General features: G+C 47.2%; 7 protein-coding genes and 3 long non-coding RNA genes across 13 annotated transcripts; 2 read left to right on the forward strand and 8 right to left on the reverse strand.

The window, feature by feature from the left end:
* Window positions 1-386: 386 nt before the first annotated feature.
* HOXB4 (homeobox B4) lies at window positions 387-15,114 on the reverse strand. Its single transcript, XM_071577145.1, has 3 exons — window positions 14,986-15,114; window positions 2,137-2,563; window positions 387-1,385 (listed from the first exon to the last, which is right to left on the reverse strand). Exons 2-3 carry the CDS (start codon window positions 2,555-2,557, stop codon window positions 1,069-1,071), a joined length of 738 nt encoding a protein of 245 aa, XP_071433246.1. The 5' UTR covers window positions 2,558-2,563; window positions 14,986-15,114; the 3' UTR covers window positions 387-1,068.
* A 148-nt stretch (window positions 15,115-15,262) lies between these two features.
* LOC139682669 (uncharacterized) lies at window positions 15,263-31,104 on the forward strand. The gene is made up of 3 exons (XR_011699664.1): window positions 15,263-15,479; window positions 25,747-26,041; window positions 30,120-31,104. It is a non-coding gene; the product is annotated as an uncharacterized lncRNA (long non-coding RNA).
* Window positions 16,272-19,175, reverse strand: HOXB5 (homeobox B5). The gene is made up of 2 exons (XM_071577142.1): window positions 18,364-19,175; window positions 16,272-17,447 (listed from the first exon to the last, which is right to left on the reverse strand). Exons 1-2 carry the CDS (start codon window positions 18,911-18,913, stop codon window positions 17,200-17,202), a joined length of 798 nt encoding a protein of 265 aa, XP_071433243.1. The 5' UTR covers window positions 18,914-19,175; the 3' UTR covers window positions 16,272-17,199.
* On the reverse strand, window positions 21,161-30,936 carry HOXB6 (homeobox B6). 2 transcript variants are annotated; one of them, XM_071577150.1, is made up of 3 exons: window positions 30,849-30,936; window positions 23,462-24,049; window positions 21,161-22,218 (listed from the first exon to the last, which is right to left on the reverse strand). In XM_071577150.1, the coding sequence occupies exons 2-3, from the start codon at window positions 23,868-23,870 to the stop codon at window positions 21,959-21,961; spliced, it is 669 nt and encodes a 222-aa protein (XP_071433251.1). In that variant the 5' UTR covers window positions 23,871-24,049; window positions 30,849-30,936; the 3' UTR covers window positions 21,161-21,958. The 2 variants fall into 2 exon arrangements, with proteins under 2 accessions (XP_071433251.1, XP_071433249.1); XM_071577148.1 differs by lacking the exon at window positions 30,849-30,936 and having other exon boundaries at window positions 23,462-27,717.
* A 2,303-nt stretch (window positions 31,105-33,407) lies between the features above and the next one.
* Window positions 33,408-38,861, reverse strand: HOXB7 (homeobox B7). Of its 2 annotated transcripts, none has more exons than XM_071577152.1 (3): window positions 38,770-38,861; window positions 37,182-37,535; window positions 33,408-34,362 (listed from the first exon to the last, which is right to left on the reverse strand). In XM_071577152.1, the coding sequence occupies exons 2-3, from the start codon at window positions 37,417-37,419 to the stop codon at window positions 34,109-34,111; spliced, it is 492 nt and encodes a 163-aa protein (XP_071433253.1). In that variant the 5' UTR covers window positions 37,420-37,535; window positions 38,770-38,861; the 3' UTR covers window positions 33,408-34,108. The 2 variants fall into 2 exon arrangements, with proteins under 2 accessions (XP_071433253.1, XP_071433252.1); XM_071577151.1 differs by having other exon boundaries at window positions 37,182-37,777; window positions 38,770-38,855.
* Window positions 38,862-39,076: 215 nt separating this feature from the next.
* Window positions 39,077-42,187, reverse strand: HOXB8 (homeobox B8). Of its 2 annotated transcripts, none has more exons than XM_071577147.1 (2): window positions 41,023-42,187; window positions 39,077-40,258 (listed from the first exon to the last, which is right to left on the reverse strand). In XM_071577147.1, exons 1-2 carry the CDS (start codon window positions 41,441-41,443, stop codon window positions 39,954-39,956), a joined length of 726 nt encoding a protein of 241 aa, XP_071433248.1. In that variant the 5' UTR covers window positions 41,444-42,187; the 3' UTR covers window positions 39,077-39,953. The 2 variants fall into 2 exon arrangements, with proteins under 2 accessions (XP_071433248.1, XP_071433247.1); XM_071577146.1 differs by having other exon boundaries at window positions 39,077-40,261.
* A 6,420-nt stretch (window positions 42,188-48,607) lies between these two features.
* HOXB9 (homeobox B9) lies at window positions 48,608-54,358 on the reverse strand. The gene is made up of 2 exons (XM_071577144.1): window positions 53,722-54,358; window positions 48,608-50,384 (listed from the first exon to the last, which is right to left on the reverse strand). Exons 1-2 carry the CDS (start codon window positions 54,227-54,229, stop codon window positions 50,149-50,151), a joined length of 744 nt encoding a protein of 247 aa, XP_071433245.1. The 5' UTR covers window positions 54,230-54,358; the 3' UTR covers window positions 48,608-50,148.
* A 5,274-nt stretch (window positions 54,359-59,632) lies between these two features.
* Window positions 59,633-68,169, forward strand: LOC139682670 (uncharacterized). Its single transcript, XR_011699665.1, has 3 exons — window positions 59,633-59,716; window positions 67,163-67,227; window positions 68,125-68,169. It is a non-coding gene; the product is annotated as an uncharacterized lncRNA (long non-coding RNA).
* On the reverse strand, window positions 64,562-68,950 carry LOC139682671 (uncharacterized). The gene is made up of 2 exons (XR_011699666.1): window positions 68,109-68,950; window positions 64,562-65,637 (listed from the first exon to the last, which is right to left on the reverse strand). It is a non-coding gene; the product is annotated as an uncharacterized lncRNA (long non-coding RNA).
* A 24,499-nt stretch (window positions 68,951-93,449) lies between these two features.
* HOXB13 (homeobox B13) lies at window positions 93,450-96,307 on the reverse strand. Its single transcript, XM_071577139.1, has 2 exons — window positions 95,668-96,307; window positions 93,450-94,791 (listed from the first exon to the last, which is right to left on the reverse strand). The coding sequence occupies exons 1-2, from the start codon at window positions 96,281-96,283 to the stop codon at window positions 94,532-94,534; spliced, it is 876 nt and encodes a 291-aa protein (XP_071433240.1). The 5' UTR covers window positions 96,284-96,307; the 3' UTR covers window positions 93,450-94,531.
* Between the last annotated feature and the right edge of the window lie 13,326 nt (window positions 96,308-109,633).

Here is a 109,633-nt window from a genome sequence, read left to right on the forward strand (position 1 = left end):
TTTATTTCCAATTGCGCTTTTTTTGGTTGGTGTTGTTCCTTTTCTCTGCTATGTACAGGTAATCCTGGACATCCCGAAGGACAAAGGGAGGGATGGAGGCGGCCGAGGGGGTCGGGGGGAGCCTCAGGGAACCCCAGGAAGGGCAAACCCTCACCCCTCCAGCCCGTAATTCACATTTTCAGTACAAAACTGGACAAGACAGCGGGAGAGGAGCCTTTCCCCCGCCTCTGCCCCTCACCCGAGGCTGCGGGGTTGAATCCAGGTGCCACAGTTCATCACCCAGTTTCTAAACTAAACCCCCCGCTTTCCCCTCTCCCCTCCCACCCCCCCTTTTCCCAGACTCACAATTAACCTGCTGGACTCAAAAAAAAAAAAAAAAAAGGAAGGGGAGTCTGTATCACTCTCCTTCCTCTTCCTTTCTTTGTCCACCACCTACTTGACCCAATTCTCCTTATTTTTGTCCCCCCCCCAGCGCACGAACGACCCGCACAGTGTCCGAGAGCTCCCCACGGGCCGTGCCCGGAGGGGATTTTGCTTGTGTTTGTTGGGTTTGCTTTTTTTTTTTCCATTGCTGTGGCAGAACCGCTCGGTCTGTGGGATGGCGGGTCAGAAACTTTCCGTTTGTGGCTTGTAGGCGAGAAAAGAAAGGGATGGGGGGAAAAAAAAAAGAGGGGGGGGGTAGAAAATCCAGTTCGTCCTGAAGAAACTGAGCCTCATTTATTAAAGTGAGCGCTGGTTGTCGAGGTAATAGCAGACATAAGGTCCATCCTTTGTACGGGAGAGTAAACATGACAAATGGGGCAGAGCTTGGCGTGATTAAAGATGAAACAAGGATCCATCTTAGCCAAATCTGAAAACTACTATCTACAGCCTTCTTTTAATGGAAGAGAGGCACAACAGCACCGCTCTGCTTTGTTGCAGCTGAGTCTCCCTCTGTTCCCCCTATAAATAAAGAGCACCCCTCCTTCCCTCGCTTCTCGGAGCATTAAAAAAAAATTATCATGTGTTCCCTACACACACACAAACTCACACCCACAAACACGCACACTCCATCCGTCCAAGGAATAGTTATAGGCTGGTGGCTGGTCCATGGGATCGGTTTTGAGATCCTCCTTGTGGGATCTGCAGGCTGGCAGAGGAGCTGGAAGAATTAGACCTGATCTTGGTATTTGGTAACTTGTGGTCTTTTTTCCATTTCATCCTCCTGTTCTGGAACCAGATTTTGATCTGGCGCTCGGAGAGGCAGAGGGAGTGGGCGATCTCGACCCTGCGCCTCCGGGTGAGATAACGGTTATAGTGAAATTCCTTCTCCAGCTCCAGGACTTGCTGCCTGGTGTAGGCTGTGCGGGAGCGTTTCGGTTCCCCTCCTGAGTAATTGGGGTTTACTGAACAAACACAAAGGAGGAAAAAGAAAAAGGAAAAAAAAAAGGAGGGAAAAAAAAGAGCAGAATTACCGAGCTGTTCCTTTAATGGGTCCATTCCCCCCTCAAAAAAAAAGCATCCCACATTCTTTCGGTGGGAGGATATACTAAAAAAAATACACCAGAAACCTTCTAAAAATACACCCAGAACCTATCTGCAAATCTCCACCTCCATCCTCATTGCTTGACGTGTATTCCTGTCTAAACGTTTTTATAAGGTCCCCCAGACACATTTTCCATGCCCTGTACGTGTGTATATACTCATATATACACACACCTCTACTAGACCATCACTCCATTATCCCCAAATCTTTAAAGTTCCCCCTACGCACATGCAAACAGGCAAACACAGACACTCCTATTTATTAAATATCACCTTTTAAAAAAGGGGGGGTGGAGGGGGAAGGAAAATAGTAAAAGTTTACTCAACCCGCCACTTAAATACAAATTACAAAAACATAAAACTTAACTTATGAAGATTCAACAGCCATAAAAAAAGTAGCCTGCAAGAAATTGGAGGAGGATGGTAACAGAGACTTCAAAGGCACATGGCCAAGCAGAGCAATAAAAATTTATGGAGGATGTAATTATACCGCTCTGCAAACAGGCGATCGTAAATCTCCACGAATGGTTATTTTACAACTGGTGCAATAAGATTTCTACAAGACTTTGAGGTGCTACTTACTATAAAGCAAAGCCACTTTAGTTCACTTACCCGTGCTTACATGGACTTTTTTCATCCAGGGGTAAACTACCGGCTCTTTGCAAGAGGAATTGGAAGGGCTTTGGTTCAGAGAGTTTTGGCTGCAGGAGGGTGGTGGGCTGGGGGTGACCGGCTCGCAGGGCTGGTTTGGCTCAGAGAGGTGGCTCTGCAATCCGGCCGGAGGATGGACATGACCCCGGGGGGATAACACCGCTGCTTGGTGGCCGGAGCTCTGACAGGACGAGTAGAGCTGCTCCTTGCAGGCTGATCGCGGCTGGTACATCGCTTCATGTTGGAAAGTGCTCTCTCGCCTCTGGCTGCTGTAATATTCCGGCGAGTGATTGGGAAGGTAATCGCTGTGGGAATACTCTTCACAGGGTGGGAACTTGGGGTCCACATAGTTGGAGTTGATCAAAAACGAGCTCATGGCCATTAATTTCTTAGAATTGCACACACGAAAAAAAAATATATATCTCTCTCTCCTAAAATTTATTCCTGTCCCCCCCTTTACTCGTTTTCCTGTTTCGTGGAACCCTCCTACTTACTGTCAAGTGAACAAAGTTGAGTCCATGTGACAGCGCGGGCCAATGGCGAGGGGCACGGCGAGCCCCGGATAAGGAAACCTGCCCAGCCCGGGCTCTCCCGGGGCCCCCAGCATCCCCGGGGAGGCGGCCGGGGGCACTCGCTCCCCTCCGGCCGCCCCCGGCCCCGCCGGCCCCGGGCTCCGCAGCGCCCCGTGGGCGAGCACCGACACCCCCCTGGGCCCACACCCCTCGGGGGTGTGTCCTGGCTCGGAGACCCGAAGGAAAGGGGGGTGGGAAAATAATAATCCCCCCTCTCTCCCCACCCGAAAAAACAAGCGCAAAAAATATTAATTAGAATATAAGCTAAAAATGATTTTTCAGGGGGTTCGCGGCGATTCCCGAGCGCTGCCCCGGCACATGATCCGTGGCTGCCCCCCCGGGTGGGCGCTGCATCTCATTCCCTGCTAAGGTGATACGGGAAGGGACATTGCGCCCCGAGCCTGGCAGAGATGAATAGGACTTGTTTGGGATCGATAAGAAATTCATCAGCTAATTCGGGGTACCCGGTCTCCTAAATCACATTTAGCTGGGCTCTGAGATTGACTGTTTTCCCACGCACCGATGGAAAAAGGAGCCCGTCCTCCAAGCAAGAAATCAAGGACTTGATGAACAATTACAAAAGCGAATTAGCCCAAGTCCTAATGCATCTTCGCCTCGCCCTTCTCGTAATAAAGACGCTTTAAAAGCCAGAGCGAACGAGCAGCCTTTCAAAAGCCAAGCCTAATTCCTCAAACTCGCGTTTAGACCCGCAACGTGCAATAAGCTCCTTACAAGCGGCAGGGAAGAAAGCAATAGTATATATTTTTTTTCTCGCTGTCAGTGCTGAGATGACACAAATTAAAGCAAATATAGTGGGATCCTGGCTCTCAAATCGCAGCGATAACGCCCGCGACCACCCCCCTTCCCCCATCCCCTTCACAGCTCAGATTTTATCTCGAAGTGATGATAAAGTTTATCGCAGGAGCGCTGGAGTTGAGCTAAGGTCAAATCCAAAGTATTTCTTTTTAGCTACAAATCGGATTTCTGGTTAAGACCTTGTTTTCACCCTTTTATTTAGGGTTCTGGGGTGTGGGTGGCTTTTTTTTTTGGAGGGGAGGGGGGTTAATGCCTTCTGGGTTTGTGACCTGTAGTGTTTGTGTCAACTACATATTCCCCTAGATACGAATTTGTGACCCAACTTCCTTTACACAAATTCGGATCTACAGGGTACATATAGAAGACAGATGCGTCCTCCTTGGTCAGAGATCTTCGCCTACCGCCATAATTCTCTTCTGGGGCACGGGAGGGTAAAGTTTTGTGGCTCGAGAGATCAAGAATTAATCTATAGGTAAAGCTGGCTAAAATAGTCACTCTTGAGAGGAAAGACGATTAATTAAAGCACCAACTCAGTCTCCGAGTAGCTGATACTAGGAGAGAAAAACTAGAAGTTTTCCACCCTCTCCTTCATACCTTGTACATTAATTTATCCCTGATCTGAAAAATCAGCTTCTGGAATGAATATATAAGTGTAGACGTACAACGAGACTCGAATCCAAATAACCGTCTCTTAAAAGCAAAATGTCACAGCTCCGTCCCCACCCCACCCTGGAACCCTCGTAATTATTTTTTGATACGCAGTGCAAAGATTTAATCCATTTTTCGTTCTTAGAGGTCAGCCAAGGTTTGGGTTTCTACGTGTGTGTGCAGATAAATTATAAAAAAAAAAAAAGGGGAAAAAAAAGGAAAGAAATAAACAGATGAAAAGAAATACAGAATGCAAAGGCAGATGGGACGACAGGTTTTTTTTTTAATGACAGGCAATTCTTTTTACAACCCGAGAAAAAGATCAAAGGCGTTTCATTTCCGAAAAAGGGATATAAAGCAATAAAATATTCATACTGTCTAGGTAATGAACCTTCATTCGGAACTAATGAGGGTAGCATCATGTTGAGATTTCGTTTAAAATTACAGTTGCCCAAGAGATTAAAAGTACAGCACACCCCTTTCTTCTTCTTCTTCTTTTTTCCCCCCTTTGTATTTCAAAAGGCAGAACATTTTTTGGTCGAAGTGTCTCCCGAATTAATTGCATTTAATTGCTGCAGCAGAGAGACTATCGGAGAAAACCTGAGTTTCCCCTACTCCAAAATTCCTGTAAATATCGTAAATAGCTTTCACAAACTCCTACGTTTTTCCTAACAAAAGACAGTTATGGCCAAGAATTAGATCCCCGCGGTTCATCCCGGTCATGACGACACGAAATTTTTCAGGTACTTTAAGGTGAAGAGTCGGTTTTCCTCATAAAACATCTAATTCCCAGACAAACAGAAAACCTGAGCAGCATTTTAAGCCCCAACGTACCGAGGACAATCCCCAAATCATTTTATACGCATAAATAACCCCCAAATTTCCAGCAAAAGCAGCGAAGCGAAGGCTCTTTTTCCACAGAGCGGAGTTTCCCACCTCCCAAACCCGCAACTCCACCGTGCTGGGGAGCCGACAGCAACCCTCAAATTTACCTTCCCTTCTAAAACCTGCCAGAAAAGTAAGAAGCCAAATGTAATCTGCTTGTGCAACGTGGAGATGGATGCCATAAAATAATGCCACAGAACCAATCCCATTAGAGCTCCTTTTATCCCCCCCTCTCTTAGACTTTATTCCTCCTTTCCAATCCTCTCACTGATTTATTTTATTGTATTTTCTCACAGCCGGTACCGTAACTGTCTCCTACCCAAGGAGGGGAGTCTGAGCAGAAATAACTAGGCCTATTCTGTATTTTTACCCCCCTCCCACATCCTTTAAAAAAAAAATCGGTTTTAATTTCCCTTCCCGTCGACACAGGGTTGGTGTTTGCAAACCAGCACCCCTAGCGTCTACCAGAATTTTTTTCCCCCACACACCTCCAAGAAATCTCCCCCTCACCTCCTCCGATCCCAAATTAAAGGCAGCCCCTCGCTGCACCCCCTCCCACGCCTCGCGCACCTTTCTCCCTTTCGCTGGGAACCCACCCCACGTCGCGGAATTTCCCTCGGGCTCTTTTCCATTTCAAAGCAACCTCAGCCGGCAAAGGGGGGTTCCCTTGGACCCCCTGGCCTGTTCTCCCCTGCAAAGGGTGGCCTGGGAAGACCCCAACCCTGCCAAAAATCCTCGCCAAGGCACCTGCCAGGCCAGGGAGGGGATCACAGCCCTCCTCTTGCTGAGCGTCCCTGTGGTCACCCCTCAAAAAGGGGCACTAAGCAGGGGGTGCCCTCCCCTCCCAGGTGTAACCCCGACAGCGGGACCTACCTTGGCAAACGGCGGGTCCTTTCCTTGCAGTAATTCCCGAGGGGTTTAGGACGCTCCCTCAAAACTTGGGAAGGTTTTGCAGGCGGAATCCTACAGAAGCCCCCTAAGCCCCCCCTTGCCGCCCCCTCCCCACTCCAGCCTGGATTATTCTGCTCTCTCTCTCCGTGTTGCTTTTTCAGTGAGATTAATTCTCCATAAGAACACTAATTTCTCTCTCTCCTTCTTCTATTTTTTTTTTTTGGTGGGGTCTGGTGGTGCCCCCTCCCCCGCTCCCCCGCTATAACCCACTATTGTCCTTAAAGGCGAGCGGAACTGCTCCTGGCAGCGCCAGGAGGCCCTCTGAGCATTTTGGGGTGGGAAACCCGCAAGTTTTGGTATTAATCTCATAGTTTGTCAGTCTTTGTTAAACAGCGAGGCGTGTCCGCAGCGCGGCGGCCGCCGAGAGCCGCTTTGACCCGCGGTTCACCCCGCGCCGCGCTCCCTCCGCGCCGCTCCGCGCCGCAATTTTTAGGGCTTTTTTTTTTTTTCCATCCCCCGGGTATATTCCCCCCTCCCCCCTACACCTCCCTCTCCAGTCCGGCAGCGATGAGGATGGAGATTTATTTTTTTAATTTCATATTTTAATTTCATTTTTCCCCCCTTTTGGAAGAACGAACCTTTCGGGTTTAGGAATTAAACTGAGATTTCCTCCGCGAAGCAAACGGGGAGTTCTGAGGTGTTTCTTTAGGGCAGAACTTTTAATAAAGAGCATCCAGCGCCTGGGCTGCATTTGAGATGTACAGATGCAGGGAGGGTAGGTGGAAATCAGACCACACCTGTTTTGCAATAGGGAAACCAAGATTTAAGCCTGATGTGGTTTCCCAGCCAGCCTTGTGTATCCTTTTAATTTATAATCATGATAATGTAATATTTTCCTGTAAGCCCGGGAAGCAGCACGCGAGAAGCCCCGGAAGGGTCGGGGTGCACAGGGAGCAGAACATCCCTGCGAGAATTCCCCGTTCACCTCCGCGTTTACACCACCAGACCCACCACCGCCTTTCTCCCCGCCATAAAGAGGTTATTTGGGGAGTAAATCGGGATTAAAAACCGTCTTGAATTGTTTGTCTGGTAGGGAAAAATAAATAGAAAGAAAGCCAGGCTGAAATGTGTTTGCAGTGCCTGGCCGGTACTCAGAGACCCTCAGCCCGGGCCAAGCCGGGGCCGTCCCAGCAATGAGATAAATTAGAAATATCCTTGAAAATGACACCTTTAATTTCCTCCCTCTCCCCTCCCTCTCTCCCTCTCTCTTTGCATCTCTCTCTAAATGAACCCACTTCAAATGAACGCGCCCCTAAATTGAAAGTTAAACGTTGTGATGTAGGAGGGAATATTATAGGGAAAGTTGGGAGGTGGGTGTTGTATTTTTTTTTTATTGCCGTAAAATTATACCTGCTTGTTTTAATATCCCGAAAACAAATGGCCTTTATTATCCATTACCTGTCCTATAAACCTGGAGCAGAAATGACTGTTCTGGAGAGATAAGTATAGTAATTACAAGGGCGAAGAGATGGATCACCCAAGTTACAACTAAACGGTAGCCCTTATATAGTGATATTTTATAAATACCAAGCAAATTCACGGCAATTAATTAAACCCGAGCCTTATCACGCGAAACAAAACGCTTTACGTTCTCTTGAATTTCACCTACTCCATGAATATATCCGCATCGGGAAAGCAAATGGATTTTCCAGAATGCCTTTCCCAGGGCTCTAATATTCTCTCTCTCTTTCTCTTCCAAGAAAAATGACCCTTGTTATAAGTATTTAGTCACTGAAAATATTTAAAAGCCGGGGGGGTGGGGCAGGAGAGCAAATTTACAGGGTTTTCCTCTCCCCCCTTTTTTTCCAGGAGAGTTTGCCTTGCTACGTCTGTTTGCTTAAGAAGCGATTGAAAAGATCTTCCCCAGTCCCAGTGCAAATAATATTTAGAGTTTGGAGGGTTCAAAGTCTGGCAGTGTAGAAATAACTTTGAAATGCCAAGGGAAATATTTATTATATCAGTTCATTAAACTGTTGCAATGACCAGAGTGGAGTCACATTTCAAGCAAGAAATATAAAAGATTTCATTCAAATTCCGCCGGAAACGGTGCTGCAAAATAAAATCGGCTACTTTAACTGGACCGAGCGAAACGGGCACTTGAAAACGCCTTGAAATAAATATATTGAATTTTTAAAAGCCCATTGATTTTGTCTTTATATCGTTATTTCCTATGATCGAGGTAGAAACACAAATAAATCCTGGACGTTCTTTCGTGTAATTCTTTTATTTTTTGATTAGTAGCTGCACTCACACCGAGGACTTACTAAAAACTGTTCGGTGCTGGGGCTCTGCCACCTCTCCAAGGGCTTTGGAAGTGTTTCCAAGTAAAGATGTTAGAACAGATTTTCACCGACCGTGTCAGACTTTTTTTTTTTTTTTTTTTTTTGGTATAATTTAAACCCTATCCAAACAAAATTGACGCTGGAATGAAAATTATTTTTTAACTGCTCGCGTTAATATCCTAGAGGGACCTCCACATAATTGGATTTAATAAATGCATTTCCCCTTATATTCTGTTAATTCGACTCCAAATAGCGTTTCAGGGGTTATCTTAGAAAAATACTAAGAAGTTGCTCAGCGTTTCCTCGCGGGAGACCCAAATCAATCTACCTTATTTTCCACCGACATCCCACCCAAAATCCTGCAACCCCCTTTTTTTTTTTTTTTCCTGCCTCTCTTGCGGTTGAAGGTCGCTCCCACCTCGCCATCATCTTCTCCCATCTCTGCCCAGACTCTTCCTCCCACCTCGCCCCCCTCCCCTCTTTCTTTCTCTCTTTTTTTTTTCACACTGACATCAGTCTATCAGGGTTATACACAAGACCGAGTCACGCACAGCGTAAACTTTTGACCCTCAACTTTTTGACCCCTCGAGCTATAATGCTGTACTAACAAGCCCCCCAAGACCACAGTTACCGTCTACGTCCCTAGAAACTAATGCGGCGCTGACTTCCCTATTTTACTTATATTACTTTTAAAAGAATAGAAAAGATATTGGACAATTCTCGGTGATTTTTTTTCCCCCCAAGGGAGAGGAATAAAAATCAGAGCGTTGCAAACATTAGATCTTTGCCTCCACATCACCCTTTGCTCTCTTAGACCGCTGAATTTTCCCCCCTTTTTGTTCCCCGCCACTCTTATACCTGAAAGATCAGGAGGGGAAAAAAATTTCCTTTAACCGCAGCTGAATTGTGTTATTTCTCTTTTATTCCTGATTTCCTCTGGACGCTAATTAGCCAGCTCTGATATTTTTAGGTCTTTTTTTGGGGGTAGACAAGGAAGTGTGATGGGAGCCATGAGTATTTTGGGAGGACTCGGCCACGAGCAGCGCCGGGGCCGCCCGGGGGGACCCGGAGCCGCCGCCCGGGGGTCTCGGGGCTGCGGGGCGACCGGTCCCGCTCCAGCCCCAGCCCGGCCCGGCTCGGCCCGTCCTTTCTGGCAGTGAACTTGGTCTGAAGCGAGCTCTGCTGGCTGCTTGGGGACGTTACAAGCGATGTGTCTGCACCGAAACCCCCTGCCCGAGGTCGCCCGTTCCCCCCCGGCTCCATCCCCAAAATCCCCCTCCGCTCCCGCCCCGGTTTTTGCAAAGTCTCCCTACATAAACAACTCTGATTTGCCACCAAACAAACGTCCTTTACACAAAATCCCAGCGCTGTAATTTGTTTTGACTTGAAGGGTATATATATATGTGTGTATATATCCATAGACATACAGACACATGTTAAAAAGAGATAAATCAAAGGGGGAAAAAAACCTCGCACTAGTCCTATTCTTTCAACGCTCGCTGTCAAAATAGTTTCTTTTTAAAGCTATTTAGGGTAACAGAACACGGAAAAACTGCGCCGGGTGGACACCTCTCGAGTTAAGTTATCAACCTCCTTCTAAATATAATTTATTTAACATTAGGAGAGGAAAGAATGGGAAAAATCAGCTCAGACACCGAAATAGCCACGCTCTGAAAGAAAATTTCACTCTTAAATCCATTCTAGGATTGGAAAGAGACCCCAGAGGAGGAGCCAAACCCCATAAAAGTCCTTTTCGGGTTCCCTAATTGAGAGACCTTTATCAAGAGGATTTTAAATAATCCCGTCAGTTTGCTCCCTTCAGGTCGGACGTGTAATAAAAAAAAAAGGAAGAGGTTGGGGCTAGGGGAAAGAAAGAGCAATTTCTCAGCCTGAAATTCAGCTGTGGGGGAGGGAAAGGGGTTTGGGGAGCGAAGCTGGAGGGAAGGGGCCGGTTCCTTTGGAAAGCTTTCCCTTCTTGGGGAGGTCACGGTGGGTGTGTGGAGGCTGGACTAATTTACAGGACTATTGCAAATAAATAGATGAATAATCGGAGTTTTCCTCCCGAATAGAATGAAATACAAGAATCACAGCCCCAAGCACTGCAAATTCGAGTCCCTGCCTCCAGCCCATCCCTTCCAAGGCAGATAAGGACCCGTAGCCTTCCGACCTTCATTTCTGTGGCCAGGGAAAAAAAAAAAAAAAAAAGGAGGTGGGGGGGAAATGGAGATCCCTTTGGCTTCTCAAAAGCATAATTACCACATTGTTGGTGTGCCTGTATTGGAGCAATATGAACCACATCCAGACCTTCTCCAGCCCTCCCCCTCTGTTACTGCCAACATACCGGGGCGGTGGGACTTGGTAAATTAAAAAAAAAAAAAAAAAAAAGGAAAAGAAAGAAAGGAAAAAAAAAAATCCCAACAAAACCCTGGAGCTTATGTTTTCCTTAAAAAGGTGACCCGGCAGCCCCGGGGTCCGTGTCGTGTTGTGATACGATGCTCACCCTCTCCTCCGAGAGAGGAGCCGGGGCTGTACAAGTCTGCTGACCTCGGAATGATCCCTCTTGCCTATGAATTATTGATGAGATATGAGCTCTGATTTCTCTTTTCAGTATGCAAACCCCATTATACTGTTAAAATGGCGATTTAATCGTTTAGAATAGCTTCGCTTTTTTTCCAACTCATTTGTGCCCCTTCCTTTTCATTTAATTCTCTTAATTAAATCCTTTAACAGATTTTAATCACTTTTTGTTGAATAAAATAAGACATCATACACATCTGTAACTAGGTTACCTTGGCGAAGTTTGTTTTTGGTGGGGGTTCTTTGTTTTGGGTTTGTCTTTAGTTTGGTCTGTGCCTTTCTTGGGTGGGTTTTTGGGTGGAAGGAAAATTTAATTTTGTGTTACGCTGTGCCCAGTGAGAGGGGAAGGTCTAAAATGCACAATTTTTAAAAATTTTTTTAAGAATCTAAAATAAAATAAATAAAGCCATGACATTCAAGATGGCCTGACAACGGCATTGCAATATCGAGCTGCCTTTTGCACTGGACACTTCCCAAACCTCTCTGTGCTGCTCAGAAGGACATTCTTCCCTCCGTTCCCCCCTACATCATTTATTGCTGAACGATCCTGGGATACAAATGGGTATTTTAGGGGTGAAATTTGATTTTTTTTTTACTCTGAAGCAGCAGCCTGGGCATGAGGCCCCGAGGATATTCCTCCCAAAAAGGCAGCTTGATGAGGCTGTAATTAATACAGATGCTCATCTCGGCTCTTCTAATCTGGAGGACCTGAGTGGCTCTTGAGTGAGAAAGAACTCCTTTGGGTTGGGTTTTTTTTTCGCCTTCAAAGTCTCAGCGAGGTCTATATACAACTTATTAACAGGAAACCTTCAGGGATGGCGAGAGGCTGAAATGATGGGACAGGGGGGCAAAGGAAAGGGAAAACTGGGTATAGTAACACCAATTTTTTAGTGAGAGACACCATGAGCCAGGTGAACTCACGGGGAGGGTCCTCACTTGGGACATCAACCCCAAGCCATCACATTCTCAGCTTTGCAGAGTCCTTAAATCAGAGGTTTTCTCACCCAAACCCAAAGTCATGACAGAAATATCTGCACAACTACAAGTTTAAAATAAGATATTTTTCCTTCCTCAGCAGTTATCACGTCCTAGAGATCCTCCATATTCTTAGGCTCGATATTAAAGCACTTTATATTTATTCTGTCTTCTACAGCTACAGAAGAACTAATTGTCCCATGTCTGATGTGTGCCATTAAAGTGAGAGAAGCGAAGAAAAATGCAAAGGAAAATCCCCGCCTACCTGCACGGTCAGAGCTCCGCTTTCCTGTTTACTCTGCTCATACTTCCTTTTCACCAGAAACAGGGCGATTTTTTGCTTTAAAGGATGGTGGGGGGAAGCCTGTGCTAAGCCTGTGACCCCTTCCAGGCTGTAAAATGTTAGGCAGTGATAGCTCACAGGAAGCTGGAAGTTTCACTAAATAAGGGGAAAAAAGATATGCCCAAATAAAGCAAAAAAATCCAGCTTGTTAAAAAAAAAAAAATCAAAAAAATGCACAACCAACAAAACCCCCGTGCTGGAGGTGGAAATCAAACCTCATGGCCAGAGAGGACAGGATTTCTTATGATCGATTGAAGGGAGAAGGAAGGATGATATCATTATGCCAGTAACAAAATCCAGTCCTTGTTCCCGGTGCCATCCCTGTGCCCAGGATGCTCCAGCCAAGGGGTGGCAGAGGGTTGTTACCTGTTGTTCCCTCTACAGGCATCTAATCCCGTAGCCGAACTCCATTGCAAATTCCCCTTGATCTGCCTGTCTGGATCTGCCTTTCTTTCCTTTCAAATGACATGTTTTCTACACCAAATGATGGTATTTATAAGAAAAAAAAACCAAACAAAAAAACCAACACCCCCCCAACAAACAGCCCCCCAAAACCCCCCAGAACAACCTTTTATCTCCTGTGATCAGAGTAAATTCAGAAGGAAAGTTTACCTGGGACTATAAAACCTTTGAGTGAGGATTGGACAGTGATGCAGATGATGGATAGGGAAGAGGTGGATGAAGGGATAATCCATGGGTACATGGGTGGATGGATATATTTTGGAAACGTGGTGTTTGTGGGTACCTGAACGCACTGAATGTATGGCTGTATTTCAATCATACATTAAAGAGAAGGGATGTCGCTTTTCTTGCCTAAATACATCGTTATTTGAATCAGGAGAAATTATTTCTAGTCACCAGCACAGATGAGAAGGGTGAAGAATGAGCAGGCCACCCCTTGGTCTAACCCCAACACTTCTCCCCACATCCCTCTCCTCCAAGGCTCTCCAACCCCGTGTGGACAAACCGTCTGCAGCCTGTCATGTTAGTGCAGCCAAAATCACCTTTAAAGACCAAGTCCTTCAGCATCCCATAAAATATCTTTATTATCAACTGAAAACCAGACGTCCAGCTCGCCCAGAGATTAGGGGAGGCTGTTCAGCATAAAACCCAATCTGCTGAATAGGAAAAACTCCCTTGGATTTCCAGCTTTGGCATCTGTGTTTACAGGATTTCAGAGCACAGGATTGCACTGGCCACCCTCTGACTGCTCAGGGAGAAGCCAGAAGTTCAACTGATGATAGCAAAGATATTAGGAGACACATGGAGCAGGACAGGAAAAACAGCCCAAGGAAGGAAAAGCAATCTCCAAAGTGTGCTAAAGGGGGACATTCTGCTTTGTGTAAAAGAGACGGACATGTGTCCACCAAATGTTGTCTTACCGTAAAAAAGGAGAAAGAAAGGAAAAAAAAAAACAACAAAAAAAAAGGAAGCCGTGGCTGCTCTAAATTCTAGAAAACCACCATTGTCCCCCAGTCCCTTCGCTTTGAACTATTTTGAATTATTTTTTACTTTATTTTTTAAGGAGAGAGGAGGATGGGGGAGCTGGTTCAGGTGCGGACAAAGTGTCCCCTCACCTCCACTGCAGAAATAACAACTGGGCTGTCCAAAAAAAAAAAAAAAAGCCTCTGCAGGGTTGGATTGAGATTTTTGGTTTTTGGGGTTTTTCCCCCCTCTCTGTTTTGCTCTATCTGCACGGACGCGGAGCTGGAACCCCTGAGCGGGGCCACCTGCCCGCCCCAGCCCGGAGTGGGGGGCACAGCCCCTCGCCCCCGATCCAGGGCCGGCTCTGCTCTCCTGCCCTTCCCCGCTAACTTGTTTATTTTCCCAAAGCAAAACGCTGCTGCCTGCCTTGCCCAGAAAGTTGTCACCCTTAGAGAGGGAGAAGGAAATCTGGGAGATACCGGTGGGTTCAATAATATTTGGAGGGTCCATTGGCAAACTGCAGCTTCGCTGATTATTTTTCTGTAGCACTTCAAGGCAGGCTGGAGACATAAGAGTGGCCATTCAGTGTCTCCATATGGTAGGAAGGAACTACAGAAATATGAGGACACTCGTTCGTATTATTAAGGGGAAAACACAAACAAACCGAAACCCAAAAGGAAAATAAAAATTAAAAGCAATAAAAAGAGGAAAAAAAAGAAAGGAAACAAAAAAAAAAGGAAAGAACAACCCTGGGGCGAAAAACCCCAAAAGCAACCCCCTTAACAAATAAACAAACCAACTCCGGTCTCTACACAGGCCGAAAGGGAATAAAAAAGTGCACACGTTTCTTTGGCAAGCAGGTGAAAACAAGTAAAATCCAAAGGTGTTAACAACCTGAAGAGCACAGACAGAATAGAGCTGATTGAAATGCAAAGGCATGGGCCAGATTTGGGGCTGCTCGCGAGCAATACAAACCACACCGAATCACCTCCACTAAACGAGCAAGAGCCTTTTTACACGGCGAAGGACAGAAACAAACTTTGTCTGAAGTACACATGTCCCCCGGCAAAGACAGGATGGAGTTTGCTTCGCGATGATAATGAATCTTTACAGGTTTTTCTATTTCTCCCGCTTCCACAAAGTTTACTTGCGGGCCTGGAAGCTGTGATGGAAATGTAATGCAATTCCAGCTCTCGGGAGGATGAGAATTAGGACTTTCTAAAAGTGAGAAATAAAGCTCTGAAAGAGAGACAGACCCTCTTTCCTCCCCGCTCAGCCTTCAGCCATATCAACCCTTTAAAATAGTTTAAGCAGATAATATTTCAGAAGAACTTACTTTCAGGACTCCAGTCTATTGGCTCTCTGGACTGAAAACTGGACCCGCAAAACATGTTCCCTGCAATTGCAACGTTTATCTCATCTGGAAAAGTGCTCACCCATTGCTGCCCCTTACAAGCCAAACCAAGCAGTTAAAGTGTCACTTAACATTCTAGAGAATGTGAAATATATTGTACATTGTCAACTCCCCAAAACCATAAAACTAACTTTATGGACCTCACGTGACTTTTGAGAGCCAGTGAGGGGTATCTGTCTGAGGTCTGGGCGATTTTTACGATCTAACTTCTAGATAAAACCCTATCCATTTGACATCTAAATGTCATACCCACTTTTGGTATAGTTTGCTATTGGTAAAAAAAAAAAAAAAAAAAGGAAAGAAAGGAAAAAAAAATACCAAGGGAAGGCGAGCAAATGGTTTGGGATCTGACAGTCCACTTCACATCCCTCTCAAAATCACTTAAGAAGTACCTAAACAGTGGGAGATTAAGTTTGGTAAGTTTTAAGCTCCAACTTTACTTGCTACGAACAAAAAGCCTAAGCTGTGTTGTAGAGATGTCAGCGGCGTTTTGCCAAATCGAGCGACTTTAAACCGAAGTATCTCGTGCCTTGTTAGATTCCCTAGGTAGCGAAATGGCAACATTTGCCATCTTTGATGATGTTAAATTATCTGCAGCCAAAATGCCTCGTTGTAGTGTCAGTAGTTACAGAGCTGCGAGCTGGTATTTACATGTTGAGCCAGAAACTAAGAGGTAAAAGCACAATAAACCGAGGAGGAGAAGTGGCGGAGAGCTCAGCTTAGCACAGAAATGTGTTATTTCTAGACGTGTTCTATATCTCTAACAAATCTATACCGACACACAGGTCTGTGATTCTCTCGAGCGCAGTTTTACGTGTCCATCTCTGTGGCTTTAATACCTCTGGCTTTTTAAATGTGGTGTTTCTGTCTGCCAAGGCACAGAAATGTGCCGGGAGAAGGTTTATTATATCGCGTTGTTGCAACTTGGAGGACTTGAAACCAGTTTGTGCGATACGATGCGATGGGGGGGGGGTGTCTGTGTTGCTTTGGGGGACGCGGCGTTTGGGGGGGTGTGAATTCTTGTGTTTTATTCCCGTGCGGTGCCAGAAAGGTGTTGGGTGTGGATCTTTGGGGGTTCGGAGCTGCCAGGGATGCCCAGGAGGGGCTGCAGCTCTGCTGAGGGCTCCCAGCACAGGCTCAGCTCCATGCCAGGCATCTCCCCGGCTTTAGCATGTGCTGCAACTCTCAGAGCTTGGGTATAAAGTGCGACTGGGAGCCTTTGTGAGTAGGAGAAACGTTTATTTGACTTCAAGTAAAGCTACAAACAAATACAAAAAGCTTATTGGCAAAGTACTAACAGGCAGCTAGACATGACAGATGCCATTTTTACACATAACATTGCATTCACTCTGCCCACTACGACCCGGCTATTAGTCACATCAGAAATATTTCTAGTATTTACAAACATTAGAGCACTCCATTGTTGGTCCGATTTTATACATTTCTTTTTTTTTAATAGTGAAGTTTACCCACGTCTAAGAGTACGTCTCGATATCAGCCTGGGACTAGAAATCCTGGCCTGAAGTTTGGACTAAAACACAGACTGGACAATTTTAAGACAGAAAGATACAAGAGCTGTTTCCTTTTTTTTTTTTTTCCTCCTCTTTTTTCCCCCTTTTTTACATTTTTGTTTGGTTTTTTAGGCTATTTTTTTTCTGCGACTGTAGTGCAGGAACCCCCGATTTTAGCTTAGGCAGAGAAGAACTCACCCCAAAGCAGTAAACTCGGAAAAGGGGGGGGGAAATCCCAACAAATAAACAAACAACCGTATCTGTTCTCAATTTATAAATAAGTTATAACATTTAAAGGGCTCACATAACACATGCTAGCTTTCCAGAAAGCATCAAGAGAGCACGGACACATACATTTATAAGAACAACAAGAGCATGAGGAGCATCTGGAAATAAAATTTAATTAAAAAAAATTAAAAAAAAAAAAAAAACAAACAGAACAAGACATGAACTCAGTCCTGGGATAACGGTACCATACGAGTTGTTTTAGAATATCAACAACATGCCGAAAAGAAGGTGCCTCACTGTACAGTACTCAGAAACTAAGATCTGCGGCGATTTATTTATTTATTTACGTATTTCTTGCTCGTCTCCTCTTCTTTCCTCGACATTCCTCCTCTAGAATTTATGGCTGAAAGGCGCTGCCCGCCGAGGCTAAGCTCATGCTTTTCAGTTTATTATCCTTCTTCCATTTCATCCTCCTGTTCTGGAACCAGATTTTGATCTGGCGCTCGGAGAGGCAGAGAGCGTGAGCGATCTCTATTCTCCTCCTGCGGGTGAGATATCTATTGAAGTGGAATTCCTTTTCCAACTCCAGGGTCTGGTAGCGAGTGTACGCTGTCCTCGCCCTCTTACCGTCTGGTCCAGTCATGTCTGAATAACACGGACAACAGCGGGGTTTGGGTTTTGGCTTTCTGCTAGAATTATTTTTTTAAGGCTATTTTTCTTTTTTTTAAAACAGAGGTAAAATATTCGCCTTGTTGGCGCAGCAAGGAAAGCTGCTTATTCCCCAAATAACAGGGCCCCCTCCCTCTTTCTCCCACACCCCCAGACACGTGTAAATCCCCCCACCCTTGGCCCCTCCAGAACCGACATTCCCAACTCAATATTCATAATTTAACTGGAGAAGCGAGCTCTTGAAATCTCCCTTTTCTGCCTCTGCCTGGGTGTTTCTGGGTCTGTTTGCAGAGACGTCAGGTTTAGTGCTGCTTTCTTGTCTCCAGGAGAAAACCGGGAAGGGAGAGGGGGGGTCGCTATTCCCCGTGTATGTCCTCGCAATTTTGGTTTTGTCAAGAGCAGATTGTCAAGAATACACCCAGAAAAATAAGAGTAGGAACGGACTGAGAGACCCATCTGTGCAAATAATGCCATTTTAATGGTCAATTCTTTCCTTCCCCCCCACCCCCAAGGAACACCCCCTCGCCTCAAATTTTAAATTACTTTCTCCCACCATCCACATAGTGCTAAGAGCTCAAAATAAGCGCCCATATCGCGACAAGAATAGCGAAACTAAAATAAAATCGCCACCCCCCCACACACCTTCCAGGCGCCAGAGGCAGCTTTAAAGCAGCGATCAGAGCAAGAAATACAAAAGCAATAAATAGCTGCGTTTCTGATCAAAGCGCCTCCACCGTAAAAAAGGAAGGAGAGAAAAAAGGGAGTGGGGTGGGGGGGTGGGGAGGGAAAACGGGAGGGGGGGGAAGGAAAAAAAGAAACACAAGAGAAAAAGAGAGGGGTGTGCGAAAATAAACAACAACAACGACAACGACGGAAAAAGAAGTAGCTGTACCATGGCTAATGTGAAGTTTCCTCATCCAAGGGAATATCTGAGGTGCCTGCCCTTCTGTTGCTGCGGTGGAGGTTGCGATGGGCTCTGCCTGCGCTCGGGGGATGCTGCTGCTTATTGGAGTGCCCTCGTCGGCTCCCGAGGACGCGCTGGTCTCGTCTAGTTCTGTGAAATTTGTGTTGGTGGTGCTGGCAGAAGTAGCTTGGTCGGAGGGGGACGGGGCGGGTTTGCCTCCATGGCTCTCGCTGTTGGAGCAGGGAAGGGAGTCGGGAGAAGATAAGGAGCAGCTAGACGCCTGTCTAAACCTGCTCTCCTGAGCTGGAGAAGGGAAACCGCGGGAGCTCTCCCCCACAGCCCCAAAGTGACTAGAGGAGGCTGAGCGGTTGATGCTAAGGTCCATCCCATTGTAGTTGTAGCCATAAGAGCTGGAATGCATGGTGCTTGAATCTCTGTAAGAACCGTTCATGGAACTGCTGGTCCCATAATTTAGTAACTGATAGTCGGGGCCATTTGGGTAGCGCCCTGAGAACGAGTTTACAAAGTAAGAGCTCATTTGGGTTATTTTGGAGGGCTTGATTTGTGGCTCGTGGTCGTTATAACCCTGTGCTTGACGATTTATGATGTATTAATGAATTATAGCAATGCACTGTACTTCGTTTTTGCTATGTATGCGGCCAAATATGGGGGGAGGGTGGGGGTGCGTTTGGGAATCACGTGCTTTTGTTGACCAGTCGTAAATTCTCACTGATGACCTCAAGAGGTAATTCATGCTCTATGGTTACAAATAATGACGATCGCGGAGTCGTTTAGGCCCAAGTCGGTGCGCGGCGCCCCAAATCCCCGGGCGCGCCGGCGCCGCCATCGCCCCCCACCTTGGCGGACCGCGCCACCTGCCGGCAACGCGGGGGCGGTGCAGCCCACCCGGGGGGGCCCCCCAAAATCCGCCCCGGCTCCTCATCCCCCCCCCCGCAACGCTTTTATTTCCCCCTTTTCCACCCTGAAATAAAAAAAAAAAAAAATTAAAAATTGAACGCCGGGATGAAACGGGAAAAATAGACGGGGCGGTGGGTGGGCTGGTGTCGCGCCGCGCTCCCCGCGTGGGGCTTCTCCTCGTCGCGCTGCTCTTTTTATTAAAGTCTTAATTTCTTCCTTTGGTGAAAAGCGACGGGGAAGTTTGGGAGGCGGCGAGGGATGAGGTGCCGGGTCGCGCTGTGAGGCCGGGAGGTCTTCTTTTGTAATAGCTGAAGTGGGGGGCAACAAGAAGCTGCTTGTTGAGGGGTAGTGTGGCTGCTTGGGGTTATTTCACATGGTTATTGCCAGAAAAGTCGAGGTTTCTTGCACGCTGAGCGTGGAAGCAGCGATGCGGTCGCACCTTAATTCTGGAGGGGAAAAAAAAAAAGGTGGGGGGAGCGGGGGAAGTGGGAGAAAGGAAAAGGAGGGAAAATCCGGCCGGTGGAACTGGTTGACAACGTTGCTTTTAGGATATTCTTGTTCCTGAGCGTTTCACGTCCTCTTTGAACACAGCATTGTGCTACGTGGTTTTTCCTTTCCATTTGTTAACCTGCAAGGAATATTGGGGAGCAAAAGCACTCTGAAACTGGCAAAAACGTTGGGAAAGAGCTGTGCTTTGTTAAGCATTACTTTCTTTTTTTCCCCCCTTCTTCTCTTTTCAGTCTCTTTTTTTTTTTCCAAGGCAGTTTAGGAATTTCATATGCTTGTCTGCAACTCATTGGAAATTATGCGCCATATTGAAAGTGACATATAATTATAATAATTACGGGCAATGAAAAGCGTGGCAATAATAGTAAATGTCCTACAGCTGTGAAGCTTCTGCATGAATTGATTTTAAAAGTGACTGACATTAAACCAGCTTGTGGCATGGGGGAATGCATTCATACATAGGTATTTCTGGTGGGGAATGGGGAAAGGGGATGGGAGGCAGGAGATGCTGTTTCATGGCGTTTTCCCCCCGTGAAGCTGCAGAAAACGGTATCCGAAATCGGCTGGGCTGGTCGCTTGTTTCCAGTCCTAAATCCCTCAGCAGAAAAAGCATTTCCTTTCGTTTCATTCCCAAAACCCAGAAAAAGTTTGCTATTTGCACAAGATTCCTTGGGACGGAGCAGAAACGTTCCCCATCCCATCCCCAGCAAAGTCAGCCTCTCCCAAGGAGCCATTGGAAACGCTTTCAAGTGAAAATAAAAAAACTGCTCTTTCAAAAGAGCTCGTTAGACTCAGTTTAGATTTTTCCCACCTTTTTTCTCCCCCGCCTTAAATTGAGGTTTTATTCCTGGAGCTGAGAAGCTCCTCTTTTTGTGGGGCAAATTCCCTTGAAATCTGGACTTTTTTGCAATACACTTCACTTTGATTTGGGGATATGAAGTAAGGGACCAGATGTTTGAAAGATGCTAGGCAAATGTTAGGTATCTTTAGCAGATAAATGAGAGCATATTTTTGCCTCTTTCCTTGATTTATTATGTATATGGAGACCGTTTCGTCATAACTCTTTGTACTGTAACAATAAAAAAGAGCGATACTAAAGCAGAATGTCAGCGAGGAAATACTATTGGTGAAAGGTCTTCCATTTAAGATTAGACAAAAAGAGGGAAAACCAGATTTATCTCTCCACTGTAACTTCCGTGTGCTTGGAGCTGCTTGTCCTTGCAGATTAGAAGACATTGTCACACAGAGGGAAGCAAGGCTTTCTTTACAACCCTCTGCTCCTTAAGAATGGCAAGTTCCCCTGGAAAAGGGAAAGATAATAATAATAACAATAATAATAGCAATAATAATGACAGGGTGGTGTGCGTGAGATCGAAGACTTCGCTTTTATTAGAGAATTCCATGTTCATACCTAAGACAAACTTCAAACACAACACGTACAAAAATTAATAAAATATAACTTTCTGTTGTTGCTTTTGCATCCTTTTAGGTAGTACTCGTTCTTTCAGTAGATTTTCCTTTTAAAAAAAAGGCAAAAAAACCTCCCAAAACTAATTACAAAGACCCCAGGGCTTGATTAATTTACCAAAGGAGAAAAAAATAAAGGAAAAAAAAAAACCTATGTCAACCGTGCATGAAACATTTTTACAAAATGAGGACAATAAACACCCCAAATGACATATATTGCAGCACTTCCATTAAATACAAGAGTTAGCAGATTACTAACAGTGACACCAAGGGTAGAAACACGGCTAGGAGTCCTTTTTTTTTTTTTTGTCTTCTGTCTTTCCCTTTCTTTCCCTCCTTCTCTCTCTACCTCTTCACTTTTTAATTATTATTATTATTATTTCATTTCGGGGGCAGGGGGATGGAGTGGGAGGGAAAGGAGGTCTAGGAAGGGAAAAAAAAAATTAAAAACGCAACTAGAAGCCTGATTCTTTTTCTGGACACGACAGATCACTGGGAATACGAGTCCATGGCATTGGTGGCCCAAACTTTCTGGCTGTTGCCGCTGCTGCAGAGGGCTTGTCCCACCAACGTGCGGGTTTTCCCTGTCCTCGCAGCCAGCCCACACCCCCCTCATCCTCATCCTCTCGGCTCTCACACACACTCACTCACTCCCTATTTTTTTTTTCTGTGTGTGTTTTAAATAATACTTTCACTCCGCCGTTTTCTCCTCCTCTTCCTCCGCGCTGAGTTGCGAGGAGTTGAGCAATTTATTCTCTTTTTTCCACTTCATCCTGCGGTTCTGGAACCAAATTTTGATCTGACGCTCTGTCAGGCAGAGGGAATGGGCGATCTCGATCCGCCGGCGCCGGGTCAGGTAGCGGTTGAAGTGGAATTCCTTCTCCAGCTCCAGAGTCTGGTAGCGGGTGTAGGTCTGGCGGCCTCGACGGCCGCTGGGCCCGAAAGAAGAACCTGTGACACCCGCAAAAAAAAAAAATAGCACACAAATAGGAGACACGTAGGAAAAAACAGGGAATAAAACGTGAGGGGGGGGATGGAGGGGAATAAAGGACACGGGGAAGGAAAAAGAGGGGGGAGCCCCGAGGTTTAGTGGAGCCGCGGAGGTGCTGGATAACCCACGGGGATGCTGCGCCTTCTCCCCTGCCCTCCAAAGGCTTTGGCCAACTCCAAATGAAGCCCCTGCGAGGTTCCCTGGCCGGGCCGCAGCCGCGGAGGCTCCGCAGCCGCGCACAGGCAGCCGGCCAGGGGGACACTGCTGAACTTGCCAGGCTGCAGGCAGGGCTGGGGAGACAGGGCGAGATCTATCTTATTCCGGGATGAAAAATCGCAAGGTGTTCTCACCCCCCCTCGCCCGCCCTCGCTGTTTTCCACCCTACCGGCAACTGTAATAGATCTGAGCATTTAAGCAATAATGAAGTGAATCGATCTGCCCAAACTCTGCATTAAAGAGGACACAACACTTTATGTCCCTGCGCTAATGGACATCAATTTGGAACTTAAAAGGCAACAAATGCATCTAAACATGGGAAGGAGTATAGTGAGCCTCTATTATTTTTCTTCCCCCCACTTTTTTTTTTTCTTTTTAAATTCTGATTGAGTAAACAGCGCTTGAAGAAGTCATATATCACCACGGGGGAAAAAATCCTCCCCAGGCAGACTTTTCATTATGTGTGAATTTCATTAAAAATGTAACCGTCTCCCTCCACATATTTAAACACTTTTGTATTATTTAACTCCAGATCGGGTAGCCAGCGAGAGAGGGAGCTGCGTGGGGGTGTGGGTCCGTGTGTGTGTGTGTGTAAAGTCATCCAGATCTGATTTAGAAAAGATATCTCCCTGTGCGTGTAGGGGAAAGACAGAGACAAATCGTTGTAGCTGAGTGACACGCAAACTGGAATGTGGAAAAAAAAAAGGAGGGGGGGAAGAAATACTGTATTGGGATTTAAATACGGGGCAAAGTTTTTAGCTGGGGGGGCTGCTGGGAGAAAACAGTGCAGCAGTGGGAAGTTTTGGTGCGTGTCAGGAGCAAGTTGGAGCCTCTCATGTCGCCTAACTTCCCCGCTGGAAGTTTGGGCTCTAAAGTGAACCTTATTCCTGCTTCCCTCGCTCGCTTGCTCTCTCTCTCTGGCGGTTAACAAATAAGAAAGGGGGGGAGGAGATTGATGTATTTATTTCTGTAAAAGAGTAAACTCACTATTGCAAGAGTTCATCCGCTGCATCCAGGGGTAAACCGGGGCGGAACACTTTTGCTCCTCGCTCTCTCCGAACACAGTTTTGCTCTGCGCGCAGTCCGACTTGCGCGGCTCGGGGGCGAAGGGCACCTCGTCCAGGGTCGGGGGGGCGCACGCAGGGTCCTTCTCCCTGAAAAACCCGCCGGCCCCATAGTCACAGGCGGAGCTGCGGCTGTAGGCTCCGTTGCTTTGCTGGTAGTAAGGAGAGGAGGTATAGCCCTTCTCCTGGACGCCCGTGGCTCCATAGGTGGTGGGGTAGTGCCTCAAAGGATCCGCATAGCCCGAGGGATATAGCGGGATCTGTCCCAGGAAGGGCTCCTGCCCCGCCGCCAGACTCACCGGGAAGGTCGAGTTGACAAAATAAGAACTCATTGGAAGGAGCCTTGCCGTCCTTTCCCGGCTTTATGATTTGTTGTGTTTTATAGTCCAAGTGGTTTAGCTATTAGTAGTATATCGGAGATTGGGTTTTAGCTGAAGGGAGATGGCGTGGTGCCAGCGAGGGACACAAGGAAATACAACCATCTGATCATGGGCTGACCAATAGCAGGCGCCTGAGGTTGCAAAATAGCACCCATGAGGAGCTGAGATTGCACCAGGGACCCCAAGAACAAACCATCCACCCCCTTTTCCCTCCCTTTTAAACAACAGAAATGCACCCCCTTAACCAAATATATAATATCTGCCGAAAGAAACATTCCCGGCGCGCTCGGAGCTTCATAAATAAATAAACGTGTGTTCCCCCCCTCCCTTCCTCCCTCCCCCGGAGCTCAGCGCGGGGGTGTGCGAGCTCCCGTCTGCACGGATGGCTGTGAGCGCGCCCATATATATTTACACACATATAACGTATAGAAATATCCGCTGTAAGTGTGCTGGGGGGGAAAGTTAATTATTTGCATTCGGAAAACTTTAACCCCTCGTGTTTACCAATCGTCCTAAAACGTCCGGGTACTTCGCTAGAGTTAAGTAAAACAGGATGGAGGGGAAAAAAGGGAAAAAATGAAATAAAAAGTTTTTTGTGCGAACTTTGCAAGGAGGAGATCCAGCTGAGTTGATTAAGTTAGATTTGCTCTATGAGATTAAATCGGTTTTGACAACTTATTTCGGTTCGTGCTTGTCTAATTACCATAGATTAGCACTCCGTGCTCAGGAAAGCTGCGCTCGCTTGAACCCAACCTTCCCTTTGCATCTATTGCATCTTTCCCCTTTCTTTTTTTCTGCAAAAGCTCCGTATTCAGAAGATAAATGGAAAATCGAAGTATTTCCTTTATCCTTTGCTAAATCTCGATCTCCTCCCGTGTCCGGTACCGCATTGTGCCCTCTTGCGTTTTTTTGTTAATACCAAATCTATGTCCGACCTTTTATGGCTAAAAAAGAGCCTTGGGTTACGGTCAAAAGCCGAGTTTATTGATTGTTACCGATCGAGATGTTGGTGGGGTGTTTTTAACGAGAGGAAAGCTGCGGTGTGATGGTGCCTCGGAGGTGTGCAGGGACCCCGCGGGTTTGCATCTCCCCACTTTGAGTCCGTCCCCACTACCAAACACCTATTTTTGCGAAGTTAAAAGGCTGAAAAGGCAAACACCGAAAGTCTCGAGCAATTCCCGGTCGCCCTAAAAGCTCCACTTTGCTCTGGGTTTTGCCTCTCCCGGTTTGCCCGGATCTCCTCGCCCGAAATGTGCTTTGCTCTACCTGTGCGTCCCCCCCTTCAGCTCCTCTTTCGCTCAAGGTAGAGCTGGATCTCTACTCACCTCCTTCTTTATTTTCAAGTGAGAAAATCAAATTCATCGCACAGGAAAAAAAAATCCACCTAAATTAACCCCAGGACTGTGCCCCGATCATTGGCGTTTTATCAAGGATTTGTTTCCTGTCCGAATTTGTAACCATCTGTCTGTCGGGTCTGATACGCAGTGAAATGACATGGCTTATAATCCACACTCCCCACTACTTGAATCTGTGAATGTGTGTGCTACAAATCTAGAATTACACATATTACATGGTGGCTGTAGAGCTGCCAATGCGGCTCTCTCTGACGGAGCTTTAAGTATCTCCGAAACCGGGATCTTATTACGAGCTAATTTATTTTAAACATCGTGTTTACAGCAGCAAAGCCAAGATTGTTTCATGCCACGGCTGCAATGAACATTTCGACTGAAACGTAATCCTTATAATTCAAGGAAATAACATGCAAAGGAAGTAGTTTTCCATCCTCCCCCCCCTCTCTGACTGATATCTTTTATATTTGTTCTTGCAGAGTTTCCCTTTGTGTATGGAATGGACCCAAACTTACGTAGATCTGCTTTATTGGTATGCAAGGGAAAAAAAAAAAAGAAGTGCGATGGAAAGGGAACGATGACTAGAGAAGAAGGAAACAGAAAAGCTCGGATAAGAGCCTGAAGTTTACAGCTTTGCAGGAGCTGAACTGCTCATACATTTGATTAGAGAGTTACGCAATATTTGTAGCTCTGCAAACCCAGCGATTATCTGGCATGAACAGCCCCGCATGCAAATTTTGGGCAAAGAAATGGGATGTCCTGATAATTCAACGCGTGAGTACATCTGCTGAAAATGTTTGCTCTCATATTTTCTCCCTCTTCTCGTGATTGCTCCGCAAATAAATCCCTACAAATAGTTTGAGAAAAAAAAAATCTTATTCCCCCAGATCCCAATGCTGCTTGTTATAGTACTTTGTGGTTGAAACAGGCTCTTTGCGTAGTTTGACAGTCGTCATTCTAAAAGAAAATAAAAATACTCTAATTGAAGCTGGCCGCTTGCTAATTGCTTGTTGCTGACATCTTAGATGCCCTATAGATAAAAAAACCTTTCCTCTTAAAGGCGGTTATTTGGGGGAGACAAAAAAGAAAACTTGGTTCCCAACATGAGAAAAAAAACCAAACCCCAAAGCGTGTCATAGTTTTCATCTTCTGGAGGGTCAGGCCCGCGGTCTAATTGATTTGCCACCTATGATACATGTAAATACTATCAAAGGTCTTAAACCGCACTAAATCTCCGAGAACAGAATGTTTAGCACTGAGGTGGTTTCCATTCCCAGTTCGATGGCTTTAAATGTGAAATTTAAAATATAAACCTCTGGGTTATTAGTGTAGCTGTTTAGCAGACGCCCTCCTGCCTGAGGTCCGAAGTAAATCTGAGACGGATTTTGCGAATATATTTTCTTTGGACGCCTCTAACGCCAGCTCAGCCGGGAGGGAGACAGACAGGAGCAATAACGGCTGAAGCCAACTCATACAGTAGCCCTTAAGTTAGATTGGTCTTTGAGGGCACCAATGGAAGCATCTTTATTCAGTTTTTGGCCTCATCTCCTCAAAAAACAGGCACAAGGTTTGTTAAGAGGGAGCAATAAAGTGGGGGACTTGCGAGAGACACCAGAAGGTGGTATAACACATTTAACTGCCCTGGGAAGGCGGCTTTTCCCTCCTGACAGACATCACTCAACTGCCAGGGTATAAATAAAGATAAAGAGAAGTATTTACAGTATGTACAACTCCAGTTCCCCGCTCAGGAAGGTCCCACTTTTTGTCTCTTTGCTTTTCTGGCCAACAAACATCAAGCCCACCAAGCAGAGCCAGGCAGATAGATGAGGGGATTAAAACAACACCCAAATATTTCGAAATGCAAACAGAACAGAGCATGGCTTGTGTGAAAGCTAAAGCCGCTAAGAACTTGGTAAAAAGTTCAGTGCAGTTGGTTCCAATAAAAAATGAAACTCTCTTTTTTTCATGGGGAGCTGGAATTCCCGATCCTTCTGAAGTGAGAACACAGCGGGGGTTTCCCTACCGAGGGACTTATTGCAGCCATAAAGTCAAGCCAACACCACGAAAACAGTTGAAAAAAGCCCTTGTTCTTGGAACTCAGACATAGAAAGCCATTGGCAGCAGTGAAGCCTTCCCTGTAATGCTCATGCACACCCAAAATCACATCGGAAAATAAACCCGACGGAGTCGTGAGCTCCAGAGTTGGAGTATTTAAAACAATGATCCCCGAAGGTGTAAAAACCCTCTCGCTCTCCCCGCGCAAAACCGCCTGAAACTTAATTTCCAGCAATTTAAGTTTAATTTACCTGACTTCCCGTGCAGTGCATAATAACCTTGTTAATGGGATCTTTGAAAAGAAGCAATAATAATCTACCATTGTTCCATTAAAGAGTGCGGCTAATTATTAACAAAAAGAAAAAAAAAGGGGTGGGGGGGTGGGGGGTGGGAATGGAGGAGACGAGGGGAGGGCAGAGGGAGAGAGGGAGAGGGAGTCAAAATGCGTCCAGACCCAAGTATTTCCGCGAAAGCAGATCCTGGGAAGGGGAAAGGGGGGCTGCTGGTCAAATAATGTGGGGAAAGCAGGGAGAAGGAGAGGAAAAGGCGAGACGGATCATATAATGCTGAAAGGGAATGCTGGGGGCTGTTGGGAATTACAGCATGGAACAAGTTAATCATGGCTGTTGCTGGTCAAAAGACAGAAACTTTTTTTCCTTTTTTTCACATAGTCCCTGGACATCTCACTTTCTTCGAGAAAATGTCCCTAGTCTAGACGTAAACAGTTGCCAGGAAACTGTGTGACAGAAGGAGAAAACGAGAGGGAGAAGGCGAGAGGGAGGGAGGGAGAGAGAGAAACCTTTTAAAATCACAGACACGCATTGTCCCTTCAAAGCCTACAGTAACTTAAAAGTGATCCGTCGTCTGCCTCTGCTCCCAGCTCCTTCCCCAGCAACCACCTCCATCCTGTGAGCACGACTTGACATATCTTTTCCAGACCCCACCGAAATGACCACTCCGAGCAATAAATAAATAAAAGCTCCTCTGCCTTTTATGATTAGCTGCAAACCCACCCCTCCCGTTGGCCTCGCGCGTCACGATTACACCGCATTTTACAACATCTCCTCTTGTGCTCGCCCTCAGCCACCAACCAGCCACCTTTCCTCTTCCACGTGTGTGCACATGGGTGGGTGCGAGGCGATGGATGTGCCGCACGGATGGATGGATGGATGGATGGATGTGGACACGTATGGATTTGGCGCTGGGCAGGTTGGGGGATGTGTAGGGTTGGAGTTGGACCAAGGGTTGAACTTGATGGTCTCGGAGGCCTTTTCCAACCCAACTGATTGTACGATTCTACGATTCTATGATTCCATAGATCGAGCCACGCACACGGGGTGCCCATATCCCACATGCGAGCGCACATACATGTGCCTGCGCATCTTACATATGTATTTACATCCCCTTAAAGGTGATACATACAGACAATGTACACACAGACACCTTCATGCTGGACATCCATGCCCAAAGCGCATCTCCCCCTCGCAACTCGCAGCGGGCCTTGAGGGTGAAGCGCTGCCGCTCTCGGCCGAGGGGCTGCGGTGCGGGGAGAGCGGAGGGCAGGCGGGGCAGGGACCCCCCCCCGGCGGGGCAGCGGCTGCGGGGGAGCCCCCCGGGAGCCGCCACCCGTCGCCGCCGACGGTAGATGGCAGCAGACGGCGGGGAATGGGCGAGTCCCGCAGCGCGGCGGCGGCGGCACCGGGGGGGACGCGCGGCGGGGGGCTGCCCGCCCTTTATGCCGTTTTATTCTTTTTTCCTAAATAAACAAGCGGGATGCCAGGAGGCGAAAGCAGCCAGGAGAAGCTCGGACACCCCCCTACACACAGACACACACACGGGGTGCACGGAGGTTTCTCGGTCAGCCCATCCAGGAGGGAATGGGATGGTTCAAAAGACCTGCCCGCCCCGAGGTGCGTGGGTTCCACAAGTGGTTGCCCACGCGGGATGTGGAAGAATCGGCATAAAAGCATTTTGAAGCAAGGTTCATAAATTACATATTTGTTTCTATTTTTTCCCCTTACGAATAGGAAAAAAAAAAAAAACGAGGACGGAGAGATTGGGGGGGAAAAGGAGAACAGACGACTGAACCCGCATTCATTTTTTCCACCCTGTGATTTATGAAAAATGTAACAGGTTCGGGAAGAAATGGCTTTTTAAAATGTCTTTCTGTTTATTACTTCCACGAGTCGCGATCATTTACTCTTGTCCACACAATATTCAGGCACAGTCAGTTTAGATGAGATAAATCGTCACGTCATAAAATGGTTTATGCTTAAGTAATGAATCTCCTCTTACTCAATCTCGCTTCACATGCACAGGCTCTTACATTATCTTATTTAAAAATCACCTCGTAACAGTAGCAATTAGTACTATATTTCAAAACTCACCCTTGAAATATTGAGGGGTAAAAAAAAAAAAAAAAGACATTTAAAATGACGGGCATCTCCGGAATAATATTTTCCTAAAGGAAGGCAAGCGTTAAGGTATCAGACAGCAAAGGAGAGGGAGATTTGCACATAACCTGGTGTGGGAAAGCCCCGACACACCGTGGGGCTGAAATCCAAGCCGGTATTCCGGCCGGGAAAGCCGTAAAGCCCCTTAACACCGCAGAACGCAATTAAATACAAGGAGGTTTATTGCATCGCAACGTCAGCTTCTTTTGGGAGTTAAAATACAATGAGAGCGCTGCGCTCTGGGTTGGCTTCATTCTTATTAATTTTTTTCTCTTTTCCTTTTCATTTTTTTTTAATTCTCTCTTCTTCTTTTTTTTTTTTTTTTTTTTACAACTAATTTCCAGAACCTTAATTCCGAGGACTGCCGCGAACTGCCCTCTCCGAAGAAACCACCCACATAATAATGACCCTGGAGAGCAACGCAAAACCCAACTGGCTTCCACACAAACTTCGCCAAATTACTGGGCTCGCCTCAAGACAGGCAAACTGGCAAGAGATTCTGCGAGGGGGAAAAAAATAAAACGCGACAACTACCCACAAAGGGTTTGGTATTTTTTTAAAGGCAGTATCTAAAAGCCTCCGTCACCGAGCTACTGGAAAATCCTTCATTCAAAATCTACTATCTCCAGGTGACCTTACAGGCTTAATTTTTATCCTTCTTAGTCCGCTATTTCATTCTTCTTTCTCGTTCTTATTTCCTTTCTTATTTTCCCCTTCGGTTTCAGTCTCTCTTTTTCTGCCTTTCTGATATTTTTCTCTTTTCTTTCCCTATTTCTTTCTTCCCTTCTCTCAGTTTCTTTCTTTACGCTTTCTTCCATTCTTCTTTCTCTCTTCCTTCTCTCTTTACCTCGCCTTCACGTTACACATTTTCGGGGAAATTGTCACTTAAACAGATTTCCACCACCCCTAATTTCTTCCAGTGCCTCCCTTCTTCATCACCCCACCCTTTTCTTTCTATCACCCCCCCAGTCCCCGGGCAGAAGGAGATGGGGAATGAAACAGAAAAGGCAGCTTGACAAATGCATTTTCTCAAAGAAAAATATTAAATGAAGAGAAACATATTATTCCCTTACCTTTTGACGTCCGTTTCTGTGGTATAAGTAAAATATTTAGGGAGAGAGAGACAGCGTTTGCTTATCTGTTAGCTGACAAATATTGTCCCAACCTGAGAGCCGTCGATTGCCTCTCTGACTTGTGAGAGCTTCTTGCAATTCTGTCATTTGCATAGAAAATGGAGTAACTTCCCTCTTTGAAAAATGATAGCCTCCACTCCGTCCAGAATCTCCTCTGCCCCTCCATTATTACTGAGATCCCAAATCAGCAGGCAAATTAACAGAGGAATTAAAAAAAAATTAATAATAATAATAATAATAAAAATTTCAAAAAAAATCCTATAACTCTTTTGCTACGTGTGTGTGCGAGGAGGTGGGTGGCTCTGGGTGCGTGTGGATGTGTGTTCAGGCGGCCCCCCCTTCCCCTCTCCCCTGTTTTAGCCCTATCGAGCTTATACACAAAAGTAAAAAAATGTAAAGAGGCGAGAGCCCTATAGAGGACACTGATCCGACCCAAGGTGCAGCGGACAGAAGAATGGTGCAATATAACCACATGGGAAATAATAAAAAGTTCATGTTCACGGTTAGCAGTCCACATGACCGGCTCTGGCCAATCCCAGAACCCAGCCACTCATAAAGTTCTATCACAAAGTTGTAAATTTTCATAAAACAACAAGGAATTTATTGCATTTCTTCATGACCGGTTTAACAGCAGTCTTTTTCTTAGCCGCCATCTTTTTTTTTTAAACAAAAATAAAGGAATATGAAAAGGAGTTCGGGGATTTTTTCGCCCCCCCACTCCTTGGTTGGATGCGGAGCGGGGGGGAGCGTTGGAGAGAAATAATTGAATATCCCTTCACAGTATGAACAATAACAGCCCCCCCAGAATAAAGAGCTCGAGGTTTGGGTTGGCTTTTAAATGGGGAAAGGCACAGTAAAACAGTGGGGTTCGGCGGGATTTTGGATGTCTTTCTTTTCCTTTTTTTTTTTACGCAATTGGGATCCTTTCTGTTGAAAGGGGCAATTAGGACATTTCGGGACGGGAGGGGAAAGAGGGAAATAAAGGCATTAAAAGCATGGCCGGGGTGCCCATGCCCTGGGCAGAGCGGAGCCGGCGGGGTTCGTGCCCGCCGGGCTCCCCACGGCCAAACAGCCCCCGAGAGCCCCCGGGACCTCTCCCGAGACCCTCCGCGACCCCCAGTACAGCTCGGGGCGGGTCCGCCAAGGTGGGTCACCCCACCCGTAAACCACTGCCCTGCCTTGAACACACTGCAGCGCCGATATGACTTGATTTGCCTTTTTTTCCTTGGAATTCTCCTCCATTCCTGCTTGCCCCCCAACCGCAGAGGTGCGGGCCGGGGGGGGCGCAACCAGCAGAGCCACTGCGGTCCAGGAGTGGGAGGGGGCGGGAAATTTCTGGAATCGCTTCTTTTTTTTTTTTCCCATCCGCTCTATGCACCCAGCGCTCCTGCAAAGTGGTTTCACCAAGGGATTTCACCAAGGAGAAAGGAAGATTTCCCTCTATTTACCCTTCAAGTGGGAATTTCAGTGTGTGAAAAGCCACGATAGCTCGTTCCTTTAATAACGGGCTTCCCATAATTAGGGTATGCGGCACATCCAGCAAATCTGGGGGCGCGCAAATGCTTGACGTGGCACCTTATTTTGGCTAAAAACCTGCTAAAGGATGCGCTGCGCCTTCGCTCGGGGCATGAAGTCATCTGTGGTGGTGGGTGGTGGAAAAGGAGAGAGGCAGAGAGCGAAGGAAGGGGGAAGGTGGGAAGCTGCCATAGCCAAGTCCTTCCAGAGCTGGCTGCGTTTTTTTTCTTCCTTGTGCATCTTGCGCAACGCATTTGGAGAGTAAATTACGTGAACCCTCCGCGGGAGGAATCCGCGTCTTTACTGCGCAGCCTGGCAATGTAAATAAACAGGGATGGGAGGAGGAAAAGGAGGCGGATGATGCTCCCCCGCGCAAGTGCTTAAATTTACTCGCCTTTTGTTTTGCATTGTTGATTTTTTTTTTCCTCCCTGCGTTTAATTGCTTTAATTTATTTTATGCGTGCTTTGATGCTAAACATTATTTGGTGCTAATGAAAAGAGTTCCAGTCCGCAGTAAAGTAATTGAAGGGTGGAGGGAGAATCTTAAAAAAAAAAACAAACCACCAAAACTAAAGGCACGACAAAATAGGTTTTCTGCAATTAGTTACAAGAAGAATTAAAATAAGGAGCGGAAAGATTATTTGGGCTGATTCTGTGTTCTTTACATTCCTCCTTTTTGCTCTTACCTTCCTCAGTAACAGTCCCAGCTCAATCATAGACGGAGAGAGAGAAGAGAGACCAGCCCGCATTTCGAGAGCCCCAAATATCAATTATATCTCACTGTATTCGCCAAATCTACTGAAAAAATATTAATATATTTGAAAAGATTTTCTATCTCAAAGAAAATGAGAGAAATTTAGGTGATAGATCCGGATAAAAGGATGTTTTATCACATTTCTTTTACACGGGAAAAAGCCCTTCCAAAAGCCAGTGTGTTATTTTTAATAAGAAAAAGAAAAACGCACCCAACGCGTTGGGTATTATTGGAGATTTCCTTTTTATTTTGAAGAATAATAATCAAAGACAAGGAAAATAATAATAACAATAAAAAAGCAACGCGTCACCATTAAATAATTTGCTACTTTGATATACAATATTTTACGTAGCACAATATTAATTCCCCTTATTTTTTCCTTTTTTTTTTCTTTTTTCGTAGAGACTTGAACAACCAAGGAATCCAGGTAAAAATATACACAGACAAAAGAGCAGAGCGAGGAGAAAAGAACCACAGAGGTTATAGGGAGAAGGCATAATAATAATTCATATTATGTACAGGACTCTATAGGCTAAGTGTAATTTGCATTCAGGCTTTCAGGTCACATTTTCTAAATTAAAGGTGCTAAACACGACCACGTTACTTCTTACCAAAAAGTACACAGCGAAGTACAAACGGAGATTTACAAATTACTGGGACTAGAGGAAGGCTCACATAGAAAAATGTGTCTATTCTGACTCTAAAGCCACATTTAATAGGTAGATATTCTATTGTACAAAAAAAAAAGACTTTAATATAGGTAGTATTTTTTTCAGTGTCAGGAAACACAGCGTATCACTCCTAGGGTTTTTAATTATTTATGCACTTATCATTTCTCTATTTTTATATATAGTCTCTTTCTCCTGTGTGTTTTCCCCCCTTTTCTTCTCGTGTGGGTTTCCACCTTTCCTGCATCCACCTCTCGTCCTTCTCATTCCTCCTCGTCGTCTTCCGCGTCTGGTTTTTCCTGGCTGTTGGAGCCGGAGCAGGCAGTTTTATTTTCTTTTTTCCACTTCATGCGCCTGTTCTGGAACCAGATTTTGATCTGTCTCTCGGTGAGACACAGGGCGTGGGCGATCTCGATGCGTCTCCTCCTCGTCAGGTAGCGGTTGTAGTGGAACTCCTTCTCCAGCTCCAGGGTCTGGTACCTGGTGTAGGTCTGGCGGCCGCGTTTTCTGTCGGTGCCTGGGAAATAAAAGCACGTTCAGGTCAGCTGAGGATTTGGGGAGATGGTTTGGGGGCTGCTGGTTTGGTTTGTTCTCTCGCTTTTTTCTTTGGGTGCAGCTTAGCAAGGACCCATCCCCTGCAGTCCCACGAGGGGCAAAATCCCCGCAGGAACTGCACAACTTGACACGGCCTTTCTTTTATTTGAAAGATCAAGTCCTTCTGCTCCAGGGTTTCCCCACCTCACCTTCTCTGTTCTCAGCACCCCCAAACCAGCCCAGCTTTGACTTCCCTTCAGCTCGGAAAAGCTTTTTTTATACGTGTGTCTGTGCGTGTCTGTGAGTGAACAACAAAGTTCAGAAAGTTTCCTGCCCTCCTGTCCCTGGTCAGACTCTGAGTTCCTGCTTTAATTTTCATTTGGACACCAGAAATTTGGGATGGTTGGGGAATGAATAAAGAAATACAGTCTAACAGAGAGAGAGAGAGACATCTGCTACCTACACAAATCCAACTATTTGTCCTCTCTTAAAGCTGTCATCAGGATGCCTGCTTGGAAGGTGTGTGATGCTCTTAATCATTTCAGGGGATGTTTTGGGCCCACAGGAGTGACTTGTGGGGCTCACAGAGCGGCTTCTGGGGCTCACAGAGCACCTTCTCCCCCCAAGCTGCTCCTTTTGGGGGTTGTGCAGATGAGAAGTGACTCAACACTTACTCCAGGCTCCCCACCACCCCCCAGCTGCCTGCGAACAGGGTTTGGAAAGGGCCCAGCTCCTGATTCTCCCCTCCACCCGACATTTCCTGGAGTTTGATTGGAAATTATTCTACAATATGGTGTTTGTGATCCTGGCTCTGTGTTCTGTGTAAATGTTGGGTGTATCTATGGCATAACAGATTCTTTCCCAGGGCAGTGGGGATGGTGAGCAGCAGCCCTCGGCCTCTCCTCCACACATTCCACCGGACTCCTCTTCTTCTTCTCCCCTTTTTCCCCCCACCCCAGCCTTTTTTCTTTCTAAAAGAATAAAAGGTCCAGTCATTAAAAGGAGAAAAAAAGGCAAAATAGCCAGGCTAGCTGTAAAGTAAAAATGTGCAGGTCGTGGAATGTGGGTTGTAAAATCCGCTGAGGGGAGAGCCATAAACTGCTGCTGAATAGGGATGACAACTCTATCTCTGCTCGCTGATGAAATTCCACAAGCGCGATCGCACAGTGGGCATGGAGCACTGGGAAGAGGGGCGGGAGGGGGGGACCCCTCTTTTACGACCCAGGTCGAGTTTTTCTGGTTTTAGGCTCAGTAAATCCCAGAGCATCCAGGGCTTTTTTTGAGCTTTTGCTCTGTTTCCAAACCATTTCCAGTGTTGATCCTTGCAGCGTCATAAGCTAAAAGAGGGGGGAGTGGGGAGTCTTCTTAAATCTAAAGTCAGATAAAAGCAGAGATGAAGTGTTTATGACCAGAAATATTTGGTCTTTGATAAATCAACTGTAAAAATGAATGAATTATGGAGCAGGTAATGGAAAGAACTGACCACCAAATAAGTGTGAGGGTAACTCCTGCCTTTATAAGCAGCTACACTTTGGCTGCTCCTCTGTTTCCTTTTAGCTCTGCTTCGCAGGGAGGCTGGCCCGCACTTCTCTCGCCCCCGAGGTTTCCTAACAAGCCCTTTCCCGATATTTTTGGAGGTGGAGAGCGTCTCGCACGCAGGGATGATGCTCTCAAGTTGCAATCTGGCGGCTGGAAAATGAGTTCACGCCTTCTCCCCCGCTCCCAGACGGGACAGCATCGCCTTTCTCCCCCTTTCTCAGGACTACACGAGTGTAAACACAACCACGCGTGTGCATCGACACGGGCCGAACTGCTCCGAGCTGGAGGAGTGGGGCCCGGAGCGCCCAGCCCGGCCCCGGCGAGCTCCGTTCAGGGGGCCCGGGGGGCGCCGGGACGAGCCGGGGCCGCTCCCGCACGAGGGAAAAGGATATTTATTAAATGTTAATTGACATTAATACCCTGCGACGGAGCACGTTGGTGACTGAAGGCGGAGAGTTTGAGACACATGTGCGGGAGGGCAGCGTGACCCGGCGTGGGACGGCCCCAGCAGCGCCCCCGAGACCCTCCAGCTCCCAACAGGGCCACGCTGAGCACCCCACGGGCCCCAAAAGCTCCTTCCCCAAAGTGCAGGACACACCGCACCCCTTCCCGGTGACGTTTTGGGGACAGAGCTCAACATACCCCCCACCCTTATCCATCCCTCCATCCATCCAAATTCCGGCCGGAGCGTCACCGTTTTGGGAGAGGAGCTTTTAATTGAATGGAATCGTGTTGCTGTTTCTGATGGCTGCGTGGAGTTGCAGCGTTTGGGACTTTGGGAGGGGCTCACAAACGAAGGTTTTGCCATCTAACAGAAAACAAACCAAGCTTACAAGCACTTCCCATAGCTAGTTTCCTTCAGAATCCATATCTATGTTTACATGGGGGGTAACACAATCTCCATCCTGTAAATATAGGAGAAGAAGGGGCTGGCCATTATTTCTGCAGCTCTGTCTGTCCCCTCCAAGACAAACTGCCTTTTGCATGGCACATACACAGCCCCAGCAGCACCAATAAATATTTAAAGCTAAAAGGATGACTTTATGGCGGGAGGGGGGGGATTGGAGGGGGGTGGTGTGTCGCTCTCTCCCTCTCTCTTTTGAAGATGCGTTTTCAGTGAAACGTCATGAAAGGAGTTGGGGACAATTCCCCCCTCCCCCTCCGCCACCCCCTGCGCACGCCATCAAATAATTTACACTCCCCCCACCCCCTCGCCCCCCTCCCCAAGCCCGGGCTCCTTTCTTTAGGGCGGCTGGGACTTACCTGTGCTCCTCATCCAGGGGTAGATACGGAAGTTACTGTCGCTTTGCAAATCTGAGTCCCTCTGGTCCGTTTTGCTGCAATTCTGCTTGGAGGCATCTCCCGGGCACATCATGGAGAGGTTTTGCTCGAAAGGGGAACAGTGCATGTTGAAGGAGCCGGGCTCCAGGCCGTAACCGGAGGAGTACATGCTGGGGGGCTGGGGGTGCACGGCGCTGCCACTGGAGTAGAGCCCGGGCATGGAGGCGGCGAAGGGAGGCGTGGATCCGGCCCCATACCCCGCTCGCTGGGTGTTGGAGGCGAAAGCGCAAGAAGTTTGCTCGGGAAAGACTCCGGATGGGAAAACCGAACTTGCGGCTTGATATTTAGAAAATAAAGCATTCGCATAATACAATGAACTCATAATTTGGCCGGGTGATTTGTAGGTCGGGACGTTTTAGTGTCGGTTTTACGAGGTACCGTGATATATTACGGAATTAGAGTCCAGATTTACACCAAAAAGGAGCCTTTTTCCTCCCGGCCCTTGTGACGCGCGGGCACGTGGCTGCTGCGGCGCCAATCGCCGCCCGCCCCCTCCTCGGGGGCACGAGACTGTGCGGCTGGATTTATAAAATATGATAAATAATTGATGCGATATAAAACCCTCCAAGATCTATGCTGGAAGGGGTGAAATTGTGCTGGAGTCGATAAGCAACCTGTAATCAGTTTTCAGCTTAGACCGAGGGAGAAAGAGAAAAAAGGGGAGGGGGGTAAAAGCACGTTGCTGATAAAACAGCGACTCCCTCTCGGTCTCTCTCTGCTGGAGGAAAGGGAAGGGAGCTCTATTTATCCCTGTATTGATCCCGTCTAAAATTCCCTCCTTCACACCATTTCCTCGGCTTTGAGCTACTTTTTCACAAGACTGTACATAATTCCCTTCTCTCCCCCCTTGACCCTCACTCCCACCACCACCCCCACCCCCCAAAAAAAAAGACAAATGTCTCATTGATACCTAATAGTTTCATGCTTCTTTTTTTCCCCCCCAAATGCCATTCAGCTCTATATCTAATTTATTCCAGTGCCACAGGCTTTGAGCTCCGTATTGAGCTGGCATTTGCTTTTCTTGTTGCGAAAAATAGAGAGTGTACAGATCCCTTGTTTCGCGTGTCAGCGGTTCTGCAGGACTCAATTACAGTCAGAAGTAAAACCTTACCAGCTGGCTGATTTGCTTTCTGCTGGAGAAGCAGAGAGACCTTCCAGAATGAGATCTGCCTCGATTTTTTTTTTTAAAGGGGGGGGTGTGTAGAAAGAAGGAAAGTCTTACAGGCAGGAAAAGCAGACAATGGTGGATGTGCATCTGGGGTTTGTGCTGATTCTCCTTCCCCAAGGTTATGTGAGTCCCCGCACTCCTCTCTGGCCGTGGCAGGGCAGCTCGAGAGAGAACAGCTCAGCTGCGCGACTGACAATGTGTTTTTTACAGCGAGATGAGTGAGAGGAAAGGAAGGGGGACCCAAAGCTGGGCTGCGTCTTGCGGGGGACAGTGGGGAGGGCATGGAAAGACGAGGAAAGGAGGGGGAAAAAAAAAAAAAAGACAAAAAACAAGACACGTTACCTTCAGGAAGGATTTCCACACAGCCTCCCAACCTGTCACCACCCAGGAACTGTTAGAAAGAACAACAAGAGCAGAAGCCATGGCAGTTGCCCCGGCCCCCTCCCCTTCCCCGCGGCTCGCAGGCAGCAGAGCCCCCCGGCCCCAGCCCCTGCCCGGCAGCCACCCAGCCCGCCAGCATCTCTGCGGGCAAAGAAGGCTTTGATGGCCAGGGCTGCAGCTCCGACACAATTGACTTTTATTTCCTTTCTATCAAAGTGGTCCTGGAGGAAATGGAGCAGGGTAAAAGAATGATGTCACGGAATTCTCGCTTGTAAACTTTATTGTAACTTTCTTCCGCCGCTTCCAGGTTTAGACAATAGAACAAAGTGATGAAAGAACAACAAAATATATCATTAGTTCCCCCAATAAAGTAATTCACGTATACAGTATACATTCTTTTTCACAGTTAACCTAAAGATCACTTTACAACTTGCTTCACTGTGCGCATGCTAACTAAAGGAGAGAAAAACGCTTTTTTTCTGGTATTTTTCTTTTTTTCCCTTTTTTGGAAGAGACACTTAAAAATTGAGGAAAAAAAAAGGGAAAAAAAAAAAGGAAAAAAAAACGAACCAAGGAAAAGAAGAGCAGGGAAAGTAAAGAGAGGAAGAGAGAGAAAGAGAGAGATAACTAGAGCATAAATAGGCAGTTTCATGTTGTTGGGATGTTTGTTTCAATAGCTACCTCCAGTACATACAGATAAACCACAACAGAAAAGGTGGAAAATAATAAAAAAAAAAGTGCACAAATGTAATTTCACGTAACTCCTATAGCATTGAAAGCTATGTTAACCAACCCACCCCCCAGGAAAGAAGAGAGAGACAGAGAGAAAGACAGAGAGAGAGAGAAAATTTCACAGTCATGTTTTACATAAGCTATTGCGTTACACTACCACTAGTTAATAACTGGCAAAAGGCAGGAGAGACCTCCCGATCACTTTTGCATGCTGTTCATTGTATCAAAGGATAATCAGGAAAGTGGTGCTTACAGCTATATTGTTTTACAGCAATAAAAGGGGTTTTTTCCTTTCTCTTTTCTATGCATTGTTGTTTTTTCCCCACCCCTCCCTTACATTAACTGCCATTAACGTGGGGCTCAGGGGCTTTTCCACCCCAGCAGCGCTTGCCTTTCAGTCCTTAAAAATCCTTTTATTTCTTGTCCGCCTTCTGTGCTTCCCCTTCCTCGTCCACCTCCTGGGCTCTTTCCATTTTCTGTTTTTCCAGTTCTTCCTGCTCGCATTTGCTGCTGGGAAACTTGTCTTTGTTGTTTTCCTTTTTCCATTTCATCCTCCTGTTCTGGAACCAGATTTTGACCTGCCTTTCTGTCAATCCCAGGGCATGAGAGACCTCGATCCTCCGTTTGCGGGTCAGGTAGGGATTAAATAGAAATTCCTTCTCCAGTTCCAGCGTCTGGTAGCGGCTGTAGGTTTGCCTCCCCCTCCTCCGTCCAGCGGCTGCTGGGGAATTGCAAAGGTTGGGTGGAAGAGGGGAAGAAGAGAAGGAAGGTTGAGAGATACATAAACCAGGCTCGGGAATAGGCACACACAGGCTCACACCCGCTCACACACACTCACACACGCAGGCAAAGGGAGGGGGAGGAAGAAAGGACTCGCAGGAGCAAAGGCAGGAAGCAAAGAGGGCGAGGGAAAGGCTCCTGTAGAATATTATAAAAGGGAAGATGGTTATAAAGGAAAGGGGTGATGGTGGCAGAGGAGGGAAGGGGGGGGGGGTCACCCTCCAGCCCACCCCGAGCAGCCCAGCTGAAGCTGCACTTGCACACTTATTATTACCCGAACCACCACCACAACAACACACTCCGGCACTTTGAGACCCCACCAAAAAAAAAAAAATTAAAATAAATAAGTAGCTGCAGCCCGGGGAGAACCAGCAGCACCAGCGAGATCCCAAATCAAACGCAAAACAAAAATGAAGGGGCTTTTTAAGGCTATAAAAGTGCCATAAACTTTAAGGACGCTTCCTTCCACAGAAAGCCCGGCTCGCTCAGCCCCCAGAAGAAAAGGTCTCCTTCAGGGTAATTAAACTATAAAGCAATTTACAAGTGCAAAAGTTTACCCCCATAAAGCAGTAAAATACAGTCACCGGGGAAGAAAAAGGCAGCGAAAGAAAGCAAGCAAGCAAGAGGGGCAGAAAGAAAGCAAGAGGGCTACTTTATGGGCTCAGGAAATGCCTCCTCGCTGTCCTTTGCATCTCGCCTCACCTTGCGGTCGCATCCAAGGGAAAAGCTGGGTCGGAGAAGGGCTTTGCTCCGAGCTCTCCGCCTCCTCTCCAAGGCCGCTGGCAGCGAGCTTGCAGTCCGTGTACTGCACCAAGTCCGACTCCTGGGCGCTGAAGAGGCTCTGCCTTTGCAAGGGGTCGTAGCCATAGAAGTTGCTGGGGTCCCCATGGCACGCCACGGCGCAGGGATTCTGTTGGTAAGGGGAGCTGGAGAGTGAGGATGCTCCGTGGTAAAACTCCTGGATTTGGGTCGGATGCTGGAAGGTGCCCCCCGTGCTGGGTCCGTACACCACCGTGGGTCTGCCCCCAAGATCCTGAGCGAACCCACAGTCATAGTAATTGGGACGCAAGGAGTCCCCGGTTTTGTACTTGGAGAAGAGTGAGTTGACAAAATAAGAGCTCATTTTAATTTAAATAAGAATATTTGTTTGGAGGAGGAAGAAAAATTTAAAAAAAAAAAAAAAAAGGAAAAAAAAAAAAAAAGAGAAGCCAACCAAAGCAGACCACGGGAATCTATTAGCAAAAAAAGAAAGCGCTAAGATGCTAAGCAACGACAGTTTGTGATTTCCAGGAATATAAAAGGAGGATATAATCAAAACTCTAAGCCTGCATGATATTGAATTCTTTCCTCCCCCCCCACCCCTAAAAAAAAAAAAAAATCGCCACTTAAAGAGTTCTCGCTTTACATTTCCAAGAAGAGATGCCAGTTCATAAACAGTTTTCAGTGATTTACTTCAGCGCAAATGAGTTGTTTCATATTTTGCAGTGTCTTTTCATGATCATTTGCATCTATTACCAAAACCTCATCCTATTGGCTTCTCCTTACTCCACACGGACTCTGCACCGCATGATTGTGAAAGGAAGAGTGTGAGAGAATAAAGAAGGAAAAGCAAGCGAGGGGGAGCGAGAGAGGGAGAGGGAGCAAGAGAGAGAGAGAGAGAGAGGGAACGAGAGGGGAAGGGAGAAGGAGGTGGGGTGAATATACGGATTAAATATGTTTAACTACCTACATTAATGAGATATCGCTCGCCTCACAACAAATCACGTACCTAGACCACCCAAAAGATTGATTTTTGGGGAGTGTTGGAAAATTAAAGAGAAGCGCTCGCAGTCGTTAATTTCAAAATTTTAACGAGGCAGTTTTAGCCTTTTTAAATGTCAGGGTCGCTTTGGAAAACTGTAAAAGAACACGATTTAATTGCTACCAGTTTTAAAAGGTCCTATAAATGTAATTGGTATTTTAATACAAGTTATCAAATCATACAGCTTCTTACCCTAAACATATTTTAAAACAAACGAGGTAGTCATATTTAACATTTTAATGATCAATTTCCTTATTATTGATAAAGGTTTAACTATCACATGAAGGGAATTGCATTTGTAATAGCCCCAAAAAAGGCTGTAAACTGTTTAACAAACTATAAAACGCCATAAAGCCGGGGATGTTGTTGTTGTTTATACCGCACTACATAAAAGCCGTTAGGATTTTACGAGTTCGTTCCTCCACTGCTATAAAGCAGAGGTTTCGATTGGACCCGTCCGCATTACAGCGAGATGTTGAGGTGTCAATATTGAATTAAAATGATTATAGTTTTTCATATATAACATTGACTTTTTGTGTGTCTCTCTCCCGCAGCCCCTTCCCTTCCTCCTCCCCCGCCGAGGACTTGTTCAAGATGTGGTTGGGGATGATTGGGAACTAAAAGTATTGTGTCGCTTATCACATCCAGAGCAGAACCTTTATGGTCAGTAACCGATGGCTGCTCCCTCCCTCACCCCCTCCTCAATAAGTTCCATTTATTTATTTATTTGGCGCGATACTTGCGATGAAAACTGGGGAGAAGCGGGGGATGGGGTGAGGGAGAGAGGAGAGAGGCTTTCTCTTTTATTGGCATTTGGTAACAACGGTGCAAACTTACCCCTAAGATGCCAACGCTGCAATTTTCCACCATCTAAACACACAGGGGGTAGATTTTCAAATTCATTTATCGCCGTCAGCAAATATTACCGAGGCGTATTTCAGCTAATAACGACTCCAAACCCTCCCAGCCTCAGCCCCTCCAACCCCCAGGACGCCCCTCCAAGCCCCTCGCAATGCCAGTTATATTTTCCAATCCTTCCACCTTTTCAATGGGAGTTAAAGACACCCTTCTAAACCTCTATTTTATTTTTTTTCCCCCCCTCCTTTTGCTCTGGGTAGATTTCTGCTCTTTCCCATCTCATCCCACAGCGCGGGTTTTGACACGAGAAAGGTGAACTGAAGAGGGTTCCACTCCTGCCTCTCTTCAGCTGAGGGACAATTTTCAACCTCCACAACATGGAAAAGAGGAAAAAGTTGGGATGTTTCGGTCAGTCTTGCCAGGGCTTTGGTAAAAAAAACCAAAAAATAGTCCACTAAAATTGTCAGTAGGAATGGGCAGGGAATGAAGAAAGACAGAAAGAAAGAGAAAGAAAGAAAACAAAGATAGTAACGGAATAAAACTTTAAAACCATCCTTAGAGAAATAATTTAAGTAAATACGTTTCCTTTATTTTGTGGAGGGATAATTTCAACCCAGTCTAAGAGCCTTTTCAAGTAATTATTGTTGTTGGAGTACTTGCAGTGGTATAATTAAGGCTTTTTCCCCCCCTAAAAGACAAGTTAACATTTTATTTTTCCCAACACTTTTATTGTCGATTGAGCAGATTTTGGTTTCATCTTTGAACATAAAAGCCCCGAAATGGTGCACAGAAGTAAATAGAGCTTTGCAGCCTGGCGTGGGGATGCTGGAATATTCAAGGAAAAAAAAATAATTTGAATCGACTAAAGTCATTTTAGAGAAGAAGTTTCTTCTTCCATGTATATTCACAGCCGCAATCCCATCTATTGAAGTTTGTAAAGCGAAGAATAGCAGGAATTCCCGTTCATGGATGGACCCAAGAAGGCGGGAGGGAAGTTATTCTTGGAAGTTAACATTTTTATCAAGTGCAGTAGAATTTTATGGTCATGATGTGATGGTAACTCACCAATGCACCAGAAATCAATGGCTGATCTTAAATCATTCCTATACTGTACTCAGATTCCTGATGAAAAGAAAATGTTTCTATTATAAGAAAAAACAAGCGAGGATGTGAGTGTGTGTGTGGGGTGTGTGTCTGTGAGAGATAATTTATAAATACCCAGCGGAGAAAAGATTTATTAGGAATTCATAGAGGGGAAAAAAAAGAACCCCAAATCCTTTCCTAGGGAAACCTTTAAGTTTTCACTCCTCTGCCTTTCACTGAATGCACAAGGGCAAGATTTTTCTTCATTTCCCCCATCTATTTCTGTTTACATTCGTATTTCATTTTACAGCGTTTAAACAGAGTCTGGAGATGCCGAAACTTTGCCTCTTGCACCAATCTATGGCATCCTGTTCTGTGTGTATCGGTTTAAACTGTTCCCTTCTCCCCCAAACCGCCGCTTATCGAGGAACGGGAGGGGTTTCTGATGGAACTTCGGAGAAACGTCTAGTCACAAAATACTCGTTTGCAGCAATCCGAAAGAAAACCTGTATTGAAATTATTGCCACTCTTCCTTCCCACGTCGTTTGCAGCTGAACGTCTGAAGAATTTTTTTTTTTGCCTGGCAATTTTGAAGAAACAAAGGCCGAAATAAAAGTGAAGTAATGGCGTTAAAAGTTTCCATCATTGCTACTCCATCAGGGGTGTATTTATGTGCATCCCAAACAGTGGTGGTTAAGGGCACTTTGGATTAATTTACGGATTTGTAGCATTTGAAAATATTTCTAAACCTCTTAAGTGAAGATCTTGGGCAAAGAGCAGCAACGTGACCAACTATACCAAAAATGACCTTTTTAACTTCAAAAGAGCAGATGCTCTTGTTTGTTTGGATGGGATTTTTTTTTCCAGCCATAGCTAGGGTGATAAGATATATAAAATATAAAATAAAGAGCCGGGAAAGCGCAGATCACCCTAACGGCGAAGGTAAAGAGTCGGGGAAAAATAAAAAACCCCTGATTCTGTGGGTCCCTTTCTCCCCGAAATCTTTGAGCCACTCTCTTTTTCAGCCCTGCAAACGTAAATCTTCGGGTTTGAGATAATTAAACTGTCCTCCCACCTCCACCCGGACTAGCAGAAGACAAAACCCGATGTCTTTTTATTCCCCTTTAAATGAACATTCAAAACAGACGCGCATCCCACCTCTCATCGCATCCCAGCTCTGGTGCTGTTTGGCTTTGTATTTTTTTTAAAAAACCTCAGATAATTCACCCTCGCCGATTAAAAAAAAGACGTAACCTCTAAAAATCGGGGGAAATGGCTATAATTAACCCTGTATTTTATGCCTGGGGATTATTCGCGCTCGCAGCGAAGGGGCCGGTAATGAAATCAAGGTGTTTACGCGGAGCCCCGCGGAGGGTTCGGGTCTAACGTGGAGCAACGTCGCCACCTCGCGGCCACGCGCGGAACTGCAGGGGCGCAATTGCTTCCCGAAAACGGGAGGGGGGAGCCAAAAAAAAAAAAGGGAGTCCCACCCGAACCCGGCGAAATAAAAGCATGCAAAAGAGAGGGAGTGAGAGAGAAAAAATAGGGATAAAAAGGCAAATTGAGTCTTTTTTTTTTGTTCGCCTCGCAGCGCTGAAGTTTAGGCGCTCAAAGCTTCGCCACCCAGCCGCTCCCGCGCGGCAATAAAAGGAGGCGAAGTGGGTTTGCTTTTGAAAACCGCTATTGTTTCAAATTCCGAGACTAAACAATTGGTCATTCTGCTGCCGAGGGGGGGGGAGGCCAGAGCTGTAAACTCATAAAGAGCTTCCCCAGCCCAGACGTCTCGCCAGAACTTCGAGTGTGTGAGTGTGGGGGTGCCCCTGTGCGTGTTGTTGTTGTTGCGCGCAGGGCTCGGCATTCTGGCAGCCTGGAATTGCTTTAAAGGAAAAAGAAGAAGAAGAAAAAAAAGTAAAGAAGAAAGAAGGCAAAAAAAAGAACAAAGGGAATCATCCAGAGCGCTGGATTTTCACGGCATCTGCAAGAGAAGAATAAATTAGCAAAAGTCCCACCCCACCTTTTCTCTTTCCCCCCCCCCGCCTTATTTTTTAACTACCCCCTCCCTTAGGAAAAAAAAAAAGAAGAATAAAAGAAGAAGAGGGGGAACTTTGTGACTGAAGCAGAAACAAGAACATTTACACGTTGGGCTTCCCCACATTCCCAAGTTGTTGTAGTAATTTAGGAGTTCCTGAAAGTTTTCTTGCACTGTTTCCTTTACAGCCGTTTAGTTCCTTAACCTTCAGAAATTTATACCCTATAAAGTTTTATAGCGGTCATATTCTTTTATTGCAGCACACTGCACTGAATTTTCCTTTTTTTATGACAAGTTACTTCCCTTTCTCTCTCTTCCCTCTGTAAGCTCCAAATATCTTTTCTTCTTCTTTTGTTTTCTTTTCAGAGCTGCCCCAAAGAAAGGATTTTTTTTTAAAAAAGAAGTGAAATATTGCCCTTTAGAGCGCCCATTATGTTAAAAATTAGTGGAAGGAGATTCTTGGTTATATTTCTCACTACCTACATCCTGCAGGGCTGAGCAGGTCTTAGGGTTTGTTTGTTGTTTTTTTTTAAATATAGAGATAGAAGCACTTTCCAAGCACTTCTATTTCTTCATGAGCAATAAAATGTCAAACGAATTTAGAGACGGAATTATAGAAATCTCTCATTGAGCCCTTGGAAAAAGGAACCGCGTGTCAAATCCGAGGTGATGCCAAGCAGGGAAAGCGGGGTGGGGTTTCCTACTGTTTGTTTAGGGTTTCTAGTTTTTCTTGAGCAAAGTTTTCCTTGGGCTAAAGGGGGGAATAAAGAGAATAAAGCAAAGAAAGCAAATCCACTCTGCGCCTTTATCCCTGTCCTCAAGGCTGATGTGGGAAGGCAAAGATTAAACCCCTAAAAGCAAACAAATAGACAAGCAAACAAATAAGCAACCACCGATAAATGTAACCAGAGAGTGTGACAATCTCCCATTTAAAAATGAAAAATAATTATAATCAAAGACTTAGAAAAGCGGAAACTCTGTGTGGGACCAAGTAAATACTTCCTGGTCCAGAGTGGAATTATTTCCATTTCCTCTGGATTTTTTTTAACCAAAGCCAAAAAAATAATGCTTAAAATACCGTTAATGAGCCACTAAAGAACGCAGGAAAAGAGAAAGAAAACATTTCTGAGGTTTTAGATGAAGGACTATAACACAATGACATATAAGTGCTGTTGTTCTAAAATCGATTTTTATTCTGGAGCATTAAACATCTCTGGAAAATACATCCGGGCTGATGCTACAGAAGACATTTTTTTCAACATTTTTTTTTTAAAGTAAGCATATTTCCTAAGAAAATGAACTAACATTTTAAATTCTATTTAAAAAGAACCTTATATCGTCGTCTTAAAAATATCCGCTCTTTACCACAATTCTAAGGAAAGTGAAAAACGTTTCTAAATCCTGGTGGCCGATTGGTTGCAAATATCAATTAACTCACGGAAACACTTCTGAAAAATACAATAATGAGGATTTAGGCAAGTCCATACTCGAGATATGAGGAATATCCCAACTCAGCATGGAGCAGATTCGGAATTCATCCGTCCTTGAGAAGAATAATCAAAGAAAACTGGAAATTTTAGCCCAGCTGAACCACATTTTTCGACCCACTACCTCTTTTTCTTTTCTTTCATTCTTTCTTTTAATAAATCCGGATTTAGAGGAATGATCCTGCTGCCACCAACTCCACAGCTCGAAATGTCTCCAAAACAGCTTTTCTTAATTTACTTTCGAGACACAGAGTGAAGTTTGGTTCCATTTAACTCCCTCCGGCAAGAGAACAGTTAAATCTGAAGCCCCCAAGGAGCTACTTCGTGATGGAAAGTTTTACACGAGAAAGTCTAGGCATTAAAAAAAAAAAAAAAAAAAGCACAACCAACTTTCTGAGGAATGATCTTAAACACTTAAGCTCTGGTTTCTTGTCGAGGGGAAGATAATTTTTTTTACCCTCTTAAGGGGATTTGAAGGGGTGGAAATTTCAGTGCAGCAACTTGATTCTTATCTCTGGATCGTGGAGGGAGGGGAGGGGAAAAAAAGCAGGAACACTTTCTCCCCAAAAAACGCAAATCTGCCTATCGCTTCTTCCCAGAGCAACTTCTGTTCAGCAGATAAAAGCGGGCTCACCAAACCTGGCGCTGAGGACACACAAGTCACTTCTGGAAACAGATTTGCGCTGGTTCGTTGAGATACAAAGCAGAAAAAAAATGTCTTTTCCCCTGGTTTTTCCCCGCCCTATTAAAACAAGCCACCTTACACTCGCCTTGTTCCTAGAAAGCCTCCTGGCAGCTAAATATACAAATTTGCACACGAAGGAAACGAGAGAGGTTTATTTCGATATTTTCCATCCACTATCGACTGCAGAACTCTTCGCATACTTAAAAAGCCACAGCAGAAAGAGAAAACGAGCTTCAACATTCACAGAAACACAACCACAAACACAGTTTACAATACCCACCATATAATCAACTGGAACTAACCCCCCCACCCGGCCCTCCCTCCCACCCCCCTCCCTTCCCAAAACAAAGTTAAGTCTTACAGAGATAAAGGGAAACCAGTCCCGCCCGGGAGGGATGGAGAAACCTCCAGCGGATCTGTCAGATGGGGAATCGGCTCCGGCCGGCAGGACACGGCACCAGCAAGGTCTATATTTGCTGCTCTTCGGGGTGAGGATGAGGAAGAGGCAGCGAAGAGTCGCCACATCCCCCCCCCGTGCCACCCGTGGGATGAAGTTCCTTCGGGCCCGGCCGGGAGTGGCACCGGGCCCCGGAGGGAAGAGGGTGGCACTGGGGAAACAGCCGGGATCGCTCCTCAGGCGACAAAAAAAACCCCCAACCAACCCCACCCCAACAAAACCCCACCGACATTCAAGTATTAAAAGCGTCTCAGCAAACAGGAGGGGGAAGGAATAACACACAGGCTGGGGTTGGCACTTTATCTCTGCAACAGCCCACTGCTTTAGGAAAAGTCAATTCACAATAAATTATAAATATCTAGCGCTAAGAACACAACCCTCCCCTCCCTGATAGCTCCACTAAGGTAGTTTTTTAACTAGAAAATCCCATTCTTCCTCTTCTCTAAAAGTTAGGAATAAGTTGGCAGGGGTTCTTCCGCCCCTTTTTCTCCTAAATAATTTACAATGCGGCTCTGAGAGTGCCCCCCACACACTCTCCTCGCCTCCCTCCCCGTCTTTTCTCTTCTTCCAAGTGACCCAGTATAAAACTACCAGATGAGGAGGTTTGTCTGTAAAGATCCTACTAAACTTTCAGGTCAAAGTCACATTTCTGCAACAGCGCGATTGAAATAAAAATTCCGCAGAATAAAACAAGCTAAAAAAAGTGTAATAACGGGCAGGGGGGCCGGGAGGAGGAGGGAGGGAAACCCCAGTTGGGAGCTGGGCTGTCATTAACCGACTACCCCGGTATAAAGTTGGCGAATTGAAAATGATTTGTTGGGTGCAATTAAACGCAAGTCTTACGAATGTGTCTGTCTTGCAGTAGTTTAATTAAATCGTCTGGTTGCTCGGCCACCTCAACGTGTGAGTGTGAGTGAGCGCCTGTGAGCGTGTGTTTTGTGGAGAATCATTGTCCTTACGTGGATAAAGAAAGACAGCGAGGTTGGGTGGGGGTTTGGGCCGGGGTTGGTTGTGGCCAGTTTTGTTTGGCGTCTTTTGCTTTCCGTGGAGAAAACGCAAGCAGAGAAAGCTGCTGCTCCAACAGGAGCCTGTGCTATGCTACACTGCAGGGAGAAGAAAAGAGAGAGGGGGGGAAAAAAGGGAAAAGAAAACAAGAAAAGGGAAACAAAACCCAGCGTGTGTCCCCGAAAAGGAGCTGCAGTTTTGGAGGAGTTGCCTCCTATGTGGCAATACTAAGAAGATGAAAAAATAAAAAAAAACAATAATAAGGAACATCTCGCATGCAAAGGTGGAGATGGGAAGCGGCAGAGGGGGCGGTTCCCCCCGGGTTGGGTTGGGGGGATTTGGCAGCACTTCAGCGGAGCTGCGCGGCCGCGGAGGCTGCGACAAGGGGGAAGGGGGCGGGGGCGCTGATTTTTTTCTGCTTTTTCATTCTTTGCCCTGCTCCTTGTTCATTTTCTTCATTTTCATCCTTCGGTTCTGAAACCAGATTTTGACTTGTCTCTCACTCAGGTTGAGGAGTCTGGCCACTTCGTGTCTACGGTCCCTCGTCAGGTACATATTGAATAAAAACTCCTTCTCTAGTTCCAGGGTCTGGTATTTGGTGTAAGGGCATCGTTTTTTCCTGGAGGAACGGGCGTGCAGCCAGCTGGCAGCTGGGTTGGCTGAAAGAAAAGCAGCAAGATCAATATGATGCAGCTTGAGTGTTTCTCAGAAGGTTTTAATCATGCCATCAAATATTAAGATTATATACACACGCATATGCGCGCCCGGGTTGAAAAATGCTCCCTGCCACGGGAGGGAGAGGCCGGAGGAAAATCATTGGGGATCGGCAGGGCCAGCACAGATGGTGGGGGGCCCCATCCCGAGATTCCACAGGCACCCCATCCCTCTGGAGTCGGGGGGGGACTCGTGGACACGCCGGGCTGTGCTGTGTGAACTCACGGCTGTCCCTGCGCACACACGTGTCTGTGCACACACATGTGTTTGGGTACACACGTGCCAGAGCTCCCCCTCCCCTCCTTCCCCCAGCTCCGTCTATGCCAGGTAAACACCCACAGCCACTTCCAGGCTTCCAGAACGCCCATCTGCACGTTATATACAAAGAAACCCATGCGAAAATTATATATATCTCTACTTTTCTGAGACGTGTTTTCCCACGTGCCTGTAGATTTACTTCTACAGACACATCGAGCAGGAAAAGGGCAGAGAGAGGAGGTCTGGAGAAACCTTTCATAAATCCTGCCTATTTTTTGTGCTATGTGGCAAAAAACCGATCTCGATACAATAAACATCCTCTGAGGGCTGCGCGGGCTCTGCTGCCGGAGATCTGGACAGTGTTACCCAGAGACACGGACATTTGCGGGGCTGGAAATGCAGCCAAAAAATAAATAAAAGGCCGCCCGTCACGCTCGCGGGTGGGAGAAGTAACGTGGGAATCTTGCAGAAAGGACATTTCAGGGATTAGTCTATTTAAGGAGGAGAGAAACAACATTTTGGAGCAAAACCCACCCCCTCCCAGACACCAGAGTGGCGAAGGTCGCACCCAAAGGTGAAGTGGCTTTAGGGTAAATAAGAGAACATTTACTAATCACATGCAAATATTGGCTGCCCGTTGGGTAACTGAGAGGCGGGAAAGAGCAAAATGAAGGGTTACAGACACACCACGTATTTCTATTTTATTTCCTTTGCCTCCTCTGAAATTACGACTGAAGCCATAAACCTTTACACCAATTAAATGGACCATTATAAATATACACACACACACACAGACACACACACGCCATTGCAAAGCTTCCTCTACGTAAAATGAAATATATTGAATATTTTTAAAAAATAATCCGGTTAATCTTCCCCTGTAAGTACTGCCTCTTACAAATTTGCACGGCTATTTCCTTAATGTAATTGACTTGATCTAATATGCAGAATTAAATATTAAAGAGGAAGAAAGCTGTTAATAATTGATACTGTTAATCCTGCTACCCATCCTTTAATGGCAATGGAGGGCTGTGCTTCATAACAGGTTTTTATTCGGTTTGCGTTTATTTTTTGGTCATATTTTGGATCATTAAAATATATTTCAAATTCTAATGTCGCTTCATCCACTCGCTATACACAAACCCCTAAACAGGAAAGCGAATGGGGAGAGGCTCTGGCACATTTTTCCTTTAAAATCCAGCAAATAATTGAACAGATTCCTGTGCCATACACAGGGCAGAGATTCATTATTAAGAAATACTTTCAAAAATTGAAAGAGTCAGGGAAATTGGAGAGAGGACTTTCTGCAAAACAGCTTCGTCTTCCAGCCCTGGCAGGCTCTCAACATCAGCCCAAATTAAACTATTATTTAAAACAAAATATGCCTCGTAACCACATGCCATAGAAACCACACAGCATCCTCTTAGAGCGGGTCCCTGCACTTACTTATAACTTAATAACATTTTCTTGGACAAGATTTTTATATATTCAATTTCAGGGACATTGAGCACCGAACCTGGATATTTAATTCTCCCCAATCATTCACCTCACGGTTGCAGTTTGTTCTGGATCCCTGCCCAGTACAATAGAATAGGACTTTCTTTTTGTGTGTGTGTGAGTGTGTGTGTGCGCCTGTGTGTCTGTGTGCAAGTTAAATGATAGGAAAAAAAGAAAATGTCACCGTAACATCCTGCACAAGGAGGGGAGGAAATCACAGGGGCGAGAATACACAGGATTTTTAATCGTATGGTTGCAATGGCAAACTCTGTCGCTCTTCCACGTTGAGTGAAAAGAAAACAGAAGTTATTTCAAAAGGGAAAAGAATGTCAGTGAGTCCTGCACAGGCTCCGAGCAGTTACACCCTCGGCGGGGGCTGCTGCTCTGCCAGTCTGGAAAAGTTCGGCTTTCCCTGCTAAATATTCGCTGGGAGGGTGAAGCCAAGTTTCTCCCTCTGCCTCCTGCCCGGGCTTTGGCTCCGGTTCACCTTCGGCTGCAAACCAGGTACCAGCAGCCGGATCGGCACGAGGTGGAGAGGCTGATTCCTTCTCACTCAAACGCCATTGCATTGTTGTTATTAGCATCACTATTATTACCATTATTACTAATAATAGTGCGATTAGTAGCGTTATTGAAAGTATCATGATATATTTTCAAGGCAAATGAGGTTTTTTTCTGTTTTTCAAGGGGGGGAAAGACGAGCCAGCTGGCGGGAAAAGCACATGCTGAAGTTCAGCAGTTCCCCCGATCTGGCTGGATTACAAATAAAAACTAACATAAAAGCTAATTAAGTTGGAAACACCCTCCACTCTCATTCTTTCTTCTCTCTCTCTTTTTTTTTTTTTAAACTAGGAAGGAGCGTGGCTTTGAAATATTCATACCCGGAATCGTTACATTTAATAAACAATTAAAAACACAAACAAACAACCAAGCACGAGGAATAAACGCCAGACACGAGCACCGAAGCCCGAGAGGAGCTGAGGATGGAGCGAGGTGGCCCCGAGCCCTCCGGGTGCACCGGCAAAGCCCCCGCTGCTCTTCACTTCCCCCCACGTGAACTTTTCCTCCGCAATTTCGCCTCTTTCGCCCCTTCTGCTCCTTCTCCCCTCACCGCCTCTCCCTCTCCCTTGTCCCCGACCTTCCCTGGCTCCCCCCGTCCCTTCCCGTCCCTTCCCTTCCCGTCCCTTCCCTTCCCCACCGCCCGCACCAGCGCACATTTACTCCCGCTTACAAAAGTGTCTCTGCTGCCGGAGCCAGCGCTCTGTAGGAAAGAGGGTGACTCGCTCCAGCTTTTGTCCGCCCTGGACTCTGTTTAAGCCCAGAGACGACGCTCATTTTTATTTTTATTTTTATTTACCGGCAGAGACAATGCCACCCCTCTCCCCTCCCCACCTCTCCCCTTAGGTTGGCATCAGCAAGCTGAGACTTTTCTTTAAGCCCTGATTTTAAACTTTACGCAGCATTGTCCCCTTTTATTGCACCTCCTCCAGCTTTTATACTGTTTACTTCCTCACTTTTATAACTTACTTTGATCTGTCCTGTCTTTGTCTTCGCTTCCTTCACAAACTTTATTGTCCTCGAAGCTGGGCCTTTGATTGGAAACGATCCCTTCCCTTGCAGCAGAAGTTTCTAAATTGTACTCCTGTGTTCCCTGTTTATGGACATCCCCGGGACGGCCCAGCAGCGGCTCTGCCTTAACAGATCCCTGCCCGGGGAGGTTCTCTGCTCTGGGTACTGGATCCAGCCAGCTCCGTAGATACCTGCTCTCAGATGGGACGCTTTGATGTTGAATATATGGATGGTAGACGGCAGGAAGGGTACCAGAAGAATGTGGATTCAAAGGAGTCCAGGAGGCGCTGAAAACTGGAGGTTTTGGCTGAAAACTACAGGAGGGGAATTCTAGATGCTCATTGTGCCCAGCTTGCCTGGAACTTGTATATTGCCCAGATGAAAATTTAGCTGAAGGCGAGTCTTCGCTCTCATGACTTATAATAGAGTCGACATAATAATTGCTAAGAGTCCCAGAAATGGACATTCTCAGACATCATACAAAGCACGGTTCAATGAAGGGAAAAAAATATATAGGACAGATCTAGATTTGTACTCTACCCCCTTCTCCAACTTCCCAGCCAACAAAGTACAGTTGGGCTGCTGTGTTGTGAGCTCCCAGCAAAATGATTGGTCAAACTTTTTTCGTGTGCCTGATAAAGCGTCAGCCTCGGCGTAAATCAATCGAAGCCGAGGGGGCTGCGCTGCGCTGTCATCCGCCCTTGCATTCCATATCAAGGATGGATTGTTTTATGTTTATGCAATGTTGCAAAACGTCAGGAGTTTCGCAAAGCCACCAAACGGGCAAAGCTGGGGCTGATATTCGTATATTCCTTCCTAGATTTGCTCCTGGAATATTATATGGGGAGGGGTGTGGAAAGGGGGGGGGTCTTTTTTTTTTTTTTTTTTTTAAAGAAAGATGCTGATGTGCTCTCTTTGCCTTTAATAACGATCATGGGGGAATAGAGATAAAAGCCATTCTTTGCCACTCGGGGTTCAGAATATGATAGGGAAAAGCAGAGAATAAGTGCAAACCACCCCCACCCCCCTTGCCATGATTTCATACACGTTCATTACGGTCATATATACACATAAATAAACACATATATGCGGTTTTGTAAAGATATAAGACGGCTCTCGGTAGCGAGGGTGGCAGGGAGGGTGTTATAAATAATTAACCATCTGGGATGGGGAAAATGGATTGTTAACACGGTAAAATTATGTGGGTAAATATGAAATTCAAAATGCCACTGGCATGGAGGTGTCACTGCAACTTTGGCCAGCGAGCTGCCGAGCTGCAGCCTCTGGGTGCATCCAAAGCCTGCCCCAGACTCTGTGCTTATAGATATAGATATAAATATATTAAAAATATCTCTGCATATGAACATATGTTCGCATGTTTGGCGGCATTATCAGGGTTGCTTCGCTGGAGCTAAAATAGTTCCCCACATTGCTGAAATCAGAAGCCTTCATTGAACTTTACAAGGCTAGTAAAATCCAGTGAGCCACTGATCCGGCTTTGTTACAGAATGCCTTAAACTTGTGATGGTTAAATAGTTTAATAAAACTTACATTAGCTTTCTTTGATTTTTATAGCCTTGAATTTATAGCCTGTGGAAAAGAAAAGGGGCAAAGAAGGAATCCCCCGCGTTTCCAGTCCCCGTGTCCCCCTCGCACCTCACACAGATGTGCCCACGGTGCGTGTGCGTGTCAAACACCACCCCCGCCTCGCTTGTGTTTTGCGTGTGTTTTTCCAAACCTGACGAGTTGGGGATTTTCCCCCGGCCCCGGCGCGGGTGATTGACGCGGGGTTAGAGCTCGGTGCGGCTCCAGCCCGAGCGACGCGGGGAAACGGGCTCAGTTTTACCAAGTTATGATGATAAATCCGTTTATTGCAAGATGGTCCGATGGCGCCGTAAATGTTGGTTAAGGAAAAGGTGCTCTCTATGATCACGGCAAAAGTGTTTCTCTGGACTTCAGCTGTAACAGTCTGGATCAATTTGCCTCTTTTAATCTATTACCCCTCCGCCCTGCTCCCTCTCACCCCAACACTGAAGGATATTTGAAGTGAAGGGCAAAGAGATTTCTAGGAATGATAAATCATCGCGAATCCTTCCTGAAGTGTATAGAGATGGGAGTCTATATTAACAGGATAATAATAACAGTGAGGGGTGCTAATAGCCGCCTGAAATGAAGGGAGAATCTATTTCGCCTTGCGCTCTGTCCGGATGAGTGTCCGTGTGTGTGTCTGAGCCGACACAAAACGAGGTGGGAAATTGCTGCCAGAGGTGTTCACTAATAGTGGAAGATTATGAAGGCGATTAAGAACTACATTCAAAGCCTGAGATTTTCCTTTATTCCTATAAGCGGTGCTTTGCCATGAGCATCTGCCCTGCAGCCTGATGGAGGGAAGCGTTTCCCCATGTCCAGGACCAGCTCCTCTAAATGAGGCGCTATTAGGAAGCTGTCCATTTTCATTTAAAAAAAATCCAGAGGGTCGGGATGATGGGCAAGGAGAGCCGGAGCTTAATGCCGGAGGTCAGATTGAATTTTAATTTTTTGCAACTATCTGGATACCAAAAGCCCCCCCCCAGCCAGCTGCAAACCCTCCCTGAGCTGGAAAAGCAGACTCAGTCCGCAGGCTCCAGCCAAGGTGAGGTTTGAGGAGAGGTTGGGGATCCCTCTCCAGCCTCTGGGTTAAGATCTTGCCAAGCCACCCGTGGGGAAATGTCACTAGGTGAGTACTCCCCACTGACCTCCAAACTCTCCTCTCCTTTCCAGGGGGGGTTCATGCCAAATAACTCCACTTTAGCCCTTAAACTGGTGAAGGCAGAGAAACCCCCTTAGCAGGAAGCAGAGTGGGGCAGGATCGCTGCTCGCTCCAGTGCGTCTCACCCAAACAGGGGCTGTGTGAAACCAGGGGGGAATTCCTGATTTTTTCAACTTTTCATATTCCTATATCCTTTCCCCTCCCCTCTTCTTCTTCAAACTTCCATAAGAGTTTGTGAGGTTCTGAAAGGGAAAGACCCTGTGCCACCAGACATGAAATACGAGCTGGTAGCTCCCACTGTCATATTTCTCGGCTTTATTGCCTTTCAGAAATGATTTTTAAAAATCAGACGATTTCACCAGAGATTCGGAGGGACTCTGCAAATGTTATGAGAGCTTGGGAAAGGAAAGAGCTGATTTAAGTGTGTTGTGGAGATTAAACTCGCTTGGCGCATGGAAATGTGTTTATACAACTGATGGATAAACAGCCGTGTTGGTAGCGGGGTGTTGAATAAGGAGAGATGAAATTATTGAACGTTAATTGAAGCAAAACACCTGTTCTCTGTTTGCTAGATAGATTGGCCGTGTCTTACCTGTAATAAATATATTCTTGGGAAAAAATCCTGGTGCGCCTCCTATAAATAATGATGAACTATGTCAGCATGTGAGTATATAATTTTCTGTAGTATATAAATTTAAGCCAAGAAGACTCTTAGGAGTGTGGCTGTGAGGCAGAAACCAAGGGGTTTTCAGATCCCTGGTGAATGGAAACCTCACAAGAAGATCTGCAAAATCCATTTGCTTTTGCTCCTCTGGAGGTTTCCGTTTGTTCAATAGTTTATTTTTTATGCATATCCCCATCGCTCATCTCTTCGTAGCCTTTTCTGAGAGGGGCTTAAGGCAAAGAGCAGCTTCATCCCAGGTCTTCACGCTTGGAGACCACGTCGTGCAGCTCTGCCTGCTCCGAGCGACATTACAGAGGCATTTAGACTTTAAATCCTTAATTAAAGCCCATCAGAAATTAAATTAAAAGCTCTTCTGTTTGTAGAAAAGCTTGGAGAAGGAAAACTCAAGGAGTCGAGTCTAAAAGTCTGAATCTTTGGAAGAGAGGAGGAAGGATATGCGAGATTTGCAGGGCTTGAAAACTAGATTAATTATAGATACGGGGTTGTTGTGATGTGTAAAGGGAAGTGGAAGTGGAAGGAGTTATTAAAAATAAAATCCGAAGTGAAAACTTTTTCCTGCGTGCAGAATCAGCGCCAAGGGCATTTGGCTGTGAGGAAAAATTCAGAGTATTGTCAGCCTGCAATGGAAAACCAGAGGCTTCTGAGCTCAGATGCTTTTTATAAATAATCTTTATTGTTTGTGGAGAGAAGGAATACTTTCCAAATAATGCTTTGAAATACACAACTGCCAAAATCCATCTTTGCAAGTGACTCCTTGGGTTGGCTTTTCTATACTGTAAGCAACCAAATATAAAATACTTTTGAAATGTACAGATTTTAAGCCTCTCCAATTACCACCTTTCACTGATTTATAAGTTTGGGCTTAAGAAAGAAAAAGACTGGATGGTCCATTTCTTACCGGAAACATAATTTAACCACTTTTAAATGACTTCTTGTTATAATTTGTCAGAACTGGCAACTTCTTCGAGCCGATTTTGCCTCTTTATCACTGACATGGAGAAGGTGGAGGAGATCTGGGGGTGCAGAGCTTTGCCCCAGTCCTGATGCTCAGACGGGGCAGGATTGAGGGAATTCCACCAGGATCTTCCCACCCAGAGGCCGACACGGCTGCGGGGTGGAACCTGCATGACTTTGGGGATATTTACTCGCCCAGTTTAGGTTTGGAAGTTGATAAGGATAAGCTAAGACTGGATTGAAGCTGAGAGTGAACTTCACGGCTCTGCAGAGTCTGGAGACCAGATTTTGATAACTCAGCCTTCAAAGGGCTGTGCGTTTATTTTGGGTGATATAAAACACTCTAATATTCTAATAATAATGATAATCACGACGAGGGAATTATTATTTTTTTTTCCTCCAGAGTCAGGAAACAGGAATGAAATCTCAGGATCAAGCAAAACATAATTCATGAATGATACATTTAGGCAGGTCTAAGAGGTTGTGAAAGAAACTTCAGTCACGGACCCCTCCAAATGCACGAAAGGGCAACAAAAATTCCCTCCTGAAGAGTGAAACCTCAGGGAGGGGGGGAAAAGAAGGTGAAATAAGTTTCTGTAGCCTAAAAGCCGAAGGATCTACCTTTGCCATTTCCTGTGCTAGCTCTCGGTTTGAATGCTGCCGTCTGTTAAAAATCCGTAAGTGGTGAGGAGGGAGGCGGGTGGGGGGAGGAATTCCTTGTCTGAAGAGAAGCAAAAACAAGTTACACATGTGGGCAATTTTCCAAGGACCGAAAGTATACTCTGGCTAAAAACCCCAATTCCAAATGAGGTTTGTAATCTCAGCAGTTAATAAAGCATTTAAGATCCCCTGTAAAGTAAAAGCGTATGTGCATTTGAAAAGGGAAGCTGGAAAGAGAGAAAGTTAAAATAAAGTTGGATTGTTGTTCGGGAACCCACTTTCTGGCTACTAGACTGATCCCCCCTCCCCTCTCCTCCCTCCTTGAAATAATATTCAACTTCCATGGAATAACTGAGCTCGGGCTGCTGCAGATTTTACACCCCGGGAGCTGCTGGTGTAGATTCCACTGGCTCTGCTTTGGGGTCACCACGATATAAATGGGACACCCCCCAAAAAAAACCACAAAAAAACCCCCAGACCATCGTCCAAATCGCATTTAGTCTGGGAGGAAGGGAAGTAACAGCCCGTGATGGTGAGAAATCTGTCGCTCCCACTCAAGGCAGGGGAAGAGGGTGGGAAAATACAAGCACAGGTACAAGAATTAAGTAGCGATAGAATTGTTTCCATAAAACCAGTAGCATGAGCCCCGCTGAAATAAAAGGGGGAGTTTCTTTCCTAGAGAGTCTTCTCACAACACTTTTGCCCGTAATTAAAACTCATCCCGAGTCGGGGTAATATCGGACAAGGCTGGACTTTGGCAGGGGAACAACTGGGGGGAATGTGTTGCATTAAAACCGCAGTTGCTCCTTGTGTGTAAGCTCAGAAATGTGCAGCGTGTCCCAAACCGGGCAATTACTACACGGAGGATAATTCTTTTATCCATCCCCACACAGCTGCTGCTCCAGGTAAGGTCCTCTTATCTTCTTTATTTGTAAAAGGAGAGAAACAAAGCGCTCCCGAGGCAGCCGTGCCCGTGGGACAGGCGGGACTCTCTGCCCACCTCTCCCCGCTCCTTCCCTTGGGAAGCGAGTCCCAATTCCCGTTTTCAGGCAGCAACACAGAGCCCCCCCCCGGGCCTGATTCTGATCTCTCCCAGCTCTGTGTCCCCCATTCTCTTCCCTGGCCCTTGTTTCCTGTATTTACGTGGGTAGGAGGCAGATCAAAATCAGAAGCCCAGACATTTACAAGGCAGGTTAGTGGTTGCCTATGGGGACATTATTACCGACTGGTTTATGATTAACTTTCCCAGATTGTCCTTTTCCGTTTAAGCGCTTTGAGTCAGGGCACAAGCAGCACGTTGTTTCTAAGGAAGGAGTCACAGGGCTTGCGAGTGAGGAAGAAAACTCCGAGTTATTTTACGCTGTTTGACTTTCCCTCTCCTCCCCTTGAGCGGGTGTTTGTTTATAGGCGAGATAGGCACTGTGCCTACAAGAACCACCAGTTTCGGGAATAAAGCACGCACCAGTTTAAATCCCAGACAACTTGGTTGTTTGTTTGTTTTCGTTCTCTTTAAACACTGCGAATGGAGGGGGGGGGAACCCAACAGCAAAAAAAAAACCTCGAAAAAAACTCCCCAAGTAACTCCCCGGCCACAAAAAAGTAGCAGCAGATGTTGGGTTAGACCCTGGATATGGTATCAAAGTTTAATTTTTTAAACCTCGAAGGGAGATCAAGTCCCAGGCTTGTTTAGCCGTAGCCTGGACCATGTGAAATTTGTTTTTATGCGTGTTTGAAACAGCAGTGCAGGGAAAATCGTTTCCATGAGCTGATTCCTTACACACACACACACAACTCTACGGGTTCCCAGTGCACAGAAAGTGGAATGGGTGGACTTCATCCAAACACACACTTTGACACACAGAGCTCTCCTCATCCCCTCTTTCTCACACAGATTTTTAGTTTTAGGTTGGTTTGCTGTTTTTGTTTTTTTTTTAATCGAGATATTCCCACGTGCAACATGTTGAGACCCAGAGGAAGGATGTGGTGAAAGTATTGTGGGCATTTCTGAGACCACCTATAAACCCTTTTATTTCGTCAAATTTGCACTCGTGGTCTGAAGATGTCATATATTTGAACTTACAGTTACATATGATGAACTTACAGAGATCAATGCCCAGCCACGAGCATCAACCACGCATTTTTGCACCGTTATGTGGGTACAGACTCTGGCTTGGCTTTTATCAGTCTCTAAAGACGTGGGCATGTTTTCTACGAGATGCAGGAGCGTCTCGGTGACTAAATATTAATTATCCATATGGCTAAATGCGGTATTTTCCATAGGCAAAGTCGCAGGACCCACTCGCCATCCCGATCCCTAAAAGCATTGCCAGCGGTACCTTTAATAAACTTATTTTATCAATTGGAACAATTAAACCCATGAGCTGGTCACTGCTCTTTTGTGTTCCCCAAACCCACACGTTACCCTTTACACCGAGGTGTAGATCACCGCTACTGAAATAGGACACACGTAAATTCCTTTATGGCCGTGTGTATATTTATAGGGATATATTTTTATGCCAGACGCAAACTTTATTGCGCACACAGAGGGCTTTGCTGACCCTGGGAGGGGGGATTTGCTGGGGAGGGGGATTTCAGCCTCAGAGAGGCGCCGCAGCCTAATTAGACCGTTAATAAGCTCTTGATGATTCGGGGCGTGACTGCGTTGTCTCGCAAAAGGTCCCTGAAACGGGGATTTGAACAAAGAAACCATCACCCCCCCCGGCCCGGCGGTGCCGGGGGTTGGGGCCCTGCGGTGGCGCAAGGGCACGGAGCGGGGTGGGGGGCACGGACCGGGTTGGGGGGCACGGACCGAACTGGGGGGCACGGACGGGGTGGGGGACACGGACTGGGTTGGGGGGCACGGACAGGAATGAGGGGCACAGACCCTGGTGAGGGACATGGACCCTCGTGGGGGACACGGACCCTGATGGGGGACACGGACCGGGGTGGGACGCACGGACCAGATGGGGGTCACGGACCGAGTGAGAGACACGGACCTGTGTGGGGGACACGGACCCTGGTGGGGAACACGGACCCTGGTGGGGGACACAGAGCCGGGTGGGGGGCACGGACTGAACTGGGGGACACGGAGCCGAGTGGGAGACACGGACTCGGGTTGGGGGACACGGACGGGGTTGGGGGACACGGACCCGGCATCTCCGGTGCCAGTGCGGTCCAGCGGATGGAGAGGAAGGGGAAAATGGAGCTGCCAGCCCTTTCCCACCCTTCCCGGGGCATATGTCCGCGGCCGGGAAGAGGCACACAGAGCAGGGGTGGAGTGAAGTCGCGGTCCCGAGTGGGGGACACGGAGCAGAGGGTTCCATGGGGATGGAGAGGAGGGGGAAAACTTGGCTGCCAGCCCTTTCCCACCCTTCCCAGGGCATGTGCCCGCGCTCGGGAAGGGTAATCGGGACAGGGGGTGCAGGCGAGACACGGTGCCAGGGGAGGGGACACAGAGCGGGGCTGGGGGACACGGAGGGACCCGGTGCGGACCAGGGGATGGAGGGGAGAGGGATACAAGACTGCCACCCCTTCCCCATCCTTCCAGGGGGAAAAGCCCTCAGCAAACAAGAGCGAGGAGGATAACTGGAGTAAATCAGGTAGTTTGATGTTCTTGTGTTTAAAATTAAAAGCCCAACAACATGAAACTACCTAATTCACAGAGCAGTTCTAGTTCAGCCTTGGGTCAAAGGCTAAAATTCCCAAGAAAGGCGCCTGGGCAGCCATTTTGTTTGACATCATCTGCAATCTGAACTTTTATAATAGAAAACAGTTGCTAGGAAACAAAAGCAACAAAAGGATCTTTTCAGAGACGAACTAAAACCCCTCGGATTGCACGAAATGACTATTCAAATGATTTCCTATGTACAGTGTCTGGAGCGGATCCCTCCTGCAGGACTTTACAAATAGTTTACAAATAGACCAGAGGAAACAGTAAAATGCTATTGACTTTGAGAAACAAGCGATTATCGCAGCTATAAAAAAGAGCAAAAAATCCCTAAAGTTCTTCCCCACCTCCTCTGGAAAGTTAATTTAAAGGCTCGTTTCCTATATGAAGTTGATTTATCAAGACTTCGTATTAAAACACCATTACCAGATTTTTTTGGGGGGTTGGGGGGGAGCATCTAAACCTGTCAGTGTTTGGAGAACTTTCCGCAGAGAATAGAGCTAAAGCAATGAGTTCCGGGGGAAAAAAGGGCAATTAATTCATATTCTCCTCCCTTGAAAGGAAGTATAGCGGGATTCATTTAAAGAAAAAAAAAAAAGGAATAAAGTAAAAAACATATAAATCAATTAAAGCAAGAGGGGAAAAAAAAAGCGAAATTGTGGCTATATTTTAGGTGTAAATAGCAACAGAGAGAAACTAATTGTGTCCTTTTCTTCCTCCATCGCGCTCCTCGTGCTGGAAAAGCGTGTTATAAAATAATGACTCGGTGGTGATAAAAGGGAGAATTAAAGCCGAGGGAGGCGGTGAGGCCCCGGGGGCTTTGCTGAGCTCCGAGCAACTTCCGCGGGGGAAGTCTGGCAGGAAAAAAAAGGCCAAAATTCCCATTTAGGGAAAAAAAATATATTTTTTTAAAAGACAATACTTCCCCCAGCCCGTCGGGTCAGGTCACAAAGCACTTTTCTCTGTATATATTCATATATATTTAATATAAAGTCAATGTCTTACCTGATAATCTGGGGGTTTGTCCTCAAGTGTAATAAATTACTAAGCGGGATGAGCAAAAGAAATTATAATAAAAGCTGGAAAGGGAGCAGGCAGTGATAGCCCCGTCCCGAAAGGGCAAGTTTAGGGGAGTTTAAAAGTTCATTGAAGAAACAAATCCTCCGAGTTCAAGAGACGCGCGGAGGAGCCAAAAACTTGACTATAAGTTGGCTCCATTTCATTTGAAAAGCCTTTAAAAAGCCTGGATGGGTCGGTATATAAATCTATTGTACCGGAAATACAATAAAACTTTGCCATGTTGTTGAACTTCAAACAGTTTGCAGCAGGTCGGGCGGGAGACGGGGCGGAATCCGAAAACAAACAAACAAACCCACAAAGAACAGGCAGCCCCCAAAAAACCAAACAGCCATTTGGAAGAGAATAGGAGAGGGGGGAGCTCTTTTTGGGGAGGATTATTGGCAACAGGCCGTTGGTTTCTGGTTTTATCTTGTGCTCTAAATGCACAAAGGGAGGAAATGGTCGTGGGAGTCCTCGACTTTTATAGGTTATAATTCGAAATTAATACAGATTTCCCCCTTATTATTTCACAATTCGTCATTTTTCTCCTTTCTGATACACAAATATGGGCAGGTTCAACTTTAAATTAAACCTCAGAGGGGGAAGAATTTCAAGTTTACTATAAAACTTCAATTATTTTTACAAATTAAGAACCTACAGTATCACATACCTGTAGTATTTACTACATATTATGTTTGCAGACATACAAACACTTAATCTCCTTTACTTACATGTACCACATCTATAATAATTTTAAAATTTTGTCGACTCTTTCCTATTTCCTAAAAAGAGGATTAAACTCTCCCCCCTTAGACCCACTACTTTACTTTTTCTGCCAATGCAATTTGTAAAACAAAAGTCGCGGTCACACTTGAACTCGTCCTATTAAAAGCTCTTTCTTTCACACAAAACAGGCAGGGGGAATATATTTTAAAGAGCTTTCACTGCTGCAACTTGGAAATGAAGCCCCTAAATTGCAGATTGAAAACATAAATAAAGAAAAGCACTCAGGATAAGCATGAAAAACATGCAAGTGCCATTTAATTTCGCGCTTAGGTTTAAAATAAATAACTGTAAGGGGGGGAAAGGAGGAAAAAAAATTAGAAGTACCCCAAATATAAGTAGGTGATGTATTAGGTTTAATTCTTGGGCTGGAATAACATTTTAAGGTAATGGGATTTTTTTTCTTCCCTTCTGACTGTTGCTGAAGTTTCTAAAGACATTTTAAATTCAGATGTCAAAGACAAGTTGGAGCTCTTAGACAGCAAATGGATGTGAGAGCTACAAGACAACTTCTTCTTGTCAGGGGAATAAGTGCTAAAATAATTAATAGGCTGGGAGATAGGAGGGATTTCAAGTGTTTGCATGAGCATATATCAGTAAATGTATATATGTGTACATATCCATTACACACACGCTTACAGAATGGGAGAATCTATTACAGACCAGCCCAGGCAAATGGCCCTGAATCTTGAGCTCTCATTACAGTTTCTTTGTGACTTGCTTAGATTTCCACAAAGCCATATTTTTATTAAAATATGGTTATAGCAGCCGCTTTGCACAGTCCCCATTCATCAGTGGAAGCCTTTTGGGAGTATTTGGTGTCCGCTGCTCAGGACTCATGTGGATATTCCCAAGCAGAATGGGTTACAAACAGGAGGCGCTTGTCGCATTTATCGGAAAAAGATTAAAAAGTTGCCTTTCAACCCTCCTCCTGCCCTCCCCCTCCACATGGCTGAGCCTGGATGGGAGTGGGAAACAGCTCGGGGTGGGCTCTTTCTCTCGCTCCCGTCTAATCCATCAGGCAGGGGACAGAAAAGCGGCGCGCACGAACCCGCGCTGGGATATTTCTTAACCGCCCATTGCAAAAAGAGACATATTTTTTACGTGAGCGCTTGAATTATTGCAGTCCCGGTAATAATAATAATTTAATAAAGGGGGAATAAATAATAAATCCCGCCCCCGCGCTGGCAGGGGCTGTGATTGAGCCCTGGCAGTGCCGGAGCGGTGGCCTCGGGGCGGCGCTCGCCGGCCGAGCTCGGTCCGTTCCCGCAGCGCCCTCGGCCCCGCCAGGCAGTTCCAGCGCCGGCTTTTGTTTCTCTGCCAAGGAGAAGACAAATATTTTCACTGATTTCTGTTTTCTTTGGGTTTTCTTCTATCTTTTTATCCCTTTTTTTTCTCTTTTTTTCTTCTTTTTTTTTTTTTTTTTTTTTTAATGGGAAAGGAGGGGAAAGCAAAGAAGAAAAAAGGCTTTGGAATGAGAATTAAACTTTCTGCCCTAAGCCATGTTAAAATAAAAGAAAGTAAACTGAACTAAACTAAATAAACTACAATAAAATACAGTAAACGGAACTAAATTAAGTAAAATAAAAATAATAGAATAAAAAAATAAAATAAAAGAATGCAATAAAATGCAATGAAATAAAAAATGCAATGAAATAAAATGAAATAATATGAAATAAAATGAAATAATAAGAAATAATATGAAATAATATGAAACAATATGAAATAATATGAAATAATATGAAATAAAATGAAATAGTATGAAATGAAATAATATGAACTAAAATAAAATAAAAAATAAAAATAAAATTAAATGTACTGAAATAAAATAAAATAAAATACAGTAAAGTAAAATAGGATAAAGTAAAATAAAAAGTAAAATAAAATAATATGAAATGAAATAAAATAAAATAAAATAACCAAAAATAAAATAAAATTTAAAATAAAATAAAATAAAATAATATAAAATAAAATAACCAAAAATAAAATAAAATTTAAAATAAAATAAAATAAAATAAAATACCCACGCATTTCTCTGATGGCCTGTAGGGCTCTTAAGACCCACGCAAAGAGTTTTACCCCATCAGCACTTGCAGTTGGGTGGAGGGTGCGAGACGCACGGCCCCGAGTGGGGGTGACCAGAGGGCCCGGGGGCGATGAGCAGGCACAGAGAGGGTGTCGAGGGGTGAAGGAGCCCCGAGAGGTTCTGCAGCCCCGACGTGAGGGGCGAGATCGCCCAAACCACGGGCCAGCCCTGCCGGGGGGCTCCGGCCGCGGGTCCCCTCGCGGGGTCTGCGGGCTCGGCGGGGACAAGCAAAGCCCGAGGGAAGCGCCGCGCCCGCTACTTGTTGCTGCGGGAAAAGTTTTCCTCTGGGGCAAAGAAGACACGAGTGGGGTGAAAGAGGGTCCGACAGAGCCCCTGGGCCCCGTCTCTTGCCCTCCCCGGCGGGGCCGGGCTGCGCTGGGGGATTTGCTTTTCTATTTTCGGGTGTTTCCTTCCCCCTCGAAATCACGGTGCTCCTCCTGCGCCCGGGGACAGACTCATTTTATAGATTAAACCCATAATTAGGCAGAGTCATTAAAGCCGAGCAGGGAAAAGGCCAGGAATGGCCCACGCGTGTCCCCGCAGCGTTCTTTTCCCTCTGCACCCGCTTTCCAAGGAATTTAGGGATGGCAAACCGTAAAAGCAGAGCCCAGGTTAAAAAGAAAAATTTCCCTTCATTACTACAATTAATTCGAAAGCTGCAATTAGTAGGAAAACTCTAATTAATAAGGAAAAAGCAGCGGGAGTTCATGCACAACTGCCTCCTAATAAATCTGATAATTCCCTATTTTCCTGCAGGGAGAACAGGAAAACCAGACGGCGCAGAGAAGGAAAACCAGTTGATCTCGGCATCAAGCAAGCCCGTGAGCATCTTCCCCAATTCCCAGATTTAATTTGGGGTGCCCTGGGATGCCGAAGGTGCCTTTGCGAGCTCACGGCTGAGCTCAACCCCGGCCGGGCCCAGCCACGGGGTCCGGGACCCCAAAAATCGGGCACAGAAAGAGCTGTTTCGTTTGGAAACAAATATTAATTAGTCTCCAGACTTGTGGCAAAGTTTAGTCAAGTGTGGTTCCTTTTAATTAGCGATAGAGGCTTTGGCTGGAGGGGTTGGGGGCTAAGCCTTAAATAGTAATATTTACAGATACAAAAGTATCAGAAACGTTACACTGGCTGTGATTAAATGAAATTAATGAGCACAATATTTCGGCTAAGTCGATGGTCAGACAAATCCATCGGTCAAGCACATTTCACTTCCCTGAATGGACCTCTCGCTTTGCCAAGAACGTTTCAGGTCCAACAACTCGTGTGGGAATTTATTTTGCCCCGTACATTCTCATGCCAGCAAAATAATTCTAAAATCTTATTTTTAGTAATTTTCAGGAGGGTTTTCTTTTCTTTTAAGGAATTCTTTCTGTTCCCATATTCGGAATATTTTGAATTACACTTAAATACTTATAGGAGTTCTTCATTCGGAAAAAAAAATTAGATAAAAAGGGAATTATAATGACAAAAATTCACTGGAAATGAGCAAAGGAGATATATCGACCACCGGTTCCCTTACACAAAATACTCCATTTGTTCCTATTCCATCCATTTGTTGGGAAAATCAATTAAGCCTGGCTACCTTCAATTATTTACATAAACCCTCTGTCCCGGAGACTTTAATGGGTTTTTCTCTGGTTTTCAACATTGTTATTAGGAATCCATAAAGCAGGGGAGGGACAGGAAATTAAATTAAAGGTACCTCATTATGGCACAAGTGCTTTCTCTGCGGACGGCGCGAGTTTATGGAGACGGAGAGAAACATATGGAAACCTGGAAAAGCTCAGTCTCCCTCAGCGAGTGGACTTGGCAATCCTGTCGAAATGACCTTTTGGTTTCAAGTCTAGCAAGGAGAATTCCTTCCCATCCCACAGCAGTTTTCCTTCCCATCCCGCCGGTGAGAGTCGGGGAAAAAAAGAGTGAGAAAGGAAAATCGCGCAAAGCCACGTAAGTAGAAAGCGTGGGTTGGATTATAATTGCTATTATTTTAAAACTAGGGAGAGGCTGGACTCGGGGGGTTATTCCCGATGGTTTTCTCAGCCTTTAAGCCGGACTCGGGGGGCTATTCCCGAAGGTTTTCCCAGCCTTTGAGCCAAGCAGGATTTCACCGCCGTGAGCTGGAGCTGCGACGTGGCCGCCTCTAATTCCCGTGTCCATCGCGCAGGTTGGTGGGTTTAGTCAAAGGGAAAAATAAAGAAGTGATGGTAACGATGAAGAGTCGGATCAATGATGGAAAAATAAACGGTCGGAATTCCCAGTGGAGACGCAGGAGGGTGGAGAAGGGGAATAAGAGCAGCGCGCCTTTGCCTCCGATCTTTTAGAAAAGCTTGAGATGTTTTAGAAGAAGGAGAATAAAATTATCACGAGAAAATAAAGGCGAAGGAAGATGAGCGAGTGTGTCCGCCCGCCCCGAGAGCCGGCCAGAGCTTTTCTACCCTGAGGTCTGCAGATGAGGAGGATAAAGTATCCTCGGGAAGCTACACGTGGGAAATTATCAAAGACCAACATGATAGGAAAAACACCTCCCTCTCCAGCCACCCGGACGAAACCAGCACTCACTTACCTGGCCATGCCTTTCCTCTCCGGACTTTCTTTCTCTTTTTTTTTTTTTTTTTTTTTTTTTAAATCAAAAACTTCCCTTCCCCCCTAAAATACCAGGGTAATAAAGAAATCCCAGCAGACGCCTCCTTTGCAGAGGCATCCTTCCACCACTTGTTACAGCCCAGCAAACCTTCCCCAGCTCCGCTTGATTTCATTTGATTCCTTAAAGAATTTTATATTTCTTTTTCTTTTTTTTTTCTTTTTGAGCTCAGGGACCCTTTCTGGTTGAGCTTTAGTCTGGCTTGAGAGCGAGGGTGCTGCCAATTAATTTTTAACCAAAGGGCCATTGTGTAGCAAAGGAGGAAAAAAAAAGAAGAAAAAAAAAAGAGTTAAAAAAAAACCCCAACCACCCTCCCCGTCTAGACCAAATCGCTGTTTTGACGGCGAACCGCAGGCTTTCCCCGCTCCTCCCTAATTCCTGCTCTTGTTTGCCTTCTGCTATAAAACGGGGGAGTGGAGTTGGATTTTTATTGATTTGTTTTACCCACCTTCGAATTCTCGTGCTGTTTCAGCATCTTTAGACCTGCCTAAAAAAAAAAAAAAAAAAAAGAAAAGAAAAAGCGGGAGTCGTTCTCTGGCTTGTCCCCCCAGCCCTTCCCCGAGCCAGGGGGGTAGCAGGGGGGGTCCAGACTCTCATTTTCCAGGCCCCCTCTTCTGTGCCATGTGGGGGGACAAGGGTGGGCAGGGCTCTTCTGGGCTGCCCAGGGGGGTGACCCCAGCCGGGTTGGAGGGGACGCGGCAGGACCCGCAGCCTTGGCTGCTCATTTCCATCCCCAAAATAGGTGGGGGGATGCGGGTGGGGGGTTGTACTCCTTTTCCTCCTGCTTTGCCATAGGGTGGAAAGCAGGGAGGGAGGAGAGGCGGCAGGGGAGAGGGTCGCTGCTGCCGGTGCAGGGGAAGGAGCGGGCTGGGGCTTTGCAAACCCGATATTTTGGGGGTAGAGCGGAGTGGGGGAAGGTCTCTGTCGATTGACTTATCTGTTAGAAACTGCGTCTGCGGGCGAGCTCACCAATCCGGGGAGGGCGAGGCAGCTCAGACCATCCCCTGGTGTCAGTTTGAATGGGAAACTTCACCGCTTTGCAGAGGAGGGTGATGTATTTTTTAATATAAACCCTGCAGTTACCACCGCCCCTCCCCGATCGCGCGGCTCCCAAGAGATTCGCACACACCTCTATTTCCAGCTTCCCCATTTTTGGAGTGAGGATTATTTTGGGAAAGCCCTTTGCAGAGGCGAAGCGAGAGCCTGTGGCTGTGCCAAGGCATGAAAGCCCATCCCCAAAAATAAAAAAGAAAAAGGAGAAACAGTCCTGCGCAGAGCTGACGCCAAGATTCCCCCACTCGAAGCCTTTGGTTCCTCGCAGTGCACCTCGCCTGCAGGTTGCGCTCATTTTATTATTTAAAAATAAATATTATCTATTAAATATTGTATTAAACGCAGAAAGGCGGTGGCTCTTTTAGGGAGGTGAAGGCAACCTGGCCTCCAGGATGGGTTTCCTTAGTGTAGCCCTGGGATCAACAGAGGGAAGAGCCAAGAGATGACACTAAGTAGCCAAAGGTTGGGCGTCCCTCTGCTTCGCCTCATCCTTCCCGAGGCCAAAACCGGAGCGGGGCCGTGGAAAACCCTCCCAGAACACGCGTGGACCCAGCAGCCCTTCCCGGCTGTGTCCCCCCAGTTCCGACTCAACCAACTTCTTTTTCCTCCCTCCCTCCCTCCGGAATTCAGGTTCGTGGCCCGTCACTGTGTGGGGACCCTCCCTCCCTCCCTGTGGGGCTCTGCTGTGGTGTCCCCAATTTAGGGGTTGCTCGGGGGCATGTCCAGCACAGGAAAAAACCGGGATTCCCAGGAGGATGGAGTCCGGCCAGCTCGCTCTCTCTTCATAAAGGATTTATACACAGGATTAAATGCCAGGCCGCAGAGGACAATTTAATAATCGGAGGGAATTAATTCTGGCTCTGCCTTTAAGAAAAATGATGGTTCGTGGCACAATCCTCTGTCATTGCAAAGAAGAAAAGAATCCAAACCCCAACAGCACCGGGGGTTTCCAGTGGCTGAATGCACCATTCCCAAAATGACTCAGACTGGGAACATGGAGAGAGGGGGAAATTCCGTTCTTTCGCAAAATCTAATTATCCAATTTTCCCAATTATAATATGCTTTCCCTTCTGGAAATGAGCCTTGAGAGGACCGGCTATTGTAGGAAACCTACAATGGTTGGGCGGGTAGAAGGCATTTTGCAATCTTATCTGGTTCTATATTCGCGACACGATCTTCAAAGTAGTGAAATACACCAATTTAAATAGCTATTAACGGGCAAGAATAGGGAAAAATAAGGAGGAGTTGGATTTTACAGATTTTGGAAAGCATAAATAGATACCAAAACTTCATACAGGAAAAAAAAAGACCCCAAACCCAACCAAACCTCCACTATGAAGCAATCGGAGCGGGAGGAGAAGGGATACATGTCAGAGAGCCCTGAGCCCTTTTCCAGCCACCTCCTGTCCTGACTGTCCCCGGGTCGGGACTGACCTGGGGCAGCGCTTTGCGAAGCCGCAGCCATGACTGTGAAATTGGGGTAGTTTCCCTTTTTTAATCTCCTTTCTGTCTCCCATCTTCAATCCCAACCTGTTCCCCACTTGCTCTCACGACGGGTTATTGCGTTCCTTAATTAAAAACCCCTCACCTTTCTCCTGCGGGGTCTGATTCTGCTCCGCGGTCCCTCGGGGGGGACTTTTGCCTTCATTTTCCTCTTCCCCCAGGGACCGAAGTCCAAACTCGCTTTGCACATTGATCCTGTGTTTCAAACGTCACCCATGGGTGCTTTCAACCAGCCAGGGCATAAAAATAAAGAGTGTCCGAGGGGACAGACCGTGACGGTCCCCCCCGACCGTCGGTCTCTCTGCAGTCCTGGCCCCGCTCCCTGCACTTGCTCCCTTCACTTTACCGTCTTCCCATCACCGTGAGCCGTCGGGGAACGTGGGAGGGGGGAACAGGATGCAATAAATGGAAGCAGGACTTGTAAGGGAAAATCCAGGATTGAGGGTTTAGAGTGTCAAGGCTAAAAGGAGAAATTTTGTGGATGTTTGAGTGTTGGGGTTTTTTTAAAGCAAAAATCTGTTGGAAAAGCGTGAAGGAAAAGGCAGAGGGAACCCACGGGCTGCGCTCCTCGCAGGGAAGAGGACAGGGATCATCCCTCGCAAAGGACCTTCTCCAGGGGTTTTCTTCTGGAAATACTCGAAGGATGCTGAATAAACCTCCGAAGGAAGGGCTGGAGAGGGCTCAGGGCGTTATCACCTCCCGGAGGAAGACACCGACGGGACGGACCAAACAGAGCCGATAAAGAAGGCGGAGAGAGCGTTTTAGGCCAAATCCTGACAATCGCTCCTCGACTTCATTTCAGCCGAAGGCTCCATCCCCTCCTCACCCTGACGGGCTTTACTAAATTTCTCCTCTCTCTGCTTTTCGTGCTGAAGAACCGCGCGGGGTCTCGGGGCGGCGGGTGCCGAGGGCGGGGGACACGCAGGGGATTTTGCCACATGACACAAACCGCACGAGAAACAGCCTCAAACCGCTGCCTCCCCAAATTCTCTGCCGCCGGTGCTGGAGGCGACCGGCCCCGCGCCGAGAATCCCAATCCCAATCCCGATCCAGATCCCGATCCCGACCGGGTGGGGCATCCCCGGCCACAGCCCTTGTGCCCCCGGCTCTGAGAAAAAACTTCCTTGTAAAAGTCACTTTACATCTCCCGAGCCTGAAAACCACCAGGTAACAACTTTTTACGACCCGACTCCCAGGACACGGTTTCATTTAAATTCCATAACTCTCCATCCCTTTCCCTCCGGGCTGCCTTTCCCGATAAGAACCCACTCTTAGAGCGAATTTAAAGACTCAAACCTTGCAACGAGAGCTGATTCACGACCTGGCCTTAAACTGCAGGATTTTCAGACAGTCTGGAGTTGAACTCTGATTCCAAGCAGGGAGATTTTCAGCTTTGTAAGTCCTTGGAATTCCCATGATGGTGGGGAGAGCCCCTCTGGTCTCTGCAGGAAGGTGCTGAGGTTGGTTTATCCCAAGGATTTCCTGGCCCCAGGACATTCCAAAGGCCACTGTGCTCCCATGTAGGCCCAGTTGTCCACGTAGAAAAATCCCAACCCAATTCCAGTCTGGAGCAGCTGAAGAAGAAGGGGAAAGTGACACTGGAAATCCAGTCGGGGAAGAAGCACAAGAGCAAATCCATGGCTTGACTCCACTTGAAAGTGGGTGGATGTGAGGCCTCCTCTCCCCCTCACCCACCCGACCCTTGTCCGGGGGACCTTCGCCTCTTGAGTTTATGGTTCTTCTCTGTGTAGTGTCAGCATTTCACACCCTTGATGGCACAGCCTCCCCTTCTCCGGTCCCTCTGAACGTTTGCATCCCAAACAGAACCAAAAGAAATATTTTTCCAGCTCTGTGACTGCTCCTGGTGCTTGGGAGGTGCTGGGTCTGCTCACCGATCCACCATAAGGGAATAAAATAAAATTAAGAAGCTCCAAAATCAAAAGGTGAATCATAAGAGCAAAATGAGACTGTGAATCCCAGAGGCAGAACTCGGCATCTCTCCCCTCTGACAGAGCCAAGGCAAGTTGTGGCACCATCCTGAAACCATTTAGTTCCCATCCATGGGAGATGGGGGCCTTTTAAGGTCTCTTCTCCCCACCCCACCCCCAGAGCCACTACCCCTCATATATTATTTTTACTAATGTGGTGGGATTTTTTTTCTTTTCCTTTCTTGGAGGAGGAGGGATTTGTACAGCCAGATTGGAGGAATTTAGGGAGAGAGAGAGAGAGAGAGAGAGAGAGAGAGAGAGAGAGATCCCCCTGTTGAGTTGAGAGATGTTGTTCTTGGGATTAGAGACGTCTGACCTTGAAGGTCGCAGGTCATGGTCTTGAATAAGGAGCAGGAGTGCGAGGCTGGGATTGAAACTTGAGGTGTGTCTGCTGGAGATCACAAGGAAAAGTCTTCCAAACAAAGAGGAATGCCTCGATCAGGGTGAGAAAAGACAACTTCCCCAAGAATTATGGGCTCCTTCCGGATGGCTGCATACCTGCAGACCCCCCAAAGGATGCTCTGCAGCTGAGGGAGGGGAGAAAGGAGGGGAGAAAGGAGGGGCAGGATGGCTGGAGCCAGAAGGCCCCATTATTTATTACTATTTGCATTCTGGGTAGGCCCAGAGGCCCCAGCACTGGCAGTTTTATGAAGAGAACGACAGAAAGAACATCCCACCATTGGGGAAGCCTCGAGGTGGAGGGTGGGGAGCAAGGAGGCTGCCCAGGAACATCTCTGCAGGAAGGGAAAAGAGGAAGAGATCCCTCAAAAGGCAGGGAAATATCACAGAGGAACAGCAGGGAGTTGGATCTTGAATCTGTGTCCAACACCACTGTGAGAGTCCCTGAGATTCCCTCTGGGAGATCCCAGAGCTCTGGAGAATCAATCAGAGCTTTGTGGCTCAGTTTCCCCCCAGGAATATCAGCCAGAGGAACAAAAAACACTTCAGGCCATGTTTTAGGGCAAATAAGGTAGAAGAATCTACAGAAAACTAATTTCTCTGCTGGCATCTCCATTCAGAGGAGGGAAACAACAGATTTAGTGGCAATAAATCCACATTCTAAATGTATCCAGACCAAATCCCTGCACCAAGAGGAATGAAGGAAATAGCAAAGAGTTTGAAAATCCAGGACCTTCGGAAGACCTGTAATAAAACTGCACAGACCAGGTCTTGCTGCGATGCTTGAGCTCATCCTTAAGGCCTTTTCCTGCCCGTTTTCAGGCGTGGTGTTCGGGAAGGGGTGGGACAGGGTCGGTCTGAGAGCAGCCCCTGCCCCGGGAGCGACCCTGAGCAACGCTAGAGGGAGCCCCGGGCTCAATTAATTAACGAGAGAGAATTAACCGAGTGGGAAGAACAGAAAGGGAGAATTCATTTACCTGAGTTATTCCTGGCATCTCCAGCTGCATTTATATATTAATATATGTAGTAATATGTGCACAGCAATGAGGTGGCACCAACCCAAAATACAGCAATGGAAAAGGTTTCTGTGCTTGTGATTTGGGGACATTTGGGGCTCTAATTGGTTCAAATGGCTGTCAGAGCCCCTTTCTCTTCACCTACATATTTATTCTTCACTTTGAAGCCTTTGAGAGAAAGCAAAAAGCATCAATCTGCCTCCAAAATGCCTTTTTTTTAATGCCAGTATTGAGTTTTGAAGTGCCTCTGGAGGAAGGGGAAATGTAAGGAATAAATGTTAAGGAGTTTTATGTTTTCCAGCCTGGTCCAGCCATAAACTCGAGCCCGGTGAGGCCAGAGTGGAGCTGGTCCTGGAAGGTGTGAGGGGAAAGGGGAGGGAAGCCCCAAAATAGATCCCTGGGGTGTGGTGGAAGTGCCAGAGCTGGGTGAGTTCAGACTTGAGTGCGAACAGAACTGAACCAAAAGGGAGCTTGGAAGAAATGAGGTCATAAAAGCTGCTGTTGGACTTATTTATTATCATTTTAATGTTATTAGCATCCCATTCAGTGGCTCTTTGGAGAATAAAACACTGATATTGTGTATTTATCTTGACAGAAACCAACCAACCTTAATAAAACTGAATTACTCAATAAAGAAAATGGGGAATCAAACCTTTCTGAAGTTTTATATTGTCTGCTTAATTAAGCACTGGAATATTGTCTAAGTCTGTAGGAGGGGGGGAAGCTGGAAAGCAGCAGAGATTATGTCAAGGCTTTGCTGTATGCCATGGCCTAGGTGTAAATAACGCTCCTGTTAATTTAAAACCAGGCCTGTCTTTATGACTTCACTGCACTCCCATTAGCTCTGCCTTTATACAGTGTCATGGGTGCAAATAGATGGGGTTGAAAACTTCCCCCAGAGCCACTTTAAAGTGACTTCTAATCTTTCCCTTTAGTGGTGTTAATTCAACTTCACAAGAGTGTTTGAAGGACCATTAGGCAGAGAAATGGACCTTCTCTCCTGCTGATGCCCTTATACAAATAGCAACATTAAAAAAAAACAAAACAAGCCTGTTTCATATCAGGCCAAGTCTCTGGGGCTCAGGGGAGCAGCTGAAGGAGATGTGGGCTCCATTTTTATGAGATTTAAATACATACAGGATTTATGCTCCGTGTTTCTGTCTCACTGCCCCGTGGAGGTCTCCAAGCACCTCGGGAACCTCCTGCCTCAGCACAGGCAGGAGTGGCAGCAGCTGCTGGGAATGGGGACAGGGAAAGTGCTGGGGACAAAGACAGAGGGAGGAAAGAGTCACAGAATCACAGAATCGTCTGGGTTGGAAAAGACCTCCAAGATCATCAAGTCCAACCTTTGACCAATTCCTGTGTTTTCACCCAAGCCCAGAGCACTGAGTGCCACGTCCAGTGATTCCTTGGACACCCTCAGGGATGGGGACTCCTTCATGTGTCCATGGAACACAGGAGGAGTGAAAAACCTCTGGCCATTAGCAAGAATCCAACATTTGAAATGCTGTGAGACCCACAAGTGTTGGTGCTGCAATGGTTTGTCCCACCACACACCAGCTTGGAGCACCATCCAGCCCCACTTCCAGCCCCAATTCCAGCCCCAATTCCAGCTTTCCATGTGGCCCAGGAGCAGAGACACAGGGACAAGGGGGCAGGCACAGGGTGCACCTTTGCTGAGGGTGGTGTCTCAACCTCTGATGAGCAAGAGAGTAACAAACCTCCTGACTTGGTGCTCCAGCTGGACCATCATGACTGACAGACAAAGTTGGATGCAGCCCTCAATAATCTGCCAGACCCCTTTTCAACTCTCATTTACCATTTTGGCTTCTGTGTCCTCCAGTAGCAACAAGTTCTGGTGTATTTGGTGAGAAACTACTTGGCCATGCTTGGAAACAGGGGGTAAATATTTCCCTGGACCATTCTCTTGACCTTCCAGGCTGGGTCAGACCTCCAACATCCTCCATCTCAACCCTCCCCTTGTTCCTGGCAGCTCAGTCACCACCTCAGGTTTTTGATGGAGAAAATCTCCTACCACACAACAGAAGAGCCAGAATATCCCTGGGATGTGGCAGGTGCGGGGATTACAGCCCGAGAGGAAGCACTGCAAGGTCGGGGGATGTGACTTTCTCCTGTCCTCCAGGAGAGGGCAATCCCCGGCTGGAACTGAGCTGAGAATCTCTGCTTAGACAGAGATGCTTGGGAGGGTTTTCCCCTTTCACTGCTCCTTCCAAGCAAAAGCTCAAATTACTGTGATGGAGGGAGGTTGTAAAATGGAAAACACAGATGGGGGAACTTATGGGGGGTGTAAATTTGGGGTAGCCAGTGATTCTTTACACAGTGACATTCATCAGGCTGGCTCTGCAAAAAGGAAAAAGCAGAGTTCAAACCAAACCAGAGTTTCTTTAGAATCAGTGAGAACTTTATACTGTGTGATTCAATCATAAACTTATCTCGCCATTTATTTTCATCTCCCTTGTGTTGAATTTATCTTCTTTAATCATTTTTTAAAACATAGACAGGTGATTCCAGCAGCTCTATAGGTCTCTCTTTCTCAACCTCCCCCAAATCCTTGATTTTCAGCACACACATTGTTTATTTATACAACACACTCCCACACCAGCAAACAGACTCTGCCCTGAGGAGGCAAAACCCTGGCAAAAGTTAATTCCAAGTTTCATTCTGTATCACCGAGTAACAAACCAGCCTCTTCTCTGCCTGAGCTGCCCCATCTGCAAAAGAAGGCTCCTGAAACTGTAACATTTTGCAAGATGCCCCATTGCAGAAGGCAGGAATCAAACCTAATTTTTTTCAGATGTCCTCTCTCCTAAGAGGGCGGTGAAGATCCCAGCCAGGATTTCAAATATGTTTTATTGTGCATGTGAGAGGTGTCTGATGTGTCTCAGTGCTGAGCACGGCCTCAGTTCTGCACTTGAAGGTACAAAGAAGTGGTTGGAGGGGAAGGTGGGGAGAGGAAAAGGGGTCAAAATGTTTCTGAGGAAAGACATAACCCTCTCAAGGAGGGCTGTTCATCACCTCAGGAATTTCCCAACTACTTCCAGGGAGAAGCTTTGGACAACCACATGGACAAGTATTGGAAGGGAAGTTTGATCCCACCAGGCCACTCCATCCTGGGGAGGGTGTGGGGTTCAGCCAAAGAATATCTGGAAAATAAATGAACAAAACCTTGTTACAACAGTCCTTGGACTATCCTGTCTCTTGCAAACTGTTAACTACAGAAAAAAAAATAAAAGCAGGACAAAAACCACTCAAGCCTGGGAGAACTGGAATGTGGAGCTTTTTGGCACAAGCTGAGCAGGAGAAGTTTCCAGAAGAAACAACATGAGTGAGAGGATTATTACAAAAGGCCAGAGTGTCAAATCTGTGCTGGGAGTTAAAAGGAGCCCATAAAATCCACTCACCAGAAATGGAGCCAGAGCAAGGTCTGGAGTTAACTCCTTAAAGTCTACAAACCAGTGATAACCATCAGGAGTGACTTTCTCTCTGCGAGGTGCAGAGTCTGGGCAAAGTCCCATCTCAGCCATCACCCAGAAAGCCATAAAGAGGAAAAAAGCAGATCCAGCAGGTTGATGAGTGTTTTATGCAATGCAATAAATCCAATGTCCAGAGCAGCTTTCTAATTTAAACTTCCTTTTCGTAGTCACATATAACAATTCTTTAAAAAATAAAAGAGAGTCAGAACAATATAATCTGGTCATATCATAAAAGTACAATCCATATGCACCTAATTTTACCATCACAGCAACCTCTCATTTCTATATAAGTGCAATGAGACCTTGAAGATATTTAAATAACTTTCTGAAGAAGTAAAATCTAAAGATAAATTTCAGAGCACTGCCTAAACAATATGTGAAAGCTGAGGAAAGACTGGAGTGTATTGTGTTCTTCAGTTTTATGGTGGACAGGACAAGAAATGGTGAGTTCAGTTCACAGGTAAAATTCATGTTATACATTTTCAATGATTTTGTGTTTGCAAAGGACAAAAAGGGTGGCTTTGGGGTCCAAAGGTGGTGGGAGGTCTCTGGTATTGGGTGGGAATAAGGTAAAACTGAGATCATGTGCCAAGCTGAGCCTGGGTCTGTGACCTTCTTGCTTACAGCCCTCGGTCCCACTTTCCTTGCAGAATTTGCCTTTATTGCCCTCTGATCCCGCAAGGCGGGCGCAGCTGATGAGGAGATTACAGACCAGCCCCAGCCTGTCCTCACTTCCCCTTCTGCTTCTGGCCTTTGGATCCCGAGCCTGCTCTCCAAATGTGAGCGATGGAACCTGCACGAGTCCTGCCCCCGAGCACAGCTTTGGCTCATTCACACCCATCAGGGAACGTGAGAGGAGCAGCAGAGTCTGGGAGTGGATGAAATGTTGGCTTGGATTGCCGGTAATTCAGTTCTGTTTGGATCACTCGTGTTGAGAGGCATTTTGGGAGGCAAAAGAAAGCACGTGGCAACATTTTCAGCAGACTTTGAGGGCTCCCCACAGATGGCAGGTGCTCAGCCAGAAGAAATGACTCCAGTTCAACACACACCAGAACAAATACCGTGTCTCCAACTCAGAGGGTCAGAGCTTAAAGGGAAAAATCAAACTGAGATGCTTTGAAAAGACAGGAACAAGTGTAACACGGAAGCAAAGGCAAACTAATGAAAGTCAGAATGAATTTATGAGGCACCCTAATGAAACACGTGGACACGCAGAGGATGAATCCATGATGTTTAAGCTTTTAAGTCGGCAGATAGCATGGGACTCACATGATTGGGAAGGCAATAAATTTCCCAGCAAATGGACAAGATCATATTTGCACAGAGAAAACCTTTGCCCAAAGCAAGAGTGTTTGGTTAGGGAAAGATTCAATCAGGCTGTTTAATGCCAGTTGCACAACTGTGTCGTTCAAAGGCTTGTACTCTGTTCTGCCAAAGGCTGCACCCCTTCAATGGCAACATTTGTGCCTTAAAGAGGAGCAGCTTTGCTCTGCCCGACAGATGGGTCTCGTTCCTTTGAGCAGAAAGATCACAGGGAGAATGATAAACAAATCATGTCCCACTCCATACCCCCAGTGACAGAACACAGATAATAAATGTTACTTTTCCCTTCATTACCCAGAAAACGCTCGCACGATGCACAAGCACGTGGGACGTGGCACTGCAGGATCAGGATCGGGAGCTCTCGGCGTTTCTGAGCCGTCCTGAGGCAACACCCTGCCCAGGGGCGGATCAGAAGCGCTCCCGTATCAAGACAGAGAGACCACCCCGGTGGCAGCAGGGACTGGCGATCCCGGGGGTGCCACCCAGGTGGGCACCGAGGGTCACGTTTGAACCCGGGGCCGGCAGCACCGCGGAGAGCTCCGCACCCCCCGCCCCGCTCGGGCACGGAAACCCTCGGGCTCCAACCTGTCCCCACATTTTGTATTTATAAATCTATATATATAAGAATCATTCCGTCCGGGCAGTGGCATCCACAGGTTTTTTGGAACTCTGGATAGCAGCAAAACTCCTCCAAATCCCATCAAGCACGGCTTGGTTCTCCCTTTCTCGTGACCTTTAGGGCTTCTTCTTTTCCAAATCAACGCTCTGAAATAAGCCCACAGTGAGGGGCTGAGTCCCCTCTCTGTGACAGCAAACGCTCAGGATGGGTATGATGAGCAAGAGCTCTGCTGGTTGTGAATCCTCATCAACCCACGATCCTCCCTGCCCTGAGTCCCACCACGCTCTCCTGAAGCAACAGACGCTACAGAAATGCAGGTTTTTAGGCTGGTACTTTGCTTTTCCCCCTTGTATTTATTTATTTGTAGCCACCTCGGCAGCCCAGAAGTCGCCGTGCACCACAAATTAAATTCCAAGAGTCAAGTGACGCCACCAACTCGAATTACGAAAGTAAAATAAAGTGAATAATCATAAAAAATATTCAAACACCATCAGCAAATTGAACACAAAGGGGCGGAAAGAACAACTTATCCAGCAGAAGAGGGGGAAATCTGGGCGATAAGGAGTAAAATCAAGGTGCTGCGATGTATTTGTGCTTTCCACAAGCTCACCAGGTGCGTCTGCAAATGTGCAGGAGGGAATTATTGCCTGGGAAGACCCCGAGTGTGCAGCACAAGCGGCTCCACTTCCCTCTGGTGCCTTTAAAATACACGTTCTTGCAGCCAAGCCCTGAAAAATCCCAAATGTCTTTGTTTACAAGCCAAACAGATGGAAAATTACCAAATAAGCAGCGGGTTTGTACAAAGAAGAAACGTCGGGTTTTGTTTTATTTTATTTTACGTTCCACAGCTATAATCACAACTCTCTGGAAAACAGAAATTGAGGATGGCGCAAAGTGGAGTGAGGAGAATTCGGCTCCTCTTTATCTTTCACTCCCCACCGGCGAAACTGATCGTCTGTTCGCCTTTTCAGGAGAAATTTGGAGCTGCGGGACCCTCCTTATCTTCACTTATAACTTTCTATTGTTATTTAACTGTGTGTATCCGATTCGCTTTCCTCTTCTTCGGGCAGGCAGCGAACAAAGAAAAGCCTCACACACACACAGAGAATCCGGTATGGATCATTTAATTGACCCGGCGGGAAGTGTAACTGCAAATAGAGACAAATAATAATTTGTAGCCTGAAAACTCGGTGTCTGGATCTGGGGAGAGATTTATTTCGGATTCAGGAAGAATAATAGTGACTGTGGGTGGGGATTAGTGCGACATTTTCTGCAGGGAAACGGTTAATAAGAGCACGAATATTTTTACAGAAATATTTTCGAGGTTGAAATTCGCAGTTTGTGAAATCGCTCCCCCCACAGAATGTTATAGCTCAGTGATATTATTTTTAAATTTCTCTTTATTATTTGCTGTGTGTTCACGTAAAAAAAAAAATAACAAAGAAATCGAAAACAACAAAAATAGAGAGGGTTTTACAGAGGTTTTGCAAACGTGCCAGTGCAGGAGGACCACTCGGATTTTAAGGGTTTCCCATCAAAATGGCAAGTGGAGTTTTGGGTTATGAGTTTTTGGGATGGGGATTAAATATGGTAGAGTTGCCATTGCCGAAAATAAATTAAAATCCGCATTATCTGCGGGTTTCGTCGTTGTAATAAATTAGGATTTGAGGTTTTTTCCGCTGCTTTTATTAGCTTCCTTTCCTTGGCAAGAAAATAAAATGGAATGGGGTTTTTGTGCTTCTAAACGTCCCTAACCACAATCCTGGAGTTTTTCGGTGGTGGGAGCTGGGTCAGTCGAACCCTCCCTTCTGCTGGGTGACCCCCACGCTGCCACAGGGGCAAGAAAACTTGCCAGGGCTGTCCCGCAACCCTTCCCGGTCCTTTCTGGCCCCTCGGCCCTTCCTGGGAGTTTTTTCCCCCTCCTGTCCCTCGGTGCGGGAATGGGTTTTGCTGTTGAACCCTCTCGGCCGAGGGACGAGACCCAGAGCTGGGATTTCCCGGGATCAATCCCAGCCGTGAGCTCCCTGGAGCCAACCGGGCGATGTTCACGAGGGGAATTATTTAATGGCTCACCCTTCATCCTTCTCCTCTTCCCATCTCCTTTCGAGGAAAAGGTCCCGGCGGTTTTCACCGCCGCGTTTTTCCCCTCCGCGTTTTCCCTGCGCGGCCGCGGAGCCGCGGGACGGGATGGGATGTGGATTTACGATCCGTCCCGCTGGATTTACTGTTAAACCTTTCACGGAGGGGACTCGAGGCGACCAAGTCTGAGAATGTCACTTAGCCGGAGTTTGTCGCCGAAAAAAACGTGCTCTTGTTCGAGCGGCGATAAATTTCCCCCGTGGCACGGAGCAAATTGAACCCGGCGGGGGGGAAGGAGGAGGGTCCCGGACAGGGAAGAGCTCCCGTTTGCAGCCCCTCGGCTCTGGGAAGCTTTATCCTTGGGCTTCAGATCCAGATTTCCAGCAGACGAACCCCTTCCAGGTTTTAGGGGGTTCAGAAATCCTGATTTATATCCAAAGCATCCTGGGGCTCCACCGTGTAGGAGATGCCTGGAGGGTTCCAAGATGAGGTGACCAGCGAGGATGAAAAACGTCATGGAATGAGGGGAGAGAGCAGAGAAACCGGAGTCTGCAAATTCCCTCAAGTAATTTCGGTCCCTCATTTCTTATCCTGCTTTCATTCGGGATTTGCAGAAAACAAAAAAAAAAGTTAAAAAAAAAGAAGTGAGAAAGAGAAAAATAAGGAGGAAAAGTGCTACTTCCCTGATTGTGGTGTATTCTGCTTTTTGACACTGATTGTGGTGCACTCTACTTTTTAAGACCAAACAGGGAGAGGGAAGGAAAAACCATCAAACAGATCTGACTAAACAGAGAACCCTAATTCCTAATTTATTTCTCCCTCCTTCCATTCAGGCCTGGTTTTGGAGGTGGTCAGACATACCAGTGGAGATGTGGAGCCCCAGGGAGCTGGATTTGGGGATGCCGGACCTGTACCCAGCACTCTGCCCTGCTCAGCACCAGAGATGCAGCTCTGCTCAGAGCAAGGGCTGCAGGGAGCAAAGCCAGAGCCATCCCTGCCCTAATTCCTGCAGCAGGGCTGGGAATAAAGGGCTTTTCTCACAGTTTATTTCTAGAAATTCCACTTGGTAAATCAGTCCTGTTCTCCTGCAGGGTTTTGCTGCTCAGGCACTGGTGACTCTGCCCTGTGTCATCCTGGTGAGGCAGGAAGAGCCACTGTCAAGTTGGCCTTTTCCTCTGGAAGTCTGAGAGGGGATTTGAGAAAGCTGGAGGTTGGATAAAGGGAACAGTGTTTGGATTTTGGGAGAGAACAGCCCTCTGAGGGGGACAGACCTGGAGCCTCCCAATGGCCTGGTCTGTGGTGGGGGCACCCTTGGTGATCCAACCAGTGTGACCGAATTCCTGCTGTTCACAGAGTCCCTCTGCAGCCTTTCCCTGAGCTCTGCTGCCATCCAGGCTGGATGACTCCATCGTTTGCCATGTTTCACAGTGCCTCAGGCTTGCTGCTGGATCTGAGGCAGATTTAGGAGGATTTCTTTGCAATTCAGGCTATAAATGACATTGGCCCTTACACAGCAAAGTTCCACAGAGATCTCTGAGTAATTTACAATGGCTGTGAGAGGTGGATATAAAATTAGAGATGATGGTAAAGCCAGAAGTTCAACTCAAACCCCTTAAATCCCAGGGGAGTATCCAACCATCAGGCTCTTGGGTCTCCTGAAATACTTTAATTCCTTTGCAGCAGAAGCCATAAACCAAATGCAAACCAAATCTTGGGATTTTTATTTAAAGTGCTCAGTCTTGGGCTTTGAATTCATGCTGGGAGCAGAGACAAGCCAACATTTATTTTTGTCATTGAGAAATCCAAGTCCTGAATGTTCCCCTTTTCTTCTAAAACTTGGGTGGGGAAGGGGAGGAACAGCTTTGATTCTGGGAAGTATTTTGATAGAGAGTAGCTACAGTCACATTCAAAACCTCAAATTATTTTATTAATGAGATTTCCTAATTCAGAATTTTACCTCTTTATGGAACATTAAGTTGTGGGGCTCAAAGATAATGGCAATGGTGGGATGTGGCAGGTTCCAAAGCTTTCAGTGTGTTCCCAGTTCTGCTCCATACGTATTCCATTGTTTCATGTCTGTGTAGCCTTAGGTTTAGTGGAATGTGCCTGAATGATGGTTGAGCACAGATGTAGGAAAAGACTGCCAAAAACACTCCAAGAAAGGACATGGGCCTGGCAATAAACGGAGCTGCATCAGCAGGAATGGAGGCTGCGAGTCCTGGAATCTCATTCCAGATTTCACATCCTCTATGGAGTGATGATGATGATGGGGAGCTTGGGAGAGGGACAGGAAACTGGGTGGCTGATGGCCCAACACCAGCAGCTCAGGCAGAGGCTCAGGGTTGGATTCAGCAACATAAAAAGAGCAAGTGGGAAATCAGAAGTAAAAAAGTGAAGGTGGTTCAATGGTTTGTGTTGGAAAACACGATGGTTTTTGTTGAAAAACACCTTCTTTGCTGGTTTACAGGGCCGGGGGCTTGGCCAGGGGCATAGAAAGCTCCGTGCAGGTGGGTTGGGAGAACTGCAATTCCCAGGTGGCCACAATGCAGCCAAATTCAGCCTGAAGAGGTAAAGCAGAACAAGCATAACCATAAGGTCAAGTGCTCTCACATGTCACCATAAGCTGTCCACACTCAGGGCATGAAGAAGGGCTTGTTCTGCCCAATTCTGCCATTCCCCTCAGGACTGGGACTGTGCTGGACTCTGGGAATGAGCTTTGTCCCTTTTTTCATTTGCACTGAGCTGAGTCACAGTGGAGGAAAAGCCCATTTGTTAATGAGAACAAAGTGATAAGGTTGAGAGCAGAATCCCTCTGCTTGCCAGTTAAAAACACACACTGATTTCCCTGAGGTTCCTCCACGAGCCCCAGCTGAGATTCCCAGCCCTGGGGGCCTCATCAGCCACCTCCTCCTCTGCCAGAGGAGCGCAGGGCACCAGCCTGCTTGGCTCCAGCCATGCCCAGCCCATCGGGATGGCAAGAGCAGAGTCTGGGCTTCCCTCTCCATGCAAAGGGTGCCCACAAACACCCCCCACCCCCAGGGCCTGCCCAGACTGCAGACAGAGCCATAAGAGACCATAAAGCTTAAGGTGTGTGATTTTTATGCAAACATTTATTTAGATGCCGGTTCTTTGGTCTGTTCCAGACTCTGAACCTGGGGCACATTTGCTGCTGTGAATAAACCTTCACGTTTCCTTGAAAACCCTCCTAAATTATGGGGCACTCAGGGCTGAGGGAGGGAGTTCATGAAAGTAGAAATAGGGAAACGAGGGTCTTTATCAGACATGGCCACATACATTAACCAGGGACTCCCATAAAAGTACCACTGACCTTCCTTGACTTGTGCAAATCATGTCTGAGGAGCTGCAACACCTCAGTGCTCGTTTCCCCCTTTACACAAAAGCAGTTTTCCTTTTAATGCTGGTGGGGAGGAGGGTCCCAGGGCTGGGCAAGGAAGATCCCAGGGCTGGGGAAAGAAAGACTCAGGGCTGGGAAAACACATTTCTGTGAAGAGCTGGAGAAGGGAAAATTGTTTCTGTTGGTTCTGGAAAAATAAATAACTACATATACATAAATAACCAGAAGGATCTGAAAAAATATCTCTTCTGGTGCCTGAATTCTTGGGGGGAAAAATAGGAGCCAAGTCATTGTTTAAGATCATCTCTATAAGGATCAGATCTTTCCAGGAAAATAGTATGAGATCTGGGAAAGGCTGATATATTTAAAAATTACAATATTCAAAACTATTTTCAAGAAATACAGAGATGTTAAACACTGTTCTATAATCCTGGGGGAGAGAGATGGTCTTTGCAAAAAGGGTGAGCCTTCAAATGACAGGAAACTCACCCCAACCTGCCATGTAATTCAGCAGAGGAATTTTAACAAGAAGCACCTGCCTGTCTCTTCTAGCTCAGCTCTGGCCTTTATGGCTTTACACACATTGTTAAATTTAATCAAGCACATCAGTTTACATATTGTTTCTAATGATTAAACTCTCTATGGCTGTTTTTTACATACAGCTGAAGGTGGGGAGGTGTATTAAAAATCTTGAAAAATTATCAGTCAGTCAAAAAACCTGTGGATCATTTTCCTGCTGTGCCCTGACTCAGAATCTTGGATATTCTCAACATCCAGGAGTTTATGCAGCTCTTGGTGAATATCAGAGGGGAGAAATGATGAGATGGTAAAGATATTTGATTTAAGAGCTGATCTGTGGTCTGTGTCTGTGTGACAAGAAGAGAAGCATCAGCTCAGATGGTCCCTTGGGCAGCCCAAGGGAAGATCAGCACACGTGTGTTGGATTTCAAACTCACAGGTGAGGAAGGATTTGGAATTAACCAATATTCTCCATGGGTAAAAAACAAGCATCCAAAAAAATGGGAGGAAATTGGTGTTGGAGGAAGGAGGGGAGGGAAGGATGGACACAGCTTGGAAATCCCTGGCACTAAAAGGACCCCACAGTGTTGAGGAGGCTGAACTCACTCCCTGTGTACCCTGCAAAGGGCTGGTTCATGTGCAGCAGGTCCCATCATGGCCCAAACACACACTCAGTGACCACCATGGCTTTAATCTACTGCTATTTTCCTTTATTCTGCCTTTCCTTATGTCCAAAAACCACGACCAAATTCCTCTTCCATCAGGGCACAATTTCTTGGTGGATAAAGAGAACAAGTCATGAAACCACGAATTCCTACTTCTTTTCCAACTGTCTGGCTCAGCCTCCTCTTCACAGGCCCACGGGGACCATTTCTGGGGGCACATCTGAGAGAACACGAGAGCACAGGACGCTTCAGCTTTTGCAGACCACGAATCTCTGGTCCATCTGAAAGACATTGTCTTAACAGGCCACTGCCTGCTCAGGACAGATGGAGAGACAGGGAAATTAATGGAAAAGGGAATCTCAGCTGCTGGAGGAGGGAGCCAGAGCTCCATCCCCAGTGCATCTCCAGCATCAGGTCGGTGTTTCAGCAGTTCTGGCTGAGAGATAATGAGGGACAAAAAGGAGAAGCCGTAATAAGGTGACATAAAATATTGGCTCATGCTGTTTCCTCACAAACATGCATAAAACCTGGTCCTGTTCTCTGCACCAAACGTGAGCAGGTTGCTTTGGACTTTAACAAACACTGCACAGCTTTGCTGATGCACTTTAGGGGAATTGCTATTGATTTCTTCCAGTGTCAGCCCAGGAGATGAAGAGAGAGAGATGGGGTGAGGAGCTGCTCTCCAGCACTGCATGGAAGGAAAGGGTCCCCCTCACCCTCAGGGCTGTGTGTGCTCAGCAAGGCCAAATGTGCTGCACTGACACAGCCCTGGCTTTGGAGGGTGTATTTAGAGTCATAAAGACTCATGGAGTGGTTTGGGTTGGAAAGGACCATAAAGATCATTCAGTGCCACCCTTGCCATGGCAGGGACACCTCCCACTGTCCCAGGGTGCTCCAAGCCCTGTCCAACCTGGCCTGGGACACTCCCAGGGCTGGGGCAGCCACAGCTTCTCTGGGCACCTGTGCCAGGGCCTGCCCACCCTCACAGGGAAGGATTTTGATCTTTTGCCCTGGAAAAAGCTGGAAGCTGTTGGGGCTGGAGCTCCCACCACTGACTGAGCCCCCCATGCAGGACAAAAGCCATTTAACATAATTTACTTACATTCTACATCCTGCCTCTCTTGTCTCATGATTAGACTGCTCAAACCCAGAATATATCAGAAAATAATGCTACTATTTTTTCCCCATCAATATTCATGATCCTTTCTGATAATATTTATAAAAAGTGTGTTCCTGGCTTTGTGTGTGGGTGTGGATGTGTGTGCAGGTACCTGAACCAGTGCCTGCTAAAACAAAATAAAGTTTCTTTTATATCACTTCATTAATTTGGGATAAGAGGGGCAAGATGAAGCCAAGAACTCATTTAACATACTAAAGACAACACTTTATTTTTCAGGAAGAGATTTCTTCCAATTAGCCTTTTCCTGATGGGATTTTCCAAGCCAGAAATATTTTCCTCTCCCTCATCTGCTGTACTTCAGGTGAGCCATAACCATTCCAGAAAATTCAGTAATTTATACCCACAGATATCTGACCATCGTGGCTGAGTGTGGAGCTGGAGGACAACTTTGGGAGCCTCATATCCCACAAGGGGCTGGAAAGCTGCCTGGCTTTAGGGCAGATTAAGCTCCTGTGTCTCAGAAATATCCTGCTAAATTGTGACTTTAATAAGGAAATGAAGCAGCAATTCCAGGTTATTTTATTTTTTTTCAATAAATTATTGAGTGTTTCAGAAACATAAATTCAAACACGGACTTGTCTCTGTTTCCATCCCTCCTATTTCCATCCCTTTCCAGCATTCCCGTGGATTCCTGATGGTTTCAGGGCTATACGAGGGTGAGTTGGGGCTGGATTTTGTAAATCAAATGTTTCTGATACTCTGATAAGTGGTGGCTGGAAGGTGACCCAGGTGGGACCTGCGTTTCTTCTGGCACACACCAAATATCCCATTTCTCAGTGCGCCAACCTCATACCTGTGCATTGCTCAGGAATTACTGGCATTAAAAAGCAACAGATCCTTTAATTCCGTTGTTTTATGCAAATACAGACAAGCACCACTGGGACTTTCTTTCCCTTCTCCGTGCTAAAAGCCCCATAATCTCATAATTACCAGCACACTGATTTCCACGTATTTTTTTTTCATTAGGTGGTACCATTCCCGTGGCCATACAGAGAGACTTTATTACAAAAATTAAAAGCAAACTGGTTTATCCTCAAAGAAAATAATTATTAATGCTAAAAAAATTACTTTTTTAGCCTTGAGTGTTTAGAGAATCCAACTCGTGCTGAAAAAATTCTGTGAGGTGAAGGAAACAGGAGAGACTTTCAAGGTGAGCTCGGGTGCGGCCGAGACTTTTCTCTTTTTAGGTAAAATTGTGTTTTAAAAGTGATTTTTTTTCCCTTTCTCTCTTCCTGGGGTCGCGGCCGCTGCCGGCGGGTCGGGCGCGGCATCTCCCGTGGGGGGAAAGGTGGCGGGACCGAAAAAAAAGGGTTTTTTTTCCCTCATTTCACCCCCGGGCTCTGCTTTCTCCAGGAGGAATCGCCCCTTTCTTGCAGTTTTTTTGCACTCAAGTTGATGCCGAAGAGGGTGATGGAGACTGAAGGATGAGGCGAAATGCAAATGGGCAGCCTCGGGTTTCTGGGTGTTCATTTATCGTCTTTTGAACTTAAAAAAAAAAAAAAAAAAAAAAAAGCGTTTATTCGTCAGGATGAAGCCAAGTCGGTGCTTGAAAGGAATTGAAAAGAGCCCCTTTTTTCTCCTTCTTTGGGTCGCAACAGAAACTCGCGGCCGGATCTATAATGCGGATATTTCCCAGCCTTCCAGGGGGCATTAACATTCAGCACACGGTTCTCTGCAGCAGGAGCGAAACGGGTTCGGGTGGGAACGAACGAAACCCCATTAGAAAACCATGACTGTATTAAATTTCAGCTCGGAAAATTGAAATATTTCTCACTTGGCCACTTAGTTCTGCAGATCAGAGCAAAAACCGCAACGAAAAGGAGCTTTAGTTGTTGCTTAGGGAATATTTTATCCCGGTGGCGCTTCCAGAGTGGAGTGAGACCCATCAATGGCGAGGCTGCTGCAAACAATAAACTTGTTTCATACTCTTTTTTTTTTTAATCTTTAATTTTATGAAAAGCAATTAAGTGATGTAGCGGAGAAAAAAAAATGATTCGGGTGTAAAATGAATTATATTTTGCCTTTGTGCTGAGTGTAACGCTGATATATGGAGGAGGCATTACCCTGGCAGGGCTTGAGAGGAACGAATTTAATTTTAAATTTATTGGATGTAACTACATCGAGGACTTTTCCTATTTTGTTTACAGGTCTAAAATTACAGGGTGACGTAGAGCAGCTCACACACTAAGAGTGCACATCGTTTTAGAGCTTGAAAAAATAATAGTAATAAAAATTTCGGAAAGAAGGAGAGGGGGAGAGAGGCAGAACTCCCTTCTGTATATATAAAATGAATTATTGTACCTTATTTTTGGACTCAAATTAAGAAACAAATGGAGTGAGGACGTAAAAAAATGTACCTTTGATTCTGCTGAAGGAGAAGCAGGGAAAGGCAGAGCAGTCTGAGGTCCCTGTTAATGACATCCCGCCAAGATGCTTGTAAGACCCAAGAATGTTTACAACATGGGCTCAAGTTCAATGACAAAATCCTTTGAAGGGGAAAGGGGAGGAAAAGAGGGGGAAAAAAAGCAGCCCAGACACTTTGTGCAGTGGGCATGAACTTGAACAAAAGAAAGGAGTCAAAGGCTGGGAAAGGGGGGGAGGCGTGAAGGAAGAGCTCGGAGAGGTGTTCCCACTGCGCCTGTGTCTGCATTTGAGTTTGTAGGTGCATTTTTGGTACATTTTAATTTGTTTTAGGTGGAAAAAAAGCAAAATAGGGAGAGAAAGGGGAGAGGAGGAGGGAGAGGAAAAGGGAGAGAGGGAGAGAAGGAGAGGGACAGAGAAAGAGAGGGAGAAAGGCAGGGCGGAAGAGAGGAAAAGGAGAGGAGAGGAGAGGAGAGGAGAGGAGAGGAGAGGAGAGGAGAGGAGAGGAGAGGAGAGGAGAGGAGAGGAGAGGAGAGGAGAGGAGAGGAGAGGAGAGGAGAGGAGAGGAGAGGAGAGGAGAGGAGAGGAGAGGAGAGGAGAGGAGAGGAGAGGAGAGGAGAGGAGAGGAGAGGAGAGGAGAGGAGAGGAGAGGAGAGGAGAGGAGAGGAGAGGAGAGGAGAGGAGAGGAGAGGAGAGGAGAGGAGAGGAGAGGAGAGGAGAGGAGAGGAGAGGAGAGGAGAGGAGAGGAGAGGAGAGGAGAGGAGAGGAGAGGAGAGGAGAGGAGAGGAGAGGAGAGGAGAGGAGAGGAGAGGAGAGGAGAGGAGAGGAGAGGAGAGGAGAGGAGAGGAGAGAAGAGAAGAGAAGAGAAGAGAAGAGAAGAGAAGAGAAGAGAAGAGAAGAGAAGAGAAGAGAAGAGAAGAGAAGAGAAGAGAAGAGAAGAGAAGAGAAGAGAAGAGAAGAGAAGAGAAGAGAAGAGAAGAGAAGAGAAGAGAAGAGAAGAGAAGAGAAGGAGAAGAAAAATTGAAATATTGTGTGCCCCAGTTCGGGGAAGGGCAGCCATGGGATGAAGGTGTCTCTCCAGTGAATCTGTTTTGAACACAATTTTCTTACTAAACCCAACCTAGAGCCTCCCCATCCCCCTGCCCAGCCGGGACCTCCCAGGATTGCTCTGCCCCAGGTTTTGGGGCTGCTCTGCCCCAGGTTTTCTGAGTTTCAAGTTCAACGGCAAAGGGAGGAGGGGGAGCCTTCACCTGGCCCGGCGCCCCCCGGCAGCGGCTCCTTCCCGGCGTTTTACGAGGATGTCGGGCCTTTCTCGCCCTTTGCTGAGGCCGCCGTGTAAAGGTTTTACAGCTCTTCCCGAGACTCTCCTCCTCCCCTTCCCATCTGCATTTTCCGCTTCGGATTCGGGGCTGGGGCTGAGGACAGCGATTGGGGGTGGGGGTGTCATGTCTCCCAGTATCAGCTCAGTTTCCCACTGGGTGAGGATTCTGACTGGGTTGGAGGTGTTTGAGGGTTTCCAGCCGTTCCTGTGAGGGCTTGGGGACATCGGGGAAAGATCTGTCGATGGAAGTGGAAGAAAAGGATGGGGATAAGAAACCAGAAGGATTTAGCGCCATAGAGCCGGGAGTTGGGAGGAGCGTCCCTTTCCAAACCCCTAAATCCAGACGGATTTATTTTGTTTTATTTTATTGGTTTATTTGCCTTTCTTTGGGGGAACATCCGAGGGTTTTCCTCCCTTTGGGAAACGTCGCTTCTGCTTTGCGGCCTCTACAAACACACAGAAATCAGGGCGAGAAGGTTCATTATTGGTAACAGAGGGGGGAAATAAGCGCATTTTGATCTTTCCATCCATAAGCCAGTTCGGGAAAGCCAGACGGACATCCCCAACCGCGGAGGGAACGGCGGGTCATCGATGCCGCCGGGATTCAGGGCTGGGAATTAAGAAAATAACCCCGGACTGGCTCAACGCTGAGGAATTCAGAGCAGGATCCGGATGGGGAAGGGCAAAGTGTGACCGATCCCTGCACGACAGCGCTGCCCCCGAGCTGCAGCTGTCGGGGGGTCCTTCCCCGCTGTCCGGGACCTCAAGAGGGCAGAGCCAGGTCCGCACACGCGGTTTCCTCCGCGCCTCTGCGCTCGCAGTGTCCGCATCGCCCCTTTTCCCCCTTTTTGGGGGGATTTTTAGCGGAGCGGAGCTGCCGTCGGGAGCGGAGGAGCCTCCGCGCAGCCCCGACGGCTCCTCCTGCCCGGGGCGGGGTTATGACGTATGACCCGCCCTCCTGGTTACGTCATCGCCCGAAACGCTCAGCCATTGGCTGTGCTTCTCCCTGGGCTTCTGGCGTCACCAGTGACGTCACGCGGGAAAGGCATCGCCCCGAGGTGCCTCCAGCACCTCTGCAGAGCGCAGGGAGAAAGTATCTTGGGAAAACGGGGGAAAAACGGGAAAAAACAAAGGAGATCGTGCCTGGCTCTGCTCCGATATCCATCGGGAATCTGCTGGAAGCCAGAGTCACCTAAAATATTTAATAAATCCTTTATTAAACAGGAACACTGTTTAAAATTATCATTATTTAGGGCAAAATGCGATTTAACCTTTGGGTTTCTAAAAGAATGAAAAGGCAGGAAAAAGGGGCAATTTTTTGGCCGTGGTAACGGTGGAGGTTTTTTGCCCTTTCAGAGAGTTTTTTGGGAGTTTCAGGCAGGTTTAAACGCGACGGGGACTCTGCGAGCCGACACGCCGCTGCCTTGAAACACCGAGATATTAAACAAAGAAATTGTGTGCGGGGAGTTGGCGCTTCCCCGAGCTGCAAATAACCTGAAAAGAGCAGAGAAAAACGTATGTTGGGGTATATTTAATCTCACCCTCTTTATTCCGCTGAAAAGGATGACGACGCTCTTTAATATTAACCAAGATCATTTAGTATTACACGGGGATTATCTCAGCACATGCTACAAAACGTGTCGCTATAATTCGGGATTAGTAGAAGGAAAACGTGTGTACAAATACACGGATATCAGCACAAAGGAAAGCGCGTTTGGAATCGTAGGAATTGCATTAAACTGTATCAAAATATAGGCATGAACATAGATATTTGTATATGTAGGTATGCAACACGTGTATATACACCTTTATCTGAGTATATATTTATATCCACACAGCCAGGACTATATCGCTTGTAGACGTGCAGACACGGAGCTGGGTATATAGAAACTCACAAACACCAATATCGGATATGACAGAAGGTAAAATAATGCTAAATATCCGCATGTGCATATGTATATTTTATATAGAACCGCGCAGGGAAAAAGTCGTACGTGCCTTTATAAATGTGTGCCTACATAATGTCATATTCATATCCTGTACATTCACGTTTATGCAGATAATTCAGGTGTTTCACTACAACACACCCGGATTTATTTCTTCTCCCTCTACACGCGCATTTTGATGCTTCTGCCTGAATTAAGGAGATTTTTTTTTTTTTACTGCTCTAAGTACAGCTTTTCCTTTCTAAAGACCTTGTTGCCCTTTTCCTCCCTCCACTCTCGGACAACTTTGCTCCCGCCGCACGCGGGAGTTGCGTGCTGGGATTAATTAATGCAATTAGGCCAGTTTTCCTTTGTATTTTTATGTCTTCGAAGCGCTCTGAGGGTGCTGTTCAAACCGAAGCGGTGGGAGCACGACGTGATAAGGCAAGAGCAAACTGTACAGGGTCCTCTGCGTGCAAAGCGGGCAGGGATGGGGGTTTTTTTGCCCTCCTTCGGGGGGTTTTACCCCGCGGAGCAGCGCAGAGCGATGCCCCGCACCCTGCGCTGCCCTGGGCCGGCTCTGCCCGCCCCGAGGGCCGCTCGCTCCCAACGCTGACGGTGCCGGAGCCCCCCGGGGTGTGGGGGGAGACGGGGACCCCTTCGGGGCTTGAGGTGGCCGCGTCCTCACGGTGTGTTGCTGGTGCTGCTTTTGATTTTAGCGACGACTTTTTTCTCTTTCACCCGCCTGTTCTGGAACCAGATGGTGATTTGTCGCTCCGTGAGGTTGGTGGCGGCGGAGATCTTCCTCCTCTTGTCGCGGGTGATGAACTTGCTGCTGGCGTACTCCTTCTCCAGCTCCTTCAGCTGCCCTTTGCTGTACGGGACCCTCTTCTTGCGGCCCCGGCGGAAGGAGCAGCCGTCGGGGGGCAACTGCCCGGCGGAGTCTGGGGATGGGGAGATTCGGGGCTGAGCGGGGCCACGGGGGTCCCCACGCACCCGGCACCCACCCTGCACCCACCTCCCATCACCTTTCCCTGCCAACAGCACCCTCTCTACCTGCCGCTCCATTTCTTCCCTCCAGCCTCGTGCCAACCGTGATATTTAAGGATATTTAAGTTCTATAATTAATTCCTATATTGATACTTACAGAGTTTTTTTTTCTTCTCTGAATTTCTAAGTTTTTATTTGGGTTTTTGGTTCTGTTTGTTTTATTTTGGGATTTTTGGGGAGTTTTGTTTTTTTTTTTGTGGTGAAATCCTGCTATTGACAAAATACCGACATAAGTGAGATTGTCACACTCTCTCTGCAGCCTCAGCGCTGCCGAGCAGGGCCAAGGGCAAGCCCAGTGCCACAAGCGTGGCGTGGGGAGTGGGCAGAGCCCCCTCCTTCACAGCCCTGCACTGTGGGGTCATTTGCACCCCCTGTTCCCTTTAAAGCGCCCCAAAATTCGAGTGCTACTTGCGGGCTTCGGCTGACCCGCGGCTGTCGGGGTTGTGTGTGAACCAGGATAGTGTCACCTCGGAACGCTGATCGTATCATCACCTGTACCCCGATAACATCACCCTCTGAACCCCGATAGTATCATCACCTGAACCCCGATAACATCATTTCCCTCCGTGCTTGGAGGACGACGAGCTGCAATGGGCAGCGAGAACTTAAATTATCATTTTGTGATAATTTGAACCTAATTTGATCCAACTCACAATAAAAGCGTTCCTGGACGGCCAGAACAAATCCACAACAGATTATTTTAACCCTTGATGCTCATTTCCCCCCAATCCCCCTCTTTCCTCTCCCAGCCCCACAAGAGGGACTTTTACCTGCAAAGGCGGATTTCAGGAGGTACCCGGCCTGGCCCTGCTCCTTGGGGCAGCACATCTGGCTGCTCCAGCCGCCTCCCAGAGCCCACGGCTGATGGTAACTATCCACGGGCAGCAGAGTCTCATGCCGGGCCTCTCCGGGGCCGCCCAGCCCCGGTACCACCGACACGTCCAGGTACCCGGCCACGGGCTGGTAAGGCGCCCCGTAGCCGGGGTAGAAGGCGAACTCGGCGGGGCGGCTCTGGAAGTCCTCGCTGCCCGCGGCGGGATCCAGGTATTTCTCAGCGGGGAAGGGACCCTGGGCCGGGCCGGCTTTCAGGGCGCTGCGGGCGACGCGGCACGAGTAGTACCCGCTGCCGAAGTATCCGTAGGGCAGCGGGGTGGAGGCGGCGGGACCCGGCGGGGCGGGCGGAGGCGGCGGAGCGGCGGGGCACGGCTTGGGGGGCTCGGGCGGCCCCTCTGCGGGGTAGCCGGGGTTCATCCCGGGGGGAGGCGAAGGGCCGCCCAGGGCCGGCGGGGGAGGCGGCAGCAGCCCCCTGCCCTGGCCGCCTGCGAAGCCGCCGGCTGCCAGGAGCCCCTCGAGGCCCGGGGGGCCGCGGGGCTCCGGGGGCTGCATGTGGGGCGGCGCGGGGGCCGGGGCATGGGGAGAGCCTGCTCGGCAGCACCCGGGCACTGCCCGAGGGGGGTCCCCGGATCTTTTTAAAAGGCTGCGAGCTGCCGAGAGCTGCCTTTCCCCGCCGGGCTGCCCTGACGCAACGGGCGGAGGCTGCCTCATTGGCTGCTGCTGCGAGGGGGGAAAAGGACGGAGAGGAGGGGAAAAAAAAAACCAACCCCGCACCAAAAAAAAAAAAAATCTTCAGCCTCAATAAATCCCGGCTGCAGAAATTGCGAAAATACTTTTATTGCGATAGGAGGAGGAGGGCACCCCCCCCGCACGTGACAGGCGGGCACACGGGAGGCGCCTCCTGCGCTGCATCTCGGAAAAAGGGGAAAAGGGGGAGAGCAGAGGTGGAGAAATGGGGGGAACGGGGGAGGAAGGGCAAGGAGAGGGAGAATCATGGTGGAAAAATCAGGGCTCAGATTAAAACCACCTTTCTTTTGTGTGTGTGTCTTATTCCCATGCAGGTCCGGGGCCTTCTGCCCTCGCAAAAATCCTGGCACAGCCCGAGCAGGCCCAGAGAACCATCTTGGCCTCAGTGGGGTGATGGTGGGGCAGTGATGGACCCCCAGGGACAGAGCCTTCCCTCGGCTCATTCTTCCCTTGCTCGGGGGTTTTTAATCCACGCTCATCGCAGCACAGCACCTCTTTCTGTTGCAAAACCCCCAGTTCTGTATCCTTGGGGAGAGGGTCATGCCCTCAAGGCCCTAAAAGCAACGAGAGAGGGAAAAGAGGGTCTTTGGTATCCCAAAAAAATAAGGGAAAAGGTGTTGGCAGGCAGCAATCCATCTGCACACAGCTACTGCCACACGTGGTGCTGGTGTGATCCTGACCCTGCGTGGATCCTGGCTAGGAAGCATCCCAAAGGGAAGGGGTTTGGAAAAGGGAGGTGGGAAAATAATACAGAGAGTCTCTTTGGGTTCCAGAAGCACCGGGGGAGGTGGGAAAATAATACAGAGAGTCTCTTTGGGTTCCAGAAGCACCGGACAGGTGGAAAGACAGGCAGAGGAGGGGAAAGATGAATGTGGAGATGAGGGATTGCATCGGTCTGGGAAAGCTTGGGGTAAATACAATAATAATTTAATTATGTGTGCTATTAAGTGATTAAAGTGCGTGGACTTTTAATCATCTGTACACATGGTGCAAACATTCAGAGACAAGTTTCTCCTCCTTTTTCTCCTGAAGGCCTTGTCTGAAAAAAGCTTTGCCGAAATTCCCCCAAAGGCAGCTTGAACTCATGTATTGTTTCCCTTGTGCAAGTAAATCAAGATATTTCTGCCTTCTAACTATCAAATCACAATAAAGTTCTCCTTCTGCCACATCTTTGGGCCACCAAAGCAACCACCCAGAGGCGCCACGACAGGGTTTGTCCCTTGGGGACAGAAATCCCAATAGAAATAAGGGTTAGAAGTGATAATGGCAAAGCTCGCCCAGGCGGGGAGAAGCCCCGTTCAGCTGCTGGGACCAGCCCCCCACTCCCCTCGCGCCCCAAACACGGCTCGTTCCAGCCCCCCGAACCCGCGGGGGCTTTGCCCAGGGCGGGCTGGGTGAGATCCCTCCCTCACCCCGTCCTTTATCCCCGGGGAGGAGAGAGAAATAACCACATCACGAATCTTCATCTTCACTCCTTCGCCCCTGAAAAATCCCGAATTCTCACGGCAATCCACGATTTTCTTTTTCTGCGGGAAAAAAAAAAAGAAATGAAGTTTAAAAATCCCGATGTTTTTAGCCTTCACCTTCCTGATTTCAAAGCTTCTTTCTTCCCTTTCCGTAGTTTAAAGGCTTCTCTCCTTCTTTGATGCCCTTTTTATCCCCCCCACCCCGCTCCTTCCCTCTCCCCATTTGCTTCCAAACAGCCCCATAACTGGGGCGCTGGGGCCCGGCGGGCGGCCCAGTGTTTGCCGACGTGTCTCACCCTGTTCCTTGCACAGAAAGGTCGGGCTTAATGCGGAGGTCAAGGCCAAGTTGAAAGTTAAAAGCCTGTTGACTTCGGGGCTTCGCTGTGGCCGCCGCCGTCGGGGCAGCCCCGGCCCCTCCGCCCGTCGGACCCCGCGGGGCTTTTGGGGGAGAAGCCCCCGAGGTGTCTCCGGGTGAGGCTGGAGAGGGATCCGCGGACAGAGCGGCTTGTTGAAGACTCTCCTGGTAGTTTGTGCCACTTTGTTTCCTTTTATTTATTTCTTTTCAGTGTAAGCGGGAGGAGAAGGAGGAGCGGGATCCGGCACAGACACCCCGAAAAACGAGGGTGGGGAATCGCCGGATTATGGAAATTATGGGATTTTATTCCTTTTCCTGACGAGTCCGGGGTCGATCGGTGAGTGGGGCTTTGTCCCGACCCCTCGGATGCTGCCCCGGAGAGGAATTCACCTTTTTCACCCCGAAAAAAGCACTTCAGGTAATTTATTTAGAGACAATCGCCTTTTCTTCCGAAACTGAAGCCTCGCGCTTTTAAGATCGCGCTTCCCTTCAGCTCATCTCCTGTATAACATGTGCGGAAAATTTCCAGCAGGCTTCGCCTCGGGAATAGTTTAAAATGTGACTTTCAAACTGGTATTAAGATTTTCCTTCTTTGACGATTTTACGGAGAAAATTTCGGTGTATTATTTAAGGTCACAATAAGGAAAGAGGAATGGGGTTATTTTGAAATAAAACCCCCTGAATTCTTTTACCAATTCCTCTTTCAATGAGCGAGATAAAGATTATCTAATGCTCTTATCAGTTTGCAACTATTCTTTTATTATATTCTTCATAGGATCCATTTAATATTTATACCATCTGAAATCCCAAAAGCTGTGGAGCAACTTTTTAACAGTCTCTGATTTTTTTTTTTTTTAAGCAATTGAATTCGAAACGTCGTCACAAAATACAAGAGGAAAAAAAACCTCAAAACCAACCCAAACCCCAAAGCAGTTTGAAGAGGGAAAGAGAATTGGAACTACTTAAAGACTTAACGTTTGGAAATAATCAATTGTTGGAAAATTGAATTCTGGGTCTGGAAGGGAGCCCAGCCTTTTGGTTTCTGATTCTGGCAATATTTCGGGGGGAAAAAAATTAAAATAAAGGCAAACATTTTGATATTTTCTTTCTCTTTTTTTTTCTTCCTTCCCCGCCAGCCCCTCCTTTCCCACCCCTCAGCCATCCCGGGAAGCCCTGGGGATGTAGGTGCGAATATTTCTCTCCCTGATGCCTGGAGGAGCAGAATCTGTATTTTATAGCGCATTTCTCGTGGATCCTTTGAACAAATCAGCTGGCATGGGAACAGAGAGCCTGGTCTGACTTCTCTTTGCTCTTTTTATCCCCTCTGTGCTGAAGCCCCGGCGCCTCAATCACTTCAGCGCACTTCTGACCCTCCCTTCCCCCTTTTTGGGGTGAAATGCGGGGTGATTTCAGACTCGGGGTGATTTCAGACTCGGAGTGATTTCAGACTCGGGGTGATTTCAGACTCGGGGTGATTTCAGACTCGGGGTGACTTCAGACTCGGGGTGTTTTCAGACTCGGAGTGTTTTCAGACTCGGGGTGTTTTCAGACTCGGGGTGATTTCAGACTCGGAGTGATTTCAGACTCGGGGTGTTTTCAGATTCGGAGTGATTTCAGACTCGGAGTGATTTCAGACTCGGGGTGTTTTCAGACTCGGAGTGATTTCAGACTCGGGGTGTTTTCAGACTCGCGGTGATTTCAGACTCGGGGTGATTTCAGACTCGGGGTGTTTTCAGACTCGGAGTGATTTCAGACTCGGGGTGATTTCAAACTCAGGGTGTTTTATTTAATCTGTTCTCGCCATTCCTGCACCTTCCTGCTTTTCTCTCCACTCCCCAGGTTTGACTGCAGGCTCCTTTCTTGCCTTTTAATTTCTTTTTGAGGAATCAGGGGCTCTGAGCTCGCACTGGTGTGTTGCTCCTGGACTGTCCAACCTGAAATTTCCGGTCTGAGTTTCTCCTTCCTCTTCACAAAAATGGAAAATGAGGTACCTTGGTGGCTCCTCGAAGGCCACAGCTGCTGGTGCACTCTGTTTCCAGCTCCAAATCCCTTGGAAAATAACCCCTCCATGAACCCCCTTCCCACCTCCTGCATCCTCCCCTCCAGCCCCAGCTTCCCCCAGCCCAGGGAGGCTGAAACCCCAAAGGGGACTAACCTGACCCCACTCGAGCCTCAGGGAGGGAGAAAAGTGTGATGGGAGTCAGTGATGGTTTTACCCACAGAGGGGATGTGGCCTGAGTGCAGTTTATAAAGCAAAACGCTCCTTCCTGGGAGCACAGAGACAAAATACAAATATATTACACGATATATTTGTGTTTTATCTCCAGAGACATTTGTGCATCCTCCACCTGGAAACAGCCGTGTGATTGCAGCTGGGTGTCCCTACTCGCCTTGGTCTGGGTACAATCCAGCTCTCCAAACACCCTTTCTATGAGTACGGCAAAATGTGAGTGTCTGCTCATCCCTACCCGTGCCTCGTGCCCTGGGGCTGTGTCTCCATCCATCCCTCTGGAGCAGCCCTTTCTCCCGAGCCCATTTTCCCGTGCCTCGTGCCCTGGGGCTGTGTCTCCATCCATCCCTCTGGAGCAGCCCTTTCTCCCGAGCCCATTTTCCCGTGCCTCGTGCCCTGGGGCTGTGTCTCCATCCATCCCTCTGGATCAGCCCTTTCTCCCGAGCACATTTTCCCGTGCCTCGTGCCCTGGGGCTGTGCCTCCATCCATCCCTCTGGAGCAGTCCTTTCTCCCGAGCGCATTTTCCCGTCGGCGCCGAGCCTGGCAGTGCTCGCCCATCCCTGCACGCACCAGGGCCTGGCTCTGTGTTCCCCAAGTTCCTGCTTAGCTAAAGCAATTTATTTCAGCTGTTGTGAGGGAAAAGGGGAGTTGCTTTGGGCTTGGCTTTTAAGCCCTTCTTCTGATGTTTAATTCCTCAGGAGCTGTGGGGATCCTGCTGTTCCCTCCGCTGCTGGGAGGCTGGAGCTGGGCGTGGGTCATGCACGAGAGGGGCTGGAGGTGAGCCACGATTTGGGTGGAATCAGCAGGATTTTGAGGTCTGATATCAAAAATGTTCTGTGCAGGAGGTGAATCTTGTGCTCTCCAGCCAGGACAGGAGCAGCTCTCCCATACCAGGCATGTCAGAGCTGGATACCCAGGGCATGGGGCAGCCTGGAGGTGGGAACCAGAGGAATTCTCTTCCCTGGTGTTATAAACTCAAAGGGAATACTACAAGCTGGACTGTGCCTCTGCTCCAGCACGACTCTGCTGCTCTGCATTGCTTAGTGCTCTCTTTTCTGGTCTCTCTGCTAGATCAGAAATTTCTCCTGAGGGCAGAAATTCTGATTTGAAGCCTTTGTCTTCTGGACTGAGCCACAGACACCACAATCCCACTGAGGGCCAGGCCCTAAGTCACTGCCTGCTGCAATTCTACACTCAGAGAACTCTCCCTGAGCTCTGTAGGATGGATCATAAATCATGGCAAGATGAGCAAAGGCTGCTCCCAGCCCCGGGCTGGGCATGGAGGTGCTCAGGCCAGCAGGACAGTGACTGAGGTCTCCAGACCTGCTGTGCAGTGGGAATTATGTCTCCTGCTATTCCTGCCAAAACATCCCCAGGCCTTTGGGACTAAGTTCTTCAGAGCAGATGAAATATTGAGGTCTGAACATTCTCGGTGCAACCACACCATGGAAATGCCCCATGGAGGTGTCTGAGGTGCAGCATTTCTGCTGTTCCAGCTGAATGGTGTGTGTTTCTCACACAGGGAGAGGTCTGTGCATATCCAAAAAGTGTTTCATTCAGGCTTGTCCTGCCTTCCAAAGACTGGTGGTGGATCCATAATGCCTAAAAGGAGTTCCCTACAGGCACAGGGCTGGGCTGGGCCAGGCAGAGCAGAGACCACAGCAAGTGTGCTGGGAGACTTTGTGATTCACAGATTTCCAGGACTTTCCCTACAAATCCTGGGAGAATATCCATGCAGTGCCCTCACCACTGTCCCTGCTACTGCCCTGCCAGGCCAGGTCTGGGATGGTTTGGGGTGATTCCCAGTGGGACACGTGGATGCACCATGGAAAAGGCACTGAGCATCACCTGGACCACCCCAAAGTTCTGTTGTGCCCTGGGCTGTGGCAAAGTGGGGGACAGGGAGAGACATCCCCATCCTGATGGGGTTTAGTGCAGTTTTACACATTTCTAATCACTCCCTAATTCAAAGGTTGAGAGCAGGGTCTCCTCCCTGTCCCCCCTCAGCCCTTGAACCCAGTTTGAAATCCCACAGTGAGGTGGGAAGAGCAACAGGGAAGGACTGAGAACACAACATAAAATGAGTCACCAGAAACTGGAAACGCTCTGACGCCAAACTGGGTCTGCAGAGCTGCTCTTCCCTGACGCTGCCTTGGTTTCCTTTCCTCCTCCTTCACCACCCACCCCACCAGGGAGCTGTAAAGCCCCGCGGTAAATTGGATGGAGAGGGCAAAGATGACCCCCCGGAACATCCTCCGTGTCCCAGCGCCGACTGCCGTGGGCACCCTGTGCCTTGCTCAGTGCTCTGCACAGAGCCCAGGGGTGGGTCTGGGAGTGCCGGGAACCAGGTGGGTGCTCCCGGGTGTGCCCCGCGCCGGGGTGGCCCTGAGCGCCGGAGCCACCCTGACTCTGCCCTCGGGGCACCTGAGTCCCCACCGGGCATGGGCGGGTGCCCAGAGAAGGGAGCGGGAAGGGGGGGGATTCAAAGTTCGCTTTTCCCATCCCTTCGTCCCCTTCCTTATTGCAGGGGTGGCGGCCGGGGCCGCCCGGAGCGGCGGGACAGAGGAGGGTGGGGAGGAAGGAGCGGGAGGGGAGGAGGGACGGAGGCAGCGCGGGGGAGGCACAGCCGCCTCCCGGTGTCCTGCCCGAGCTGCCATCGGTTCTGGGAGGTTCCGGGGGCTCCCCGCAGCTAAAAATCTTGCTAACTTTAAAAGGAAACCGAAATCCAAATCCAGGTATTTCCTGGCATTTTCCAGGCTGACTTGGCAGCTTCCCCGCGACGCGTTCCAGGCTGTTTGGACCATCCAGATGATGCCGAATTAATTTGGTTGGGGGAATAAAGGCGTTGCTGTGAATCATTTAAAGCCCCAAAGGTTACTTGCCAGAATGGCGGAAAAATAGTGCCAAGTATGAGCGGCTGAGTGAGTGAACTGTTTGTTTACGAGGAGTGCCAGACTGCATCAAATCCCACGCGTGGATACAATGGCGGGATTGTTGCTTTACGAGAAGGACAGGGCGCTTTGTATTCTGCTTTGCAGCACCGTAATTCCATCCTTTTCCAAAGGGCCAAACACACGGAGACCACATTCCCCAATCCGACGTTTGCGATGTCTTCTCCTCCCCTCATTCCCACCCCAGGAGGGAGGATTTGGGCTCCTTGCCCAGCGCCGCCAGTTTTGGGGGGTGAGCGAGGTTTTCTCGGGCCGAAAAAAAACCCCCAGGTTTTCTTGCACCGAGAGAAGGTTTAAAATCCCTCAGGGTTCACACCAGGAAAAACTGGAACGGGATGGCAGAAGAAGGAATCTTTGTCGGTGCAGAAATAATCGTTGTAGGGCTGAAGGAATCGCGTCTAAACAGTTTATGCAGGTAAAGGAAAATGTAGTTGCCACCCGTTAGATAAATAAATCCAGCCAGAGAATCAGAGTCGGTGGAGGCAGAGAAATTCCCATTTCCATCGTCTCCGACCGGGATAAAGGGTTTAATATTCTCTGCTCTCAACGCCATCCTGTTCCATAAGGACCGTGGCTGGGCAGCAAGGACGTTGCAGGGCTGAAATCTCGTGTCCATCTGAGCATCAGCGCCACGAGCCTTTTCCACTCGTTTTGCCTAAAAATTCCCTGAAATTCCTCGAATTTTCCCTTCGCCACTGCGATGCTGAACGACATCTCAGGCGGGTTGCGTTGCAAACCAGGCAGAGCTATTACAATGGCCACATCTCCACAGGTCTTTATTTGCTTTATTTTTGCCCCGATACCTTTTTTTAACCCAGTAAAGGATCGATTCACACCATCCCAGAGACCCCTCGAGCCCGTTCCCACCCACATCCCTCTCCCTGCACCTTTTCCCGGTGCTCGGGACACGGAGAAATAAAAATTAACACCCTCCAATTATAAACCAGACCCGACATCCCTTTGAGAGCCTCCCTGAGAGGTTGAAATATTTAAAGTGCATTTATTTGTGTATTATATTAATAACCGTACGAAAATATTATCAATGATTGTTCAGTATTATTAATATTTATGCAGTAAAATCCATATTGATAAATATTACGCATTATAATAATAAGAATTAACAAAATATCATCCAGATGATCTTTTTATTTAATACCTATATACGAATATATCCAAAGGAAAGTGTGGAAAGGGCAGCGCAGAGTTACAAATTCTGCAAACATCGTGTTATTAAAGTCACAAATACACTTTTTCTCTGTTGCAACTCACGCAGGGCACAGGAAAAGTTTATTTCCACCCCTTCCAATAATTTATTAGTCCGTGCCAAGCCACAAAAAGAAAACCCCAAAACCTCAAATAACCACCCAACAACAACCACAACAACAAACCCACCCGAACCCCACCCACAAAGCCCTGAGATAACACTTAAAACAGAGAAATAATTATAAAATCGATTGATTTTTTTACCACTTAGTTCCGAATTCTTCCAATTCCCGAATGGAGAGGAGTTTTTTTCCCCCTCTTTTCTCTGTAATAATCCAGAATTACCCGGTTTGAGCTGTCCCGGGAAAACAGATGATTTTTACTCTCTCGTTTGGCTTTACCTTTGTTTTACCTTAATTATCCTATTTATTAAAACCGAGCCAAGGCTGAAGGTGCCCCCAAAGTGCCCCTAAAGGTGCCGCTTTAAGGAGAGGTTTATTTGCCGACACCTCCACGGCGAAACTGGGAATTATTTCGGTTTCGTTTCCTTCTCTTTTTCTTCTTCCCGACAGTTTTATCCGGTGGGGTCCAGGGGTCCTTGAGATCCCGGCGGTGAACGGGACAGACCCTTGGCTCCAAACTCCAAATTTTCCTTCTTGGATCATTCGTGTCCTCCTGAAACGCAATAACGAACCTTTCCCAAGCGCATTTACACCTTTTCACACCCTGATTTCCAGGCGGTCTCTGCGCCCTCTTGTCCTCCAGCAACGAGAATCCAATTTCTTTCTTAATTACCAAACAATCAGGATATTAAAAACTACACAGATTCCAGCACAATCATAAATTAAAAATTAAATCACAGGTGCACGATGTTAGGGAAGTTATATATAAATTTGGTAATTTTTGCTAACATTTCTTTTTGTCTGCACTGGAGTTATTTTCTCTTATTCCCACTCCTGGGATCATTTCTCATGCCCTGAGACATCTCCCTGTGCCTTCATGCCAGATGGTTTTGCACTTTTTGGGGTCTACAGACCATTATTTACCCTCAAAATTTTTCCATTTTCAGAACTCTGGTTTTTTTTAGCTTAAAAGTCCAGATATTGAAATATCCAGCACCAACCTTTGCCAAGGAGCTGTAGGGTTGATGTACCTGGACACACACCTGAGCTGCTCCCACCTCACCTCAGTGACGTCACACAGGTGGCCTTGGGCAACCTGTCCTGAGCATTTTGATGGGCTCAGACCATATTTTTCCTTCTTATTTTAATCCAGTCCTTGCTGCTGATCGATGCAGTTGGGGCACAACTCGGATTTCCAAATCCAGGCAAATAAAAGAGATTATTCACTGCCACTCTAGAAAGTCCTTCCAAAACCATCTTCAGTCATTCCCACTGACAAATGTCCTTCCAACATCGTCCCCTCTGGTTTTGTGACAGCACAAGTAGACACTTAATAAGACACTTGCACAGCCACACAGCAGGAGCTGTACCTGGCCTGCCATTCCCTTCCCTTTTCCAAGACAATCTACATTTTCCATGCCTGCTCCCACCCTTTATATCCACCAGGAGAGGCAGATCTGGGCTCCCCCTCCCTGTGCAGAGTGTTCCCCACAGCAGAGCCCTCTCCCAGCACAGTCTGACAGATGGTTCCCAATTGCTGCTGCCTTCCCACTGTCATGATGTACAACTTCTCCCGCTGACTGTCACGTACCACAAGACACCAGGCAGTGCTGGCTCATTTTATGGATGCCAGGGCCAATAAATGCTGCTTGCAGGTCCTGGCTGGTTGTGAGCAATGTTCCCACCCGTGGGATTTAATGTGAGCCTGGATTTCTGCACCAGACCCCAACTGTTCAGCCAGGGGGGTGACTCTGCCAGCAGAGCTTCGTATTTGCCACTCATGGCTGAGCACAAGTCAGAAAAGCTGCTGGTTGTTCTTAAGGAAAGGGATTAAGAAGTAAATACTGTTTCTTAAGAAGTAAATATTGTTTCTTAAGAAGTAAATATTGTTTCCTCATGCCTGGCTCACTGTAATCACCTCTTTGCTTGAATTCCTCCTTTTTTCACCCAGATATTTCCCTCAGACCAGATTTCTAATGGTAAAATCTATTTCTAAAAAATCTCTATTGGCTCTCCCCTTATCCCTACACTTTTTGGGTTTAACAACCCAGGATTTCAGATGTGGGATTTCTCCTGGCTCTGCTGTGCAGAAGGAAATCCAGAATAATTCCAGCAGAAAGGAGACAACCACCAGCTCCAACCCTCCCTGTCTCGGCAAGAATATAAATCTTCAGATATATGTTGTAATGAAAGAAGCTGTTCCATAGACACTGGAACTAATTAAATCCCCATCCCATGTTCCCAACAGAGGGGATGTGCCTTGGGAACAGCACAGTTCCTCCACACACAGAGGCAGAGACTTGCACCTTCCTGTGTCATGGTTGGAATTACAGGCCCCTGAGAGATGCTGAGCAAATGTTTTGGCTCCTGAGCTGTGTTAAGCTGCTGTTTGTCCTGGTTTTGTTCCTACTGATTCTTGTACTAGGGGTGGGAATGGTGGGTGTTTTCTGCTGCTACACTTATACTTTCATCTGTTCTGTGGGTGTTTGTCCTGAGAGTTCTGCCCTGATCCCACAGCAGATTGTTTATCCCAAGAGTTCTGCCCTGATCCCACAGCAGGTCATTTATCCCAAGAGTTCTGTCCTGATGGCACAGCAGGTTATTTATCCCAAGAGTTCTGCCCTGATCCCACAGCAGGTTATTTATCCCAAGAGTTCTGCCCTGATCCCACTGCAGGTTATTTATCCCAAGAGTTCTGCCCTGATCCCACTGCAGGTTATCCCAAGAGTTCTGCCCTGATCCCACAGCAGGTCATTTATCCCAAGAGTTCTGCCCTGATCCCACAGCAGGTTATCCCAAGAGTTCTGCCCTAATCCCACAGCAGGTTATCCCAAGAGTTCTGCTCTAATCCCACAGGAGATCATTTATCCCAAGAGTTCTGCCCTAATCCCACAGCAGGTTATCCCAAGAGTTCTGCTCTAATCCCACAGGAGATCATTTATCCCAAGAGTTCTGCCCTAATCCCACAGCAGGTTATCCCAAGAGTTCTGTCCTGATCCCACAGCAGGTTATTTACCCCAAGAGTTCTGCCCTGATCCCACAGCAGGTTATTTACCCCAAGAGTTCTGCCTTAATCCCACAGCAGGTTATTTATCCCAAGAGTTCTGCCCTGATCCCACAGCAGGTCATTTATCCCAAGAGTTCTGCCTTAATCCCACAGCAGGTTATTTATCCCAAGAGTTCTGCCCTAATCCCACAGCAGGTTATCCCAAGAGTTCTGCTCTAATCCCACTGCAGGTTATTTATCCCAAGAGTTCTGTCCTGATCCCACAGCAGGTCATTTATCCCAAGAGTTCTGCTCTAATCCCACTGCAGGTTATTTATCCCAAGAGTTCTGCTCTAATCCCACAGCAGGTTATTTATCCCAAGAGTTCTGCCCTGATCCCACAGGAGGTCATTTATCCCAAGGATTCTGCCTTAATCCCACTGCAGGTTATTTATCCCAAGAGTTCTGCCCTGATCCCACAGCAGGAGATCCACAACCTGCTGCTGGACCACAACAGCTCATGGCTGTGATAGAACTGTATTAAAATTGTATTAATTCAGGATTATTTGTAGGATGGAGGAGGACTGACTGCCCTCATCTATCTAAGAAGGGGTTCTCTGACTGCACCCCCAAAGCACCAAAATGCTCCTGATGCTCCAGTTCTTTCAGGGAAGCAGGAAAATGGAAGCTGAGGCTCTTTGTCCCCCCAGCTCTGGAAATAAAGCTCTGAGAGGATGGATATTATCCACACCAGCTGAAAAGCAATCTGAGTGGAAACTGATGCAATTTCCACACGCAGATAAACCCTTTAATCTCATTTTGCATAATTGTATTGTTGCAAAGGGATTATGCACTATTGAAACTACAGATATCCTCCAGCCTAGCTCGTTTCTCAGAGCCTTTAGTCGACTGTATGGAATAATTATGGCTCTTGATCACCTTCCTTGGCCCAGCTGTTATTGATATAACTCATCAGCCAGACATTGCTCTAAAAACAAACCACTAATAAATGCCACCGAAACCTGCGAGCACACGAAATATGATGGAGAGGAAAATAATAAACCTGCCCCAGTGAAGGAGCAGAACAAAGAAACACTCACACACAGCAAGACCTGAAAGGCTCCAAGGCAGAGGCATTTGCTGGAATTGCTTCCAAAATTCACAGTTCAGAGTGGGTGGAAGGAAGGAGGTTTGGGCTGTGTCAGCAAGGAGATAATTTATAGCAGAGGAGTCAAGGGGATGGTGTTTGGTGTTTTGAGGTGTCCCAATTCAGCAGGTGGGCCCAGTTTGTCCCTGTGTGGGTGTGCCCAAAGCTGGGCATTCCAAACCCTCTGGGCCATTGCCCAGCAACTGTTCCCAAGGGCCCATTGGCAGCAGCTGCCCAGGGCACAGCTGAGCCCTCAGGCTGGGAGCTGGCTGGGAAAGAAGCCTGGCAGAGGAGCTGGGAGAACTGCCCTGCAGGGACTCCTTGGCACCTCCACACCCACCTGAGGGCTCAGCTCTGCCCATGGGCCAGCAACGAGTCCAAAATCCCCCCTGAGTGCCAGAGTCAGATCCCCCAGTGTGGAACTCCCTGCCCTGGGGGAGCCACTGGGGGCTCCCACCCAAACCTCAGGGGACACAATCTTGGGCTTTGGGGACCTCTGGGACCACTCATTGGATGCAGAGGAGGAGCAGCCCCTGGCCAGGAGGAGCCACCACTCTGGCCCAGACTGTGCCATCATCTGCACCAACAGGTTTGTCCCTTCCTTTGCCTTTGGCCTCGAGGGAACCACGTGGGGCTCAGCACAGGGGCCACCAAACCCCCCTGTGTTTGTGCCCCAGGGGGTGGGTTACACTGC

This window comes from Pithys albifrons, chromosome 25, assembly GCF_047495875.1.
Source record: "Pithys albifrons albifrons isolate INPA30051 chromosome 25, PitAlb_v1, whole genome shotgun sequence".
Taxonomy (NCBI): Eukaryota; Metazoa; Chordata; class Aves; order Passeriformes; family Thamnophilidae; genus Pithys; species Pithys albifrons.

Coding starts and splice junctions, on each gene's coding strand:
- HOXB4 (XM_071577145.1), bottom strand. CDS start 2,557: ATGGCCATGAGCTCGTTTTTGATCAACTCCAACTATGTGGACCCCAAG. Junction 1,386..2,136: donor AAAAGTCCATGTAAGCACGG/GTAAGTGAACTA, acceptor GTGTTTGTTCAG/TAAACCCCAATTACTCAGGA.
- HOXB5 (XM_071577142.1), bottom strand. CDS start 18,913: ATGAGCTCTTACTTTGTAAACTCGTTCTCAGGGCGCTACCCAAATGGC. Junction 17,448..18,363: donor GAAACTTCACATTAGCCATG/GTACAGCTACTT, acceptor CGTGTTATTCAG/ACATGACTGGACCAGACGGT.
- HOXB6 (XM_071577150.1), bottom strand. CDS start 23,870: ATGAGTTCTTATTTTGTCAACTCGACCTTCCCGGTGAGTCTGGCGGCG. Junction 22,219..23,461: donor GCGGATGAACTCTTGCAATA/GTGAGTTTACTC, acceptor CGGGTGTCACAG/GTTCTTCTTTCGGGCCCAGC.
- HOXB7 (XM_071577151.1), bottom strand. CDS start 37,581: ATGAGTTCATTGTATTATGCGAATGCTTTATTTTCTAAATATCAAGCC. Junction 34,363..37,181: donor CCCCTGGATGAGGAGCACAG/GTAAGTCCCAGC, acceptor TTTATTTCCCAG/GCACCGACAGAAAACGCGGC.
- HOXB8 (XM_071577146.1), bottom strand. CDS start 41,443: ATGAGCTCTTATTTTGTCAACTCACTCTTCTCCAAGTACAAAACCGGG. Junction 40,262..41,022: donor CCCTTGGATGCGACCGCAAG/GTGAGGCGAGAT, acceptor GCAATTCCCCAG/CAGCCGCTGGACGGAGGAGG.
- HOXB9 (XM_071577144.1), bottom strand. CDS start 54,229: ATGTCCATTTCTGGGACTCTTAGCAATTATTATGTCGACTCTATTATA. Junction 50,385..53,721: donor CAAAGACAGGACAGATCAAA/GTAAGTTATAAA, acceptor CTTTTCTTTCAG/CCAACCCAGCTGCCAGCTGG.
- HOXB13 (XM_071577139.1), bottom strand. CDS start 96,283: ATGCAGCCCCCGGAGCCCCGCGGCCCCCCGGGCCTCGAGGGGCTCCTG. Junction 94,792..95,667: donor CCTGAAATCCGCCTTTGCAG/GTAAAAGTCCCT, acceptor CCCCATCCCCAG/ACTCCGCCGGGCAGTTGCCC.